A 144179-nucleotide genomic window follows, 5' to 3' on the forward strand; every position below is an offset into this window, starting at 1 on the left:
ATGTTGCTAATGCTGCCGTGATATATGTAAAATGACAATCTCTTTAGTAGTAGCTAACACTTGTGCAATCTCTATATGTGTTTCAGCATACACTTAACATCTTCTATTTCTATGGCATGTAGTTGTATTGGGATACTAAGTACATGGATAGGATATGCCCTATCTAGTTATGCAATGGTTGTGAGATGAACTAGTTAAGAGGTGTAGCCCTAATGAAAAGGATGTATTTGGTGCACAATTTGTAGAAGACACATGGGGAATTCACTAGTACTAAGAAGGAGACGTCATCTGCGTGCAAGAAATATATGAAAATACCCCTTATCTACCCCCTATTTATGGGACCTTACCTTATAAAATATACATTCCTTCCCTTAAATAACCCCCTCCCTTATACTCACGTGGTACCATACGGTAAACCCTAGTGGACCCCTCGTGATAAGACACGAAGGAAAGAAGAAGACATGAAGGCCCTAATGACAAGGATGTGTTTGGTGCACAATTGGTAGAAGACATTAAGGAAAAAAGAAGACCATAAGGCCCATCAACTTTTTAAAAAAATTTAACATGTCATAACAAGAGCTAGGGTCCCTCCCATGTAAGTTGTATTCATGATTAAAAGACAGTGAAATGCTAGGCATGTGCAACATTATTTCTAATTGACTAGTCCAAGTGCATATAAGAGCAAAGATTGATCACAATGACAAAAAAGGGATTGGATGCTCAAGGGGGATGGTGAAAACCCTAACCCTAAAAGAATGTATTTAAAGGATGAGTTTTCTTGTTCTTGCCTGCTTGCTTTTGCCATTGAGTGTGTGTGTGTGTGTGTGTGTGTGTGTGTGTGTGTGTGTGTGTGTGTGTGTGTGTGTGTGTGTGTGTGTGTGTGTGTGTGTGTGTGTGTGTGTGTGTGTGTAAGGGAGAGTGTGAGATTGAGAGAAAGAGAGTGAGAGTATGAGGGACCAAGTGGTGAAGCCTCATTTCTTCTCTCTAATTCTCTCTCATGCCTATGTCCATGCTCATCTCTACATGCAACCACTAAACTCTGAGGAAGTGCATCATGGATCATGGAGTTTGTAATGTGCATCTTTCATGCTCGAAGGAAGGCTATGCATGCTCACTACAAATGGATCATAGCATTCATGATGTGTGAAAGGCTAGGTGAGGGATAGCCTTCATGCTTTGTGATCAAAGTTCTTGAAACAATAGAAGTATACCCAACGGCTTGTTGTTAAGTGCATGGTGCAACACATTTTGGTTATGTCTTACCAAGACCAAGGGTATGTCAGTCACAAGTCACTTGTGCCACATTATGCATTACAGAATAGGAGGGGTGTGTGACCACCAACTCCAAAGTGTGCATGCAACATGGTTTTACATAATATATAAGTTAAAAAAGTTAGATTATTATATAGTATCATTAGGCATTGGAATAAGCTACTAATAAAAGTGTGGATTATATTGCGATTAGTAGGTATAGTTTGAATGGGTTGTTTATTTATATGTAATTAAAATAGGTTGTGATACAATATTGCTAGGCCTTAGGTTAAGACATTGATAAGAGTATGGATTATATTGTGAAGATTTTCCTATTCATTAGGAGATTTGGTGATATGATCCAGAATCTGATGTAAATAATTACTTTTAAAATAATATTATTTTAGCCTATCCAACTAGCCACATGCAATGCTTCCTCTTTGAGAAGTTTGTCAAGAAAGGGATGTTGTAGTAGTTGTTTAGTTGATGGGAGTTTTTCATGGTTGCCAACACTTATAAGGAAGTGGAAGCTACGTAGGTTGGGTTATAAGAATAGAAAGAATGCATTAAAAATTATCTTAAAAATGCATAGAAACACCAAAAAGTAGTAGGAAAATAGTATACTGCTCCTCAAGTCTTTGTTCCCCAAAGTATAATTCCATTTGATCATAAAACATCAATCTATAAATAATTAAGTGTGAGGTGCCCGCCCATCGGCTTTCCAGGCACTCTTTTAGCGGTCTATCGAGAAACAAATCTAAGCTTCGCTGCCCGACACTCCCAGGGAATGTTCCGAGTTTTGTCGCCTAGGGTTTCCCGAATCCGCCTCGCAACGGAATGTTCACGACTGAACCCACTAGGATCGACCTGAAATTCGGGTTCCTAGTTGTCAAGGTCTTCTGTTAGCATTCTAGCGTCAGATCTTGGACATCCTACTTTACGCAGAGATACCCAATCCGAAGCAGACCCATGCCGCACTTGGTTCAAAGAGAATGGGAAACGAGAGGGATGCGCTGCTCAACCTCTTTGCCCATAGGGCATAGTCCCATTCCGGTCCCCTAAAATGGCATGAATCAGGTTCTAACCTATCAATACCTAAAGGTTGAATGATGATAAAAACTTGTGAGAAGCCTCCCAGTTCTCTGGGACCACCCTGCCGTAGGACGGACCCGTTGGGGGTTTCGCCCACCCGCTTCCCTTAATAGCTTTAGTTTTCTAATTAGGTCCTACCACATTTATGTGTGACACTTAAAGTCAACTTCATTAATTAATCATTTTAGGGAACAGGGTTCGTTCGCATAACTTATAGCACAAACACGAAAAGAGAGCAAAGCAATCTATTGACAAACAAGTTCAAACAAGTTCCTTAACTTATCTTCAAGTTAATCTTTGTCTCCTGCCCATACAGGAGAAATTATGTATCGCATCTGTCCAACAGAAGTATCCCTTCTGCCCTGCAGAAGTAACTGGTCCAATTCACATGGCACCACAAACTCAATCCTTTATCTAGAATAGGATCTCCCAACATGCCCAGATGTTGGGGGCCACGGAGGTCTTCAACTTCATTCTAGACCTAGCAAGGGGTGTCCAGAGCTCCAACTGACCCGCAAGCTGTCTAGGAGCGAAACATCATTCCTATGGTTGGTCTTTTCACCACTCGACCTTCGGCCCATGAATCGAGCAATGCCCTCTCAAGTTAATACGCGGTGCGACCATGGAGGTGATCCACCCGTACAATATATCCTTCCTTAATTAAATCCTTTAAGAATCAAGCACAAACAAGGCATTCAGCCCTAATATCATTTTCCAAGAAAACATTCCTTTATTCCCATGGCGACTTGTCATCACAGACCCTTGCCATGCATTTACCATAAATCACAAGCACTTGGAATAATCATCCAAACAACAACTAACAACCAGTTGAATATAAAAGCATTTAGGATGTTGTTCGATCAATCAATAAAACCAATTGCATTCTTTCCAACCAATGCAAGAGTAGATGAAATAATATTTTCCATTGCATATTTGCTCTCCCCCTTGGGATCTAAGAGCAATACTATGCAAAAATGTTCTTAACACTTCCTTCCTTCGGTTAGGGCATATGTTAAGGGTTCAAACAATTTTCATGATGTAAGTTCTATAGGTCACTTACTTTGCTTGATTGGTAACCCAACCCTGGATTTGGATTGGCAAAAGTCATCGTTATCTAACGGATCTCAAGACATCCTAGTTTTAACCCTTATGATCAATTTCTTGTACTAGCTCTTAATCAAGTCATGAGACAACTAGAAAATGATCCTCATATATCAAACATGTTATAGGCATAACGTGTGAATACTTAATAAGATAAGTGCAAGATGATCTCAAGTAATTAGACTCCAATAGGCCGTGCATTGAGCTAGAATCTAGTTTTTCTTAATATTTGGGCTCTTAGGCTAAGTACTTTTGAAGTATCTAACTTTAAACTAGTACTTTCTATTCATGATTCGCAATGTCATATTCTTTTAGTAATTATGCTATTTATAACCCTTGACTATACTTTAATCTAGCACTTGTATGCCCAATCTTTTGATGTCGTTCTTTTTTATGACTATGCCATTCATAACGCTTGACTGATTCTTCCTTGTAATTGCTCTACTAGCAAATAAGTCATATGTAACTAGGTGCAATTATCTTTCCTTGATATATGCACTTCACAAACTCCATCTTCCGAGTATGTGAGATTAAATTTATCCTTTTCCATGACCTATACTTGTGTATCGTAGTATGGGGCCTAACGTATCTCATACAAGAATCAAAGCAAGCATCTATCAATTTGAAAATACATTACTTACGACCGGAACCGTAGTTGGATTGACGGTGATGCCTTTGCCCGAAGCCTTGTTACTGGTTGCAGGATTATCATTCGCACGTGACATTCTTCGCTTGGAGGCCATCATCCGCAGGAAGACTCAAGAGATTAAGAAGGTAGAATAGATTCAAGATGGGAGAGCGTAAGAGAAGATGGTTAAGTCGAGGATCGAGATAGAGGGAATTGAGCTAATTCTCTTCCTTACAGCCTCTCCGGGTGACTCCTCTCTCTCTCTCTCTCTCTCTCTCTCTCTCTCTCTCTCTCTCTCTCTCTCTCTCTCTCTCTCTCTCTCTCTCTCTCAAGCTCTCACTCACAATCTCTTGGAGGGGTATATTCTCTCTCTCCCTCTCTCTTGCAGCCTTTCAGGGTCTCCTTATGCTTCCTTATGCCTCTCCCATGCCTCATATTTATAATGAATTAGAGAAGAGGGCTTGTGGTTGAGAAGTGGAGCTCTTTGTGGAGGGGGATCTTGGAAAGATCAGTGTTCTGATTTTCGGATCATAAATCTGATGGTTCCATTGGCTCCGAAAGGGGGGTAAAACCCCAAGACGCTTGATTAGAAAGCTTTTAGTTGACCCCTTCTTTTCTCTGTTCAAAGTGCTGTCCACTGCCTGTGTACTGCGATCGCGGCGTGCGCGATTTCGCAAATCCTCTCTTTATATTTTTCTTTTTATAAAATCTCCAAACTAACTAAAATATCACTTGTCTTTTCTTTTAAATGACATCCAATTCTAAAAATCTCCATATCTTTTTTTAGGATAATATCTAAAATATCTAAAATATACTAGTTTTGCCCAAAATCTAATATTTTTGGACCATCCAAACTATACACATTAACCTAGTAATTAATATAACTCATAAGTATCGTTCACGTTGTAATTTACATGAAGGGTGGTTACGATCCTTTTCAATTCAAGAAAAATATTAGATTTATGATTCTCAATTTTTTTAAATGAAAATATTTTAAATTAAATAGAAATGATTAATAATTAATATTAGTTAGTTTTTACCTTAGTTAGTCTTTAGTTAGTAATCTTACTAACTTATTTTTTGACTAACTAACTTTCAAACTAACCAACTAACTTTTATTGTGCAAAGATATTACATTAAGTGTATGTGTCTGATGGGTAGGTAGCACGAGAATTACCTCAGTGCCTCCCATTGTGCAAAAAAGGAACTACATAAACAAAGATCTATCAAAATGGAATAGATATCATTATTTTGCTTTTTTTTTGCATGGTTAAGTGTATTTTTATTATCTAAAAGTCACAATAGCACAAGATAGGAGGTCTTGATACCTGAGATTTATGTTACAATGCTACACTTTCATGTAGTAATGTATGTATGAAAAGGAAGAAAGAATGTATTTGTATGCACATGACACTAATTTCTTTAAAGACTGTTGAGCACTCATCATCATGAATGTATTATGTGTTACATCTTGCATACACCATTTCATAGCACATGAATTATGACAAGTCGAGTATATATGAGGTGTCCTAAGTTGTATGTTAGATACAATGATTCTTACTATGGGTTTAGGTAAAAAAGAGGGGAGCTATGCATTGTGAAATCACATAAGGAATGGAACCTAGTGGGAACCAACCTTATCCAAAAATAATACCCAAATAAGATGCCATAACATTTAGTTGAGCAAGTACCTACACTTATTTAACATGTGATGTGCACACCCTTTCTGTGTAGGATGCTTTTAATGGGCTAGACCTTCACGCTAGTAGAGCTGTTATGTTAAATAACCCAAAGACACTAAGTGAGGCCAAAGAACTAGAAATCTAAAATGAACATAATATTCAAATTGCTTAGTAGAAATATTAGAGTTTTCCCTATAAATTACATCTACATAAGGACCTCCAATACATTTTCCAACAAGGGATTATGAATACTAGAGATTAGGAGAAAGGAGTGAGCCATGTACACCCAATTGAGGAGTCAAGAAATCCTATGCATTATAATAAATATCCTATGCATACTAGCATAGGTCCTAGTTTTGTTATGTGACATGTAATGTTGTAGAGCCATCTAGGCCTTTCAATCAAGAATATGAATTAGATGAACCCATGAGAAGACCATGTTTTTTGTCAAGGAAGACACTTAATATGATCAATTGAAAGGAATCTATGGTGAAAGAAAATGGGACGCATGGCATAGATACTAATGGTTCTTCTATTAAAGAAAAGAGGAACCATGTAAGGAATCCATTTGCAATACGATGCCTTTATGTACTAAAGATAAAAAGGAAAAGTGAGAGAAAGAGAAGGAAGAATAGGATGTATTTAGACTCCTCACCTCCACTTGGTTCTTACCCTATAGAAGAAGCCCCCTTAACTAAGAATGTGAATGATAAGCAAGGGCCTATATTTATTGCTTGACAAAAGGAATTTCCTAAGTATGTCTAGATGCCTAAAAATCTACCTAGATAGGGGGAGGTTATAATGAATGATTCAAATAGTGACCCTGGTGTGAAAAACCAATGGATACATAAAGTGTGTCGTCCTGGTCTCAAGGCTCATGCGATGGAGGTGACCCAATGGGGGGATATTGCATTGTTGTTTAAGGATGGATTGTCCAATCTAGTGTGAAACCTTGTAAGATATTTATAGATGGAGGTATGGACCCAATTTTGATTTTAGGTCATGACATTATAGAATGTTAAACTTAAGCTTACAAAAAGATAATGCTCACTAGAAAGAATGCTTTATATTATGCTACTTTCTTGCAATTGAGGGGTAGATAAGATTAAAAGTTGTAGGAAGAAGAGTTATCTCATGTGTTGATACTTTTCTTGTATGTCTATCTAGTCTTGTAGAGGCCTAAGGGGGCCCATTCCTTAGTCTAGTGTGCATTACAATAATTCTTAGCTATCAAGGGAGTATTTCTCTACACTTTGTTTTCAAGTCTATGATGTATTGAAATATTTCATTAGGCCAAGAGAGGCATTTCATTCTCCTTTGGGTAGGAGTGCTTTTGACATGTGTTATATTTGATGAGCTTTATTGTGCAAGTTATTTGATTCGCATCCAAGGAGGTGTCCAAGAGCTATGACACCTTCCTTTATATTTTCATGGTATAAGAGCAGTGTCTAGGTGAGAAATCATGAGCCACAAGCACAAGAGTCTATAAGGAATCCTTGCTATGGAGAAGACATGTGGAGATCTCTCTCATATTATCTCTAATTGACCAACCCTCTTTGCAAGCTTGGAGTGCTTGAGGGAGTGTAATAGACCTTCAATTTGAGCTCATGTGGTCGAATTTGCATCTTGGGTAATCTCCGTTCAAGAGTTAGAGAGCATTTGTATGGTAATCTCATAAGGTTCAAGAACTCTACAAATCTTGTCATTTTGCAAATAGGTTGTATGTGCTGATGGGTATGGTAGACAATATTTGTAGACTATTAAAAAGTATAGGTGTTTCTTAATATGTGTATATACCAAGATGAGTATAGGTGAAAATTTACTTGAATTAGTAATTATAATAGCAAATTTTAGGTTTTATTACACAATGTTTGAGGGGTTTAATCAAATTTTTAGTGACAAGCTTGACAAGCATAACTTCCATGTTTGAAAGTTCAAATTGACCAATTTCCTTATGGGTAAACATTATTGAGACTTCATTGAAGGAGATAATGCTAAGGATTAAAATTTACCAAATAAAAATGCCATGCACAAGCAAGCCAGGGCATTTCTTGAACGGATCTAGGATGCTCAAAAGGTTATGTATTGACTACATAGATTAAATGATTGGACATATACAGGATGCAGAGAATCCTATAGAAGCATGGAATAATTTGGTGGAGCTCTCTAGAGAACACCAAAGAAACTGGGCAAATACTACAAGAAAACCTATCTTGTCACACCAATAAGCTTGTTTTTCATGTTTTTAAGAAACCAGAAGAAAAAAAAACACCATGAATATGAATTATTTACACACAATAATAGAATGAATCTCCCATGGATTTATCACATAAAATATTCATATCTACCAACCACAAATCAAATGAACACAAATGAATATGTCATATTAAATGAAAAATAATTGCATAAGCTTAATTATTCATCATTCTCATGGATACACTTTTTTAGCATTAAAATTTGACTATATTTTACTCAATCTCACTCTCGCATATGCTCGTAATCACTCATACATCATAATCCTCATCCAATATAATAGAATAATACAAAATAGTCCTCTCTTATTTGTGAATAAATCTCTCAAGAGATATGCATGATATGAAGAGACACTAGAGACACTACAATGACATTTCAAAACTCACTACTGTCACTATCACTTCAATCTTCACTTCAAGTCTTCAACAACTACATCTTCACTTCGTCGAAATCTTATGAGCTTATATTATTCCATTTTCAAGATTTAAAAAAATTTACAAGCTAAACATTCATTCCACATAGCACTCACAAAAACAAACATAAAATATATATCAATAGAAAGTATAAAAACTATATACCAAATCAGAACCAATCCAAACCTTCAAAAACCATTCAACACATACTCAAACCTAAAAATTCACAATCTTAACCTCTCAAACCAAAACAGAGGTAAAATAGACCTATCAAAACTAAACAATGATAAGATCAAACACATAAGTATATCATAAATCATTCAAAAACCATCATGAGCTAATCAAATTGGTTCAACACACTCCAAATACCTCAAACACTATTCAAACCCATCAATTCTATCACACAATCAATCATTTATTACCCAAAAAATAGTAAAATAATAATAATAAATCTAATCATTTCAATCCTCAATATATCTCCACACTTAAACATGAAGCATCCTTGTGACCTTGAAAAAAGAATAATAATAGCTTGAAACAACCAATCACTCTAACCATTATCTACAATCCATCAGCTCTAACTCCATCTAGGCCACAAAATAACCTAGATCTAAATAAATATATAAAATGAAAATCATAAACGAGCATTAACTAATCCTTAACTTAGCAAAAGATAATTAAGCAAACTATTAAAGGATATAATAGCTTTTCTTTCTCATCCACACAAAATCCATAACTTTATTTTCAACCATCATTTAGCTTTGATCATCCTCAACTCCAACTTCATCTCCTCAATAAGAATAACTCTCACATACATACTCATACCTCACATAGACAAAACATTCATAGAACATTGAACTCACATTCATAAGATCATGTAGTCTGAATAGTATAACCCTTCCAAAATTTAGAGAGAAAAAAGATGGTTTTTATTAAAAATCAAGATACATTAAAAAGCTAATCTGCTTGCTTATTAGGATGAAGATATTTGTTTTTAAACTACAAACTAAGCTTCAATCTCTCCGATCATCTGCTCTCATCCACAAAATAGATAGGAACATTCGAAAGAAATTGGAGACAACACATCCTTTCCATCAAGACAACATATTTTGAGTTTTATGAGTTGTGCTTTCATTTTTATGAGTAAGAGTAGAGTAAAGCAAAGTTGAACGACACACTATTGGGTACAATCTCCCCCCATACATGGAGTGGGAATCTCCTCTATGCCATATTTATAAATCTTTCCTTGGCCAAAGATAGGCCCTTTACAATCGTTATTTTCATAAAAGAGTTTAAGTTCACTAAATAGATGGTTGCAATCGGTTGCACAACTCAACTACTGAGAGCCAAAAAATATTTCTAGAATATCTTTAATATTTATCTCCTAAAATCTCAAATATCAATAAATATTTACAAAGAGGGTGTGCATATTTCTTAGAGTAAACACAAGTGCATCTATTTAAATACTTCAATGAAGAAATCTATGGAATAAATTACACTTACCACGTGTATTCAATTCATCTTGCTCTACACATCAATTGTCAAAAATTCAAAAAATCGTGTTAGAAAAATACTTAACTAAATAAATACATGTAGTCATAATAAATCAAATAATCATTGAAATTTCATTAAATAATCAAATCACGTAGATGTTAGCACTTGAGATATGAATATTGTGGCATCACCCATGTACAACTTCACCCGCGTTCACACATATAAGTCTTACACCCAAAAAGATAGACACCCATTGATATTTCGCCCAAGACGAAAAGTAATTTTCTCTTAAAAACATGCCCCACAAGGGAGAACCATTGAAGGTGCTCATCCCCTCGTATAGATACTAATTGGCAACATATCCTCAAGGTGGGATAGCAATTGTCCTCAAATGGTATTGTTGGATGTGGAGAGCTACGCAAAGCACGTGCGATCATCCATTGAGCTTCCTCAATAGGATGGTTTTGAAATTTGATAAGATAATGGGGATAAATATTGCCAGTTGAGGTGGTCATAAAATTAGTATCAATAATAGATTCAGGAATTAAAAGCTTATGATCATCTTCAAGCAATGGTGGAGAATCATACACAGGATAGGTAGGTAATAATTCTTTAAATGGACGGAGAAGACTAATATGAAAGATATTATGAACAGAACTCCCACAGTTGTAGTTCATGGGATGACTCCTAAAGAATGCTTTACTAAAAAGAAGCCCGATGTATCGCACTTGAAGGTATTTGACTGTGTTGCATACGTTCATGTGCCAGATGAGCTACAAAAGAAGCTTGATCCAAAGGCAGAAAAATGTATTTTAATTGGATACTCTTTAGAGCAGAAAGGGTATCGCCATTATAACCCTCTCATAGGTGAGTTCAAAGTGAGCAGGGATGTTATCTTTGATGAGATGGGAAGTTGGTGTATACAATGAATAATTTTAAATGATCCATAAAACCTAGGTGCAAGTTTAACATTAGGATTCTTCTCAACACCATGCAATTTATGTTTCTCAATTCACAACCAAATATAATTTATTAGCTTGTTTAACATAGGATTGCTAGGCCTTAGCAATCAAGTGCTTAACTTATTCAAAAATAGTGGAATAAGTATGTACCTAATTATCAACAAAAGGCACTTTCTAACTTGAATGAATGGTTGGTGTTGGCATTTTGTGACCATAGATAATTTCAAAATGTGTTTTGTTTGTAGTAGAGTGAGGTGTATTATTGTAGGCAAATTGTAAAAGATGTAAATGTTAATCCCATGTGTCGGGTGAAGAGATAGTATATGCACGAATTAAATCAAGAATGTTGTTATTAGTAGCTTCGATTTTTCCATTACTTTCACGATGAATGGCTAAACTAAAATCAATTTTAATACCAAGGTTGGAGAATAGAGTTATTAAAAATTTGTTACAAAAATGGAGATCACGATCAGATACAATAATGTTTGGCAAATCATGATGTACAAAGATAGGCTTAAGAAAAACATTAGTAGCCTATCAAGTAGTTAGAGTTTTCTTGCATGCAATAAAATAGGCTTGCTTACTAAATCTATCTATAATAGTTCCAAGCATATTATTTTGCGAAAAAGTCATCCGTAAACCAGTGATAAAATCCATTAATATTTGTTTCCAAGGTGAGTTGAAAATAGATAAAGGCATTAACAAACAATATTGCTTACCATGATGTCTTTTAATTCTCTGGTAAACAAGACATTCAAAAACAATGGCAAAAACAACTTCACTCATGTGAGGCCAATAAAAATCTTCTTGCAAATTATGAAGAGTAGAAATGATACCATGATGACCCATATAAGGTGGATTGCGAACTTCTTGGAGAACAAAATGATGAAAAAGGTGAGTAACACACAATGTTTCTCATGAAAGTGGATCCATCAAAGATATAAAATTTATTAATAAGAACCCATTGATTTTGAGACAAATGCAACTAAGCATCATGAAAATCAGTCATGTAAATAAGTATTTTTTAAGCATCTAATAAAGATATAAAAAGCACAAAAATATTATTTACATACGATCTATGACTTAATGCATCAGCTACAATATTTTCTTTACCGGGCTGATATTGGATTAAAGGATGAAAAGACTGAATGAAAATTCCCCATTGAATATACCTATCAAAAATTTACGATTGAAAAAGGTGTTTGATACTTTGTTGATCTTTCTTAATCATAAATTCAAATCCCATTAAACAATGTTCCCATATTTGTAATGTATGTAGTATAGCTAAAAGTTCATTATCATATGTAATATACTTAAGAAGCTTCAATTTACAACTAGAGTATGCAATTCATCATCTTGCATCAACACGGCACTAATGGCAAAACCACTAGCATCAGTAATAACCAAAAAGAATGGTCTATTGAAATCAGGGAGTTGTAAAACATGTGCATGAGTTAATGCATGTTTTAGTAAATCAAAGGATCATTGTTGGTTGTCGCCTTAATGAAATACAAAACTTTTTTTTAATAACAAAGTTAATGGCAAAGCAAGTAATGAAAAGCTTCTAACAAATTTACAAAAAAAATGAGCTAACTTCATGCACATTTTTATAGGCAATGTATTAATAGCCTTAATTTTGTGTGGATCAACTTGTATTTCTTTAGCTGACACAATATGACCTAAATATTCAATTTCTATGTACTCCTTTTTGGGTTAGCAAAAAGATGATTTTGTTTTAATAAACTAAATTCTAAAGATAAATTATTTTCATAATCTCTTTTAATTTTACTAAAAACAATGATGTCATTAAAAATGATGATCATACAATGCTGAAAATGTAAAAATAATTGATTCATTATCCTACTAAAAGTAACAAATGCATTAGTAAGACTGAAAGACATTACTAAAAATTCGTAGTGGCCAAATTTGGTCCTAAAGACAATTTTATGAATGTTAGGTGTAGCCATGCAGACTTGATGATAACTGAACTTAAGATCAATCTTGCTAAACATAGTACCAACTTGCAATTTGTCTAACAGGTCATCCATACGAGCAATTAGATATCGATTATTAACAATAATCTTACTTAGAGCTATGTAGTCTATGTACATATGATAGGTTTGATTCTTTTTCTTTACTAAAAGAATGGAAGTTCCAAAAGGTGAACTTTTAGGTCGGATTAGTTTTCTATTTAATAGTTCTTTAACTTGTTTTTGGATTTCTTTTTGTTCTACCTGATTATGGTGATAGGGAGCTTTACAGGGAGGTGGATTGCCAAGTAGGTGGTCAATTTGATGATCCTCGAGTCGTGATAGTGAAAGTTGAAGATGCAAGTCAAAAGAAAAACAGTCAAAAAATTTATTAATAAAATTTCACTATCTTATGGTTAACTTAAACTTGGCAGCTTCAACTTCATTAATTAATATGAAAAGAGATTTAGATTGTTTTTGAATGGCACGTTTTGCTTGAGTGTGACTAATAAATGGGTGTAGCTCAGTATCCATTAGTCCTTCAAGAAAAAGAATTTTACCTTCATATTGAATATACATCGAATGCGTGTCATAATCAATGTTAGGATTAAATTTGTCACAAATGCATTTCTAAAATTACATCGACAGATTGTAACAATGCTATTAAATTTTTTTATTTTTTCCTATAGGATCCAATGCAAATTTCTAATCCACATACTTCTTTAGTTCCATTATATTGTTGTCCTAAAAATCAAACCTTAATTTAACAAGTGGATAGAACAGTGTTTAGTCGTAAATTTTTAACTATCTTTTTCAAAACAAAGTCATGTGTGCTGCCATCATCATGCAAGACAGTCATTTCATTATTATGGATTTTACATCACATTTTCAATAAAATGTGAATAGAAATTTTACCAACAATTTCGTCAATGTTGGTAGAATTTTCTCCCATGAGTATAGCTTCATCGAAATCAAGCATCACTTCAAAGTCTTTAGTTGCTTCGTCAGCTCCAAGTTAATTTAAATGTGCAGTCGATTTTTTTCAATCATGAGTGTTACTCATAGAACAACTCACAATGTGACCAGAGCAATTACATTTATAACAAATTACATTCTTGAAATTGATATTTGAGACACTTGGATTAACATTTTTAGGTTCAAACGACTTAAGTAAATTAGAAAGGAGATGAGAAATCTTGGGAGTAGAATTTGAAGCAGGATGGCCTATATTGTTAGAAAAAGTTCTCATTCAAGGTCAGCAACTAGAACGATTCTTTCCAAATTGAAAGTTGAAGGCACAAAAAGAGTTATGACGAGAGTTGTTGTTAACCATATTATTTTCCATGGAAGCTAGAAGTTTTCTTCGACCTTTAGTTTGTTTCTTTTAAGTGTCATGCACCAAAGAGATAGCCTCGTCCAATGTGTTGGGTTTAAACATGTTGACTTCAACTTGGAAAAACGAAAAAAGGCCGAATATATACTTTCTTTTAAACATTGATCCGGCTATAAGCTCGACCATTTGAAGTTGCAACAAAGTGCTACATAATCTATGTAAGAGATTTACCCGTGGCCCAGGGGATCCACTAGGATTTACCGTATGGTACCACGTGAGTGTAAGGGAGAGGGGTTATTTAAGGGAAGGAATTTACATTTTATAGGGTAAGGTCCGATAAATAAGGGGTAGATAAGGAGTATTTTCATATATTTCTTGCACGCAGGTAATGTCTCCTTATTACTACTAGTGAATCCCCCGTGCCCGTGGCAAGAAAATTTTGACTTGTAGGCACCAAAATTAAAAAAAACAGTTTCGTGACAAAATTAGATGTAATAGGTTAAAAAAACCATAAATTTTTATGGTATTTTGATAAAGTTTTGCAGTCTCAAGAATGTCTGCGCAAGAATCTCCTCTTGAGGTTTGTAAGTCAACTATGATTTAAGCAAATCAATGAAGTGTCCACATGACTTGGTATAGTAGAGGATGGAGTTCATGAAGTAGAAGATGATTAACTAAGCCTTTATTCCTTAGTTTTTTTAAAAATTATATTTTTAGGACAAAAGGATGTCGATCTACTCAAGGACGGCTAAAAAAATGCCCCCCTCTCTCCACAAAATTTGAAAGTCTTAAGCTTCTTAAAGCTTAAACAGAAAGCTTAATTAAGCTCTTCTAATCCTTCTTTTGACCACATAAAATCCATAATGATGGCACCATGGTAAGGGGGTGTGATTTTTCAATGTTGGACTTAACTAAGAAATTTTGGTAGAGATAGAGGAATTTGGAGTTTTGAAGCCCAAAGAGTCCTAGTTGTGAAGTCTGTTAACCCATAAAGCCCATTTGCTCCAAAGAGCTCACATTCACACAGGAGGATAGGCGATTGGAAGCCCTAGATGTAGGCTAGGCTCTACTACCAATGTTGCACAGATCGGATGCAAGATTTGCATGTAGCAAGCAGCAGAAGAAGCTCTCTCACTCTCTTTTACTTATAAAAATGAAATCACGACTTATAAAACTCAAAATAAACCTAAGAGTAAAGCAAAGTTGAGCAATACACTATTGGATACAATCTCCCCCTGTACATGGAGTGGCCATCTCCTCCATGGCATATTTATAATATTAAAATAAATCATGCTTTACCCAAAGATAGGTCCTTTACAATCGCCCTTTTCACAAAAGAGTTTTGAGTTCACTAAATAGATGGTTGCAATCAGTTGTGCAATTCACAATTGTGCTAAGAGCCATAAAATATTTCCAAAATATCTTCAATATATCTCATAGAATCTCAAATATCAATAAATATTTACAAAGAGAGCATGTTCACGTCTTAAGAGTAAACGACGGTGCATCTATTTAAATACTTCAATGAAAAAGTCTATGTAATAAATTGTGCTTGCCACATGTATCCAATTCATCTTGTTGTACATATCAGTTACTAAAAATTTAAAAAATCATGTTAGAAAAATAATTAACTGAATAAATGTAAATAGCCATAATACATCAAATAATCATTGAAATTCCATTAAATAATCAAATCACGTAGATAATAGCGCTTGAGATATAAATATTGTGGCATCACCCATGTACAACTTCACCCACATTCACACCTACAAGTCTCACCCCCGGAAAGAATAAGCATCCCCATCAACCTTTCACCCAAGACAAAAAGTAATTCGCTCTTAGGAAGGTACCACGCGCTAATAGAGAACCATTCATCCCATCAACATGTACACAAGGGAGAACCATTGAAGGTACTCACCCCTCGTGTAGGTGCTCCCTGGCACTAATAAACATGCAGATGATGTCTCCCATAGTCTTGAAACAACATACCAATTAAAAGCTCATCCTATCAAAGAATCTTGTAAATTCTACTACCGAAGATGGAGTATATCACTATCAAACCCACTAATATCCATGACCGATAGTAGAGGAACATTTATATAATTAGTAGGTTAAGGTAAGAAAATCGCAAACAAACAATGGAGAGGGAGATATGCTAAATCATATAAAGTGAAAGTATTAAGCGATAGGGATGCTGAAAGAGGGGAAGAAAATAAGAAAATCTAAAGAGACTCTACATGAAAAGTAAATGCAATAGACTGAACAATAGAAGAATCACAAGAAATATGTATAATAGTAGATTCAGTGATAAATGGACAAGGGATAAATACAAGGATATGAGGATATCAAATAAAGTGAAAAGTAGGCATAGGAATGGAATTAGGATTAGTATTAAGAAGAAATATACAAACAGAAAGGTATTGAGATATCTTCTGATAAGAAAGGAGGTCAACAAGATCAATCAGATAAACAAAAGATCGATAGTTATAGGCTTGAAAGAAAATATTAGTAAATAAAGGAAATGCCTTGTAAGTGCAAAGATTGAATATCAAATTTAAAAATTTTACTATGCCATTGACGGTGAACCATCACATCCTTCTTTAAAGGTGAATGCCAAGTATGACCTTTACACCACAAAATCTTTTAGACGTATATCTACAATCCATATGAAAGACTAAGCTCCACAAAGTGAACATAAATGACTACTTGTAGAATAGCATCTCCCACATAAAGATTGATATCATCATTAGAGATCTGGAAGTCTCCTATGATATACATGAATAACAATAATCGTACCTCAAGGCAACCTCAATCATCTATAGCACGATAAAAAACTAATGTAAGTAAATCAATAGACCAAAGATTATGTCACCCATATTCCGATGCTTCCAAGTTAACAGTGCTAAAAGAGACTTATACAAAACAAACTTCTATTGTCGGTATTTAATCCAAAAGGTCAGGGAAGGCGATACAAGATCAGCAAAGTGAAAAAAATGTTATGCAGATAATCAATACACTCCTTAAAACGATCCACCTTAACAAAAAGAGCATCACTTAATTTAGCTTGTTGTTTTAGGCTTTCCGCCTTCTCTATGAAAATTTGAATAGAAGAGACTATAGGAGCAAGGGGAGAAACAAAAAGTTCAATTACTTTACGTTGTAACTCCTCAATTATCTTCTGTTGTGCTTGGCACTCAATCATAGGTACCTAAGTCTATATTATGAGAGGTGTTTGTACCCTACATATTAGGGAAACTCCTGCTTGGAGATCAAGACTAGGCAGTTAGTAGAGACTACACTATGAATGCATTGCCTTAGATAATGTAAGCTTTTTAAGTGAGTTTTTTAGTTGCTCATGCCCATAGACCCATGGGAGTTGGGTTTTAGGGTTTGACAATACATCTAAGTGTGGTAGAGCTGATGTCAAGTCCATTTGGGGACTTGATAGAGATGCAATCCAAACTACAATCAAAAGGTTGGCATCGATTAATATCTAGCTTATGCAAGCTCATCCAAGTCGCCATATGTGAATACCAACATCCCCTTTCACCAACTACTGCTAGTTGTTTGGAGGTGGTCAATGCCAATTTGGGATCTCCCTCATGTGAAAGATTTGGGATCTCCCTCATGTGAAAGATCACACAACATGTACAAGGTCATTGCTCAAAAAGTGCCTTCACAATCATTGGCATTGCACCCAACTTAGCTCTAATGATGGGTTACACAATGGAGGACTTCCTGTCAATCATGTGTAATATCATTATAATTCAAGCCGTCATAATATTTTTCTATCCCAAAATTGTATTCAACTTACCATGCTTTAAATCACTTGTTCTCTTACTTTTCTTTCTAAAATGATTTCATTTTATAGGCTGCAACTACTTCTGCCCCACTATTTGCATTCAACGTTTTGAGAGAGAGAGAGAGAGAGAGAGAGAGGACCAAACTCAGGGTAGCTCAATTGTTAGGGCAAAGACATGTTGACCAAGAGATTTGAAGTCCAAACCCTTCTCTGTGTAATCATGTAAAAGAATTCAAAGAAATGAGAACTACATCTCAATCAGTAAATTAGTATTCTAGTAGCATACTACTAGGCTATGGATAAAATCACGACATGGGCATCCCTTTAGTCTCAAGACAATGAAAAGTCCTAAGATTATGAATGTTAACCAACAAAACATAATACGCCACTTTCCAAGCTCCATTGAAGGGATCATAAATTTAATATTCACCCTATGCTACTAGTTTCATAATGAATCAAAAATCCATACCATAAAGGGACATAAAAATGTGTAATGCACATAATGAAAACATTTTTATAGGGGCCAAAGATAACCAACCTTCATACATTCTCCATCATGTCCCATAATGAAAACATGATAACAAATCTTCATACATTCTGCATTATGTCCCATCATATCTATCCATACACACATGCATCCTTAAATACCTATCCACTACAAAAAGAGCGAGAGAACAGTACGAGAACACTAGGATAAGTACCGCAACAAGTATATCGAGGATTGATCCACGGACATAAGCTGCATCTGCATCGCCCACGAGCAAATCCACGTTGTTGATTTAGGAATAAGCCGCACAAAACCACGTTGTTGACATCATTTTGCTTTAGGATTTATGAGTAGGAAATTTGAAGCCTACAGGTTCTTGTTGACACGGAACGTTTCATATTTACAAAGGCGTCGGCGTATCTACAAATCGATTTCACACTTCACAACACTTTGTGAGTCCTGTGCTTTCTGTCGCAGCCATATACAATCAGACCAGCATCTTGCCTGTAAATGCTTGTCATCAGCTCCTGCTCTTGAGGAAAGGGCGCCGCTTTGGCTTCTGCCAGTCTGTCCTCCACATCTTTCTTTACTTGTTTGTCGATGGCTCTAATCTCATCTTCAGTCGCTGCCTCTTCCTGCGCGCAGGCAAATTCTCCTTCAACAGGAGTGGCCTTTCCCCTGAAACCCAGCAGAATAAGCGCGTGACATCATAAAATTACCTACCTTCAGGATGAGACTTCGAAGGTGCTCTATAGGATCGCGCGATTGCCTGATCTTCTTTATTTCGTCACGTGTTCGGTAAGTACTGCCAGGATCAGACATACTATGGCCATGATATCTGTACGTGTCGCATTCCACGACAATAGGCCCCTGTCCCAAAATCCAAAGCCACAAGAAAGAAAAGTGATCGTTAACAGCAGTGCAGTGACTTATTAATTTACCGGACTTTCCCTATAAACTGTCGTTTCCACGCATTCTGCATACTTCATAACGAACGTGTACAAGCCCTGCTTGTCGAGTTAACGAGTCAGTACACAGCATTTCGCATGACCAACATGGCCTCACTGTAGCTGCGGCACAGCCGACTCTGTGCGAACATACAGATGTAGAATCCAGCAAAAGCAGCAACACCCCAACTCAGGCAACGATAGACAGCAGCAAAACACAATCACGGTAAGTTTTGTGATCATCCCAACGAAGGTATTAAGAATTGGCTCACAATATACTGATCCAAAGCCCTCATCGTAGTGTGCCGTGGATCCCACTCCTGTGCTGAATAACTTCGCAAAAACTGAATCGAGGAGTGGCTACATGAGACACACAGCCAAACGTCCACAAGAAGGCACCTCCTATCCAAATACCAGCCGAGAAAGTAGGCAAGAACTGCACTAGAAGTTTTCGTAAGTGCAGAACGAGGTGCAAAAAGAGCTGGCAGCAAATATATATAGAACACAATGAAATGGATGCAAAACTTTTAGCCTCTAGGCTAAAATACCGATGGAATAGAACTGAATGTAATTTGTCGGGATGCAGCATATATATATATTTGTATATATATATATATATATATATATATATATATATAGGCTAACTTGGCCAACGTACAGCCGACTAAGAAACGTACAAACTCAACAAAATTCTGCTGATCCCATTTCAGAGTTGCACCTTTGAACTCAACAACCCCTCTCAATGGCATGTCAGGAAACAAGAGCCCTGTCCTGTCCCCCAGTGAGCTGAGGGACTACAAAGCCATGAACAATTGACTGAGGATAAAAGTGACAGTCCCCCGCTCATCCAGAGAGAAGAAAAATCATGGTGGCCTAACTTCAACTTTATACAAAAGTTCTCAAAGGCTGTTGAGAGTAATGCGTTGTTGAAAACATGTGCTTGCACTGTGCCACATAAGCACTTATGCCAATTTGAGGGTAGCTAGCTCAATCTGCCCCTGAAAATAGGAAGTAGTCATAATGTGACCATCCTATCAACAATGCCTCTGAGCATATGTGAATATGGATTCCCCGCCCTTAGCTAAAACCCCAAAGTGTTCCCTCATATGAGCTCAAACAAGAAGCCAATCCTACTCTCTATCGAAGAATAGCCCATCATGAACCTAGATGTCAATCCTAGCTCTAGGATTTCAAACTACTAAAATTCAATCGATGTATCAGGAAATACCCCTCTCTAGATCTTGTGCATCAATATAACTATATAGATGAGGTTCACCTATCCCACCTCACCACCCTCTCACACTTCCTCTCTGGAGTCTTGAGGGATAACCACATCACCAACACTAGAAAGCAACAGAAGGAAGGGCAGCCATGCCTTCCTCTTCTTCATAGACTACGAGCCCTTTAGTGCCATCGAAGAGGATGGCGACTCATAGGATGTGTCAGAAGTGGGCGCAACAATGGAAGCATAGAAGACTTGTCTGGCACTCACCTTGTATCTTTCATTGCTTAAGTTTTATTCAACCCACAAACACACCCAAATTAATAAGGAATGCACCTATCTTATATAATCATTGCCTTTTCATGACGAAAGTTCCCCACCTACAAGCACCCTTTTCCTCGTGTCCATACGATATTTAAGTAGGCAAAATGGGCATCATCAAAATCCCATGTAAGCACAACTTCCTCATGGTTGTCCTAGCCCCAATCATCCGGAAGAGGAGTGGGAGGTTGAGGACACTCAATAGTGACAGAAACCACATATCATAATTGCTTCTACACAAACATGCTTTCATAATAGTACTCCAGGTTAAGTAATCAAGACCTTGAATATGAAGTTTGTCATCACTAGAACAGCAAGGAGGAGCCATGTAGAGAGGATATGAAGAGAAGATTAAGAATAGAGAGAGAGAGAGAGAGAGAGAGAGAGAGAGAGAGTACAACCAAGCACAACACAGGCTGCATGAAGTGCATGTTAACACGCAGTGTCAACAGGAGTCGATCACAAAACGTCACAAAATCCAGGAGAAGCAGAGTGACAACAACCAATCAAATACTGACAGAGGCTAAAAATACAATCACCCAGCTTGCAGGAGCCTGAATTGCAGAAAATGCAAATTCTGAGTACAAAAATGCAGACAACAAGAGAATTAAATGAGGTCATGCTGCTTCAAAATATTGCAGAAAATGAAAAGGCAGACTGCAGCATAAAAAACAGAGAGAAGTGGACGCTGAAAACAGGCTGAAAGTTTCCAGAAACTGGTCATCTAGACTGCAATAGATAGATGAAGGCAAAGTAGCACTAGAAAACTGTGAGGGCACAGAAGTGGGTGCAGTGATGGAAGCGTAGAAGACTACTATAATAGATTGCACAACACAAGAAAAAGAGAAAACCAAGGAAAATAGAAGAACACAAAAGAACACTACAAAGGGAGAAGTTAGAGATATGCTAGGGAAATGGAATCCATATACAAAATACGAGGTGGGCCGGGTACAATACTGAGTCACTAGCTATGTGGGCACTAGCATTGACTCCCTCTCTCCATCACGACTTGCACTTGAATTTGCAAGTGATGAATGAATGACTATGGAGGAGGGATCCTGAATATATAGCACAAAAATCTACCATAAATATGATCAGGTCAACCAACATTAAATGCTGGTCAACCAGCAATAAATGCCAAAATCACCGTAATAATGACACATAAAAAATGCCTAAAATTGCTATAATCCCTACCGAGAGAAGCACATGCCCAAACTCACTCATGAGCTGACAAAATTGCTAATAGGAAAAGTCTGTATCCTGCTTCTTTTGCTCCTCCATTTTTCACAATGCCACTAAGTCTTTGCAATCCTTGCATAGGTGGCCCTTCTTTCCACAATGGCAATGGGTCTTTGTCTTCTTCTTGTCACCCCTCTGTGATTTGGCAAATGCCTCATCATGGCCACCATACCGAGATGGAAGCCTCCCCTATAACCTCAAGGATGCCTCATGCTCAAGCAGCATGGAAGACATGTGTAAAGCTAACTAGTGTCGATGAGGTCTGGGCCCAAAGAGCATTGGCAACTCCATCAAACTCCCCAAGGAGCTTTTACAATACAATCCCCACTAAATGAGCTTGTGCAAGAGCAAACTACATGTACCAAACTTGATCCTACACCTATATAACACGAAGTAGGAATGATTGGATGCTGTCCTTCAACTCGAACTTCATTTGCTAGAATTAACCATAGAGAGTCACAACTTGCATGGTTGATGGAGCCTTGTACAACATCTGTAACTTCCCCCACACATCTAAAGCTGTCGTGCAAGGGGTAACCACTAGAAGAACCTTTTTAGAAATGCACCTAAGAAGAGTAGAGCAATATGGTGTCATGTGATTTGGAAGGCGAGACATAAAAACTCACATGGAGTGTGCTTGATATTTATTGCACTAGGCATGTTAGGAATATGGATGTAATCAAGTTGATAAAGCCCTTAAGTTTAGAACTCCAAAGTTTGGATGTCATGACTAAAGTTGTAACCTATTTGCATGAAGGATAATCAAAGGGGTTAAATTTGGAAAAGAAAGCACGACTTTTGTGGAGTATTGGGTAGCCACAGTCGTGGAAAAAGAGGGCAGGGAGAGGGCACAATTTTCAGTTTGATCTGGAGGCAAAACGTGGACAGCAAACAGGGGCCTTGATTTGGGTTAGTTTGGTGAACTGCATGCATAAACTTTGGGGCTCATGAACTGTGAGAAAAGAAGTATACACTGCTGTATTTCATCAAGGGAGGTGGAGGACTGATCAGAGGACAATCTCTTCACTGCTGTTTATTTTCAAGAGAGGCCACAACTTGGAAAAGCCTTCATGCCAATGAAAGGGACTATTCATAGAGAAGAACATAGCATTCTAAGTGTTGTTTTGAACTGTATAAAGAGTAGCAGTGGATTGTTTTGAATCGAGAATAGTTCACTGCTGTCCTGAAGTATGAGAGGTATTTTGGGCTGAATTAAAGAGCTGTCTATAGCTTAGAATGAGCTGATCTTCCTCAAACAAAATATACAAGGCTAATCACGATTAAACAAAGACCATTTTAAAATAATGTATATAGGCTGTTTTTAATGAAGAAAAGTGCAAGGCTGATCTGTTTCAAAGACTACAAGCTGTTCATAAAACTTCTAAGCCAAAATTAAATACATTTATGACTCGCATTGGAATAACGGAGTCATAAGGCAGTTGAAGCTTTACAAGAGTTACAGGTATCTGGAGGTACGAGATGTAGTTATCATACTATTTGCCTTGTTGTTTCTTGCTGTTATTTGGCACTGGGTGTATTGGGACCTAGATCTGTTTCGCGATGGTCACACGCTTGTGGGGTGAGGATCTATTTTTCTTGCTTGTAGGTTCTTATGGCCCTTCAGACTTCAATAAAGGAACAAAGTTGTTGCTTTCTCATTCACCCCTAGCCACTTAAGTACTCCCGGATACTTAGTGCTAATGCTACAACGATGAGAGTTCAACAATCATAAGAGACACAACAATCATGAGAGATATTGTAGAAGCAGATGTTGTATGACGGGCAATGTGAGGCAAATTATGCAAAGACTTGGGATGTCTAAGCATGAAGAATCACTAAGAGATGTGCTCGTCAGTTGTAAATGAGCTGAAGTGATTTGATGGATGAAATGTATATAAGTACCTAAGGATATATGCAAAGAAGATGGAAACGATTGGAATTCCTAGTCTCGGAGATTAGATCACGTGTAAGCAATATCCTGGCAGATTGTCACCAGGTGGTGATACTTTTTTACAGTTGCTTTTCTTATTTACTTATATAAATATTTTATTTTTCTTTTCTTTTGTTGCTGTTGCTTTTTACCCCCAAAGTTCTCTTGGAATAAGCCGGGATCTTTGCATGGCCAAAAGAGGTAGCCATTGGGACAAATTGGACTAATGGTTTGTGTGAGTCTTAGGACCGATTTCATATTGAATGGGCACTGAAGAATAGAATGCCAATGGTTTGGGACTGTGTGCTTAGCCACTAGAGATGGTGCATGACAATGAGCCTGGTCTTGCACATGTCACAATGCTCACGGAATAAAAGTCACTGTAACTGAGCCACATTACACTTTTTGGTGTGGTTGCAATGATAAAAGTTGCTCAGAACAACTCGAGGAATGCAAGGGTCACTATCCCTAAAATTTAGGGAGTTACTATTTTTAGACCCCAAAATTTGTTTGCGTCATTATCTTCGTTTTTGTACGAGGATTAATTCTCTAGTCTATGCCGAGGTCAAATTTTGCACTGATCATGGAGAACTTTAGACTAGAAGGTTTAAATGGAAAAATTGTTACGTGTATGCCATGTGGCACAAATTCCCAAAAGAGAGAGAGAGAGAGAGAGCATTAAAAGAAACGTAATAGGCATAAGGGACAGACCTGAGAATGAAGTTTTGAGGAGCTGAGGGCAGATTGCTATAGTTTCATTAGCTATGGAGAGTACTTCTTCGTCTTTGACTCGTGTCGGAGGTAGAGCTTGCTCCCTTTGAGCAACTCTCTTCTCAGAGGAAATGCTTTGCATGATGGGTTGATTCCATCGAAGGTACAAATCTGTGTTTTCTTTACACTTCTGTTGAGGCAAGAGCCTCACTGTCTAGGTTCAGGAGCAACTGTTGGCTTCTCCAATGCAGGAACTAAAGGAAGTAGTGACCATACCACATAGGAACAGGGTTTATCAGCCCTAATTTAGTGTTGTTTTGGACATGATGGACAATAAGAACAGTGAATTCAGAGATCTGGACAGTAAAAACAGTGATTTCAAAGATCTGCAGATTGCAATTCTGCACATGAATCATTGGGATGTTGTTCTAGATACGCTGGACAATAAGAAAATGAATTCAGAGATCTGCAGACAGCAATTATGCACATGAATCATTGAGTTTTGGTCACAGAAAATGCTTTCCTAAAAGGGATGTTGTTCTGGATACGCTGGACAGTAAGAACAGTGAAATCAAAGATCTGCAGACTGCAATTTTGCACATAAATCATGGAGTTTTAGTCACAGAAAATGCTTTCCTAAAAGGGATGTTGTTCTAGATATGCTGGATAGTAAGAACAATGAATTCAGAAATCTGCAGACTGCAATTCTGCACATGAATCATTGAGGTTATGTGTTTTGGAACATTTCATTTTTGTAATTTTCCATCTTTTAATTGATAAAGAAATACCGAGAGGGGCACCGATCTTCCGGGCCAATCTGGTGTTGAGCGAGGGAGTGAGGTTTCTGTTTGTGTGTGTGTGTGAAAAGACCAGGTGTTAATTGAAGGAACTACCACTTTATGTGAGTCATAGACTGGTTTCACAGATCATGGCTCCAGCTAGGATAAATTTAAGCAAGCGCACAAGGATGAATATTTCATGGAAGATGTTGGAGGGGTGACAAAACAAATCTTATTGGATTGGGTTGCTAAGCCCAATTAGTCAATGCCACTTTGCGAGAAGAATAACTATTTTCACAAGGAACACAAGGTATACAAGAATCACAAATGCAAAACCAAGTAGAGGAAGATGCTGAAAATACACTAATTTGCAGCCTAACTTCTCAAGGAGTAAGATAGGTCCAATTCAATGATGAAGCAACAACTAGAGTTATACCAAAGAACCACTATTCAAGAAATCATTGGGCCAAAGCTACTACAGAAACTAGTCAAAGTAGTTAGTCTTAAGGAGCCATATAGACATAGACCAGAGATAAATGTAATGACAATAAGTCTTTTTCAAAATGGAAGATGGCCGGTTGACATGGATTATGGATGGAGATTGCAGGCTGCAAATAATACACCAAGAGATTTGTATGTTGCGTGTCCAAATGTAAAAATCACTATAGGAGATGTTCAAGATGAGTAACGTTTCTTTGTGCAGGATGTATCTACTTACCCTGTGATTCTTGGGCAGCCATACATTATTGCACTTCGTATGAAAACTAAGGTGTTAGATTATGGTTTTGTTAGAAGTGGGTGTAGTCATAAAAGTATGGAAAATTGATGTAATAGATGGCTGAACACAATGGACAAAGGAAAAGAGAAACACTGCAAAAGAAAAGAACACTACACAAAGAACTCAAAAGCAAAGAAATGCTCAGGAAATGGAATCCATATACCAAGATATGAGACAATAGAGATCCAATGTGAGTCATTGGCTGTGAAGGCACCAGCACCAGCTCCCTCTCTCCAACCGAACCTAAGGAGATGAATGACAGATGATGATACAATGTGGATGAGGGAGTAGCCTAAATATATATGCCAAATCTAAGCCATGAATGATGTCAGGTCAGCCAGCAATAAATGCTATAAACACCATCAAAATGACAAATATAAAATGCCTAAAATATCTAGAATGTGCCCAACCCTCTCAAGTATGCACAAACTCACACATGAACTAACATATCCACTAACAAGTTCTACCTATGTTAGGATTAGAAGCAATGATGGTAAGTGTCTTGTTCAGTTTCTCACTGTATGTGTTACTCATAAAAGAAACCATGATAGCCTTCGTGAATACCACTACTCTCAGATACCAAAGAATTCAAAGTCTCTTGAGAGAGAGGGATTTTCATTGGGTGCCATTATATAGCAGGACTGATGGTACTTGAGGGAAAAAAATCTAGCATCATCTAGTCGGTACAGATGCTTTTTCTGCAGGATACAACATTTTCAGCAGATAGTTTATTGTATTTTCAAAAGCTTGAAAATATGCATAGAAATGAAAGGCAATATGTTCACAAGGCTCTAAGAAGATTAAAGAAGAATGGTTTGCTCGAGTCTGATGAATGCATCTCAAGGGTTTTTTATGAGGTGTCTTATGTTGACAATATGGAAGCACTTGTAGCTATGATTTGTTCTATGCGGACCACTGGAGGTGAGATTGCCAAAGTATGCTCCATCGACATTTATAGGCTGATTGAAGATTTTGAAAGGCAAGAATACACATGTATGGATGTAAGATCAGAGGTATGGGTTGAAATGAGTATAAAACCACATGTCGCTATGAAGATTAAACCTGTTGCTTTGCCATTACCTTCAAATAGCAAGGAAAAGATAGAGCAAGCATCTCCACAGCCAAATCTTAAGGATCCGAAGAATATTGGGCATAAGTTTCTTGTAGAAACTTTGAAAGAGTTGAAGATTGGTTGTGGGGATTTTCTTGCTCATGAGGAAAAGCAGTGTTTTGTCGAGATCCTATCAAAGCATGGTAAGGCATTTGCTTTTCAAACACATAAGATTGGCTATGTGGATCCTAGTGTTGTTGCTCCGATGGTCATCTTTACTATGCCACATGTGACTCGGAATATGCAACCTATCCATGTTCCAAAAGCTCAATTGCATAAATTAGTTGAGTTGCTGAATGAAAGATAGGGATGGGTATTTTAGAGCCATCTTGAGCTCCATATTCAAATGGGTGGTTCACTATACCAAAGAAGAATGGTGTTTTATGGTTTATACACAATATGCACCCAATGAATAAGAACTATTAGAAATGTTGGAGCTGGTCCAATTTGCATGAGCTTGCAAAAGCCCTTAGAAAGAGCAATTCACTCCTTGGATGATCTTTACTTTAGGTATGATCAATTCCAATTCGCCATTGAAAGCAAGGATTTAACGACCATGAAAACTCCTTTTGGATTGGCAAGAATGTATACCTTACCATAGGGAGCAACTAATTCAATTGCGCATCTATGGACCATATGGGAGATAGCCATGTCCCAAAAAGATCAATGAAATTGGGAAAATGGAGGTATGCACTATTGTTTTAGACTATCTTATTTGATGTCAAGGATACACTCTACCAATTGTTGAGGAAAGGTCAAGGTTTCCAATGGGGCAATGAAGAAGTTGAAATATTTGTTGCAAATAGTACCAACACTAAGAAAAGTTGACTATAAAAGTGGAAGGCCTATCCTTGTTACAATTGATACTGGTCTTATAGGGATTTGATGGGCTATTCAGCAAGATGATAAGTGAGGATGCAAGTATATAGTGAGATTTAGAGCCAAGGTATAGAATCAATGACAAAAAAAGTATCCTCGAATAAAAAGGGAGTTATGGGGACTTATTACAACATTAAAGTGTGACAAAGAATATTTTATTGGAGCTTCAATTATTGTTGAAGCAGAATGCTTACTGCTAATGGGCATGCTTGCTAGTTGTTCAACTCCAGACATTGCAACGCTACAACAAATTGCATATATCAAAACCTTAAACCTAGAGTTTCGTCATATTGTAGGCAAAGATAATCCAATTATAGATGTGCTATCAAGAGACAAGTATGAGAATGAGAAAGATATGATTTCTAAAGGTAAAGAAATTGATCATGCAAGTGCAATACTTGATCGTATGTGCTTTGTTTCTTCGATTAAGTCTTTCTTAGAAGATATATATGATGGTGAATGGCTGCGGACAGGCCGTTACTTAAGCACATTGTCAAGGTAAGAAGGATGGACTAATCAAGGGTTCAATAGCCTTTGAAGGAAAGCATATGGGCACTGCTTGAAGAATGGGTATTTATGGAAGTATCCAAAGTAACGAAATTGTACTCGACTAAGGGTAGTATGTGACAAAGACACTCAATAGTAGATTATGAAAGAATTTCATGAAAGCGTATGGGCTAGCCATAGTGTTTGAACTACGTTTACTAAAACAAAATAAAGATACTGGTGGGAAGGGATGTACAAAGATGTGTTGCAAATTGTGGAAACTTGTACTACTTGCCCAATGTATTCATTAGTGTGATATCGTGATGGGCTACGTCCTACATATCCATTGGCTATGCTCTATAAATGGGTGATTGACTTGGTGACTATGCCTATGGGTCTTTGGCAAATGCATTACATTGCACTTGCAAGAGAAGATCTTATAAATCAAGTAGAAGGACAAGCTTTAAGAGTGAACACTATGAGTGTGGTATCCGAATTTCTTTTGGAAGATATAATATGCCGCTATGGTTGTGTTGGAAAGGTGATAGTAGATAGACATGAATTGAATGTAAAAGAAGCTAGAGAGTTCTTCTCTAGGATAGGGATAAAGCTTGCTCTCGAATTAATGTATGGTAAGAAGCCTACATGCTCATTGAGGATATTGCTACTACTTGGAATGTGCTACCTTGGGAAGAAGACATGAGTAGGGAAGACCTTCTTGCACTTTGTATCTGGCAACTAGAAAGAAGGCCTTAAGATATTGAATTTGCGATAATACGGTCATATTTGTTAGGTACAAAAGGTACGATACGGTACGGTACGATAAAATACGGTGCTAATTGGTACCTTATGATTATATAAGGTACGGAACGATATTAGTACGAAAAAAAACTAGATGATTTTTTAAATAACAAAAATCATAAATCATTAAATGATAGATCATAGAATACATGTTTAAAGTGGAAATAGCCATTTCATTACAAAATAAGATGAATACATAAGGGTGACCATCGCGGTCGCATGGGCTACGCAAAACATGCGATACAACTACAGTCTTGTATATTTGATACAAAAAAAAAAAAGAAACCTATGTCATATGAATCTATGATGAGGCATCACTATCATCATCATCATTAGAACCATCTGAGTGCTCATCAAGAGAGTTTGAAGATGACTCCTCGGCATCCGATGATGAGACACACTCATACTCATCCTCGCTAATGAGGTTACCATCATCATCAAATGATGGCTCCCTAGGTGGCGGCTGTATAGGCAAGGGGAGAATGTCATCATGAGGCACAGGATGTGAGCTACTAGAGCCCCACCTTACATATGTCTGCAAGCCACTCGAACCACCTCTCTTCAATGATGGAGAGCATCGAATGACCATGCCCTTGCTACCACCTACTCGAACTCCTCGCCCACGAGTATGTTGACTGCGAGTGTCACGAGTATCTGCTGCTATAAGCTCTCTATAGAGCTCTACAAAAATCATCTCCTCCTCCTCATCCACCTCCTTATGTATACTCGGAAGAGTGTCGCCCATCAACTTGAATGTATCAACATTCACCTACAAAATGCAGTGATGCATGTAAGATTGATCATTGTAAATGCTAAAGTTCAAAGTTTAAAAGTTAAAACAACAAATTTTAAATGTTATGGTTAAGTATTTAAACTTTACCTGCTTTGGACTACCCATGCTCATCATACCTCTCATCATGCGTAAGTTAGTGCAGCAATAGACTAGCCGCTCTAACTGTCGTGTGCTAAGCCGATTACGAATCTTTGTGTGAATGAGAGAATAGGCACTCCACTTTCTCTCACATGCACCCGAAGAGCAATCCTGGGCAAGGACCCTCACGGTTAAGGGCTGAAGGGTCTCCAATGCATATCCAAAGTTTTGCCACCAAAATAAAGGCTTCACAAGCGACTCTCTCCTCCAACAAGTGGAAGAAGCAAAAGCCACATGTCCTCTCTAATCTGCATAGCATCCTAGCTCCTCTAGCACTCCATTGTGGTCATCGACAGAGACCACACGAGTCAAATAAGCAAGCTGGTCTGAACGGAACTCTCTATCATCCATGACCGCCAATGACTTGTAGGCCAGATTTACCAATGAGGCATAACCATGGATGGGATTATGTATCCACGCCCATCTCCTCTCTGCTATCTCTAAAACATGTGCACACTGTGTCTCTATGATCACTGTACAAGCACGTACCTCCACCAATGCCGCTCTAAAGAAGTGAACAAGAAGACCCATGGTGGACCCCTCGCAATCACTCATACGTAACACCCTATAAAAGGGAGTCACGACAATGACAATGACACGGACTTTTTGCCAAAACTGCTCATTAAGGCACAAGCATTGCATGGCTTTGGCCTCCTCTGTCTCATGCTCATCCCACTCATTCCATAGATTGGACACCACTGTCTAGCGCAAGGCGGACCGTACCTCATAAAGGCGCTCCAGCAATAACCACATGTAAGCAAAGCGAGTTGAGAAAGGCTTCTCAACTCCAGTGTGCTATGCTCATGATACATCACAAGCACCTTTACCTTTACCGTGAAGAATGTGACAATTGATATAGCTTTGTGGACCACCCTCTTCATCCACTTAAGCTTCCCAATGTCCTTCATGAGCAAGTTCAAACAATGACTTGCACATGGAGTCCACACAATCGTAGGGAACTTAGCCTCAAGCAAACGACCCATGCGCCGACAATTCGATGCATTGTTGGTGACAACTTGCACCACATTTGAGGGCACCAACAATCACAATTTACAAATTACAAGTTATGTATAAATCAAATTTCAATTATGAATCATGATATTTATTATTATCATAATGAAAGAAAGTAAAACAATTTTAAAACGAAAATTGCAATGTATACCTCAATGATAGCTTGTCGAATGTGGCGGTAGATGAATGCGCCCATCGTTTTTCTCCCCCTCTTGCCGGTATCTACGGCCCGCAAAAAGTAAGTGCCGAGTGGACATAAGACGAGTATGTTGATGATGCCCCGTTTCTTACGATCACCCCATCCATCGGTGAGAATGGAGCAACCATATTTTATCCATGCGGCCCGAATAGGATCAAGGGCTCTATCAATCCTCTCCTCTTCATCAATCTTTCTCATCCTCATGTCGTCGTATGTGACACCGGTCCATCCTTCACATGGATCCACATTGGCAATGGCTTTTACCATCTTCTGTCATTGCTCTTGCTTTAGGACATTGAATGCAAGATTACACTCAATCACCGTGCATGCAATTTCAATGTCTGCAAGTCGTTGCCTTTCTCTAAGAAAGGCAACCGATTCACGCATATGACCGGGAGCTTGAGAGAGAGATGGTTGTCTCTTTGGCAACGCATGAGCCTCCACTCTTTGTCTTTTACCGGAGCCAGATGCAGATGTGGAACCCTTATTACCAATGGTAGAGGTCTCTCCTGCATCGGTTGAAGATACGCCCACATTGAATGTTTCCTTGTTAGTAGGCATAGGAGTTGGTGCCGATAAGCCACTTCCTCCTCCTCTTGCGGATCCCCCTCTCATCTTGGCGAGAATCTCCTCTGCAATTTTTTTAGGGATCTCCTTGCATGGAGCAACTTGTCCCCCCCGTCTTGGAAAGATGGTGGAGAAGCCGAGTTACACCACTTGAATAGCGCTTCCCACAATACTTGCATGTCCAATGGTGGGAGTTGGACTTCTTTGTCTCCCTCTCCACATAGATCACATACAAATTGAAGGCCTCGTGCTTCTCACAAGTCATGGTACCAATGAGGGATAAAGAGGCCCGAGAGAGAGAGAGAGAGAGAGATGCTTGAGTCTCGACTCTTGAAAGTTGAGAGGGGCACTTGGGAGGCCGGAGGGTTGGGGTAAAGTTAAAAGAGCAAGAGTGAGAGAGAGGGGATGGGAGATGAGAATGGCAAATGCTTTGATAGGGTGCGGGATAGAGGGTATGGGAGATGAGATTTGAGAATGACAAATGCTTCGATAGGGTGCGGGAAAGAGGGGACAGGAGGTGAGATTCGAGAATGACAAATCACAAGTCCATTCAAGAATCAAGATCCAAGAGAGGAAGATGAGAATGGTAAGTCACAAGTGCTTGCTGAATTGGTGTGGAAGCATGGAGAGGAGCACCTTTTGTAGATGAGAGAAGGGTCAAAGTTCAAACAGCCAAAGAGGAGTCAATAGTCAAAGAGAGGACTGCCAACTAGAAGGAATCCAAAGCGGGCTAGGGAGGGGAGTGCATGGCTAGAAAAGGGGGTGGGTTGAGGTATCCAAGGCTTCCCAACCCCAAAAAGTGCCACGCAGGCAGGAGGAGTAAAAGCGGAGGCGCAGGAAACACGTGATGCGGAACACAAAGGCGACATGGCTAAACAGATCCAGAATATCGTACGGATACATATCATACGGTTCGTATCGTACAAACATGTTCGTACGACGTATGAAGACAACTATGAATGCGGTTAAGACAAGCCAAATTACAAAACAAGGATACGTTTGATAAGCACAGGCTTCATCCTAGGCTAGTGGAAGAAGATTGGATGCTAGTTTTTTACAGCAACCTTGATCAGCATAGCACTATCAAGAAGGTTTCAAACAAGTGGTTTGGCCCATATTAAACATGTACATAATAATGCTACATACTCTCTATGTGAACTTGATGGAACAAAGCTAAAGGTTCCTATTGCTGGGAAAAGAAGAGAACAGATGCCAATGATTCCTATGAAGAAAAAGAGGAAGTCATATAGCATGTTCAATAACCTAGAAGATAAAGAACATTATGAAGATGAGGAGCCCAAATATGTTGAAGACTAAAAGATATGGCACACGCTAGAGGATGTGTAGGTTTAGAGGGAGTGCATGTCGTGTGGTTTGGGACACACCACATAAACTCAAGTGGACTGTGCTTGATATTTATTGCAACAAGTCTGTTGTGGGCTCCAGTACCTAGCAGATTGGTAGAGCCTCCACACTGACCACTATGCACGACCCTGGATCAATAATGAATATCGTGTCCTGCATCCCGGCCACATACAAAAGGTGAGGACCCTCGCTAATTGCCTACCAGTAAAAAGCTCCCCACGAGATATATCCAAGGCTGGGTGCTATACGACGGAGAATGCAGCATGCTGCTCTCCATACGAGCTGTGCCGCGTCACAAGACCAAAGGCAATGCTTTGGAGTTTCTAGAGGTTGTTGTGTGCAACGCTTACAACCTCCCTCCTACATCTAGGCTAGCCAACTTCCCACCACCAAGCCTCCATGTGCCACCAACCATAAGAAACATGATACCCTCCTCCACCTCCATCTATCCCATAGAGGCGGCGCCAAAAGGTCCGTCGGAAAGTCTCTTGTGATGTTATGCTCCACCCAATGCCTGCTATGTGACGGCGCCCAATCCATGTCCTCCTGCATTAGTACGTGTCTGCCAATCCTGGCTGTGTACTGGGGACTATTTTACCGCTGGAATAATGCTAGGGTAAAAGGGATGTTGTTCTAGTTATGCTGGACAGTAAGAACAGTAAATACAGAGTTCTACAGACTGCAATTCTGCGCATGAATCATTGAGTTATTGTCACAGAAAATGCTTTCCTAAAAGGAATGTTATTCTGGTCATGCTGTATTGTCCTTATGCAGCTGGGATTTACTCAGAAAAGATGAAAACCAACTATTCATAGGTTATGTATTTTGAAACATTTCATTTTCGCAACTTTCCATCTTTTAATTAATAAAGAAATACCGAGAGGGGCGCCGGTCTTCAGGGCCAATCTAATGCTGAGCCAGGGAGTGAGGTCTCTATTTGTGTGTGTGTGTGTGTGTGTGAAAAGACCAGGTGTTAATTAAAGGAACTACCGCTTTATGTGAGTCATAGACCACTTACATGGTTCCATCCCCGGGATTTGAATTCTTTTCTGTAAGAATTTAAGCTTGGATAGTATTGGGTGAAAAGGCCATACACACAGGTTTTACAGAGATTACAAGACTAGAGAGATGGCAAACATGGATAAAGGCAAAGGAAATCTCCCTCATGAAGATGAGAGTTCTTCTTCTGCTCATAGACACCGAAGAGAGAGTACTGGTACACACGTGTCAGCACCTTCTAGAACCGACATTGAACCACACAATGAGGAGCAAGAACAGGAGGACTTGTTTATGGCACAACTCCTCAGTATGGTTGGCTCTTTCCAACAGCTTGTAAAGAATCCTCGGATGCAAAAAATTTTGAAGACACATAATGAGGATTCTCAGGCTGAGTCATCACATCATACCTCTAATGTGCGTGAGCATGTGGAAAAGACACCAAACATGGAGACAAGTCCACTGCAACAAGAAGCACAAGCACAAGATCAAGGAGTGAATGGTCAAGGCAGTTATGCACAAGTGGCACAGCAGACTATTCCTCCTCAGTTTGCTACTTATCTTGGTTACTTTGGTGGTGGGTCAGTTTTTCAAACAATGGCTGGATTACCTCGTTATCAAGGATATTTGCCTAGAGGGCCACCAGGAATGATGCCTATTAAGGCACTGAACCCACTTCATGCTAATATTGGTCTATAGCCCAGTTATCAGACTTTGCAAAGTCCTTATTTGATGCCTGGAGTACAAAATGCAGCCGCTGGTTTTTTTCAGCCTAGTGGGCATATGGCAGCTAAGACAAGTGAAATGAATATTGATAATGCGCCTCAGGGACTCCCCTTTTTACAGACACCTGTCTATGACAACCTGATACCAAAAAGTGCAAAGCCTAAAGACTATAAAGAGGGTGGTCAGGCATTAAAGTTTGAAACCTTCAGTGGTATGCAAGATAAGCTGAAACCTTTGACATTTATACAACAGTTTGATGCAGCTTACATTGGAGGGAATTTTATTGAGAATTATAAGGTGCGGAAGGCTGCAACTTTTTTGAAAGGTAATGCTTTGCAGTGGTGGAACATATTGTTGATGCAAGAATATGCACCTACCACTTGGGTCCATTTCAAACAATTCTTTGCAGCCTCATGGTTAACTAACACGTTTGAAGTAGATGTCATGATTGCATGGCATAAATTGGACGCGGCCAATTGTGCGGATTTAGAAGAGTACAATAAGAAATTTTGGGAAGCACTTTTGCCCGTGAGTTCTTACAAGACAGTGCCCTTGTCCGAACAAATTGAAAAAGTATTGTTGCAGTTTTCCCGAAGCCATTAGGGATTATTGTACCAAGACCAAGGTTACAAATATGGTATTATTAATTGAAAATGCTGGTGTGCCAAATGCATTGTTGAAAGGAAAAGCTAACAGCTTTAAAGGCACTGAAAAGAAGAATTCTCTGTTTAAGCAGGATCCTAGCAAGAAGAAGCAATTTCCAGAAAAGGATAGCTTTACAAAGAAGTCTTTTTGGAAGAAAAGATTTCAGCAGCAACCTCAAACTTCTTCTAAACAGGGCAAAGGATAGAAGAGGCCACTTTTTGGCAAATCATTTGAAGAAAAAAAGGCTTTAATGATGGCTGGGAAATGCTTTATATGTGAACAAAAAGGCCATATTGCTTCTAAGTGCCCACAGCAATCTTCTAAAGATGCGGAGGATAAAGATGTGCCAAGCAAAAGAAGCCCTCAGCATTGGCTTAGTGCTTGATATGGTGGGAGATCGATCAGCTGAAGATGCTACAAAATTGTGTAGAGCTTGGGGAAAGATCACAGATTCCACAATGCTTATTTTCTTTGATCCTGGAGCTCGTGCAAACTTTATCTCACCCACGTTGGCAGCTAAGCTGGGTATACATCCCGAGGCAATGGGACCAATTGGAAAAAGCTAATTTGGCATGCCCAAGACATACTAAACCTGTCACCCCCATTCTTGGCAAACTCCGTATGCACATTCAGAGCTATGTGGACACAGAGGAGTTCCATATTATGCCTTTAGAGGGCTGTGATGTTCTATTGGGTATTCCATGGTGCCACAAGAAGCATGCTATCTTTAATACTTACAATAGAACAATTACTCTTGTACATAGGGGCAAGACTCATGTGTTAGATGTGAAACTTAAAGGAGAGTCTGTCCCAGTTGTTTCTGCTTTTGCAATTACTTCTGTAATGAAAAATCGTATTTCTGCGTACTTGGTTTTTGCAAAGCAAGTTAATGAAGGTGATAGTAATGTATCTGTACTAAATGAAAGTAGAAAGGCTTTCTTGGATAAATTCAGTGGACTGTTTCTCTGATTCGTTACCAAGAGAGTTGCTCCCTGAGAGGCCTAAAGATCATACCATAGATCTTATTCCAGGGACTAGTCCGCCCAATAGGCCACGTATAGGGTCAGTGCAGCACAGCAAAAAGGGATTATGACACACCTTAATGAGCTTTTAGAGAAGGGACTAATTCAGCCCAGTAGTTCTCCATTTTGTTCACCTGTGTTGCTAGTTCAGAAAAAGGGCGACTCTTGGAGAATGTGTATTGACTACAAAGCCTTGAATACGAACACGATCAAGAATAGGTTTCTGATTTCGAGGATAGATGACATTCTTAATCAATTACAGGGAGCACGAATGTTTAGCACGATAGATTTAAAAAGTGGGTACCATCAGATCAGAATCTGACCATAGGATATCCATAAGACTGCTTTTAGAACAACATTTGGTCTCTATGAATTTTTAGTCATGCCATTTGGATTGACCAATGCTCCTGCTACGTTTAATAGGATGATGGATAGAATTTTCCACCCTTATCAAAGTTTCGTTGGCACATTCTTTGATGATATGATTATCTTTTCAAAGAATGAAGAGAAGCATAGAAAACACTTAGCTACAGTCTTTAATGAGCTTAAGCATGACAGATTGCTCATTAATGGCAAGAAGAGTGAATTCTTTTTGGAAGAGATTCACTTCCTTGGGCACATAGTTTCTAAAGATAGTGTGAAGATGGATCCTACAAAGATAGAAGCAATTATCTCTTGGCCAGACTTGAAAACCGTTCATGAAGTCCACAGTTTCTTGGCCTATGCTCTTACTACAGAAGATTTGTAAGACACTTTGTAGAGATTGCTTCTTCTTTACATGCGCTTGAAAAGAAGGATGTCAAATGGCAATGGGCTCACAAAGAGAAATCAGCATTTAGATGTTTGAAGGGGAAAATGACCACATATCCAATACTTATTTTGCCAGTACTTATTTTGCCAGATTTGTCTAAGCCATTCGTAGTGCACTGTGATACATGTGGAAACAGCACTAGTGCTGTATCAATGCAGAATGGCCAAGTTGTGGCATACGAGAGTAGAGTACTTTCTATCATCGAAAGGACTTACCAAATTTATGAGAAAGAGTTATTGGATGTGATCCATGCACTTTCTAGTTGGAAGCACTATTTGCTTGGTGCTGATTTTGTAGTGCAAACGGATCATCAAACACTTAGATACTTTCTCACACATGCTAAATTGTCACAAAAACACATGCGTTGGGCAAATTTCCTATCTATGTTTCATTTTTAGATAGTGCATGTGGAAGGCAAGAAGAATGTAGTTGCAGATGCTTTATCTCATAAACCACAGGTATCAACTGTTTCAATTTCTTATCACCATGAATTGGATGATATGAAAGAGCAGTATGCTGATGACGAAGATTTCTCAGAAATCTATGAACTATTGATCAATGGCCAACATCATGATTGTTATGTGTTCAAAGAAGGCTTTATTATGATGCATGGAAGACTATGCGTTACAAAACAGCTAAGGCCAAAAGTTTTATTAGAAAGTCATGCTCCACCATATGCAGGACATCGTGGTATTGATGCTACAATCAAAGCGATAGAGACTTTCCTCTATTGGCCAGCCTTGAGATTTAATGTTGATGCATATGTCAGATCTTGCCTTGTATGCCAAAAGGTCAAATTTGATAGACAAAAGGCACCAAGGTTATTGCAACCACTGCCTATTCCAGAAAGGCCATGGGAAAGTATTGCCATGGATTTCATTTTTGGCCTGGGGGGCTCTGAATTAGGGCCTTCCAAAGGCCCTGCCACACACGAAGCAAACTCTGTAGAAAGAGGGATCTGGGAGGGTGATCTGGCCAATCGTAAGGATCCATCTTAGGGACAACCTCCACTCACCGCTAAGCCTCAGTTTACACTCCTAGAGACCCTCCTGCAATAGGACCTTCCAGGTCTGCCCTCCTGGTGTGAGGTGTCACGGGGACGTGAAATTTTTAGATGCTTTAATCTTGCTAGTAACATTTGATTAAGTTACTAATCAAATGTGCAAGGTTGTTTAGCACATGTGATGCACATGGCAGTTATTTCATGGGAACGGGCCAAGGACCTCGAGGATGCAGTGGATATTAAAGGCAAAAGTTGTGTTAAGTTATGCCAACTGGGTTTTGGTGGTCAGTTGGTGCCAGGTTGGACCCTAGGACAATTGTTTGGCCATTAAGTGTCAGTGGTGATACTAGGGACTAGCATTAATTAATTAATTAATGCTAGTCTAAGGGTCAACAGAGGTTGGGAACCACTCCAAGTTGCAAATAGCCTAGCCAATTTCATTATAGATGGGCATGTTTAATTTTGGGCAGGGTCAAAAGGGCTGAAATTTATTTTCAGAATTAATTAATTCTTAAAAATTAATTTAATGGCTGAATATGCATTAGGAAGGCTGCCACTTGGCAAAACTTTCCCATGCAACTAGGGAGAAGGTTGTTGGAGGGTGGTGGAAGTGGAATTGCAGCCGTTGGGAGCTTGGAAGAGGGAGAGGAGGTGATCAGATTTGACTCTGAGAGGTGACGACGACTAATCGTGCGCCGCGACAGGACAGGGGGCAGCAAGATTTCTCTTCCGCCTCAAGAGAGGCGGCGGTAGAGGAGGAGGGCTCACCAGCTGAGCTAGTGTTTTACCCCCCTTTTGAAGCTGTTGGTGCCATCAGATTTGTCATCAAAGCTACCAATCAATAGATACATTTCAGCTGATTTTCTCTCTCTCTACAGCATTCTCTCATCCCCTCCAGTCTATGCTCAAGCATTCTCAGTAAATCTCAGCATCGGTAGCAGAGTACAGCCAAATTTGGTGGATAGCAAAGAGTTTACTGCTGTAAACCCTAAATTACAGTAGTAATTAGGGTAGAGTAGCCACCTTGGGACCCGTGCCATCAGTCAAAGGCATTGTACACTGAAATCAGCACCGGAAATTCATGGAATTGTGAGGATTTCAGATACTAGCCCATCTATTGTGAATTTGGGGCAGCATTTGACCAGTTGGGGTTCAATTAGAGCAAGTCTTGGGTCAACTTCTACACCTTTGGGACAGCAAGGTGCAGCGAAGGTAGTGCCGAATCCTTCACTTGAAGCTCCTAAAGAGGCCAATGAAGCTAAACAGTTGGTACCTATGGGGCAAGGAATGCAAATGCAAGGCCATTATGGAAGTGCCAATCCAATGGATTTTGGACAGCCAGGCATGCATGCTATGATGGGGCAGCCAGGATACTTTGGTGGTAGCACGATTTTTCATGCAATGGTTAGCCAAGGGCCGCATACGAGAATGCATGGCACAAATCCCTATGGTATGCAACAGCCAATGCATGGTGTGCAAGGCCCATTGTTTTCGGGTATGGCTGGAAATGTGCAAAACCCTATGTATGGTAGCATTGGCTTAATGCCTGGGGCACAAAGTGGAATGTTTGGCAATGCATCTGCACCCCCGAATGCTTATGGGGCTCAAGGAATGACTGCTGGTCATCCAAATGCTTCATTTGGACTTGGTCATGATGTAAATACAGCAAATGCACCCTTTTTGCACGAGCCAGTGTACGACGACTTGACTTCCAAAGGGGAAGCAAAAGACTATGATGAGGGTGGAAAACCAGTGAAGTTTGAGTCCTTCAGTGGTGCACAAGATAGGCTGAAAGCTTTGACCTTCATTCAGTTGTTTGATGCAACCTATTCAGGGAAAAACTTCACCAAATCCTCTAAGATTCGAAAGGCAGCCACTTTCTTGAAGGGAAATGCATTGCAATGGTGGTCCACACTCTTGATGCAAGGTAGAGCACCGTCAACATGGATACAATTCAAGCAAATGTTTGCATCGAATTGGTTGACTAGTACCTTTGAGGTGGACATCATAACAACTTGGAACAAGCTTGATGCTAAGGAATGCAAGAATTTCGAGCAATACAATAAGAAGTTTTGGGATGCATTGCTGCCCGTCACTTCTTATCGTGCCGTACCCCTTCATGAGCAAGTGGAAAAATATGTATGTGGGCTGCCCAAAGGAATCAGGGATTTTTGCATAAAATCCACCGTGTCTAGCATGTCTCAGTTCATAGAGACTGCTGCTACAGCCGATGCTTTGCTGCGTAGAAAGGATTCGGGCTTCCAAGAGAGCGGGGAGAAGCCGAATAAAAAGTTGTTTAAGGCTGAGAAAAGGGCCATATCTGAAAACCAGCCTGAAAGAGGCCAAAACAGCAAAGAAAGGGCTCGAAAACATTGGCACAACGTAGGGAATTGATGGCTGCAAATAAATGCTTTATTTGTGAACAGGAGGGTCATATTGCAAAGAACTGTCCCAATAGGCAGCAAGTTGCAAAATCAGAAAATCAGGGAGATCCTAAGGGTAAAAGGCCCAAAACATCAGTGGGACTGGTGCCCGATGTTGTTAGTGTTCAGCCCAATGATGATGCTACTGAGTTGTGCAAAGCATGGGGCAAAATTAGGGATCAACATGCATTGATCTTCTTTGATAATGGTGCACGAGTCAACTTCATCTCTACTGACATGGCAGCCCATCTAGGCATCAAAGAGGATGAGATGGGAGCCATGGGGGAAGTTGGAATGGCATGTAAGGGTCATGCAGAACCTGTCACACCACTCATTGGAAAGCTTCGGTTGCACATATAAGGATATGTGGACAGAGAGTTTTGCATTGCTCCACTTGAGGGTTGTGATGTGTTGCTTGGTATGCCATGGTGCCACCATATGCATGTAGTGATTGATTCATATGCAAAAGAGATCACTATTCAACATAAGGGAAAGACACTCACACTTGATGTAAAGTTGAAAGGGGAATCTGTCCCTGTTGTATCTGCAGCTGCTATTTCTAAAGTAATGAAAAATCATCTTTCAGCATATTTAGTTTTTGCTAAGGATAAGGATGATGGTGAGAATGTTGGGAATATGTCTAAATTAGAGAAGGATCGCATGTCATTTTTGAAAATGTATGTTGATTGCTTCTCTCAGTCACTTCCAAGACAGCTACCACCCGAAAGACCCGAATATCATGGCATAGACCTTATCCCTGGAAGTAGCCCTCCTAATAAACCACCCTATAGAGTCGGTGCAACCCAACAGGAGGAGATTACGAGTCAAGTAAATGAGCTGTTAGAAAAAGGGTTGATTCAGCCCAACTCATCTCCTTTCTGTTCTCCAATGCTTTAGGTGCAAAAAAAGGATGGTTCATGGTGTCTGTGCATTGACTATCATGCTCTGAACAAGATCACGATAAAAAACCGCTTTCCGATCCCTCGGATCGATGATGTTATGGATAGATTACAAGGGGCAGCAATATTCAGTCGTATAGATTTGAAAAGTGGGTATCATCAGATACGCATTAGATCGGAGGATGTGCCTAAGACAGCTTTCAGGACATCTTTTGGATTATATGAATTTCTTGTCATGCCTTTTGGACTTACGAATGCTCCTGCCACTTTTAATCGGATGATGGATTGCATCTTTCGACCACATAGAGCATTTGTGGGTACTTTCTTTGATGACATAATTGTCTATTCAAAGAATGAGACGGAGCATAGAAAGCACTTGGACATTGTTTTCAATGAGCTACATAAACATAGCTTGGTTATCAATGACAAGAAGAGTGAATTCTTTTTGCATAAAATCCACTTCTTGGGACATATTGTATCGGCTGATGGTATTCGTATGGACCCTGCTAAGGTTGAAGCAATACGTTCATGGCCAGCTTTTAAGAATGTTCATGAGATCCGCAGCTTCTTGGGGTTATGTTCTTACTATAGGAAGTATGTATGCGGGTTTGCTGAAATTGCATCTCCATTGCATGCTTTGCAAAGGAAAGATGTGCCATTTAGATGGACAGTAGTGGAAATTTCAGCGTTTGAAAGGTTGAAGGAAAAGATGACTTCAGATCCTGTGCTTGTGTTGCCTGATCTAAGGAAGTCATTTGTGATTCAGTGTGATGCATGTGGTAATAGCATTGGGGCTGTCCTTATGCAAGATGGCCAAGTTGTGGCTTATGAGAGCCGAATTCTCCACGGTGCAGAGAGGAATTTACAGGTTTATGAGAAAGAGCTCTTGGTTGTAATTCATGCACTGTCTACGTGGAAACATTATTTGTTGGGGGCTGATTTTACAATGCAGACAGACCATCAGACTTTGAGGTACTTTCTGACGCAAACAAAGTTGTCAGAGAAGCATATGAGATGGGCAAATTTTCTCTCTATGTTTCATTTTCAGATTGTACACATTGATGGTAAAAAGAATGTTGTGCCTGATGCATTGTCACGTAAGCCACAAATTTCAGCCATCACTATGGTTTATCACACTGAGTTGGATGCCATGAAAGAGCAATATACTGCTGATTCAGACTTTGCTAATCTTTATGATCAACTTTGCAATGGCCAAAGGCATGAGCATTTTATGCTAAGAGATGGATTTCTGTTGATGCATGGACGACTGTGTGTCACAAAGCAATTGAGGCCTAGAGTAATCATTGAAAGTCATGCCCCTCCGTATGCAAGACATAGAGGTATTGATGCCACAGTCAAGGCAGTGGAGCATTTCTTTTATTGGCCAGTTTTGAGGCATGATGTAGAGCGATGAGGAAGAAAATAAAGGCTGATCATATGGCACGATTATTTATGCAGCACATTTTCAAGTATCATGGTATGCATGAGTCGATCATCAGTGATCGAGACCCTCGGATGACCAGTCTATTCTAGAAGGGGTTGTTTGAGAATATGGGTACCACGCTGAAATTCTCATCATCCTTCCATCCAAAGACAGATGGTCAGTCTGAGAAAGCAAATTCCACAGTGTTGGATCTTTTGAGGTACTATGGTTCAGATCACAAGACACCATGGGAGCAGTATTTGCCATTGGTTGAGTTTGCATACAATAATACGGTGCATAGTTCCACTGGCAAGGCTCCATTTGAGATGGTTGAGGGTGGCAAGAAGGTTCCACCTATTTTGCATACTAAGGATAAGTTCTTTGAGGCTAATCGCTTTGTGGAAAGCTTGGATGCAGCCTATGCAAAGATAAAGTATGCACTTCAAAGATCACAGGACAAGCAAAAGCGAGCAGCTGATCGCCATAGACGTGCTTTGCAGTTTGCAGAGGGCGATTATGTATAGCTGTGTTTCGAAAAGGCAAGGCTGAAAAAGATGAAGGGAAGAGAGAGGTGTCAGAGTGCAGCGGTGCGAAAGCGTGGGACTGAGAGAGAGAGAACGCAGAGAGAGAAGAGAGAGAAAGAGACAGTGGAAGATGAAGATCTGCTGTATAAAGTGTGCTGAATACAAAGATATGCAGATATATACACGGGCGCAGTGCGCTGGACTGCGTGTCTCCACCTCGACGATACAACCTGCTGTTCACCTCGAAGTCCGCTGCAGTCTGCACTCTCTCCTGTCTGAAATCTGCAAACAGAGACGGAATCTACACGTGTCACCGGTCTGTAATCTGCGAGCAGAGAAGTGTGGGAGACTGCTGGGGATGTCGGCTATTTATAGCCAGAATCTGCCAAAAAATAGGGCGCCAGAAATACCCTGTCGGCTGCATTAAATGCAGCCGACTGCCTGCACAGGTCGGACTGCCACGTGGCAGTCCGACTGTGCAGTCCGACTGCACACTGTCCGACTGGTCCTGCCTGACGTGCCTGCCCGCTTGGCTGTGATCTCTAACACCCCCTCTCAGAGCCTAGGAAGGGCAGAAGCCTGAGGGATCTGGAATGTCTCCGAAGTAAAGCTTGGGGAAGTGCCTTCGTAAACAAATCCGCAAGATTGTCCTCCGTCTTGCAGTACTCCGCAGTGATGGTCTCATCCAGAAGCTTCTCTCTGATGAAGTGGTACTGGATCTCTATATGCTTCGTCCGGGCATGAAAAACAAGGTTCCGTGCCAAGGCACTGCAACTCTCATTGTCACATTGCAGCAAAGTAGGACGAGTCTGGGGGCACCCAAGCTCCTCCAATAATCTCCGAAGCCACACAGCCTCACATGTGGTGAAAGACGCGGCCCGATACTCCGTCTCAGTAGACGAAAGGGCTACCGTAAGCTGCTTCTTGCTACTCCATGAGATAACGCTTGCACCCAAGGTAAAACAGTAACTTGTAGTAGACCGCATGTGGTCCACATCACCGGCCCAATCCGAGTCGCTCCAACTTGCAAGTACAAGATCTGAACCATCTGTCCCTGCGGGGTAATGAATCCCTAAATCAGACATCCCCCTCAAATACCGAAGTATCCTCTAAGCAGCCTGCCAATGCACCGTCTTAGATTCACTCATGAACCCTGCCAAGAGCCCAACAGCAAAACATAGATCAACCCTAGTGTTGAGAAGCCAAATCAAGGACCCAATCAACTGACGATAGCGGGAAGCATCCACCAAAGGAGAAGCTGAATGGGAAGTGGCCTTCCAGTTCGGATCCATAGGAGTAGAAAGGGCCCGACAATCCTCCATCTCAAAAGACACCAAGAGCTCCTGTACATATCTCTGTTGAGAGATGAAAATCCCCCTCTGAGACTGATAAATCTCATGGCCCAAAAAGAAATGGAGTAGACCCAAGTCCGTCATCTCGAACGTCCAATGTAAAGCTGACTTCGTCTCTTGGACCTGCTGTGCATCATCACCTGTGACAATCAAATCATCAACATATAATACAAAAAGCACACAACCATCCTCAGAAGTGTGAACATAAAGCTGCGGATCGGCCTTGGAACGCCGATATCCCAACTGAGACTGGAGGAACAAATCAATCTTCTCGTTCCATGCACGCGGAGCCTGCTTGAGGCCATACAAGGCCTTATTCAACCTGTAGACTTTCCCACCTGAAGATCCAAAGCCAGGAGGTTGCTCAACATAGATCTCCTCCTTCAAATCACCATTGAGGAAGGCCGACTTCACATCCAACTGGTAAACAGGCCAGCCAAAGCAAGAACAGCTCTAATGGTCACCATACAAGCTGTGGAGGCAAAAGTATCATGACAGTCAATCCCTAGGCGCTGTGCTAAACCTTTAGCAACAAGGCAAGCCTTGTGCTTATCCAAAGAACCGTCGCTAAGGTATTTGGTCTTGAAGACCCACTTTACGCCAATCACCTTCTTATTCGGGGGGCGGGGCACGAGTGACCAAGTGCCATTCCTCTCAATAGCCTCCAACTCAGCTTCCATAGCTTTCTTCCATGGTGCGGACTGTAAAGCCTCCTTCACGGAGGTGGGCTCTCGATCCTGCATAACACGGGTCATCAAACAATAGTTAGAGCAAACAAGCTCTGTAGAATGTGCCTGGTGCCGCCGTGACCACCGCGGACCATCCTACGGTCCCCACTCCTCAAGAACCCCCTCGATCCCTGAATCACGGAGTGTGTCACGGGCCCAGCGAGGAGGAGGCCGAACCTCCCCTCGTCTCTCTCCATCAGCAGAAGACTCTGGAATATCCACCGGTGGTAACTCCTCAGGGGTGACCGGTGGAATGGTAGACGCTGTGTCAGAAACAGAATCATAATCAAAAGGCACGGGCTCTAGTGGAACTGAAGAAGGAGCCCAACTCTCCCCTGGATCTCCAAGAACGGGATGCTCCTCACCCGTTGAGATAGCCGGAACCTCCACAAACCGCACATCACGGCTAGTGTACACATCCCGCTTGACGAGATCATACAATCGGTAGCCTTGGGACTGGGAGCTGCAGCCAACAAATACCTGTCTTCGGGAAGCTGCTTCAAATTTATCACGGTGAGCCTTGGAAATGTGAACATAGGCATCACACCCAAAGACCCGGAAGTAAGAAACATCTGGCTTCGTCCCAAAATAAGCCTCAAACGGGGTCATCCCTTCCACGGCCGAAGTAGGGGATCGATTAAGGATGTGGATTGCAGTAGCCACAGCCTCGGCCCACAGAACCTGAGGGGTCTGTCGGTGCTCCATCATGGTGTGCGCCATCTCGATCACACTGCGGTTCTTCCGTTCAAGAATGCCATTTTCTTGAGGAGTGTTGGTATTGGCAAACTCCTGGTGAATTCCGTTATCCAATCCTTGAAGTGTGAGAAAGCTTCTGACTTTAATGTCAAAAAGTAGACCCATGTCATCCTGCTGTAGTCATCCACAATCAGCATGAAGTACGAGCTCCCACGCAAGGACTCATTCCTCATAGGGCCACATAGATCCGTAGATACAAGCTCCATCGGTGAAGTAGACCGCCGCGAAGCTGTGTGGGGAATGGCATCCCTATGTTGCTTCCCCCGAATGCAGGAGACACATGGCTGCTGGCTCACCACTATATCCGGTAACCCTCGAACAAGCTGTCCACGTGACGCCCTCTGAAGATAATCATAGTTTAGGTGACCAAACCGAGCATGCCATAACTCTGACTGTGACTGAGAGGTAAGAAGAAGAGTAGAGAGGGCGGTGGAAGACTTCAATTTATAAATGCCGTTCTCCTCATATCTGGATGATAGAACCTTCCTCGATCCACGATCAAGGACTCGCACCGTAGAACTGTCAAACTCCACCAAAAGGCCAAGGGAGCAAATCTTATGAACTGACAGGAGATGGTACCCTAAGCCTGATACATGCAAAACCTCCGAGGTATGGGTACCACCTCGTCCATCAGGAATAAGCTGCATCTTACCCCGACCTGCAATAGATACTGAAGAGCTGTCTCCAATGAGAATCTGCCCACGCGAGGGTGGCAACTGGGCAACACTATCTGATGAAGGAGTCATGTGCCGGGAGACACCACTATCAACGATCCACTCTCAAGCCTGGGAAGCCATCATCGCAGCATCAGAAGCATTCGGTGAAGCGTCCTCAATGACAGCTAGATGTAGAAATGCAGCTGATGAGGGTGCAACCACTGCTCCAGAATCCTTGGTGTCCTTGTTGGTGTCCTTCTTGTCTCTGTGTCTGCAAATTTGTGTTTGTGTCTGCAAATTCTTGTTTGTGTCCTTCTTGGTGTCCTTCTTGTCTTTGTGTCTGCAGACACAAACACAAATTTGCAGACAGGAGGGTTGGACAAGAATGACGCAAAAAACGCAAATTTGTGTCGCGATGGAAACTCCTCTTCAGGTTGATTCTGCGCTCAGTCAACCCTCTAACACTGCTCTGATACCATGTCAGAGTGCAGCGGTGCGGAAGCGTAGGACTGAGAGAGAGAGAACATAGAGAGAGAAGAGAGAGAAAGAGACAGTGGAAGATGAAGATCTGCTGTATAAAGTGTGCTGAATACAAAGATATGCAGATATATACACGGGCGCAGTGCGCTGGACTGCGTGTCTCCACCTCAACGATGCAACCTGCTGTTCACCTCGAAGTCCGCTGCAATCTGCACTATCTCCTGTCTGAAATCTGCGAACAGAGACGGAATCTGCGCGTGTCACCGGTCTGTAATCTGCGAGCAGAGAAGTGTGGGAGACTGCTGGGGATGTCGGCTACTTATAGCCAGAATCTGCCAAAAAATAGGGCGCCAGAAATACCTTGTCGGCTGCATTAAATGCAGCCAACTGCCTGCACAGGTCGGACTGCCACGTGGCAGTCTGACTGTGCAGTCCGACTGGTCCTGCCTGACCTGCCTGCCTGCCTGCCTGTGATCTCTAACAAGAGGTTGTATCCGAAGTTAAGTACGAGATACTATAGGCCCTTTCAAGTGTCAGAAAAGATCAGCGATGTTGCATATCGACTGAAATTACATCCACATTGGCGGATACACAATGCCTTTCATGTCAGTTTGTTGAGTCCTTTTCGTGGTGATATGCCAGAAGATATATCTGCTAAAATTCAGCTAGAGGTCGAGGAACTAGATGAGATCTTGGTACCCGGATAGATTTTGGCACATAAGGAAAGAAAGGTCAGCGGTAAAGTTTCCAAAAGATATTTGGTGAAGTTTCAAAATTATTCACCAAAGGATGCAAAATGGATGGAAGAGGATGACTTGGCAGACCATCCTCAGTTGTTGCGACTTTATCTCGATGCCTTTCAGTTACAGCCGACTTTGGATCGGGCTTACTCAGGTTCAGCAGAGTGGGGGTCTGAAGCATTGCCTGATCCTCAAGGGGGAGGTAGCACTTCCACTCCACCGGTTTTGGACAGCTCTCGTATGTAGTGGATCTTGGATGTATTCAGCATGCATCCAAGGTACTGTGCTGACAATATGTCTGCCATGAGGTCACTACTCGGTGTACTAGTCATTGTGCGATACACGTATATGAGTATGGTTGTTACCGTGGCTCTAAGACTATACTTATGCATGAGTTTTTGGACCAGTTTGGCATGAGTTTTTGGACAATTTTGGCATGAGTTTTTGCCTCAGTTTTGAGATCAATTTCTGATTAGTTTCAGCTCAGTTTTTGATTAGTTGGAGAACCGTTTATGATCACTTTGGGATCAGTTTTGCATCATCTTTTGCATCAGTATCTGATCAGTTTTTTTTTACCATCAGCTTGTGATCAGTTTGGAGTCACATTTGCAGCCATTTGTGATCAGTTTTCATATCAGTCCATGATCAGTTTATGATCAGGTCATGCTCAATTCTTAATGGTTTACAGTTGATTCCATGGACAGCCGCATGTAAACGAATGTCATTGATAGTTTCAACCATGGTTTATGCTGAGAATATGCTTTATTGTGGTTTTGAAGTCAGAACGGGTGAGAAAAATGAGTTATGGATGCATCCAATGGTTTCTAGCAACAGTTTTGGACTGTTTTTTCAGTTTTCTATTATGTTTTGCTGGCTGGAAATTTTCAATAAGTTTTGCGCATATGCAACGGTTCGACAACAGTGACCAATGTTGTGGTGACTGTCATGCCAAATTGAAATTCCAGTGCAATATACTTTTGCTTTGGCCCAATGCAGTGCAATGGAGGACGATTGCAAGGTTTTCAAGGGGGGATTTGTCACGGGGACGTGAAATTTTTAGATGCTTTAATCTTGCTAGTAACATTTGATTAAGTTACTAATCAAATGTGCAAGGTTGTTTAGCACATGTGATGCACATGGCAGTTATTTCATGTGAACGGGCCAAGGACCCCGAGGATGTAGTGGGTGTTAAAGGCAAAAGTTGTGTTAAGTTATACCAACTAGGTTTTGGTGGTCAGTTGGTGCCAGGTTGGACCCTAGGACAATTGTTTGGCCATTAAGTGTCAGTGGTGACACTAGGGACTAGCATTAATTAATTAATTAATGCTAGTCTAAGGGTCAACAGAGGTAGGGAACCACTCCAAGTTGCAAATGGCCTAGCCAATTTCATTACAGATGGGTATGTTTAATTTTGGGCAGGGTCAAAAGGGCTGAAATTTATTTTCAGAATTAATTAATTCTGAAAAATTAATTTAATGGTTGAAAATGCATTAGGAAGGCTCCCACTTGGCAAAACTTTCCCGTGCAACTAGGGAGAAGGCTGTTGGAGGGTGGTGGAAGTGGAATTGTAGCTGTTGGGAGCTTGGAAGAGGGAGAGGAGGTGATCAGATTTGACTCTGAGAGGCGACGACGACTAATCGCGTGCCGCAGCAGGACAGGGGGCAGCAGGATTTCTCTTCCGCCTCAAGAGAGGCGGCGGTAGAGGAGGGCTCACCAACTAAGCTAGTGTTTTACCCCCCTTTTGAAGCTGTTGGTGCCATCAGAGCTACGAATCAAAAGATACATTTCAGCTGATTTTCTCTCTCTCTACAGCATTCTCTCATCCCCTCCAGTCTATGCTCAAGCATTCTCAGTAATTCTCAGCCATTGGTAACAGAGTACCGCCAAATTTAGTGGATAGCAAAGAGTTTACTGCTGTAAACCCTAAATTACAATAGTAATTAGGGTTTAGCAGCCACCTTGGGACCCGTGCCATCAGTCAAAGGCATTGTACACTGAAATCAGCACCGGAAATTCATGGAATTGTGAGGATTTCAGATGCCAGCCCATCTATTGTGAATTTGGGGCAGCATTTGACTAGTTGGGGTTCCATTAGAGCAAGTCCTGGGTGAAAATCAAGGGGCAATTTGCCCAAATGCTTTGCTGATTATTGGAACAGCAAGGGGCTTCTGAATCAGCCAAGGAGATCGTGAAATCTCGGCTTGTAATTTATCCATCAGCAATTGAAATTAAAGAAATACCGACAGGGGCGCCAGTTTTAGGGCCAACAGGGTGTCCACTGTCCAAGTTTATGAAGGTAAAGTGAGCATTTCAGTTTATGTTCATTTGCTAATTGTTGTAATTAAGTGCTTAATCAGGTTAAACCACCCTATCCGAGAAGGAAGGCTGGTTACATGAGGCCGCAAACTACTAGCTTGCCCAAGAGGGCCATACTCTGATACTCCCCAACTAAATCCCAAGTGAACGCCCCACTGTGCTAGAGTCTGGGTCTGTAAGGAAACCAACCGACTTTCATCAGTTGATTTTTGCTCCCGCTGCAATACAGAACACCTCGAGAGCTAATCTCACTCTCTCCAGCATCTCATCGTCCTCTAAGTAGAGTGTTGTATCATCTGCATACTTTTGAGTCTAACAGCTCCATCTCCTCTCACTAGAAGTCGGAGGCTGCGTAACTCGCTCACACGTGACCCGAGGAAGTGATACATCACCTCTATAAAGAGTAGGAACAGGTATGGGGCCAGGGAGCAGCCCTACCGAACCGATCTCTCTAGTCGAAACTCCTCCCCTTGCCTGCTACCTATGAGAACCCTGCTGGTGGCCGATCTGTAAAGTGCTAAGACCCCATGGATCCATACCTGGGGGAAGCCCAACCTCACCATAGTGCCCTCTAAGAAATCCCAATCCACCCTGTCATAGGCCTTCTCAAAATCCAAGAGTAGTACAGCCAGCCCCTAACCACTATGTTGGGCCCACTCTGTCGCCTCAAAGAAAGTGAAGACATTGTCAAGGATCCTCCTATCCTGGACAAAGCCTGTCTATGTATCATGAATGATGTCTCGAAGCACAAGGCGGAGTTGCCTACCAATCATCTTTGCTAGTGCCTTATAGGCCACTGACAACAAGGTGATTGGTCTCCCCTGGGATAGCTCCAACCAATCTCCCACTTTGGGGAGGAGACTGATAAGACCTGTGTATGGAAAGGCTCCTCTAGTTCCTTCTCTGTGAAGCGGGCTAGGAGGGAGCGCCCCATCTCCTGTATGACGAGAAACGGGATGTGATTCCAGACCTGCTGTCCACATCGTTGTCCTCTAGTTGAAGATGTCTCCTGTTGGAAAAGGCGCCTGTAGTAGTCGGTGACAATCTCCATCACCTCGTCTAGGCTAGAACGAGTCCTCCCATACTGATCCCAAAGATTGCGTATCTGCTCTCCTAAAGTGCGGGGCTGATACACCTAGAAAAATTCCCTGCACATCGTGTCTACTTTCCGCGCGCAGAATGCTGTTGAGGTACGGAATGAGAACTTTGAGTGCTTGTCCTCTAGGACGGCAATGGATGCTTGTACGCGCACTCTTGTGTGTGGAGGATGGGATCCCTTGGTGCCTCCTGTAGTAATCTCTACATGGCTGCTAGGTCCCGTCGGAGTGCTCTCTCCTCCTCCCAACTCTGTTGCCTAGCCTGTACAGCTGCCTCCTGGCACATACTGCTCGACTCGGCTAGGACCTCTGCAACTTCTTTTGCAATTAGGTCCCTCCTACCCCACTCCCTTGTCCAAATCTGCTCAAACTGTCTCTTCACCTCCTCCCTCCTATAGATCGAGTCAGGGATCCGATAGGATCGCGTGTCTAGGGCAGATGGTGGGGGGGTCAAGTGTCAGGAGAACCGGGCAGTGATCAGACAAAGTGGTGCCCGCCAACTGCCCTACCTGGCCTCTGCAAGAGCATCCTCACTCTCCCACATAGAACCTTTCCAGCCGCTCCAACAGGACTCCACCTAGCCACCTGTATCCCCAAGAGAAATCCAACAATCTCTCCCTTCTGTGGAAAGTTGGGTCTCTCCAAGCATCGTGTGCTCCTAATGCCAGTAGGAAGACCTCCCATGCCTCCTGCTCCTCCCCAGCCATGCCCTAGTAGTTTCTGCCTTTGCCTTGCTGGTCCTCTAAGGCCTCCAGGTTGTTGAAGTCTCCTCCAACGATCCAAGAGTCCACCTCTGGGAGTCCTACTGCGATCTCCACCCAGAACCTGCTGCGTGCCCTAACCTTAGTAGGGGCATAGACATTGAGGACTCCAAGGCACGAGTCCCCAATATCCAATCTAATCCATAGAACCCTCCCTGCCACAATTGTCTCGCAGTCTCGTACATAGGCAGTGAGGCTCAAACCAATAGAGGTGCATATGCCTCCACTATTGCCGTGGGCACCAATTGCGTGCTCCCAGTAAGTGTGTAAACTACCTAGGAGTACCTTCCCTACCCACTAGGCCTAGGCAGGAGTGAGCTTGTGCTCTTGTATCAATAAGATATCAATCCGTCTAGCAAGGGTAGGCTGCAGCTCCTGCCGAACAATCTACTTCCTGGAACCATATGCTCCACTATAGTGGAGGCTATTCACATTCCAGGATGCAAGATGTAAACTCATGGGGATACGTGTGACCGACCAAACAGTAGTGTGGAAGCTGCTGACAAGGAAGAGGAGCTATGAGGCATGCGGATACGCTTCGCTGCTGGCCTAGAAAGTGAACTCCATTTCCCCATGGTAGCCCTCGGGCGGACCGTGGGGGTGATGGATGCATCTGGTGGTACCACCAGGGCATTTTTCACCCAAGCTGAGAGGTGGGACTCTGTGCATTGGTAGAAACGGGCCACCTGTGCCATGGACCACTCAATCACATCCATCAGGGCTCTCCACTGCGAAGGGGCCCGAAAGATAATGCTCAGATGTGGGACCTCAACCCCAACCCACCAATTAATGTCCATCATGTAACCTGCCCACTGCTAGGAGAAGAGTGCCAATCCACCTTCTTCCATCCACTGGAAGATGTGATCTACCACCTGGCTCTTCACCTCCTCCTCTATCTAGGTTGATGTCCAATCTCCTGTGTGAGACGTCTGAAGGAAAAAAGCGTAGTTTGGTCCATCCGGTGGTGCCAGTAGATGGACCTTGCAGCTCTTTGACTTGCATACTACGAAGATTCCCACCTCCAGGGGTAGTGGGAACTCTGTGCGCTCCGCAACTCTCAGGGAAGACCACAGCCCACTATGAAAGAACTGTGGTAGCAGCTGCGCTTGTCTCGGAAAAGTGTGATGGGTGGCATGGACGGAGGAGCTGGTGGTTGTGTGGGGAGGGAGGGGGGGGCTAGACTGCTGGTGAGTGGAGGATATCGATGTATGGGGGTCCTCACCTCCTGTGGGGAGGAGGGGGATTGTTTGGGTGGGGGGGGGGAGGGGGGAGTCGCCTGTGCTGGGTGGGGATCAGGGGTACTGGTCAGTGGGGGGAATGGTGAAGAGGGGGAGGATCGAGGAGTGGTCAGAAGCACATGGTAGGTGTGGGGGAGAGCCAATAGCTCTAGAGCGTGGGGGATGTGGACTAGGGTCGGCAGGGGGCCGTGGGGAGGGGGGGGTGAGGGGATGTGGGCCCTCAGGTGAGGTCACCTGTGACGCCTCTGTGGGGGGTGGATGTGTAGGCTTGTGGTCCTGCCAGGTGGGGCAAGGATGGTGTTCTGTCGTTGCTCTGTACTGCCGTGGCTGTGTATGAGGGGCTGCCTGTGGCCCCCCCTGCTGTCTCCCTCTTTGCCATCTTTGGACCCGTGTGAACCCCTTGGTTCCAAAGCGCGTGCACTCTACTCTGCCAGATGCCCAAAATCATGGCAATGCAAGCACTGCCCGAGCTACCCCATCACAATAAACTACTAGCTAAAGGAGTGTACACCTGCCTCAATCTCTAAAAACTGTGGTATGTTCTTTGTCTCTTTCACTGCCACCCGTACCTTTGGGACTCCTGCGGCTATCACTGCGTCCGCAAAAGAGGCGGGAAGGACAGTGCCGAAGTGTCCAAAGTCTTCCACAAGTTGACGATACTCTATTGCCAATCCGGGGCTGTAGGTGAGGATTGGTTTTTGGCCTAAGTTTCTTCTACCAATATTTCAACCTCATCTAAGGCTGATGGGATGTTTACTCTGCTCTCATAACCTTCCAAATGCCAAACACAGTTACTACACCAACTACCTGAATCAATGGTTACATTCAGTTATAACTGCAGCAATGTTATATGACCCAAGATAGCAAACTCTGTTCATAACTTAGCTTAGTAGAAATAAAAAATAAGTATCACATGTACCTTTCCCGCTAAACAATGCTGCTTACCAAAAAGCAAAGCTTCTTTCACAGCAAAGACATCCATTCCATCAGCCTGTTCCATCAATCACAACATAGAGTGAGAGAAATGTACAATTATCTTATTTTGATTTATTATTGACTTTGGCAACAATATTGTTAAATCAAGAACATGAGAGAAATAACATGCCTTTATCATTATGACTAAAACATTAATGGCTACAATCATTAACTTTGGCCTTTAAAAAATAGAGAGAGAAAATTGTACATAGTTTATTCTAAATTTACTTTTGACTTGCTACATTTATATGGCAACAATTATCCTTAACTTAAGAGCAATAAGCTGTGAAGAAAACAAAACCATTTACTGCCCATGGAGCCTGAGTCCATTGTTTTTATCAGACGCATATGATTCAATTTGCAGACGTCTGAAAAATGTATGATATGAGGAGCATTGAATGTTATTTCAGACGTGACCAACTTTTGAGGAAAAAATGGGCATGTAAAAGTAAAAAACATGACGATTTCAGCCAAAAGGCTCCCCCTGGCAGGGAACACAAAAAAACATTGTGATTTCAGGCAGAAAGGTGTCGCCTCATTGTCGCCTACCTTCTCTCTACCCCAGATCATGGAGAAACAGCTTCTTGGACTGCGCACATGGTCTGCTCAGCCTTCAGCCTTGACAGGACTGCTTCAAAGTTAAACAGTATGCTTTTTCTTCCTATTTTTTCCCTCTCTCTCACTTTCACATGTGCTCTACACTGTAACTGCTTGTGTCTGTCTGAAATTTCAGATTGAATCTCTCTCTCTCTCTCTCTCTCTCTCTCTCTCTCTCTCTCTCTCTCTCTCTCTCTCTTGTCTGAGACTTGAATGGGTGATTACTGCAGCCTGCAAATTTCTTAAGTAAAAGCCTGAAATTTCTGAAATTTCAGTCATTAACAGCCAGTAAGCTCTCAAATTATTCAGAAATGCTCTTTTGCCCTTGAGTATTGGTCTTTCAATCTCTGAAATGTCTCGTTCAAAGTCTGAAATATATGAAATTTTCAGAAATTTCAGACATTAATAGGCTGAGACAGCCATTGAATGCTTTTGCCGTTTAATATTGGGTTGAGAATCTTTGAAATTTCTTGTTAGAAGAGCAAAATATCTGAAATTTTAGCTATTAACAAGCTGAGATAGCCATTGAACTCGTTTTCCCTTTGGTATTGGCTTAAAAATCTCTGAAATTTCAGATTTTACAAGTGAAATTGACATTCCAGCAAGATTTATTAGTTATTATATCGTCATCTGATGAAGCTTCATCCCCATTCTTATGCATCACGCTGACACAAATGAGAAGAAAAAAACAGCGGAGTGGGAATTTGTAACAACTATCAAGCAATGTGGAAGGGGGCAATTTACTTGCAAATGCAAGTGGTATCAACATACTTGGGATGGAGGCCCGTCTCACATAAGAGCCCACTTTCTTGGGCTTAAAGGTTTCGGTGTAGATAAATACTCACAGCTACTTTCACATGTGAAGGAGACATGTCAATGATTGCATTTAGAAGCAGGATTTGTTAATCCTTTTGCAACTATTGATGAGTCTATGGGACTGATTTGGGAGAGGGTTCACATGGGGAGGCAAGCATTGCATGTGCAAATGCACATGCAAATGCCCCCAATGTTTCGCTACAGGTGCAAGTGGTTCCGCTTCATATAGTGTTTAGCCATCAAGCTCCAAAAAGGAAAAAGTGGGTAGATCACATGGAGCTTGGGAGAAGTCTTGGAATATGCAAGCAAGGCACAATACTGATGTTGCCCTTCGCAGGTTTTTTTATGCTGAAGACATTCCTCATTGGAAAGTGAGGAGTCCATATTTTTGACATGGTGAAAGCAATAGGGGAAGTTGGGCCAAGCTACAAGTCCCCCCTCTCACCACATGCTTCACACAAAGCAACTTAATGATGAAGTCAAATGCATTGATAGAGAGTTGCTTGACATTCGAGATAAGTGGAAGAAATATAGGTGCACTGTTTTATGTGATGGATGGTCTGACACTCGTCGTAGACCCATTATTAATGTCATGGTATCTTCCATACATGGTTCTATGTTCATGAAGACACTAGACACAAGTGGAAAATATAAGTCAAGAGAGTACATCTATGAGATTTTAAAAGATGTAATCTTGGATGTTCGGCCAAAAAATGTAATGCAATTGTGTATGGATAATGCAGCAAATTATGTGCGAGCTGGACAATTGATAGAGGCACAATGGCCTAACACTTTCTATACTAGATGTGCTTATTGCTTGGATGTCCTTTTTGAGGATATTGGTCAATTATCTTGGGTTGCTCCAGTATTGGCTGATGCCACAAAAATTGTCACTTTCATAACTTGAAAACATACAGTTTTGGCTTTATGTCACAAATTCAGTAAAAGGAGCTAGTAAAGCCAGCTCAAACAAGGTTTGCTTACATGTTTATCATGTTGGCAAACTTACTAGATGAAAGATGCTATGATATCCTGCAACGTATAGCTGTGAGTGAAGATTGGACTGGGAAGAGAGTTTGCCGCATTGATAAAGCGATGCAAGTGGCTAGTATCATTTTAGGATTCACTTTTTGGCAAAATGCAAGGATTATTTTGAAGATATGTGCACCTATATTAAAGGTTCTTTGCCTTGCAGATAGGGAAGGTGCAACAATGGGGCTTGTGTATGAGCTGGCAGATCATATGATTCAGAAGATACAAGGCATTGAGGGTGTGGATGCTAGTAAATTGTAGCAAGTTAAGGATCTTTGTGTCGATAGATGGGATATGTTGCACTCACCTTTACATGTAGCTGCTTATGTTTTGCATCCAATATCGAGATCAAAGAATCCAAGTGGTGATAGTGAAGTGCATGAAGGTTGGATGAATGTGATTGAGAGATGCACTCCTCATGATGCAACAAAGCAAGGTGTTTTATGTGATGAATTGGATATGTTTAAGTCAGAGGCGGGTGGAAATGCATGCCCTCTTGCAAAGGATGTGGCAAGGATGCACCAAGGGGTGATGTGGTGGGAAACATTTGAGGCTTGCACACCTCATTTGTAGCAATTGGTCATTAAGATGCTTTCTCAAGATACTTGTGTATCTCCTTGCGATTGGGAACTGGAGTATCTTCTCTTTGATACATATGAAGAGAAGAAACAAGTTACTTCCAAAGCATATAGAGAAACTTGTTTATATCCACACAAATCTTCGCCTTGTCTCTAAGATCAAAGAAAGAGGATGGGAAAAAAGTGAGGTTACTTTGAAAATGCTTAGTAAGAAAAAGAATGACGTAGGATTCTTGCAATTCAAGAATTGCAAGAAGAAGAGTTGGATAATGCCAATGTTACAACTAGCAATGCTTCTCTTGTTGATCAGGGAGAGGATGGTCATGATAATGATGATGAGGAAGATGAGGAAGATGAGGAGAATTTATAAGGATGAGGACATTGATGAGGAGGAGGATGAGGAGGGTTCATCTTGGCCATGATCGTCATGTGTAATCCTTTTTCCATATAGTTTGCTTCAGCCTTCTACTATAGTTTAGAATCTAGACTACTATTATGCCATCATGTGCTTCAATTGTGTCTTGACTCAAATGACTTGAAAAGATCAATGTTGTGAACTTGCAAGTTGTGTCTTCAATCTTGATTATTCATTGGCTTATTGGGAGATTGCAATGTCTATTTTGTAGAATCTAAAGTTGTTGAAACAATGAAATTTTAGTTTTTATTCAGCATGTCAGCTTAATACTAGGTTATATACATTTTCATTGTTTTTTAATATGAAAATTAGGGCAACATATGATTCAGCCTAAAGGCCTAAATCATACTCCAATCATACTTTCATACCCATCTGCATATGACGTATGATTGCCATATGTAAAAACTATGCCTAAGTCCAAGTTTTCTTTTGAGAACGGGCTAGGTGACCTCTAGTCGTCATGTGAACTAGCACGAAAATCTCTCCATCTCTCAGAGAAAGGAACAAAGACCTCATCCTCTAAGTCAGCAAAGAGCTGGTGATAAGACATCTTTAATATCTTGCAAGACACCCACAAGAAATCTACGTTTTGGCGGTAGACAACCCCGAAACAAGAGGAAACGGCTACAAGATCACAAGAAAGCCGATATAGAGGGTCCTCCTGGAGGAAATAGATTGTCACCTGCACAAAGACTATGTGTGTTTGCTGAGGAGAGCTGTCGTCGGACCAAGGAACACTACATTTGCAATAGAAGATTGTCAACTGATTGAGGAAGCCTGTCGTCCCAAGTAGCAGAGGAAGTGGGTAACAAAACGGGTACCTGGCACAAGAAAAAGCGGACGCCTCCAAGTAGAAGGCTGCGTTTTCAGCAAAATGCTGATGTGGCAAGGTTGCCTCACAGTCTAGAGTGGTCTCCTCTACGAGAAGTCAGCTATGTGTCTCTTAGACAATGATACCATGTTCTGATACCATGTGAGTGTGCACAATGGAAGAAGGAACTCGAACACAGAGGAAGAGAGAGAGACAATCTGCAAGAGAAGAAGAAAAGAAACCTGCACTAAACGAGAAACAAATGCTGAATATAGAAGGAGGATTGATTGGTCCTTGCACGCAACCCACAGCGTCAGTGAGAGCACCAAATTAAGTTGATGATGATAGCAACACCGACGATGGAGGATGATAACAGAGTTGAAGTGTGCACCTATCAAGGAAGAAGGGAAGATTATGATATATCTAATTGCCAAGTGGGGAATGGCTATAAATAGCCAAATATCCCAAAAACTAGCTGACCAGAAATCTGGGGCCAAAAGTATGGCCGACCAGCATTAAATGCTAGTAGAAATGCCAAAAATGCTCCAAAAAATCCCGAAAAGGATGGACAATGTTCGGCAGGTGAGGCAGGCTGAAGAATGTAAAACTGCCCCAAAAAATGCACATCAAATCCCAACTGGAGGAGAAAATGCACTAAAATGCAATAAACTGAGTGCTCTAGAATGAGCTACCTCCTTCGTCAAAACAAGTGATAGACAGGTTAGAGCTCCTAAAGCCCTCGTCTGACTTACAAAGGTTCACAGGCAAGAGATGACAAGGCATGACATACATGACTGCCAATAGGTACATCACTTCCTGTTGGGTATTCTCCAAGTCATGCATCGGCTAGGTAAAGCACGTTACTAGGAACTTCATTTGGTCCGAAGGAAACACAAGCCTGGCCAGGGCGAAGGTCGCTTGGGATGCCATTACACAAACTGCATTTCGGGGACGGTTGGGGATCATAGACTCAGACAGCCAAAGCAAAGCCTTGATATCTAAGCTCATTGTTAGGGGTTTGCTTCCAAATGAGGAACCCTAGAAGAGACTTTTGATAGGAAGGCTACTTGCTATGACACCTACACATAGAGGACCATGGCAGCCCAACATCCATTGGATTTTTCAGGAGATCAGGACCAGGGACTTAAGGAGGAGCTTTGAGGTCAATTTCGCAGCTGCTATTATCAAACCCTAGAGACCTGTACTACCAAGGCTTCACTATTTACCCCCCCACCACAGCTGAAGAAAAGATAACGCAGCCTCTTCTCTTCAATCACCTTTTGAGATTAGACTCCCGCCACACTCTTGAACACAAGACATACTTATCATGGGGGAGATTCTCTTTACAGATCATTGTATCAATGGGAGATTGGTTTGCATTCCAAAAGCTTCCACAAAAAGCTCAAAGGCAAAGACTACAAGGGCTCAAGGGAGCTAGAGTTATGATTGGGGCTGTGACAAAGGAAGTTCCACTAGATTGGCAGGACAAATACAAACACCTCTCAGACTTGGATCAGTCTCTTCTCCAAAGGGGACATTATTCTAGTGGTCCCTGCAACTAGCAAAGATAGGACATTTACTTTTATGGTTGAGAAGGATGGCCGTCTCTGATGAGAAGACCTCAATCAAGCAACATTCATTGGATGCTCCACACAGGGGATCTAAGTAGTGGCTCACTTTGAGAGGAAGTGACACATTGACCTAGACCTAGCCATTTCTCAAGTTGATGGATGGAGATATTGGGCTTACTAAAAGAGACCTCTACAAAGATTAAACAGGATCCAAGAGAGTGGGCGTGGAGGATCTATTCCTTGATAGACCTTGTGATGTGCCCTTCTTTGGCTAGACTACCAAGCTCAGGAGGACAATACAAATGAGGAAGATTAGAACACAACCAGCAACTTCCCCCCATTGGCCCAGAGAGGGAATCACAGAGGAGTTTCTATGTGACTTTTAGAGGAGGCTTCATGACAGCTTCAAGCCTAGGAAGATCTCTCTCTTCCTATGACTCTTAGGTCACAGGAGCCTAGCAATTGGCAGGTGGCTTGGATACAACAGGGACCTAGTAGCATGCGCAAGATGCAGCAGTCCAACGGAGATAGAGAGACATTGCCTATGGGACTGCCCTAGAGCCCATGATTGGAGAAGAGCCCTTAGGATAGTATTTCACACCACAATAGAGACCATGGTAGCAACCTAGGGGGCTGTAGCATGGGTCACACATAGAGGCCTAGTATGTGGCTATAAGGATGCTCAAGGGAGCTACTCTTTTCTCATCATTGGACAGCATCTGCATCTAAGCAAGATTCTCACTCCACATTACTCACAAGTTCAACAGACCCAAGGACATTGCCACACATGGGAGTTGATTGCCAGCATTATAGCATGGTATATTTGGACTGCAATGCAGCCACATTATTGACCTTCTAGATGTATCCACAGTGGAGACTCTATCAAGGATCTGCAAGAGATGGGGGAGAATACGAGGTAGCTTTAAGAGGATGAGGAAGAGGAGAGGCTTTTTTGCGGACATGGAATTTAGGCACTTTCTTGCATATTGTCCCTCATATGGTTGGGCATTACAACCCACCACATTGGTTCAATCATTGTATTTGTGATGTACCACTTACTCTTCACAATGTTCTTTATACTTTGTATTCTACCTCAAGCTATTCGTTGAGGTGTTATTGATAGATATTTCTTTTCTTCTTTTTTTTTAGGATGAGAAGAGGCTGGAAGATGAGAGAGTATGCTAAGAAGAGGAAATTCAGACTTCCATCACGAGAAAATTGAAATAGTCAATCACAAGCTGTCTTCACTAATGGAACGCCCCAAAAATGATGTTGCTTGACTGAAATAATCCTCAAACTACTGTCACCTACTGTTGTACTCTCTTTTGGGCATGTCATCGGCTCCTAGAGAGTCACCTGCTGGCTAGAACTGGCTTGTCAACTGTTGCAACAGCAATGGCAACCTCAAAAAATTTCTCCCACTTGCATGGGCAAGTTTTCCCAAGTGACAGTCTTACAAAACAATTTCGAGCATTATCCAATTTTATTAAATTAATTTTTAGAATATTAATTTTAATAATTATTTATGAAAAAAATAACCTGACTGGCCAACAATTAAATTGGCTAGGCCAATTTATCACCCAAGTGATCCTGAGCATTGATTATCTCAAAACTAGTAAATTAATTAATTAATGTCAATTTTCTAGTGTCACCACTAACACTAATGGCTAATTAAATGTGCTAGGCCAAGTTCTGACATAGGGTACCACCTAGTACCTATGAAGCATAACTTATTACAACTTTTTCACTAGCACCAACTGATATCTCGGGGTTCTAGGTTTCATATTCTAAAATAATTAACTTGCACCTCACATGTGTAAGCCACATTTGCACATTTGATTAACTTTTAATCAAATGCTAAGCAAAGCATTAAAATTTCCCGTCCTCATAACACATGCAATGGCCAACCTTGAAATTTCTAGTATATGAATCTATCCTATGACCAAAAATGCTGTCCAACAATTCTTAGGAGCGACATCCACCCCAAGGGGATAAACCAAACGTCTAATAATCATCCCTTTAAGAACAATCTTACCTTGCCATCACTCGCTCTCTCTCTCTCTCTCTCCCAAAAAAAAAATCTATCCTCCATAGCTGAGCTTCTCCCTCCTTACAGACTCCATATCCAACAATGGTATTAGAGCCTCCCATCACTAGCCATATATAAAAATTACTTGTCAAGTAGGAGATTATGATATGATGATAGGTGCATCAAAGAATTGAAAACCATGCTTGTCTACCTTGCATTGACACATACATTGTAGCAACTTGACCTCCCCAAAGCTTATCGTCCCTTTTCTCATAACCGCAATCTGCCTCTAGTTGAAGCATCTATGCTTCCCAGTGCCAAACTCTATCACATAAGGCTTAGTTGACTCAACCAAATAGGTGCTTCTATGAGTACATTAGACATTCAAACTCCTAACACATAATATCACATATGCAAGCTCCTATTGTTCTACAAAAACATCTTCTTGTAGCTCGGTTAACCTCGCCACATCACAAGTTACACATTTGCTTTTCCACATGATTCATTCATAGTCCAAATGACTCCCTTTTTTAAAGCTTTCATTGAGATTAAGGTTTAATATTTTGTGTCTGAAGGGTGTTCCACATGCGAAAAGGGATTTTCTTGGGTTGGGCACAAAATGACTCATGCCTGTAAAATTTGAGCCTTCACAAATTTGAACTTGCTGCCATCAAAACAGCACCTCCAACAACACATTGAGAGCCGCTCGAATGTGCAAGCACCACCTTGGGTGTACAATGGCCTGCCAAGTGTCAGCAGCTTGGTGCCACTATTGCAAGCAAGACTTGTAAAAACTTTTTAGAACATTTTTAAGTCACATTAAAATCTATTAAAAGATCAAAACATTATTAAAGATCAAATAACATGCTTAGAACTAGACAATGGCCATGCGCTAAAACCTTTCCACTACCTCTCTTAATGTTTTATGTCTATGAGTAAAACAGATGTGCTATGATAGTATAATGTGTGCAGTGCTCTACCTAGAGACTAAATCCAACATGATCTTTACTTCTTTTCAATATCTCACATATTAAGTAGTTATATCTTTTAGGGGGGGTTTGAAACCAATCTAAGTTGACTCCAAGAGCCATGCTTGGGTGTAGGGCCTCTACTCATGTGCATCGTGCCTCTAAGCCATATTGGTTTTGACCAACCTCAATGCACCTCCGCCTTTGAATCATGCCCAACTATGACTCCCTAAGCTTGTTGCTAGAATATGCCATGATCTAACTTCAATTACAAATATCCTTTCTAGTTTGTATGCTTCCTATCAAGAAACTATTATATAGGTCTAGACATTGCCTCTTGTGAGGTAAGACCTTCCCATTCGCTTCATTGTTTTACGTCATGGGTTCAGCCACCCATGATTGAAAGGAGGTTTGTTAGTCATGTATCATCCTCCATGTGTGACCACACATTTGTATGAGTGTGTGTGTGGCTGTGAACACCTTCTACACCACCAAGCATTTCATAAGGGTCAAAGATTTGGTTGTGTACCTTAGCCTATATATTGAGGCCCTAGCTTTACACTATTATATGAAAAATCTTGAGTGATTATCCTATCTCTCTCGTTTTGTATGTGTATGTTTATGTGAGTTTATCCCATCTAATTATCTTGATTTTCTTTATTTCATTTTTATATGCTTTCTAGCATTGAACCTGGAGTGGAATATAATGAATTGTCTAATTTGTCTTACATGTCAATTTTGGCCTCCAAAGGACATCAATAGATCTCTCTTTTTTTTGTAATTTCTCTATGTGTGCGTGCGCATGCAAACGTCTCCCTAGGATTCAGCTTGCATACAAGACACAAGTCAAGCCATATGCATAAATAAAAGGAACTAAACATCAAACTCACCTCCTAGTCATAGAGCCAAATGGGCTCACCCTTGAGCCTAGGAGCTAGTAGCACTCCAAGTCACAACCACATCCCAAGGGTTGGCATCCCATACCACCATCCCACACCATCCGAGTGTACAAATGCGTAGCCAACAGGCCAAGGGTCCAAGAGTGGTACTCACACAATAGCATGAACTATAGGGCCTTGAGTTCTATAAATAGGACTCCGTTGCCCTAACCCCAAAGTGCCCTTAGTGCATTTGCACTAAGTCACTTCATGGCCACTATGACCAATGCTACTAGCACCCATCCGGATGTCCAAGGATGTAACACTTCCCCTCTTATAAAGGATCATTGTCCTCAGCAATATCTCTTCAATGAACGTACCAACTCCCAAGTAGCCTTTGTCTCCGAGCAGTTTTTCCACTTGACCAAATACTCGAGATAGACAGTCTGACAAGATTGTTTAGGCATAAGGTCAAGAACCAATTCAGGTTTGAGTGGAACATATCGAGTAGTTTTTCAAGCCGCAGGACCTCCTAAATTGGAGGAATCAGTTCACATTGTCTCAATTGTTCTTTCAAGCAACTAACATGGAACACAAGGTGAACTCAAATTTCCAAAGGTAAATCCAACTCGTAAGATACACTATTTATCTTCTTGGTAATCTAGAAAGAACCACAATACCTCAAAGTAACATATAACATGTGCCAATAGTCGTCAAATCAAAGTTCTTTGCAACTTTTAAGGTAAATCCACATGCCCTCTCGGAGCTCTCAAGGAGTACGATCTTAGTTAGCATAAAACATGGCATGATCCTAGGCCATTCAGGTGCTTTCACTAGCAATCATCAACATCTTCTATATATCGAGTAAAAAGTCGACCATGGGCTGCATTTTCATCCATCCCCCTAGGATCCAACTTGCACACGAGACACGACATAAGCCATATCCACAAATAAAAGGATTTAGACATCAGACTCACCTCCCATCCACTGAGCCAAACGAGCTCACTCCCAAGGCTCGAAGCTAGTGGCACTCAAGGTTATGACCACATTCCAAGGGTTGGCATCCCATACCACCAGCCCACACTATCCCTATACAGATGCGTCAACAAACAAGCCAAGATTCCAAGAGTGGTGATCACACAATAACATGCACAGTAGGGCCTTGAATCCTATAAATAGGACTCGGCTGCCCTGACCCTGAAGTGCCCTTAGTGCATTCACGCTAAGTCACTTCATGACCATTATGGCTAATGCTACCAGCACCCATCTAGATGTCCAAGGATATAACACACACACACACTCCCCTCGCCCCCCCCCATTGAGATTTATGCAATCACACTCCTAAGACAACCTCTTTGTATGGAGCAATAGGGCAAGGGACATGCAACAACCTAGGAGAAGCTGCCTCTATCCCATAAGCACAATGTAGGAAAGTACTACCATCATGGAACTATAAAACAATGTACTTGACTATCATTTGAATGCAATGCTATTGTACTTTGTACTTTCAATCTTCTCTCTCTCTACTCAAGATTGTATTTATGAGTCCAAGCTAATCTATCTTGAAACCTAATTCACTAGAGTAACAATCAGTGTGTCTAGTCTCAGTCATCATGTTTCTTGTCACCGACTTTCACTCTCCATCGCTAAACCTTGCTCAAGGATCCGTGTTTCTCAACATGGTATTAGAGCCATGGTGAGCTTGGCTTAGCTTCGCACATCACTCCTTCAACTCTCCTCGACCTCAGCTCAGCTCTTGAAGAAGTCTTCATCTCTTCACTTCATCCTCACTCTACTCTTCTTGACCTCCATACCCAGCAACACCCTGCCTACTTGGGAGGCCTTGGATCTAGCCAAAGAAGAGGAGAAGCTCATGCCTTGAACTAGGGAAACCTTCTTCTGCTCAAGGCGCCTCATGCCAACACATCAAACCTCAACATTGCACACTCTTTGCCTCAGCGTTACGAGTTTTCTTCCTCGCTATCCAAAATGCGCTTGCATCCTATCATACAGCTCGTCTAGCTCATGAAGGCTGCGAGTCATCCTGTGACTATAGGGCTTTTAAAGCACACTATATAAGCTCTCTCCCCATCAAGTATCTCTTGGGATAATCACTTCTACGAGCTGCCATGATCCTTTGATCAGTCACATCGCCAAAAAAACCCTAAAGGGCAGCCATAGCCAATTTCACCCAAGCTCTTTTTTCACTCTATTTTCTCACTCCTCTCACTTCAATCAACCCATTGCCACTCTGGTGACACTCATTAGTGCTTCTTGGCACTTTGTCTCTTGACACATCCAAGCAGCTCATTTACGAGTCTAATCTGAGAATTTTGGTGCTGATTTGCTATTGCTCATGTCATCCAGTATGGGGAAAGATTCACCGTCATGCCACTTCAAAGGAACGGGCTTCCACACTTGGCAAACAAGGATCAAGTTGATCCTAATGAAGAAGGGCCTTTGGTCAATAACCAGTGGCCAAGAGAAGAGACCTAGAGATGCTACTCTTGCAACAGTATGGCAAAAGAATGATGACAAAGCCCAAGCAATCATCAAGCTTGAGCTTGATGACAGTTATATCCACCACTTAGACACATGTGATACATTTCATGCCACTTGGGAACAGTTGAACACACTATTTGGTGCCCAATCTAAATCTTCAAAATATGGATTATTGATTTGAGTTTTTTAGGTTGGATATGAAGGCTAATACATCCCTTGCAACTCACTTTAGTTATATGGAAAGTTTGCTAACTCAACTTGCAGGGATTAACTTTAAAAATGAAGAAGATATATGCATTGGAGTCTTGCTCAAGAGTCTTCCTCCAAAATCTGGTGATGTCTCGAGACACCATACTAATTAATATGCCAAATCCAAAGCCGGTAGACATCAAAGCATCACTCCTTCAGAAAGAGAAGAAGCTCAAAGAAGGTAAAGAGAAAGCAAGCACTTCAAAAGAAGAACAGGTACTCTATGTGAACAAGTATAAAGGGAAGAAAGACATTGTTTATGACTTTTGTAAAAGAACTGGGCACATTGAAAATTTTTGCTATGCCAGAAAAGATCGCAGAAGGCTTACCTTGCAACTATCAAAGACGAAGAAAACCATGAAGAAGAAGAAGAACACACTCAAAGGCAGAAGGACAAACCTCATCAATCCTTCTATTTCCACTATTCAAACCGACTTTTGTTAAGCTTTGTATGTACTTCATTAATGCTCCAATCATAAGCCTTGTAACCCTCATGTAACTAGTGCACTACAGCCTTTGCACACTTAGTGAGACCTTGTGACAGTCTCTAGTTTTATATGGTTGGTTTTTCCATATCTACACTTAGCAAGATTCTATTCATAACAACCTCTGTATACTCGGTGCTTTTCACAGTTGTAATTGAGAAAGGGAATTGAGATTTATGCAATCACACTCCTAAGATAGCCTCTTTGTATGAAGTAGTAGGGCAAGGGACATGCAATAGCCTAGGAGAACCTACCTCTATCCCATAGGCACAATGTAGGAAACTGCTACCATCATGGAACTATAAAGCAATATACTTGACTATCATTTGAACGCAATGCTATTGTACTCTATACTTTCAGTCTTGTCTCTCTCTACTCAAGATTGTGTTTATGAGTCCAAGCTAATCTATATTGGAACCTAATTCACTTGAGTAATAGTCAATGTGTCTATTCGATCACATCTCGTCGCTGACTTTCACCCTCCATAGCTAAACCTTGCTCAAGGATCCGTATTTCTCAATACAACCCCCCCTTCTCAATTTTCCGCCTGCAAAAATGGAGTTCCATCCTCCATAGCTGACCTTTCCCCTCCTTTAATGCTCCCAACAAGAAAGAATTCAAATACTGAGATCTATAAGAAGAGGTGTAGATCTCAATCCAAAAACCTAGAAAAACCGGTCCTATTGAGAAATATAAGATACTCCAACCTACCAAGCTGACCCTCTATGTATAGATAACTGGTTGGCTGCTAACCTATCTCACATTCACACTACACCTTCAATCTCCATGGCTTCTATCCTTGTCAAATCACTACACCAAAACTGAGTTAACCGCCTACAAAAATGGCGTACTGCCTCCGCACACACGTACGAGAGCGAGCGAGAGAGAGAGAGAGAGAGAGAGAGAGAGAGCTGAATTCGGGTTTATTGTAAAAGGATTGAGAATAAGAGATGGGTGACTAAGAAAACAAATACACTTTGGTCTGATCAAGATAGTAAAGCTAAGTGGCATGATTGGTTGCTTCAATTGTGGAGGTCTAAGCTTCCTTACCAAGGGAAAGATTTTATATGGAGGCTTCTTATCAAGGGTCTGGCTTCAAGGGATTGTGAAGGAAACTACTAAGGTTTGCACTGAGGACATAGATTGTATGACCACGACAGAAACACAAAGAGACAGACACGGACACAGACACAGAGGGCAAAACTCAAACCCTAAATGTAAAACTCAAAAACTCAAAACCTAAACGCAAAACTCAAAACTCAAACATAAAAACTCAAACACAAATAAAAGGGCGAAAGAGAACACAACTCTGAAGTGAATGAATGTTGTAAATGAATGTAAGAGTGTACAATGTGCTCAAGGGCAGAGCAATGTTGGAGTATGACATCCACCGAAGACGGATCCCAAGCCTGTGGCCACCAATCGGAGTGTAGGAGTGTTGAATAGTGAATGGCAGCAGACTGGTCACCAAAACGCAGCAGTCTAGATGCTAGAAATTGGTAAACGCAGCAGTGTACCACCGATTGGAGGCTGGAAATTGTACACAGTCTGCTGTAAACAACAGGCTGAAACAGTGTCTGAGAGTGTCAGGGCCTACAATGCTAAAAACACAGGCTAGCTGACCCTGGAGATGATTGACAGCAGTCTAGGACAGTCTAGAGCAGTCACCAGCACGTGAGAGCTATCGCTTGCTGTACAGCAATGGACAGGCTAAAGATAATGTGGCTGCAGTCGATGTTGGCTGGACAGCAGATGGAGGTGGGCTGCAGGCTGGAAACTGGACGCCAATAGCAACAGAGGGTGTGTGGGCTGGTGTAACCTACAAATAAGGATAATGGCTGAATGGGGGCAGCCTATCTATTTATAGATGTGGAAGGGCGCCCCAAAAATTAGAGTTTCCACTAAACTCTCTCGAACCGCTCCCCGTTTTAGGGTTTCCACTGAACTCTCTCGAGCTGCTCCCCGTTTTAGGATTTTACTCTAAAAGAATATTTTTAGTGTGTTTTGGGGCTGTTTAAGAGGCTAATCAGCAAGTAATGCAGATTTTAGCTCAACAAGGATATGCTACATGGTCGCAAGATCTCCAATGGTAGATGTGTCTTCTGTATTACATGTGATGAGAATCCTGTTCATCTTTTTATCTCTTGCCCAATTGCTAGACAGATCTAGGATTTCATTCCCAGAGTATGGACTTCAATGTGACAAGTCAGTGGGGACAATCATCCATTCTTGGGACACCATCCACAGCCACTTTATATTCACAACATCCTTGTCTTTTTTATTTTCTGCGTTGAACTAGTCTTTGGCACATCTAGCGGACACACGATGCTTTTATTTTTTATTCAACCTCAGGTATTCGTGGTCATGTGGGTGCTGTTCAAGGGTTGTTACTATGGCAAAATTACTTCCATGGTTTGGCTGGTGCGATCCTCAGAGAGGTGGCTGCTCTATGGATGGATAAGTTGTGTCTCCTTAATGATCCCTTTCTTCTCTTCTTATAGCCTTGTGTTTTTGTAGCCTTTTGGTTCCATGTGTGTTTGCTACCTATCTGTCTTTGAGTGCACTTGGTTGGCCAGAAGGCATTTCCTAAATATTTAAATTCATTAATTCAAGCTTCTTCATAAAAAGAAAAGAGCTGAATTTGGCAAAGCTAAACTTACCAAATGCATCAGGGCCATGAAAATCCATCAGCATTGAACAACTTGGGCTTTCCCTTCAATTTGCCAAACTTTAATAAATAAGTCAAGCTCCTCCACCATTGGCCAGACTTTCATCAATGTAAGAGTTTCATAATAATCGGCCAAACTTTAATAAATAAAGTCAAGCTCCTCTGTCATTGGGCAAACTTTCATCAATGTGAAAGTTTCATAATAAACCTTAAGAAATTTACAATTTCAAAGATTCTAAACTTCTTCCTCCTACCATTGGGCACAAGACCTAATTCAATTTCACATTTTGATGACGCTGGGCAGAAGGATGCTGCATTTACTATGCAGCAAGCAGTGTGGACAGCCAACACACCTGCTGTAGATGAACAGCAGTAGTCAAAGGCAGCAAGATGCGGACAGCTCCAGCAGCAGGAAAGAAGGCATAGCAGCAGTTGATAGCCTGGTGACAGCATGGGCAACATGACAGTGATAGTTGATGACATGGCAAGCTGTATTTTGGGGCTGAAGCAGCAGCACTGATTTGGAGCAGCCCACTCTAGAGCAGATGTTGTCATGATGGGCTGAATGGCTGGGTGGACAACCAAGGTGACATCACAGCAGTATGAGAGAGAAACAACATTGAACAGAGTTAATTGATAGCATGAAAGTCTGGCAATTCCCCTCAGCCCCTGTTATAGAGGTCTTTAGGGCATTTGTCCTACAAAAAACTCTCGAGTTTCTTATTAACTTAATTTTGCTCCTTCGGGGCCATTTTTAATGAAATACACTTGGCCAATCATTTGTAATCTACACTTAATTTAGGATTGTTTAACACAAGTATCATAAACTTAAGAACATAATAGAAACAAACTTACTCATATTCTAAGTTTCATGGATCCTGAGGAAGCTTTACCTTTATTCCTGGCAAATAAGACACCCTGTCAAAATATGTAGTCTTTTTTGATGCTCTCCACTCTGCTGTTCCCATACCAAACTGACAAAGAAATAATGTATGAATTTAGGAAGAAAATTCCAAGCATGTGCAAAACATAATAATAATTTAAACCATAAACTTACATGGTTGTTCTCTATAAGCAAGATCAATGGAAGATCCCACAAGGCTGCCATATTCTTTATCTCATACACTTGGCCCTGCAAGGGAATCCATTTTGTGAATATGACGACGAAGGTGGCAACTTCAAGGACAAATTCCTGTATTTCTAAGAATATTTGCATGATAAAAAAACAGACATTGTTCACCTGCACATGTGAATGTAAGAGCCTTGCTGCTATTTATCCTGCTAATATTACAAATGTGTCAATGAAGTGTAAAGTTTACAGGAGTGTGTATCCCAACTAAGGAGACTGTAAAAAGCTGCAACTTGTGACAAAGTGTTAGAGATTTTTCAGCAGAAAGATCCTTCTTCTAGTTAGACAAGCTCCAAAGGACTGCAATACTAGCAGCTTACAAAAAGGGAGGGCTCAATGACCCCCCCCAGAAGGGTGCCAAAAAAAGTGAATTTCAGTCACAGCACAGTGCACATGCTTTTCAAATGCACGTGGAAGAGTAGACTATAATCATTGAGATCTTTCTCCAATATGGATATGTGCATAAAACCAAGTACAATTAGAGAAGACTGCTGAAAAGGCAAGCAGCAGACATGAAGTCTTCTCTTCTATGTCTTCACAAGAGGGTGACAGACTAAACTAGTGGTAAAGTGCACAATATCAATATTACAGCATCAGCTGTCCCTCCCCCAACCTGATATTTGGGGAGTTTTCAGCCTCATCCAGAGCTCGTGCAGATGTTGTTATAGAAGCCCTAGGTTGAGCTAACAGTAGAATCGCAGCAGAATCATTTTAACAGCTCTATTCCGTCGTCACTAGGCCGCTGCTCACACCTACAAACACTCTACCTTTAGATCAACCACTTTTTCGGCTCCTAGTCTTCAGCATTGTTCTGATTGATGAAATTTCAAAATGTGGATCTCCATAACAACTTGCTCTCTGACCAAATTCCACCTCAGATTGTAGGTTTGACCTCTCTGCGAAGCATCAACCTATCTAGCAGCTATTTCATAACAAAAACCAAAACAACATTTCTCCATCCTCCTGATATCATTGAAGGCAGCAAAATTTCTAACCTCAACAGAACTGTAAGGTCTGCTGCACCTAAATTTAGAGGTGTGAAAGAAACTTACCTCAGAGAGAGTTGTTGCTGCCCTATGAAGAATCTGAAGCCAAACCTTCAGCACATACTTCTGTCCTGCTGTCCTATGTACTCTAGGGTTTTGAAAATGAAAATGATGCTATCAAATAGGTAAGAATAGTTTCGATGCCTGCTATCCAAACTCCTATTATTCTTGTGGATGATGAACTCCATGGAATAGTGCTCAATCTCCAACTTGAAAGGTCAAGAGTATGCTCTCAACCACATGATGTATTTACCCTCAAGAATGGCTATGATTTTGCATGAAATGATGAGAAGAATCAGGCTAGAGCTTGTATTTTAGCCATGGATGCTCAAGAGGAGAGATGTTGGTGAATCCACCATGAAATCTTGAAGAAAGAAGGAAGAAGAAGCTTGCTTTCAAAAGCAAGCAGGACTAGTCTCCCCTTTTAGATCCAATAAAGTCCTCTTTTACCAAAATGGCTACCAAAAATGCCTCTGAAAGAGTAACGACCTACTAATTTGTCCATCCACCACTATATCTATGCCTTCCAACTTCAAAGTTCTCCAAATTTGTCTTCTTCCAACTGTAGGTGTCCTGCAGGTCACTGCTAGTCACAATCCATGTTCTATACCTGTAATACTTGTCTGAAATAGTTTTTTTAAGATGACAATTAAGACTGAATATGAGAAAAAAAAAGAGAAAATGGATCAAAGACCAATGCTCTGATACCACAATATGAAGGGACTTGAGAGGAGAAAGACTGAGAGAGAAAACTACAGGAAAGAGAAGAGTGCAGAGGAGAGAGAAAGTCTAGAAAAAGAGAGAGAAAGGCAAGAAAAAAGAAAAGAGATGACTGGCAGCCATGAAAAGACAGGAAGAGCTAAAGAGGTGAAGGACAAAGTTGTATTCTTGTCAAAAAAGTATGATATCATGTACATATGTCCTTTGCCCTTTTTATATGGCCCTAGTTCAGCTCTTTACACATGGACAGATATACATATTTTTCCTCATATTCCCTTAACCTTTGTTTACAAGCCCTTTGCACAAGCACAACCTAGACATCTAGTAATATGTCAAAATGATGCAATGCAGAAGTGACGAATAAGATCAATAAGCATAAAGACAAAATGTAGACATTATAACATAAGTACAAAGAACACAAGATTCCCGGAACATGATCCATTAGTGCGCAACATGACAAGATACAAGAGTCATCACAACAGAGAAAAGGGAGTGACAATGATAGCTTCACATGCACATCCAAGGACGACAATTCTCATGTCCAAGGGCTCCACAGATGTCAAAAGTACAAATGTACAAATGTGGAGCCTAAGGCTGGTCCATACAAGCAAAGTTCAAGTAACTGACCCCACCACAACAAGGATAAAAAGCAGCCAAGAAAGTGGACAACCAGTCTCACTAATGGGGACAGATGTTAGGTGCTAAATTTACCTCTACAGACCAAGCATAAGATTTGGCTGATCAGTGAATAGGATTTACCAGAGGCAGAACCTGGTCTCACTACTGAAGCAAAACAAAGCTTCTTCATGTATGAATTTGTCACTGTTTCTTTCAAATGCTAACTGAAACTGATGAGGAAAGTGGGACTAACTTTGAACAAGGAATGCTAGAACTTATCTTTTACTTTTTTATGCTTCAAGAAAATAAACTTTCAAATTCGAGTAATGCTATTATGGGCCAATGTGATCAATCCATAGAACTGATGACTATGCTATCTAGTGATTTAACTGAAGTAGAGAGGAGAGGGCCTTTTGCTATGTTTGCTAAGTACGCAAAACATTTTGCCAAATATTACTATTAAATAAGAGAAAACACTAGTACGGTTTCCATCTAATACAGCATTGACCAAAAATGCATCTCAACAATCAATAAAAACAGTTTATATTGTCTTCTGATGATGAGTCACTTAAATTGATTCAAATTCTTATATAAGAAAAATAGTAGATCATGTGCATGCCTGGTTGTCTGCACCGTCTCCATAAACTGCCACAGCTACACTCGGTTTCTTTTCCTGCTTCAGAGCTAAAGCAAGTCCCGCTCCCAAAGGTGGTGGTGTACCCACAATGCCCCAACCACCAAAGAAATTGTGCTCCCTCTTGTACAAGTGCATTGATCCACCTTTACCACCCACACATCCAGTTTTTTTCCCCATAAGTTCTGAAAATACCTCCTGCACAGAGTAGGAATAAAACCTGATCATATACACACAGACAACCATCTAGTAAAGCATTAAAAAAGCAGTCATAGAACCAGGCATGTGTTGGAAGAAGCAAGCACACAATTCATCATAATCATACACAATGTCAATTTTGCATACTTCAATGAGTCTCAGCACCTTAGTGAGGGCCCATCCCACCCCCTGCTGTCTTCCAATCAGACACACACAAAATCTACATATTTCTGGAAAACTGCTATACTTATCATTAAGAATCTTACCTGAAGACAGTAGAAAAACCCATCATGATAGGCTGGATTGTAGGGCAATTATATATGTGAAGATAATCTAGACTTATGAATGCCTTCCCCACAATTTAATAACAAAAACCCTCAATGTGCAAGGTCTTAACTTTTTTTTTTGTGAAAGTTTGAATTAATTAACAGAAATTTTTACAAAGAGTCTGTACATATATATATGATGCACACACACACACACACACACACACACACATCGTGCCTAATGGGTAATTGTATTAATTTCTGTGAACACCAAATACAAGAGTCACAAGAGAACTATATATACAGCAACGAAACTAAGGAGACCGCAGCATGCCAAGAAGCCAAATTATCGCTGGAAATAAGGCACGCACACTATATGGCAGTCCATATGATTGTACACTCCAGAAGGGGTATCAAAAATGAATGCATTCCGGATAGTCCAATTATGCCAGCAGTCCCAAACGGGCAAAAGTGGAAAACAGTCATCACATGTGTATGCACAAAGTGTCAGTTTGAGTTCACCAAAAAACCCAATCTTGTGAGTTTCTTCATAATTGGTATTGGTATTTATATTATATGAAATCACATGAGGAATACAAAAGTCACAGCAAAGAAGCAGAAGAAATTGCCGTATGCCAAGGAACCAAGTCCTCCCTAGGGGATGTCAGCATGCTGAATGAGATCTAACTACCAATGCAGAAGATCCTTGAGCCTAGATATATGTCCCTAGACATCAAAGGTGGAATCAAAAATGAATGCATTATGGATGACCTAATTATGCCAACAGCCCCAAAATTTGAGAAAGTGGAACAATATCTTCATATGTAGCTGCATGGGAGTGGGAAATTGTGCCTTAGCAAAGACCTAGTCAAGGAGGGACAGAGATGGCCCAACTACAGCTCTCCAAATATCAGACATGGACCAGAATTTTTGGCCACAAGGCAAGAAATAAATCTGTGACAAGAGGATTCCACACTAGTGGTGCAAAAGAACAATTGTCGTTCAATATTCGGCATTTGGAAAGCAAAGTCTTGTTTAGCTAGCCTTCCATCACTGCCATTTTCCACCAAGCCTTAGATATGTGCAGGCCCCAAACAACATCGGCTTTGGTGACCAGCCAATGGTGATATTTGATCATAAGATAATACACCTATTAGCCAAAGCCTTTTCAAGATTCAGCCATCTTGCAAGGTCCCAATCCTACCAAGGACAATCAAAATCAAGGGTGGGAAAGGACTGCCTATGCTACAACACTATCAAAATCTAGCCCCGTAAGTCACAATATCCCTGAGGGACCCAAAAAAGCCTCTTGGCCATGCAAAAAGACATCAACACACTACAGCTCACTAGGGTGGCATCAACAACAAAAGTTAAACCCAAACGTGCCATACGATTAAATTTGGATAGGTCCTCATGTTTCCCATTCCAAGAGAGCAGCCTTGACACAACCAACAATTCCATTTGGAAAGAGTTTGACTACAAACAGTGACATTGCACCTTCTGCAAAACTAGCTTCCATGAGCATACCAAATGATTCACCAAGAAAGAAGAAGATGTGGAGAACTAACTAACAGTAGTAAGGATGTTCCACCACAAGCCCCGAATGGTGGTATTCCCATGCACAAGTCCTCGGTCTTCCAAAAAGAAACTAATAATAAAAACCCAGGGGTGATGATTAGTGCACATAGGTCGAAAAAGTGACCAATGAAGAGCCACCATATGAGTCTCTGCATCCAAAATAGCTCCTCCTCCCATGCTTTTCGAGGTGCAAACATGGATCCAAGAAATCCAAGAAATAACCACATGCAACGAGTCCTCTTTCCATAGCGTGAAGCAGATGTGCTTGGTAAGATCGTTCAAGGTAGTGGTAGTCCAAGGCAAAAGTGGCAAAAAATAAGTACAGGTAACACAATAGTCTGTACAACTTTGAGATGAACATGGAATGGCCACGCATAAGATTTCCAATAAACAAACTTAGCCTTCAATTTGTGCAAAATCAATTCTGGCAAGTGCTTTGATTGAATATCAACACCCAAAGGATACCCTAGATGCCTAGTAACATTGCCATGGGGTATTACTATGCCTTACCATCCCAATGTCTGCAAGTCCAATTCAATATAACTAACAAGGGAGAATTTTGAGGCATTATTATGGAGGTCAAAAGCATGCCCAAAAAGGTTCATACCTTCCTAGTGGTAGGTTTCTAAGGAATAGAAGAAACCATATCATTGGCAACATGCACGAAAGATAGCTTTTCTTTCTACCCCATATAGATATATACCGAGTCCTACAAAGTGGTAGGCACAGTGGTTGCCATATCAAGATCCATATTTTTGTCTCTTTAGAAAACAAACATCAACCCAACAATGTTCAGGTTGATCCAAAGGCTGCATGACCTGTCTCCCTTTATCTAGAGTTTTTGGTACAGGGGCCTCATCATCCTGAGAGCCTTCAAACATGAGATCGTCATTGATGGATGGAGCAATCCCGACATCTGGAGTTGTATCTTTCTCTAGGCACTCAGCCATAAAATGCCCCAACTTCCCACACAAGAAGCAATGGCCTGCAAAAGTGCCCCATTTCAAACAAAAACGCAAAGGATGCATTCCAAGCGAGTTCAAACGCAACCAATTAGACATTTTACGAGAAGTGTTCCACAACATGCACACACAATTGTGATTTGCAGTCGTCAAACTAGGGGGAGCCAAGACAGTACCAACAACTACCATACCATCTTTCAACAAAGGCAAATACACAACAGGACAGCCCCCCACTTCCACCCACACCGAGCATTCCCATTGAAGTAGACATTGAAAATCTGCGATTGGTCTCCATGGCAAAACATGGACCAAGCGTCGATTAAAGAACAAGGGAAACTGTGCCATGAGATCATCACGATGCCTTGCTCACTTTAGCAGCATCTCATAAAAACGCCGTGGTCCCACAAAAATTTCATTCACACAATCCCCTTGCAACAAGGACTGCAACCACCAATGGATCCAAGGAAGCATCAGGATCTTGCTTGTGAAGAAGAGGATAAATCCCCTTTCATGAAACACCAAAAAAGAACACAAGGCAACCTTTGTATCCATAGTAGCATCGAAGACATCATCTTTATCCTGATCAGAAAATGCTTCATGATTATGCTGGAAATACTCACTCAGCAATGTGTTGGCAAACTTCAATAGGTGCTCCCAATCTAAATTCTGAGATTCATCAGGAGCAGAAGTAACTTGTGTATAAGAGCATCTACAAGGAACCATTTCCTCCTACTCTTCAGCTTCAGAGTCTGGACCAAGGGCTTCCACCAATTGGTCTATGAAGGCTGTGTCAAGGCCAGTCATTTCTTTTTTCCTGTCTCTCTATCATACCGCTGATTCTCTCTCTCTCTCTCTCTCTCGGGTCATGCAGGACAGTCTGCTGCTGGGCATGCAGGTCACACAAGTGGACTGCAGACCACGTGACCCACCGAATCCTGTGAATCTGTTACAGGTCTTCTTTAACTAATCATGCAGGTCTGCAGGCCACCCAGATCTGCAGGTTGCGCAGCCCTGCCAGTCACACTACTTGTCCAAGCTAACACTGATCAGTGCGGCTTCACGGGTTCATGCACTGCCTGCAAGCCTGCCCAATCATGCAGGTCTGCAGGCCACCCAGATCTGCAGGTTGCACAGTCCTCCCAGTCACACTACTTGTCCAAGCTAACACTGATCAGTGCAGCTTCACGGGTTCACGCACTGCCTGCAAGCCTGCCCAGTCTATAGGCACCCAGGCCTGCAGCCTGTCCCGCAATCTTTCCCTGTCTGCAGGTCACATTACTGTTGGCATCCTTTCTTTGTCTAGCTGCACGTGCATATTCTGTTCCTGATAAGGCATCTCATTACTCCTAGGTTCTATTCAGTCAAGCCACCTGAAGATGGATGCTATATTCGAGGTTTGTATCTTGAAGAATGCAGCTGGGACTATGAAAAACATATGTTGACAGAATCAAGGCCTAAAGAGCTGTACACAGAGCTTTCCATTGTTTGGCTGAAACCTCAGGCCCATTGAATCAATCAAGGAGTTGGAGTCTTCACATCTCTTGCCTATTGAGTGAAAACAGTCCAATGGATCGAAATCAACTGCCTAATGATCACTCACTCACTCTTCCTCTTTCTTTATAGGGATGCCAAACCAAGGCACCCACTCACACCTCTCTCTCTCTCTCTCTCTCTCTCTCTCTCTCTCTCTCTCAATGAATTAAAAAGGGCCTCTTGCATTAGCATGTCATAAAAGTCCAAACCCGAGAAATAAAACCCCAATCCTGTTGGGCCACTAAACACAAAAAAAGATGAGTGAAAATCATTAGATGTGGTGCAAACATAGTTGAGGGAAATGTGGAAACAGAAATGGGAAAAGAAACAGAAATGTCAAATCTTGAGGGGGGAACGAAAATGCCACATCATCCACGGGGAGGGGGGGTTGCGTGTGGAGGCTAGGTGCTTAGAAGCTAAAAGTTATAATACAAGTTTCATACTCAAAATCAAGGCTTTCTAATTTCCAAGTTTTTAAAGAGTTCTACAAAGGGTCTAATCTCAAAGGAGCTTTCTGATGCATACAAGGATTTTGGCACACAATTAATATGCTGATTGCAAAGAAAGAACAATTGTAAATAAGTGCAAAACCATACAAGAGAGTAAGTGATAAGTAATTATCATCTCTTAGTTCCTCTTCCTCTTTGTCTCCCTCTTCCTCATCCATGCCATAATCTTCAGTTGCTATAGTCAAATCCTCCTCATTATCATCCTCCTCATTAGTGAAGAAAGTGGAAATGGACATAAACGACTCTAAGGTTAATCATTTTAAATGATTAAATGTAAAATATTTAACAATTTAATATTAATTCATGAAGCATTTAAAAAATTAAATATTAAATGACTATTTAATATTATGAGTTTTAAAGAAAGCTCAACATTAAAACATTTAACATTTAACAATAAAACATTAATAATGCTTGAAGAACATGACAATTAAAAAGCGTAAAGAACATGAGAATAATAATGCTTTAATGTTACGTACAAAAGGCAAAGAGCATGACGATCAATAAGGCTACTCTTAATAAGCGTAAAGAACATGATGATTAATAACACTACGTTTGAAACAAGAACAATATACTATGTTTTGCTAAAAATATTTCGGTCTTGTCAGGAAACAGGGTGAACCAGAACATTTCCCCAAGGGGAAATGCCAAATGGCAACTGTTTTCCCAAAGGGGAAACATTTCGAATAGGGAAACATGTTTCAGGTCCTCCTCCACACATTTCAGTGTTTCGAGTCCTGTAAAGGGGCATTTCAGGGCATTTCCCGCTTCTATGGGTGCAAAAGGTGCATCTGGCATGGGGTACATTGTGACGTCACAACACATTACCTGTTGGGAGGCCACCTGTTAGAACAGTCATCGTAATACTTCCCCTAGTAAAGTATCTTTGCTTTCCACAATTGAAGCAATCCATCCCACCAGTTAGCTTTACTGTTCCTACACAACTAGACTTTATTTGCTTTTTCAGTCACCCATCTCTTATCTTCCGCCATTTTGTAATAGACCTCATTAAGGTCAATAACTTTTCCAGAAGCAAATCCAAGTGAATACACTGCCACTTTAACCAAATTCTTGATTTTGATTGTCACACACACCTACAATTACGATAGCCCAAGGCTTCTACTAAGGTTGGGTTGTTTAGCCAATACAAAATGGCATCTGTTCAAGCTATTTAGTCCTCTCCATATCTCTGAGGAACACATCTTCTCCTAAGCTAACAATCTGAATGCCTTTTTCAGATCGATGGTTTTCTATATTTACTCTTATAGTCTGAGACATGAAATCTTTAATGTGCTTCTTATCTGAGACGTGAAATCATTAATGTGCTTCTTACACCACTATAACAGAAACAAAATTTAGCTGCATCTATTGCAGAAGGTAAATTGCATTACGCTATCTTTGACATGCTAAGGACAATCCATCTGCTAAAAATACACACTTGGATGAAATGCAAATGAAGATGGCCTTATGTAGATTGAACATAGGATTCTTAGCATTCATCTCAACACACATTGCCCACCTAAAGAAATCTACATGTTCTATGCATAAATCAAAAATTTACCAACAGAATGATATGAGCTAGATGGACTAGATATACAAATAGCTTCATTATATTCCACATCCAATCTTATTTTCAATCATTTCACTACACATGCCAACCTCAAGAAACGCACAGGTTTGACATAAACAAACTTACAAAGACAGTGCCTCCTCTAGCCAAAAACATGCCATGGTCTCGATATGCTGTTATCAATGGATCTGCAAAGGAAAGGGCGGCTTTCAACCCTACTGCCACTGCTTCCTGTCCATCATATAAATGACAGAATCCTCTGACCTGCTGTGATTTAAATAGCTGAGGGAGCAAAAAACCAGAAGTTAATTGTTTATTTCAGTCTGGTGATCCTAACAGGTCTACACATCTCCATGGTGTCAGAGTCAAATGACATGAGATAAATGGTGTGAAAGTAAGTCCCCGTTTTGGTCTTGCAAGAAAATCTTATGAAACAGCTGAGAGGACAACATATAGCTACTGGAAAGCTGTGGTTATGCTGTTCGAAATCGATTTCTAATGCCGTAGAAAGAAACAATACCCAGTCTCAAGGTTAGCCTAAAAGGACAATGACATAACTATAATGCCACTGCCTAATCTAAAAGATCAAATAAATGCCTCCACTGGGAAAGGCACAGAACACTATAATTTTAGGTTCCAGTTTTTCTTGAAAAAGAACCATCATCCTTTTCAACTTTTTGTGGTTATCTATACTTTGGAACTTCAGCAATCCGGTCCATGCAGCTGTGCAACAAAAAGCAAGCATGCAGAAGTAGATTATACCAGGTCTGCGCTGATCTCCATTCTGCGAATGGTGACCATGTCTGTGTACATGCGCAGCAGCTCCTCCTTGTCGGTTTGTGACTGCTGAGGAGGTCCATCTTCAAGTTGATGGAGAGCGTAAGGCTCTGTAATCTGGACAGTAACTGCTGCTATCTCTCGGTCCTGAACCCCAGAAGCCAGCCCCCTCTTTGCAAGCTGATGAAACAAGCCGAGACTTCGTCGCACTTGAAAGGCCATCGTGAATAAGCTGGGAAGAGGAGAAGTCTAGCCTCGCCGCTCGGCTCGGCTTGGTGTTCAATTGCTCTTCTGCAACAGCAATTCACACTCGTCATCATCGATTCCTTCTTCTTCTTTCTCTTCCGTCCGTTGCCTCTGTGTCTCGACACTTGTCACAGTGCAGGCGTGGCAAGTGTCACGAGGAACCGTAAGAAACCGAGGAAGCATGAAGTATGACGATAAATTGCAGTCGACCATTACATTTGCATGGACTGTTTGCAAATGGCAACAAAGTCAAATAGGCTGGCTTCACATAGCTCAACACTATCTCACACGAGCATTGAACTAGGCCATCCGGGTAAATTAGGATCATTGAGAAAAGACGGTTACCAAATGTGCATAATTTGGACAATTAATGAAAACATTAGTTTGGTTAGAAATTTAAAAACTTTAAAATAAAACCCTAAATGGGTTTTCAGCTTGTGGACCTTCCTTTATAATGAGGAATGTTAACCATTATGCCCACGCTCGGTGCTTTTTTTTTAATTCTTTATTCTTATGTGTTCATTTTTTCATTGCAATTGGGTCTACCTTCCCAGCAATCCTAGTTTACCCACTTGTCCTAGTCTACTTGTGTGATGAAAAATTCAACAAATGATCTTAGTTTATCCAAAAAATGCATCTCATTTTTAGCAAAAGAGCCCAACTCTCCTCCCTTTTTAATACCCTTGTGAGATAGTGTCCAAACTTCACATCCAAGGAGACGCATGACGTTCGAGGAGGAGCATGATGTCTACTTTTTTGAAAGGTAAAATATTGCTTTTTGGTTTCCTTACTAATAGCTAATCAATATCCTTTTGGCAATGTTCATTTTAACCCTTAAAAGAGACTTGTGGTATTGATATGAGCGTGAGAACTATTTTCATCAACACTGGCAATCACATTTTGATGCTCTTACAATATTATTGTCATCCTCAAATCCACCTTTGTCAAATAAAATAAATAAGAAACTATCAACCTGTAGATGCTTTGCACCAAATCATTTCGAATAATTTGTAGAATCACACCCCATATTACTCACTCATTGGTTCAAAAGGCCCTTCATGCAAGCAAAAGTTCGGCAACATATCCAACCCGCCTTTTCCAAACTATTTTACTTTTCGCAAGTGTGGATTAAACTAGCAAGTTGTTTGACACCCGAAACTTGTACTTTGATTTCATCAATGGCTTTTTGTTGAAAGGAAAGCAAAGTTAAGTTTCTATTTGACTAGTGTGAAAACCTATGACAACCTTTTTGAAAAGATATGTTTCATCTGTTCTAAGCTATGATCACAAGGACATCCCTACATGGAGTGTTGTGGGAAAGCGGTAAGAGGCTGAATATTTTAGTCACGAATATACTGGAATGTATTAATAATGAATATTTGAATTACATACTAGTAAAAGGTTGTGGAAAAGTGGTAAGATGCTAAGTATTTTATTCGCGAGTATATTGGAACATATTGATAATGAATATTTGATTTACATAGTGTAGAGTTGCTAAGCAAAACAGCTAAGAATCTTAGCCAACTCAAGTTCATTTATCTTACCCATTCTACTTACAAACTCCCAATACCATCTAACTTAATATCCTTGATAGCAAACTCTTTCTTGGACCTTGAAAAGTCAATTTGAGTCTAGCTTCCCAGATTGACTACAACCTAGTAATTCTAATAAAGTGATAACCTAACGTTTCTTTTCTTTCACACACTTTTACTTCTCCCAAGCTACAAAATCTCAACTTTTCCTACCCATTACCCTGCCATATTAGCTTGTCAAATACTGATCGCTAAACTTAGTTGGAAATAAACATCCATTCCAGAAGACATCTTATAGTGTTTCCTCCTTCCCACAGCTACACCTACCATCCAACATTCCTCTTTTCTTCATGTTAATACTAGTGAATACACCACCCTCCACATGAAAACTTAATCGTTTTAGCGTTTCCTCCTTCCCACAACTACACCTACCATCCAATGTTCCTCTTTTCTTCATGTGAATACTAGTGAATACACCACCCATTAACACCCTCCACATGAAAACTTAATCCTTTGTTGGAAGTTTCAAGATCCATAGTTTTTTAAAGGCTTCAATAAGTTGCTTGCATATAATATCCAACCCTTTTTATATTTTCCAAATCTTGCCCCCTACTAGTTATCCATTTTCTTACATTCTCAATGGTTAGACCATCAGTAGACTTCTTGCCATTGATTTTGACTATTCATATAATGTCCTAGTCAACTTTAATACCCATTGTTGGCCACCTCTTGAACCCTTCACATGTGCTACCTATTGCTAGCTAGCAAAGTTTAGAAGTCCTTCCAAGATTCCAAGCAAGTCACCCTTTTTCAAACAACCTCACACTACAATCATCTTTCACCCAAAGCTTAATTTTGTAGGCCCCACAATCCTCTTTCACCCAATGCTTAATTTTGTAGGCCCTACCTTCTTCAACAATCTTCCCTTCTCCCTACTGTTTCCGTGATTGGCAGAGAGAAAGACCAAATATGTTTTCTTCTAAGCGAAGAACCTCACTTCTTCTCTCTCCTTTCGCCTTTCTCAACACTTTTTTCCATGACTCAAGAATATCCTTGATGACGCCATTTTTGTATAAATTTGTGAATGTAAAGAAAGCATTAAAATTTGTAGCTTAAGAATAATGGGCATGTTAATCATTAAATAATCCCTTGAATTTTTTACTGGAGTTTCAAAATGAATCAAATCAAAATAAATAAATAATACCTTACATTTTTTGATGGAGTTTCATTAAATAATCATTAAATAACACCTTGAATTTTGTGGTGGAGTTTCAAAATGAATCGAATCAAAATAAACACAAAAACTTTTATTATTTATCAAAACAAGTATTTTTTAAGCCTAACACTCTCGAACAGGCATAAGTGGGAGGCATCTCCCCTTAAAATATTAGTTGAGAGAGTGTGTGAGAGTTATGCGAGCATTGTTTCTATGCATAGATAAGATAGCGTACACATGGAATGAAAAGTGAAGCTTGATCACACTAGAACCCTCCTCCCTAATGGCCCTAGTGACGCAGAGAACAAATCAATGTTTGGGTAGTTAAGACCAATACTTTTGTGTGTGCGCATGCACACATGTGCATGTATGTGGATCAATATATTCCACAATAATAGTGTGAGCAGATACGCATTATCTATCTACATATATGTGTATCTTGATATGCAAAAGTGTACTTTGTGTTATAGTAACTAGGTGTATAAACATTACAAAAGTTTGACAATATGAATGTTGAAATTTGATATAGTTATCAAAAACGCACTAACACAAATCAATGTACTTGGTAAAGAAGAGTAGGTGCTTTGTTTCTTTTCATTGGTGGGGCCATGTGGTTTTGGGGGGGGGGGGGGGGGGGGGGGGAAGAAGGAGCATTGTAAATGGTGCATAGATCGGATGTTGTATGCGTGCGTAGTGAGCGTCGAAAGGTCCCCAAGAACAAAAGAACTCTAGTTTTGCACAAAAAACAAGAGAGAAAGCTTGCACGACATGAAGCAAAAGACTAATTGGGTACAATCTCCCCCCATGCCTTGTGTGAGCGCTCCACAAAGCATGTATTTGATATATTATTGATCTCCAAGCTCAAAAAATAGCATAATTTACAATTAGCATGCTTTAGCTTTTGTGTTTGCTTTTGTCCCACTAAAGAATTAAAGCTATTGGGAGCCCAAGGAGTCGGGCGGTGCCAAATACAATACAAATGTTTAAGTCGTGTGCCCATGCGCATACAAAATAATAAATAAATGTCAAGTGCTTCAATAAATAAGCGCGTCAAAATAAATATTGGCGCCACGCCTAAGATACGCGCCCATAAAAAATGATAATAACTTGAATACATGCTATCGCTCAGTGCTTCCCAATGCCATCACTGCCTGCTCTACACATCAACTGAAGCATTCACAATTGTTAGAAAATAATAAAATTAAACCAACAAAAGTGAATACCTAGCAGTCTTTAACTACAAAATAAATAAATTGGTTAGAACTCAATCCTAACCTTAATTTATTACGAGTGCGCACTCTAAACTCATAAATGTCTTAATTTAAATATGTATGGAATCACCCACTTGCACATTAAATTAACAAGACGTCCAAAAAGGACAGGTGTCCCCATCGACTTTTCGCACAAGGAATCCACCTTGTGTATGAGCCCTGGCAATAAATAAAATTTTACGGAATCTACCGCAAAACCTCACGGAATCCACCATGGAATATGCCTCTTGGCATCATACCCACGGGGTGGGATAGCAATTGTCCTCAATTGCTATTAGCTCAATGTGGAGCCAGCAGTGAGGGGTAAGCACTTAGGTCTTGAGCGTGCATCCATTGGGTGTCACAACTCTATAGAAACAGAATTTGTATCCTTTTTCATTAATTTATCTATATAATGATTTATTAAATTTATTTTCTTTGCACTAATTAGATATAAAGAAAAGTGCATTGGAGCTGGCCACTGATGAGTGGTCACAGGTTATGGTGGACCCACACGGTGGGTTAGAGAAAAGATAGTTCACACTTCCACCTATATGACCTGATTGGGCGCCTGTGACTAGAACTCACGCATATCAGGGTTAGACTCGCACACAGAAAGGATTGATGCCTTGAAGTGTGGGCTAGATCCACCAAAACAGACAGCTACAATCAACAAGATGGCATGATCATGAAATGCTTGTATAATGTGCATGTGTGGGCTGAAAGCTTGAAATGCACATTTCTTTGCATAGGAAAGTCACATGAATATTCGAATACCATTTTTGCGATGTACACGGAAAAAGCTTTCATATGATACCCATATTGGGGGGGTCCCTAAATTCAAGGAGATCCCTAAATTTTAGGAGCCTCGAATTAGCCTAAAAATGCTAGTCCTAAAAAATAGGGATGTCATTCTAAAAATAGTAAGTTCTGTACTCTGACTGTGCTTACTAAATTTGGTTGTTTCTATTCTTGACAGTATTCAACCCAAAAAGGAAGGCCATAGAGAAGAGACAAGTGTCAAGACACTTGTCACACAAGTTTCCAAGTGTCCCACCACTTGTCACATCTCATGACATGTGGCTGGACACTTGTCTTGTGCTACTCCACTTTCCCCTTTTGTACTAGCTCTCCCCTCTCCTATAAATAAGAGCTCGTTTTTCTTCATTGAGCATCATTTTTCTTTGCTGTAAACTCATGTACAGCACCCACAGATAGCCAGAAACTGGCCCCATCCATCCCCATCATCATCCCCCACTTCTCCATTATCAAATTCCTCCATATTCCCTCTTCTATCACTGCTGTTTTACAAGACAGCAAGCCTGTAAATTCATTACACCACCTCCTTCTCGAGCTCTTTCTTCCATTTTAGCTACAAGAAGCAAGCTCTATCCCTGTACTGCTGATCAACGATGGAGAAAGGCTGAATTCCCCTTTTCTTCTCTCATACTGTAAAGAAATCAGTTCTTATCATCGCATAATAGATAATGCATGTGTGTTTGTACATCTTTGCATGATCTTGTGAGAGTGAGAATTACTTCTTCTCACTCTCAGGTTGATTGTAACTGAGCTCTTCCCTAAGGGACTTGGGTTGAGCAGAAATACATTCCTTTGGGGGGGGGGGGGTTGCCCATCTTCAACCCTCAATCTTGTCTCCATTACTTTTACATTTTCATGGCTGTAATTTTGTGAGTAATTTTCACTTTCAGCTTTAAGTGTTCATTCTCTTTTATATTAAGTTTCGAAAACAAGCGAATATCATAATTGTTAAGCATACTACGTTGTTCAGGGCGTTTACATTGGGCCTCTTCAATAGGATGATTTTTAAACTTAACCAAACATCTAGAAGTTTTCAAATTGAACTAGAATTCCATTGAAAATAGGGCATGTTCTCATGGAAAAATGTAAAAAATAGGCACGAAAATGTCTCAAAAATCCGCAAAAATTAACAACTGATGAACCATCAGAATGATGGGTAGTAAAAAGGAAAAATGTCAAGGGAAAGGTGTAGGGTAGGTTTTCATAAACAGGGTGTATAGGTAATTGGCCTCTAAATGGTCGTAATAAACTGATATGAAAAGTGTTGTGGATTTTTCAGTGTTGTGGTAATTCTAGTTTAAATGCATTGTCATTGATTTTGTGAATGATCTTGAAAGGTCCATAAAATCTAGGGGCTAACTTTACAACAGGGTGTTTGTCAACACTTTGTAATCTTCACTTTTCAATTCGTAACCAAACATAATCATCAACTTTGAAACTCATAGCTTTTCTTTTCTTGTTGGCTTGTTTTGTATATGATTGCTAGGCTTTGGCAATCAATCTTTAACTTCATCAAAAATAGTAGCATGTATGTTAGCAATATCATCAGCAGCTTGAACTTTGTTTGACAATGATATAACAAGTGTAGATAATCTATATCCATAAATAATTTCAAATGGTGCTTTCTATGTAGGTGTATGTGGTGTGTTATTGTATGCAAACTGAAGTAAACGTAAATGTGTATCCCATGTTTGTGGTTTTGAATTTGTGTATGCACGTAAAAGATCTAAAATGGTACTGTTAGTAGCTTCTGTTTGCCCATTTGTTTCAGGATGAAATGCAGATGAAAAATCAATCTTTGTTCCTAAGTTAGCAAACAAAGTAATCCAAATATTATTTCAGAATCTAGAATCACGGTCAGAAATAATAACTTTTGGCAAACCATGATTAGTGAAAATAGTTTTCAAGAACAATTGAGCATCTTGAGATGCAGTTAATGTTTTCTTGCATGGAATGAAATATGCTTGTTTGCTAAACCTATCAACAATAGTCCAAATCATGTCATGATTAGCTTTAGTATCAGGCAAACCAGTGATAAAATCCATTGAGATTTGTTCCCATGGTCGTTATGGAATTGGTAAAGGCATTAATAAACCATATTGTTTACCATGGTGTTTTTTAACTCTTTGGCAAATTAAGCATTCAGATACAAAGTTAGATACATTAGATTCCATGTGTGGCCAATAAAAATCTTCAATTAGTGTACGCAAAGTAGAAATAATTCCTCTATGGCCTTGGTATAGGGAATAATGAATTTCGTGCAAAACAAATGATCAAAATGGATCAGTTACACATAATCTTTTTTCATAAAACATAAATCCATTAGTGTAAGACAATGAATCAATGGGAATCAAGTTATTTGCAGCTAATTTATTCCAATCAGCTTGAAAAGTAGGGTCTTGGTCATAAGTATCTTTCATAGGGAGAAGAGAGTCAAAAGATATCACAGAAATATTATGAATAGTCGGTCTTCTACTTAAAGCATCGGCAACAACATTCTCTTTTCCAGGTTGATATTGTATGAGTGGATGAAAACTTTGAATAAAAGTAGCCCATTTAATGTGTCGGTCAGGTATTTGTGGTTGACTAAGGAGATGTTTAATACTTTGTTGGTCAGTTTTGATCATGAATTCAAATCCTATTAAATATTGTTTCCATTAACGTAAAGCTCATACTATAGCTAGCAATTCCTTATCATAAGTAGAATACTTAAGTTCTGAGGGTTTAAGTTTGCAGCTAGAGTCGGCTATGGAATGAGAATCTTGCATAAGGACTACTATTCCAGATCCACTAGCATCAGTAACTATTAGGAAAAATGGTCTATTGAAGTCAAATAATTGCAATATAGGAGCATGAGTTAAAGCATGTTTCAGTAAATGAAAGGACTTTTGTTGATTGTCAGACCAATGATACACAATGCCTTTCTTTAATAATTTTGTCAAAGGTAATGCAAGCAATGAAAAATTTCTCACAAATTTTCTGTAAAAGCTAGCAAGACCTAAGAAAGAACGTAATTCTTGCACATTTTTAGGTATGGGCCAATTCAAAATTGCTTCTATCTTTTTAGGGTCAACTTTAATACCTTAAGATGAAACAATATGTCCTAGGTATTCAATTTGTGTTTGGAAAAATTCACTCTTTTCTGGATTAGCATATAATTGATTCTCTTTCGATAATTTGAAAATTAAAGATAAATGTTCATAATGCTCATTCTCATTCTTACTGAAAACCAATATGTCATCAAAGAAAACAATGACACAATGCCGATGCTTCAAAAATAGACGATTCATCATACGACTGCATGTGGCTGGTGCATTAGTTAAACCAAAAGGCATAACAATGAATTCATAGTGTCCAAATTGTGTTCTAAATGCAATTTTGAATATATCAGATGTGTCCAATCTTACTTGATGGTATCCAGATTTAAGATCTATCTTGCTAAATATTGCAGATCCTTGTAGCTTATCCATAAGATCATCTACCTTAGGAATCAGATATCTATTCTTAACAGTGATCTTATTTAGGGCACGATAATCAATGCACATGTGATATGTATTATTTTTCTTCTTCACTAATATGATAGGTGCACCAAACGGAGAACTACTAGGTCTAATGAGTCATCGGGTTAACAAACTTCAACTTGGGCTTGAATTTCTTTCTGTTCAATTTGGTTATGTCTATATGGTGCTTTACATGGTGGTTGTGATCTAGGAATTAGGTCTATCTTGTGATCTTCGGGATGTACAGGTGGTAAGTCAGCAATAAAACAATCTTAAAATTGTGAAAGAAATTGTGCGTGCCTAGGATGCATTTGATTTTCTTTAGCTTCAATTTCATTCACCCATATTAAATAGGATTTGCTACCTTTCCGTAATGCACGTTTAGTCAGGGTATGACTAAGCAATGGAAAATTATCGAAAGTTGCATACCATGCAATGTGATTTGTTTCCCATTAGAATAAATCTTCATTGAATGCGTGGAATAATCTATATTAGGATTGTACTAATGACGCCAAGGCATTCCTAAGATAATGTCACTAGATTGCAAAGGCACAACTAAGAAATTTCTACGTTCGACATAATCACCAATTTTAATTTCTAAGTTATTCATTTCTTGTGTTCCATTGTATCTAGTGCCTAAGAATGCAGCCTTAATGCGATAATGTGTAGAAACAGTATGTAAATTCAATTCTTTGACCAATTTTGCAAAAATAAAGTCGTGTGTGCTTCCATCATTATGTAAAATAGTCTTTTCTTTACCATGCACAAGACATTTCATTGTTAATAAAGAATGGGGATTTGGCATACCTAATAAAGTATCTGAAGTAGTATCAATGTCTTCATCGTCTTCCGTGAAATCTGGCATCTCTTCATGTTCTTCATCTTTTGTCGCTCCCAACTAATTGATATGAACAGTTGGCTTTTTGGTTTGACAATTCGCCACTAGATGTCCAGGTTGATGACATTTGTAATAGACTATGGGTTTGGCTTTAAACACATTATTAGTAATAGCAAGAAGTTTAGGAATGTTGGGATTTGGCTGGAAAAGATGGCTTAGGGTTTGGATTTGTGCTTGATGGTAAAGCAGGTGATCGTGTCCAAGATTTACGGAATGAAAATGGAAGAAAACGACTTTGATTGAATCTTCAAAAATTTGAATTGAATTGTTTTGAACCAAAGTTACCATTAGTTTGAAATTGTTGTGGTCGCTTCTCTCGTCCTCGAATTTTGTCTTCAGTGTCATGGGCCAAGGAAATTGCATCTTCGAGAGCTGTTGGCTTGAACATGTTAACTTCTGCATAAAAATGTCCAAGTAAGCTAGACATAAACTTGTGTTTATAGGTTGCCTTAGGTACATCTTCAAGCATTCGTAGTTGCAATAAAGCATTCCAAAAACTCTCGGTATATTGTGAAATAGGCTCATGATTCCTTTGTTGTAGAAGATCACATTGTTTGATTTCTTTTTCGTGGAATTGGGGTGAAAGGAAATTTTGCAAAAATTTCTTTTGGAAAGTCTCCCAAGTAGTAGGATAATCAACACTCTTGCGGACAACAATCCACCATAGGGATGCTCGATCAACTAGATGATTAGTGACACACTTAATTTTGTCTTTCTCAGCATAGTGTTCTTCATGGAAATAATCAACAAATTGACTGATAAAAGCAATTATAGTCTTTCCATCACGCGACCCATTGAAAGTATGAAATTTGAAATTTCTTTTACTTATCTTTGTTTCTTTCCGAATAGATTGCACTTCAAGTGTTGCATCGATCGTACGTTGTATAAGATCTTCAAATTGCGGTCCATCTTGGTCGGTGGTAGATCATTGTGGATTGGCTAATTGAGCTTGCAAGGTTTGACGTGCTCTTCGTTCCTCTTGAAGCTGCATCATGATCAAATCTAGTTTTTGCTCCATCGTTGGTTTGGATAGGTCACCTTCAATCATAAAATCTTCCATGGTTTGATCAGATATCCTGTAAAATTCCAAAAGACCTCACACACTCGAAATCTTGTTAGCGAGATGAGCGTAGCTCAAAGTCGGGTTTACAAGGCTTATTTCTTTTTTAAAAAAAATGGATTTTTGTAGTATTTCTCCTTTGCGGATGCGGAATTTGATGTCAGGGTCGTCTTCCAAGAAGATAATCTTCTGCGTGTAGACTGCGTGCCACAAACTGTTTGCTGGAATCTGGCTCTGTCAGTCCACAGGTGTGAACAAGGGCTTCCAGAGAGGTGGAAATAAGTCCATGATTGATTCGGAAGGAGTTCAATAGAAACACCTGCTAAGAAGGAGAGTAGTAATTAGCTTTAGCAAAGCTTAGCTTTTAGCTTTATTAAATTAAAGCTTTATAAAATGACTGAAATCGTGAGGACGACGGCATGTTGACACCGCAATCAACGCCATCGACTTCATCCTTCTGCCACCGCCATGAGCTTTTGAGAAATTAAGCTTTATTAAAAGCTTATTAAGCTTCTTAACCAAGTAATTTGAAATTGTTTATCTCTTTCTTCTGAGAATAGAAGACTTGATGAAGAAGCTTCCCGCATGGTCCTCCGCCTGTAGAGGCCAGTCCTTCGCGATCCAACAGCGTAGCAGGGGGGTTCTTGACTGCCAGGAACACACTGGTATTGATGGATTGCCACGAGACTAATTGTAGATCTTGATCGTTCCAGGAGCTCCCCCTTTGCACAAAATGGTAAGCGATTGGAAGCTCTCGATCTCAGCTTCGCTCTGATACCACTGGTGCACAGATCGGATGTTGTATGCGCGCGTAGTGAGTGCTCGAAGATCCCCAAGAACAAAAGAATTCTAATTTTGCACAAAAACAAGAGAGAAAGCTTGCACTACATGAAGCAAAATACTAATTGGGTACAATCTCCTCCCATGCCTTGTGTGAGCGCTCCACAAAGCATGTATTTGATATATTATTGATCTCCAAGCTCAAAAAATAGCCCAATCTACAATTAGCACGCTTTAGCTTTTGTGTTTGCTTTGTCCCACTAAAGAATTAAAGCTATTGGGCGCCCAAGGAGTCGGGCGGTGCCCAAATACAATGTCCAATACAAATATTTAAATTGTGCGCCCATGCGCATACAAAATAATAAATAAATATCAAGCGCTTCAATAAATAAGCGTATCAAAATAAATATTAGCGCCATGCCTAAGATGCGCGCCCATAAAAAAATATAATAACTTGAATACACTCTATCGCCCAGTGCTTTCCAATGCCACCGCTGCTTGCTCTACACATCAACTGAAGCATTCACAATTGTTAGAAAATAATAAAATTAAACCGACAAAAGTGAATACCTAGCAATCTTCAGTTGCAAAATAAATAAATTGGTTAAAACTCAATCCTAACCTTAATTTAATACGAGTGCGCACTCTAAACTCATAAACGTCTATTAATTTAAATATGTATTTTCCAGAATCACCCGCTATGGAATCACCCACTTGCACATTAAATTAACAAGGCACCCGAAAAGGACAGGCGTCCCCATCGACTTTTTGCACAAGGAATCCACCTTGTGTATGAGCCCCGACAATAAATAAAATTTTATGGAAACCACTGCAAAGCCTTACAGAATCCACCGTGGAATATGCCTCCTGGCATCAATAAAGAATCAATTAGAGAGAAATGTAGAAATTAAAGTAAAGACTAATGCGCTTCAAAAAGATAACAAAACATAATACTAAAGATATTATAACAATAAGAAGTCACTACTTGATCTTAGATACTTTAAACATTTAAATGATAAGACTTTTAAAGATTCTCTTTTGACTTTTTTGTGCCACAAGGTATTCCTATTTTTCTTTAAGTCCCACAAGCGTCTATGGTGTGCCTTGTCAGTTTGAGGCATCATGTCAAATAGATCTCCTTAGAATATTGAAGGGTATCATCACATGAGAGACTTGCTAGAAGTCTTGCAAGGAAAGTTAAGAGTCACATGGCCTAATTCAACTTTCATTACTATAAAAAATCCCAAGCCTACTTTAGTTTCTAGACTTTAAAGACATTCAGCAAGTCCCCATGTGTCACTACTCTCATTTTTTCACACTACCTCATTAGCATATTGTCACATGTTGTTGAAAGGGTGAGCAGAAGATGGAAGCACAAGTAGAAGCAAGAAGAGAGTAAGAGCTATGGAGTTTCAAGCAATAAGAGAGAGACCCATGTGTGGGAACAACAGTCACAAATGTGTGACATGTCTTCCCTTGATCTACTTGTCACTAAAAGAATAAAGAATAAAGTGATAGTGATGGGTGCTCACCACTTGCAATGTATAGATGTGATGCCAATTTATTTGCCAGGGCTTGTACACAAGGTGGATTCCTTGTGTGAGAAGTTGACGGAGACGCTTGTCCTTTTCGTGCGTCATGTTAATTTAATGTGCACGTGGGTGATTCTACAGCAGGTGATTTCACAAAATACATAATTAAATTAATGGATGTTTATGAGTTTAAAGTGCACTCATATTAAATTAATGTTAGGACAGAGTTCCAACCTATTTATTTATTTTGTAGATGAAGATTGCTAGGTATTCACTTTTGTCGGTTTAATTGTATTACTTTCTAACAATTGTGAATGCTTCAGTTGATGTGTAGAGTAGGCAGCAATGGCATTGGAAGCACTGGGCAACCACATGTATTCAAATTACCTTAAAAAGTATCATTTTTTATGGGCACGCGTGCTTTATTATTAAAGGTGTGGCACTAATATTTAGTTAGGTACGCTTATTTATTGAAACGCTTGATAAATATTTATTATTTTGTATGCACATAGACACTCGATTTAAATATTTCATTATTGGACATTATATTTGGACATATTCCAACTTTTGGGGCGCCCAACCACTTTATTCTTTATTTGGACATATCCCAACTTTTGGGGTGCCCAACCACTTTATTCTTTATTTGGACAAAAGCAAACACAAAAGCCAAAGCATGTTGATTGTAAAATTGGGCTATTTTTGAGCTTGGAGATTAATAAATTTATAAATACATGCGTTGTGGAGTGCTCACACAAGGCATTGGGGGAGATTATACCCAATTTGTCTTTTTGCTTCATGTCGTGCAAACTCTCTTCTTGCTTTTATGAAGTTTAGTAGAGTTCTTTGTTCTTGGGGACCTTCCAGCATTCACTACGTACGCATATGGCATTCGATTTGTGCAGCAATGGTATTAGAGCGAAGCTGAGATCAAGGGCTTCCAATCACTTATTATCTCACATGAAGGAGAAGCTCCTAGAACGAATGGGCTCTACACGTAGTCTCGTGACGAACTGTCAATACCAATGTGTTCGGTGAAGAACCCCCTGCTGTGTTATTGGATCGCGAAAGACCAGTCTCTGGTGACGGAGGACAACCTTTCAAGATCCTTTGTAAATTAGTCTTATTGACAAAGAATATTTGATTAAGCTTGGAGATTATAAAGCTTAATAAGCTTTATAATAAAGCTTAACCACTCAAATTTCAACGTCTGCGGTGGCAGCATGTTCTCGACGGCACTGATTCAGACAACGACGTGTCTTGACGTCCTGTCTCGTAGACCAAAGCTATTTGATTAAGCTTTTTATTAAAAAGCTTAAGCTTAAGGTTTTAAGCTTTCCTAAAGCTTCAAAATTTCAAACCTTCCCATAGTAGTTGTTCACACCAAACTCTTCTCGAACTACTCTTGAAAGCTTCAGCAAGCCTCTGTTCATACCTGCACATGACAAAATCAATTTCTAGCAAGCAGATTGTTATACACAGTCTACATAGGAAGTATTCGTTGAAAGAAGACCTTCATCAATTACTATACCCGCAAAAGAAGCAAGATCACAAAAAGCCATTTAAAAAAATGCATTGTAAACCCAAAGTTGAGCTACACTTATCCCTCTAACAAGATTTTGAGTATGTGAGGTTGTTTGAGATTTTGTAGGGTGTCTAATCAAACCATGGAAGATTTTATGACCGAAGGTGATTTACTGAAACCAATGATGGAGCAAAAAGTGGACGTAATTATGATGCAACTTCAAGAGGAATGAAAAGCACATTAAACTTTGCAAGCACAACTGGCAACACTTCAACAATCCACTACCGATCAAGATGAACTGCAACTCGAATATGTTATACGACATACGATCGATGCGACACTCAAAGCACAGTCTATCAGGAAAGAAGCCAAGATAAGTAAAAGAAATTTCAAATTCTATACTTTTAATGGGCTACGTGATGGAAAAACTGTTCTCGCTTTTATCAGTTAGTTTTATGATTATTTTCATGAAGAGTAGTATACTGAGAAAGACAAACTCAAATGTGTCACTAATCATTTAGTGGACAGAGTATCGTTATGGTGGAGTGTTGTCCGGAAGAGTATTGATTGTCCTACTACTTGGGAGGCCTTTCAAAAGAAATTTTTGTAGAATTTTCTTCCACCTCAATTCCATGAAAAAGTAATCAAACAGTGGGATCTTTTGCAACAAATCATGAATCCATTCCACATTACAGTAAGCATTTCTGGAGTGCCTTACTTCAACTTCGAATGCTTGAAGATGTTCCTGAGGCGATCCACAAGTGCAAGTATATGTCCGGTTTGCTTGGTCACTTCTATGAGAAAGCGAACATGTTCAAGCCAAAGACTTTGGAAGATGTGATTTCTTTGGCCCATGATGCTGAAGACAAAATTCGTGGACGAGAGAAGCGACCACAACAATTTCCAACTAACGGTAACTTTGGTATAAAGCAATTCAATTCTAACTTTCTAAGATTCAATTAAAATCGCTTTGTTCCTTCTTCTTTCCGCAAATCCTAGACTTGACCCCCTCCTTTACCATCAAACACAAATTCAAACCCTAAGCCATCTCTTCAGTCGAATCCCAACATACCCAAACTTCCATCCATTTTCGATAATGTTTCCAAAGCCAAGCCTTTAGTTTGCTACAAGTGTCAATGACCTGGACACTTAGTAGTAAACTGTCAATCCAAGAAGCCAACTATTCACATCAACTACTCGGGAGCGATTGAATATAAAGACCATGAAGAAATGCTAGATTTCACGGAAGATGATGATTATATTGGTACTACTTCAAATATTTTACCAGGTATGCCAAACCCTCATTCATTATTAACAATGAAATGTCTTGTGCATGGTCACGAAAATATTGTTTTACATGATGATGGGAGCACACATGATTTTATTTCTACAAAGTTGGTAAAAGAATTGAATCTACATACTGTTCCAACTCATTATTGCATAAAAGCTACATTCTTAGGCACTAGATACAATGGTACACAAGAAGTTCATGATTTAGAAATTAAAATTGGTGATTATGTTGAGCACAGAAATTTCTTGGTTGTGCCTTTGCAAGTTAGTGACATTATTTTAGGAATGCCTTGGCGTCACAAATATAATCCCGACATAGATTATTCCACACATTTAATGAAAATTCATTCTAATGGAAAATAAATCACATTACATGAAACACACATCTTAGATAAATTTCCATTGTTTAGTCACACACAGGCTAAATGTGCATTGAGAAAATGTAGCAAATCATACTTAGTATGGGTGAATGAAATTGAAGCTAATGAAAAGGAGATGCATCCTAGGCATGCACAATTTCTTTCACAATTTAAAGATTGTTTTGTTGCTGATTTACCCCTTGATTTACCACCTACACGCCTGACAGGAAGACCATGAAATATATTTAATCCCTAATTTTCAACCACCATGTTAAGCACCTTATAGACACAATCAAATTGAACAGAAAGAAATTCAAGCTCAAGTTGAAGAACTGTTAAACCGAGGACTCATTAGGCCCAGTAGTTCTCCTTTTGGTGCACCTATCCTATTAGTGAAGAAGAAAAATAATACCTATAGGACGTGCATTGACTATCATGCCTTAAAACAAGATCATTGTTAAGAATAGATATTCGATCCCTAGGGTAGACGACCTCATGGGTAAACTACAGGGAGCCACTATTTTTAGCAAGATAGATCTCAAATCTGGATATCATCAAGTACAATTGGATACACCTAATATTTTCAAAACTGCATTTAGAACTCAATTTGGTAATTATGAATTCCTTGTTATGCCTTTTGATTTGACTAATGTACCAGCCACATTCAATCGTATGATGAATAGAATATTTTTGACATATCAGCATTGTGCAATTGTTTTCTTTGATGACATATTGGTTTTCAATAAGAATGAGAATGAGCATTATGAACACTTATATTTCGTTTTCAATTTTTGAAAGAGAATTAATTGTATGCTAACCCTGAAAAGAGTTAAATTTTCCAAACGCAAATTGAATACTTAGGTCATATTGTTTTTTCTGATGGTATTCAAGTTGATCCTAAAAAGATAGAAGTAATTTTGAATTGGCCAATCCTTAAAAATGTACATGAGTTACGTTCTTTCTTAGGTCTTGCTAGCTTTTACAGAAAATTTGAGAGAAATTTTTCGTTGATTGCCTTTAACGAAATTATTAAAGAAAGGTATTGTATATCATTGGTTTGATAATCATCAAAAGTCTTTTGATTTATTGAAACATGCTTTAACACATGCACCCATTTTGCAATTACCTAATTTTAATCAACCATTCTTTCTAGTAGTCATTGATGCTAGCGGATCAGGAATAGGAGCTATCCTTATGCAAGATTCACATCCCATAGCCTATTCTAGTTGCAAGCTTAAACCCTATGAACTGAAGTATTCTACCTATGATAAGGAATTATAAGCCTTACGTCAATGCAAATACTATCTAATGGTATCTGAATTCATAATCAAAACTAACCAACAAAGTATCAAACATATCCTTAGTCACCCACATATCTCTGGCAGTCATATTAAATGGGTTGCTTTTATTCAAAGTTTCCATCCACTTATCCAATATCGACCCGGAAAAGAAAATGTTGTTGCCAATGCATTAAGTAGAAGACCAAGTATCCATAATATTTCCATTTTATCTTTTGATTTCGTTATCCTTATGAAAGATACCTATAACCAAGACCCCAATTTTCAAGCTGATTGGAATATATTAGTTGCTAATAATTGAATTCCAATTGATTCTTTGTCTTATTATGATGGATTTATGTTTTTATGAGAAAAGATTGTGCATCACTGTTCCATTTAGATCATTTGTGTTGCACGAAATTCATTGTTCCCCATATCAAGGCCATAGAGGTATTATTTCTACTTTAAGAATGTTGCTTAAAGATTTTTACCTGGCCACAAATGGAATCTGATGTTTCTAACTTTGTTTCTGAGTGTTTAATTTGTCAAAGAGTCAAGCGACACTATGATAAGCAATATGGTTTGTTAATGCCTTGACCGATTCCTGAACGACCGTGAAAACATATTTCAATGGATTTTGTAACTGGTTTGCCCAACACACAAGCTAATCATGATATGATTTGGACTATTGTAGATCAATTTAGCAAACAAGCATATTTCCTTCCATGCAAGAAAACGTTAACTGCATCTCAAGCTACACAATTGTTTTTGAAGACTGTTTTCACTAACCATGGTTTACCAAAAGTTATAATTTTAGATCATGATTCTAAATTCTGTAATAATTTTTGGACTACTTTGTTTGCTAATTTAGGTACTAAGATTGATTTCTCATCTGTATTTCATCATGAAACCAATGGGCAAACAGAAGCTACTAATAGTACAATATTAGATATTTTGCGTGCATATATAATTTCAAAACCACAAACATGGATACACATTTGCATTTATTTTAATTTGCATACAATAATACACCACACATAGCTACACATAAAGTACCTTTTGAAATCATTCATGGACATAGATTGCCTACACATGTTACATCATTGTCGAATAAAGTTAAAGCTGCTGATGATATTGCCAATACGCATGCTACTATTTTTGCTGAAGTTAAAGATATGATTGCAAAAGCCCATCAATCATACACTAAACAAGCTAATAAGAAAATAAAAGCCACGAGTTTCAATATTGATGATTATATTGGTTACACATTGAAAAGACAATATTGCAAAGTATTGAGAAACATCCTGTTGTTAAATAAGCACCTAGATTTTATGGACATTTCAAAATAATTCACAAGATTAATGACAATGCATTTAAATTAGAACTACCCCAACACTGGAAGATACATAATACTTTTCATATCAGTTGACTACGACCTTTTAGAGGCCAATTACCTGTTCACCATGTCTATGAAAACCCTCCTTTGTTAGAAGAAGAAACTGAAATCTTTAAACTTGAAACTATTTTAGATACTGACTTTATAACCACTAGAACTGGCAATAGATACTCTAGATATTTGGTTAAGTTTAAAAATCATCTTATTGAAGAGGTCCAATGGATGCATGCCTGCGACCTAAGTGCTTACTCCTCACTGCTTACTCCACATTGAGCTAATAGCAATTGAGGATAATTGCTATCCCACCCCAGGGGTATGATGCCATGAGGCATATTCCACGGTGGATTCCATGAGGTTTTTTATTCCACGGTGGATTTTGTGAGGTTTTGCGGTGGATTTTGTAAAACTATATTTATTTGACGGGGCTTGTACACAAGGTGGATTCTTTGTGTGAGAAGTCGATGGGGACGCCTGTTCTTTTCGGGTGTCATGTTAATTTAATGTGCACATGGGTGATTCCACAAAATACATAATTAAATTAATGGATGTTTATGAGTTTAGAGTGCACTCGTATTAAATTAAAGTTAAGACAAAGTTTCAACCTATTTATTTATTTTATAGCTAAAGACTCCTAGGTATTCACTTCTGTCAGTTTAATTTTATTATTTTATAAAAATTGTGAATGCTTCAGTTGATGTGTAGAGTAGGCGGCGGTGGCATTGGGAAGCACCGGACGACGATGTGTATTCAAATTACCTAGAATAAATTATAATTTTTTATGGGTATGCGCTTTATCATTAAAGGCGTGGCACTAATATTTATTTAGGTGTGCTTGACAAATATTTATTATTTTGTATGTGCATAGGCGCTCGGTTTAAATATTTCATTATTGGACATTGTATTTGGGCACAGCCCAACTTTTGGGATGCCCAACCACGTTATTCTTTATTTGGACAAAAGTAAACACAAAAGCCAAAGCATGCTGATTGTAAAATTGGGCTATTTTTTAGCTTGGATATTAATAAATTTATAAATACATGCATTGTGGAGCGCTCAAACAAGGCATGGGAGGAGATTGTACCCAATTTGTCATTTTGCCTGATGTGGTGCAAACTCTCTTCTTGCTTTTATGAAGTTTAGTAAAGCTCTTTGTTCTTGGGGACCTTCCGGTGTTCACTACGCACGTATACAGCATCCAATTTGTGCACCAAGGTGTGCGAGTATATATACAAGTAAACATATGTGACTAGGTGCATGTGACCATTAACCCCCAACACATGTTAACCATAATTGTGAGCCATGCTTGAATACTCTACATGGAAGCATGGGAAATGAATTCATTTCCAAGCTAACCGTGCATCTAAACTTCCTAACAATTCCTCAAAAATTAACATATACCATTATCAAAGTTATACGCTTCTTCCTATAACCAAAGAACCCAAGTCTAAATAAAGTTCTTATTTCTCTTTCTACAATGGTGCAAGGCTTTTATTTGTTGTGTCCTCACCTCTACAGCAATAGGGTGTCATGTTTGGTCTCTATATGTATATGTATGATATATGTATTAAGGAAAATGTTTATCATGGCCAGCCTCTCCCTCCATAAAGTTGTATACATCATATTGACACATCATAAAGGATTGGGAAGTTTGGTTTCCTCCTCTTGCTTTCTTGGGGTCCTTGAAAATCCCTTTGTTTCAAATGTTTGAATCTCACAAGGAGGAACAAATAGTAAATTCCATCACAACAATCATGATGTATATTGTCTCAGGCTTGGAACCAACAACCAAATATTTACCAAGAAAACATCTTCCAATCCTTGAAACACTGAGAAAAGCCTCAATAAGTATGATCATTTTTATGGAAATTCTTGAACTTGATTTGAAGAGTCTCTCTCTCTCTCTCTCTCTCTCTCTCTCTCTCTCTCTCCCCAACATAATATGCATATCTAGTACATAACTAAATAAGGAAACTAAACCCAAAAGAGCCATAGTTTAATGGAAGGGAATCGATATATTTTTAAAATGAAATCCTAGACACAAAGAAGTTAAGATGGCTTACAAAACCAACCAAAAGGAATCAACAATTTTTTAAAGGGTATTTTAGCTTTAAAGTTTCATGTATTTTTTAATACTTTGTTATGTCCAAATGAAGATCTTTTGTAAATTTACTTCTAGGTTAAAAATTGGAAACATTAATATATATATTGGATATGGTACTTTGGTACTAAGTGGGTTTACAAGTTGAAATGTAATTCAAATAGTAATGTTAATTGCTATAAGGCTAGATTTGTGGCAAAGGATTATGTTTACTAGAATGACATTAACTTTGATGAGACCGTTGTTGTTCCCACTTGTCATATGATGATAATTTGCAGCATATGTGCATTAGGAGCTCATAATGGTTGGAAAGTACATAAGTTGGACATTAAAGCTACATTTTTGAATGGTGATTTGCACGAGTAATTACATATATTTAAACCTTTTGATTTTGTTCAGAAGGGGTAGGAAAACAAAGTGCAAATTGAAGAAGGTATCATATTGTCTAAACCAAGTACCTAGGGTTTGCTACGAGAAAACACATGGATGCTTGATTGCATATGGTGTGCAAATCAAATGCTGTATACACGTATAGTGAACACTAGAAGGTCCCCAAGAACAAAGAACTCTACAAAAGCTCTTAAAGCAAGAAGAGAGGTTTACACGACAATCTCCCCCATGCCAATGCCACCGCTGCCTACTCTATACATTAACTGAAGCATTCACAATTGTTAGAAAATAATAATATAAAACCCACAAAATTGAATACCTAACAGTCTTCAACTACAAAATAATTAAATAGGTTGAAACTCTATCCTAATCTTAATTTAATACAAGTGCATACTAAACTCATAAATGCACATTAATTTAAACATGTATTTTACATAATCACTCGCAGTGGAATCACCCATGTGCACATTAAATTAACCTGACACCCGAAAAGGACAGGCATCCCCATCAACTTCTCGCACAAGGAATCCACCTTGTGTACAAGCCTTGGCAAATACATATAGTTTTATAGAATCCACTATAAAACCTCATGGAAGCCACTATGGAATATGCCTCTAGTTTTACGGAATCCACCAAAAAACCTTATAGAATCTACCGTGGAATATACCTTTTGGTATCATACCCCCGGGGTGGGATAGCAATTGTCCTCAATTGCTATTAGCTCAATGTGGAGCGAGCAGTGAAGGGTAAGCACTTAGGTCGCGAGCGTGCATCCATTGGGCTTTTTCAACAGGATGATTTTTAAACTTAACCAAATATCTAGAATATCTACGGCCAGTTCTAGTGGTCATAAAGTCAGTGTTTAGAATAGTTTCAGATTCAAGTATTTCAGTTTCTTCTTCTAACAAAGGAGGGTTTCATAGATAGGGTGGACAGGTAATTGGCCTTTAAAAGGTGGTAATAAACTGATATGAAAAGTATTATGTATCTTCTAGTGTTGGGGTAATTCTTATTTAAATGCATTATCATTGATCTTGTGAATTATTTTGAAAGGTCCATAAAATCTTGGTGCTTATTTAACAACAGGGTGTTTCTCAACACTTTGCAATTTTCTCTTTTCAATGTGTAACCAAACATAATCATCAATATTGAAACTCATGGCTTTTATTTTCTTATTAGCTTGTTTAGTGTATGATTGCTGGGCTTTTGCAATCATATATTTAACTTTAGCAAAAATAGTAGCATGTGTATTGGCAATATCATCAGCAGCTTTAACTTTATTCGACAATGATGTAACATGTGTAGGCAATCTATGTCCATGAATGATTTCAAAAGGTGCTTTATGTGTAGTTGTATGTGGTGTATTATTGTATGAAAATGGAAATAAATGCAAGTGTATATCCCATGTTTGTGGTTTTGAAATTATGTATACATGCAAAAGGTCTAATATTGTATTGTTAGTAGCTTCTATTTGCCCATTGGTTTCATGATGAAATGCAGATGAGAAATCAATCTTATTACCTAAATTAGCAAACAAAGTAGTCCAAAAATTATTACAGAATCTAGAATCACGATCTAAAATAATAACTTTTGGTAAACCATGGTTACTGAAAACAGTCTTCAAAAACAATTGTGCAACTTGAGATGCAGTTAATGTTTTCTTGCATGGAAGGAAATATGCTTGTTTGCTAAATTGATCTACAATAGTCCAAATCATATCATGATTAGCTTGTGTGTTGGGCAAACCAATTATAAAATCCATTGAAATATGTTTCCATGGTTGTTCAGGAATCGGTCAAGGCATTAACAAACCATATTGCTTATCATGGTGTCACTTGACTCTTTGACAAATTAAACACTCAGAAACAAAGTTAGAAACATCAGATTCCATTTGTGGCCAAGTAAAAATCTTTAACCAATGTTCTTAAAGTAGAAATAATACCTCTATGGCCTTGATATGGGGAACAATGAATTTCGTGCAACACAAATGATCTAAATGGAACAGTGATACACAATCTTTTCTCATAAAAACATAAATCCATCAGAATAAGACAAAGAATCAATTGAAATTCAGTTATTAGCAACTAATTTATTCCAATCAGCTTGAAAACTGGGGTCTTGGTTATAGGTATCTTTCATAGGGATAACGGAATCAAAAGATAAAATGGAAATATTATGGATACTTGGTCTTCTACTTAATGCATCGACAACAACATTCTCTTTTTCGGGTTGATATTGGATAAGTGGATGGAAAATTTGAATAAAAGCAACCCATTTAATATGACTGCCAGAGATTTGTGGCTGACTAAGGAGATGTTTGATACTTTGTTGGTCAGTTTTGATCATGGATTCAGATCCCATTAGATAGTGTTTGCATTGACGTAAGGCTTGTACTACAACTAGCAATTCCTTATCATAGTTAGAATACTTCAGTTCAGAGGGTTTAAGTTTGCAACTAGAATAGGCTATAGGATGTGAATCTTGCATAAGGATAGCTCCTATTCCCGATCCGCTAGCATCAATGACTACTAGAAAGAATGGTCGATTAAAATCAGGTAATTGCAAAACAGGTGCATGTGTTAAAGCATGTTTCAATAAATCAAAAGACTTTTGCTGACCCTTTCTTTAATAATTTCGTTAAAGGCAATCAATGAGATTTTTCTTATAAATTTTATGTAAAAGCTAGCAAGACCTAAGAAAGAACGTAACTCATGCGCATTTTTAGGGATTGGCCAATTCAAATTTACTTGTATCTTTTTAGGATCAACTTGAATACCATTAGAAGAAACAATATGACCTAAGTATTCAATTTGTGTTAGGAAAATTTAACTCTTTTCAGGGTTAGCATACAATTGATTCTCTTTTAATAATTGAAAACGAAATATAAATGTTCATAATGCTCATTCTCATTCTTATTGAAAACCAATATGTCATCAAAGAAAAAAATTACATAATGTTGATACGTCAAAAATATTCGATTCATCATACGATTGAATCTGGCAGGTGCATTAGTCAAACCAAAAGGCATAACAAGGAATTCATAATGACCAAATTGAGTTCTAAATGCAGTTTTGAAAATATTAGGTGTATCCAATCGTACTTGATGATATCTAGATTTGAGATCTATCTTGCTAAATATAGTGGCTCCTTGTAGTTTATCCATGAGGTTGTCTACCTAGGGATCGGATATCTATTCTTAACAGTGATCTTGTTTAGGGCATGATAGTCAATGCACATCCAATAGGTATTATTTTTCTTCTTAACTAAAAGGACAGGTGCACCAAAAGGAGAACTACTGGGCCTAATGAGTCCTTGGTTTAATAGTTCTTCAACTTGTGCTTGGATTTCTTTCTGTTCAATCTAATTATGTCTATAAGGTGCTTTACATGGTGGTTGAGAACCTGGGATTAAGTCTATTTTACGATCTTCAAGACATGTAGGTGGTAAACCAGAGGGTAAATCAACAGCAAAACAATCTTTAAATTGCGAAAGAATTTATGCATGCCTAGGATACATCTGATTTTCCTTAGCTTCAATTTCATTCACCCTTTACTACCTTTTCTCAATGCACGTTTAGCTTGTGTGTGACTAAGCAGGGGAATATGATCAAAGGTGTGCATTTCATGTGATGTGATTTGTTTTTCATTAAGATGAATTTTTATGGAATGTGTGAAATAATCTATGGGAGATTATATTTGTGATGCCAAGGCATTCCTAAAATAATATACTAGCTTGCAAAGGCACAACCAAGAAATTTTTGCACTCAACATAATCGCCAATTTTAATTTCTAAATCATGTTCTTGTGTACCATTATATCTAGTGCCTAAGAATGTAGCTTTTATGCGATAATGTGCCTCCGATTTTAGCCTACAAATAGGCTGCCCTTTGATCAATGTGATAGTCAGCTTTATACTCTCCTGATGGTCTGAATGAATGCAGTCATGAGTAGGGAATGCAATAGTAATGATCGTGTGCAATGAATAGTAATGTGTGTGAAAGAAAGCTGTAATGTTGTAAGGTTCTGCGACAGTTATGTTGTAATGCTCTCTAACTGACGGGACAGCTTATGTCTAAGGGGGATGTACCTACAGTGACTGATAGGAAGGTCTACAGTGTGAAAGGCAAAAATACTGCCATGATACTTTGAATGCTACAGTGATTGCTTATGTCACAGTGACAATTTATGCTACAGCCACATTTTGTGCCTCCAATTTCAACCTACAGATAGGCTGCTCTTTGATCAATGTGATTGTCAGTTTTGTACTCTTTTGCTGGTCTGAAACAAATGCAGTCATGAGTAGGGAATGCAACCGTAATGATCGTGTGCAAAGAACAGTAATGTGTGAAAAAGTAAGCTGTAATGTTGAAAGGTTCTGCGACAGTAATGTTGTAATGCTCTTTGAATGATGGGACATCTTATGTCTGAGGGGATGTACTTGAAGTGACTGACAGGAAGGTCTGCAGTGTGAAAGGCAAGAATACTACCATGATACTCTAAATGCTGTAGTGAAAGATTATGTCACACCGATAGTTTATGCTACAGCCACATTTTGTGTTGTAGACACATTGACATGTTATGCTACAATGACAGTTTAGTGATAGCTTACTGACTGATCAACAGTGAGTCTGTTCCTAGCACAACAGTGAGTTTATTCCCAGCACAATAGTGAGTCTATTCCCAACAAGGGGGTTGCTAATCAATCAAATAGGCAGGGGGACCTGCTTGCCTGGCATTGAGTGAATGTCTTAGATTGCTAGATGGTAGAGACTACTGAGAGAGAAACCAGTGGACATGAAAAAAAACAACATCAAATAAATTGGCAGTAGGCAGTGATTGCCTATAATAGGGCTGATCAAGCTATTGAGGTTTTAGATCAGGAAACTACAGGGGCATATCGATACTATTGAGCTGCTTGCATAATTGTTGACCTTGCCTTTCAGAAAGTACTCAAGTATTTTAACAAAGAGTCACAAAGGCTATGGCACCATAGAATCATGCTTCTTGGACTGTAACAGATGAGGGCAACAAATTTCCCAATGTCAATGATGGTTTGGATGGGAGAAAGACGCCTATGCAGCAAGTTCATATGCCACTTGGCCTTTCAAACAATCTATTTATAGACAAATATCTACAGAGCATTCATCCCAAAAGTTTAGAGCAATTCTTTAGCTAGAAGAGTGGTTTCCATCACTAACTATACTGGTGATATTGATTATTCTTCTAATGTTGATGTGGCCACAGTTGATATGAGCACCTGTAAATCATTATTATCTGCTCAATCAAAAAGAAATCCTACATTGGGGCTAACCAAGTCCAGAACTGTCAAGAATGTGAAAAATAATTTTTTTTTCAAGATATACACCTAGGCTGCATACTCTAAAAAACAATTGTCTCTCCTCCTACTGCACCTGCTCTAAAAATAGTAGGAAAGTTGCCTACTTTGAGATTTTCTGCTCTAAACATCTACTCATCATCACACCCATGCTGCCTCCTCTAAAAAGAGTTATTTGTCCTCCTACTATACCTACTCTGAAAACAATAGGGAGGTTGTCTGCTCTGAACTACTTTGAGGATTTCTTTTCTTTTTGTGCTCTACTCATTCAAATCTATTTTAAACATAAGTATTGGGCTACACCTCCTCCTATTGTTAAGATACTTGCTCTAGTACCAATTGGAGCTCTATTGTCTCCATTGTCGCATGGTTCAAGTTCAAGTATCTTCTCCTAATCAAGTCACTATGGTGCAAAACATGATTTAGAAACCCATTGGTGTAGCAACCCATGAGAATGCCACATCTCAAGATTTCATACCTAACAACTAATTTTTAGTAGATTCACAAGTGAGGCTTGGTGGATCACAAATAAGAACTCTAATTCTTGTGATAAGATGGAGCTCAATAATCAAGACACTATATGTACCACCTAGCTTGATCATGATTGTCTTATGTAGGGAAGGCTCTCATAGCATAACAAGGATAATCAGGGATAATAGGTGTCCGCCTATAGGTGGTTTGGATAAACTCAAGCTGGCATTGACCATCCCTCTCTCATTGTTGGCCATTACCCTGGTTACAATGCGGGAAACAAGAGTCCTACTTCACTTCTAGTGTCTTTGCAATTGGTCACTATTGCATGTTACTTGACTCACAGCATACAGAATGTACAAGATAATCAAATAAATTAGGTCTGATGCTAGAAATCTTGAAATCACACAAATTCTTTAGAATCAAGCAACTACAAAGCTAGATAATAGGAAAAGGTGAAAGAGATAACTTTGACGTAGAAATCCAAAAGCATGGAACCAAACATCACTTACAATCTCTAATTGAATACACTTGATCTTCTAGGAGTGCCACCAAAACTTGAAACGAATGTTGCAGAATTGCCCTTGTGTTGTAGTTTTCAGCGAAACAAATGATAGAATGATTGATTACTTGTTGATAATCGAAGTATTGCCTTGAAAAGTGTTCTTCAATGCTTGATAACAATACTTATACTGAGCAGCTGATGACTACAACACATGCATGCATCCTAGGAAATCAGCAAACAAGGATGAGATTGTGTGCATACGAGAAGATGGACCTAGTCATGCGAGGGAGAATGGATGATGAGATTGTGTGAATATGAGAAGCTGGGACCTGGTCGTGCACGGGAGAATGGACCTTTCTTGAATCTAATAAAATTTTTATATTTTCTTGAATCTTGGAGGAATGTTGAGCTCCCATTTAAGAAAACGACTAATTTTATTTGCATCTTTCTTTTTTTTCTCTTACATTGCCCAAGGTTTACTAACCTCTTACATGTGTCTTATTACATATGCCCAGTGGGCATCCTAAGTACCTAATCCCTTGCTCCAATTCTACTGCTTGGAAGCATGGCTCCCTTAGCAACTTTGCTGACTCATTCAATCCTAGGAAAATAAGCTTGCTCATCAATTTATAAAATTAATTGGTTGAAGCACCAACCCCATAAGATATCATTTCCCTTAGACTAAAATTTTGGCAACTTCACCTTTATGTTTTTGCAAATCTTCTATTCATTAAATATGAGACCAGTTGCATGCCTTGTAACACATGCAAATTCACTAAATCCAAATTAGTAATATAGGGAGAATTTTTCATTATTCCTCTATTCTCATTGCATTTCTTTTAAGCCTAAAAATATCAATGAATAACAAACATTATAGCATATCTACCAGTAGAATCTATTGCTAACTTCGCATAGTACACCCCCAATACAATTTTCCCAAAGATGAACCTCAATTAGATGATTTTAGACTTGACTACTTAAATTACTACTCGCCCCTACCAATACCCATTGACCTTTGAGTTCATGCTTCTATACTACACATCAATAGCATTTTCTAACATTCCTATATTGCACATCATAAAAATGTAGGCTTGCTTGGTGAGAACTAATAGATACTTGGGTTGCACATATAGCCTGTCTTGCAATCATCAACAGTGCACCATCTCTTCTTCTTACTTTCATTACACCTATAAGGCCATGGGAGAAAGAGAGCCTTGTGATTAGGATGCACACTTGTAGATGGATACATTTAAATTGGAAATTTTGCAAATTCATCTCAAGGTTTTGAATTTGCAAACCTCAAAGAATCCATCAAGATATATTTTGAACATGTTGTGCAATCTTCAAGAAGAACAAAACGTTAAATCAAATCGAGTCAAATTGATATAATCCCTTGATAAATTGAAATGAGATGGTTTCAAAAGAGGTTTAGTACCCCTTATTACTGAAGATTAAGATACAGTACCTAAAATCTACATTCTCCTTGTAAAATTGGGACTTGATAGAGGAGGATCTATTGGTAGAATGCATGTCAAGAGATGGAGACCATTTGTTCTTGCCATACAAAGGATACATGTATTCCCTATTTGCTCTTTTATACCTGGCATTAGCACATGTTTCTCATATTTTAGACATTCCAAGCTCCATTTGCATGGAGCTTATAAATATTTGTTGACTATGAAGCCTAAAGCATAAGAGCCAGTGTGCTAGCATGCCACCCACTTGTGAGCCTATGCTCAAGGAGGACACCTAGGCAACCCTAAACCTAATTTCCCTTCCACATGCACCAAGGGGTTGCATGACAATCAAGGTCACAATGCAATTGGCCATACCATCAAGCACCCATATGATTGTCACTTCCCTCAAAATTATAAGAGGTAATTGCACTCTTCCACTTTAACTAAGAGTAGGTTCATATCAATGACATTTGGCCCCCCTCCAATCAATTCACTAACCTACTTCCTAACTCACATGAAGGAACACCTACTCATTACGATCTTCCAAACTAAATTGGCAATAGTTAAGTGAGTTAGCAACAGTGTAATATTATAAGACGAGGCACAAACTCCTTACCCTCAAATTTGGACCTACACTTCTAATGATCATTGAAGATACAAAGTGCAAGCATGTCAAAGTAGAGGTACAACACTAAACATAGTCTTAGCACAAGAAAGATAGGCAAGATGAGCATAGAAGGAAGATTTGAAAAAGAAAGAATGTTGATTAAAAGAGAAATCCAAGAAAAGAGCACACTCTCAGCGTACATGTTGCAAAAGGTTGTCCAAGATGAGCTTATCAAGTACCTTGGTACCAAGCTTTCTATGAGAGAGGAGAAGCTTGACCGGAGATATACAAAGAGGGAAAGCATGCTCGATGAAGTTATTGCCTTGCACTATGCTTCAATACATTTTTAAGATTTTCATGGTGCAAAGAGATGAGAAAGAAATCCAACAAAGACCAATATCAATGATTGCTCTAAAGACATTGTTGATGTACATGTCGTATGAGAAATATGACATTGAATAAGATAGTTCTAGTCCCATTTTCTAGTCATCAAGCTCAAGTGGCTCTTACACTATCTCCATGGCTTGATGTAAGGTAGTTGCAATAGTTGTTGGGTCTTATCTCCATGGCTTGATATAAGGTAGGTGCAAGAATTGTTGGCTCCTATCTCATAAGGTCATACAATTGTCATCTCAATGCTCCTTTTCACATGCACAACATTGCTATGATTCAACATTATATTAACAATGCATGTATTAATATATGTTGAGATGATCCTTGTTTGATAGGATCATGCCTTCTTCCTCAAACAACTTGCTTCCTACTCAAAAGTCTACAACAATAGGCATAATTACTAAGAGACATTGTTTGTATGCATCATCAATTTTGGCAAAGAGAAATAGTTTAAAGTTACTAATAGTGTACTTACCAATACGAATGATGTACCACACATCCATGATAGTTGTGTGATCTCCCAGTGCTTTAACAATTTTGGAGCTTGGTCGAGCTAAATGAGTTTTCATCTCATCTTGTGATCTCTACTACCTCTAGGTATAAATAAATGAATTCTTATCTCATCTTATGATATTTTCCTAAAGGATAAGGTTCATCTATATTGTTAGAATATTAAGTAATCCAAAATGTTTTCAACCTCTTGTGATAGACCTTGCAAGGATGTTATCCAAACCTCCTATCTTGTAAAGCTAAAATTTTTGGTCATTCTAAGTGCCATTTCTCTAAATAATATAGAAATTGAAGGAATATGCAAGACATGAACCTTTTATAGGAACCCAAAATAGACACAAAAAAAAGGGCAATGTTGCATATGCACCCTTGTTCCTCTAGAAGTTTTTAGTTAACACACACACACACACACATTTTTAAATGATATACCATTACATAAATTAGTAAATTTTCCCTTTCTATTTGCCTTAACAAAAATAAAAAAATTTAAAGGGTAGTCCATTACATAAATTAGTGAGTTTTCCTTTGCTTTTGTCTTCACACTTTGATGGTTCATAAAGGAAAGTCATAATACCTAATCTACTAAGATTGTGGTATGAGAAGTTCTAACATGAGCATCGCAAAGCAAAATGGATCAAGAATGGCTTCAAATTGTATGATAGCATGGAGAAATTCAAGACAAGACTTGATTTGCATAAGAAAATCCTCCTTAATTGATATTGAGCTCCACTTAAATATGAGTACTATGACAATTATTGAAGTCTACTTGATAACAATTGACATTGATTTAAAAAATGTGTGAACATTTCATTTCTAATGTATTTTGATTATGTTGAGAGAGAGAGAGAGAGAGAGAGAGAGAGAGAGAGAGAGAGAGAGAGAGAGAGAGAGAGAGAGAGAGAGAGAGAGAGAGAGAGAGAGAGAGAGAGAGAGAGAGAGAGAGAGAGAGAGAGAGAGAGAGAGAGAGAGAGAGAGAGAGAGAGAGAGAGAGAGTGTGTGTGTGTGTGTGTGGGTAAATCTATTACATTTGATAGCATTGAATAGGCTCACTTATGAGGTTATCTTAAGTTTTACACAAGCATGAAAATGTTCAAGTGTCATAAAAGAAGGATAACCTGCATGCACATGCATTGGTACGTGTCTTTTATGACATGTGCATGTGCATGCATATTTAATCATCTTAGACCTAAGTGATGGAGCTTGCAGTTGATTTGAAATTTACATTTGTATATTACTCACTTATGAGGTAAGCTTTCGATTCCACACTTATAGCGATACTCACTAGTTTGTGTAGCCTTAGTCTAGCCTATCCATAGCTTATATCTAGCCTAGCTTATACATTAGGCATAGGATAAGCACATGCTAGGTTAGGCATTGGCTCGATAATATAAAGTAGGAACATTCTATGCTATGCATAAGAATACAACTTATATCAGGCATTTTCTAGGCACAAGGTAACCATAGAATAAGATAGGGTTGTGTTAGGCGTTGGCTCCTAGCATATGCTTACCCTATGTCTAAACTCTTCCTAGAATATGCTTAGACTATGTATACACATAGGATTGGCTTATAGTATGCCTAGTATTTGCCTAACTTGCCATATGTGTACCCTATGCCTACCCCTTGTGTATTTATGTTAGACATACCTATGTCTAGCCACTTTATAGCCTTTATCAGTTTGTCTATATGAGGAGCCTATGCATATACCTTTCCTATATCACTAATCCAATCTAAACCTAAGCCTAAGCTTAAGCTCTACCTTACTACGAGCCTAGCCCTAACACTAACCTTTAATGTAGTATAAGCCTAGTATATATTGAGTCTAATTCTAATTTAAGGTAAAGAATATAGAGAGTAAGATAGGCTTATACATCATGTGTTACTTCTATAAAAATAAGTTGTATTTAGTCATTTTGTGGATTCTCATTAATTTTTCCCTATTTGTAGTACAATTCTAACTTTTTATATGTGTGATGATGATCATATTGTGCTAAATAGACGATAGTAGGCAATTAATTTTTTTAACTTTTGGTGAGCAAATAACTAGACAAGTATGGAGATGTAATGATTGTAATATTGATCACTAGTGGAGTGCAATGTGAAATTATTACTATTATGGAGACTGTTATCACATAAAGCTATTTATATGCTTTAGTTTTAAAGCGATTGTACTCATCTATTTAGAGTGCATTGTTGTCTCTATTTTCTTTTATGTTATTCATATTCATTAAATTTTTCATTAATTAATTGTATTTATAATATTAAAAATAAAAGATTAAAGCTAAGTTGAGGCTTATGTTAGAACTAATCATTTCAAGTGTGATTGAATCATCCTCATTTACATTGTTTGCTAGTTATAATATGCTTTTGTAATTAATTTCGCTCAATTTTCCATTGCAATCATCGCTCTGATACCATCGAGTTGATTCTTACACATGATCTATGATCAGAGCAGCAAAGTAATGGTTGAAGTATTGGTGTAGTGAACCACTAAAATTTTACACCACATACTTCATAGATTATCTTAAGGGACTGAGAATTAGCAAGATTATTTGAAGAAGTTGATCTCTCACTTGTGCACAAGTAACTAGCTTATTGATGAGTGGAGTATTGTTCCCATTGCATTGAGTAGCATTTTTCTCACTTGGCTATAGGTTGAGGTGTACATGGCATCTCCCCGATATCATAAGTACCTACATGAGTCTCATCTTGCAACATATCTACAAGCTATCAATATTGTATGGGTATATATTTGCATCAACCATGGCTATGCATGAGCATTCACCACATTGGTTAGTACCCTTGAACCACACTGTCTTTTCCCTCTTCATCATGCGGACCACACATTGCCTTTTTCACCCAACCACACATTACTTTTTTCACCCAACCACTTAAGCACCTTAGTCCACTCAACTACTATGTAGATAGGCCACATGATTGTTTAGCCACATTGGAGAACTCGATCACTTGAAGCACATCGTCCTAACTACTTGGAGCACTTTGGCCACCTGTTTAATTAGGCAAAAATTCAAGCACACTCTTCCACGTGCACATACTCAATCACATAGCCACGTAGTTGCATAATCATGCACTTTATTTCAACTCACTTTACCATCTCCACTCTCTTACCCTTGATCACGAGGCACCCTCTAACCACATTGAGAACTTCATTTTTTTATGACAATAACCTCACTCAACAATTTAGGCCACATTAGGCACTCATGAATCACTCTAGGTAGGATTAGCACATGATTATATAATACCTAGACACTATACCACCATCACACTCTACTACTTAGTGCTCATAGCATAGTGATGTGGATGGTTTTGGGAATGGGAATGGGAATGGGGATGTGGACTAGAATTGCCCTCCTTTGTCACCATCAAAGAGGGCTCTTATAAGTGGATGGGATTGGGATGTGGGTTGGTTTGAGGATAAGCTAGGTCTAGGATGGCAAGCTAGAAAATGGCCATCCCATGTCATTATGGTTCATAGCATTTTAATAAAAGAACACCTTATCCACTCGATTACTTAGACATATTGAAGCAGATGATTACCTTATGCACTTAGTTAATACATAAGGCCAAATTTGCACGATTCTTGGACAAGAGTGCAAATACTTTCACACATTGTAGATGCATTTGTACACACACTTTCAAGTACCTTAGGATAAGAACTAGGGTACAAGGTCTTTGGGGCAATTTGTACATGTGTGAGAGTAAGAAGCAATACATTAGTCCACTTGTACATATTGTGTCTAGAGAAATTGAAGTGCGAGTGTGGACACACAAGTACAATTGTATAGAACATCTAGTATGCATTGTGTAGAACATACTTTTATTTTATTTGAATTCTTCTTCAAGCTTCTATGTGGTTCTTTGAATATGAATTAGCTCTCTTATAGATTAGGAACCCTTCACATTAGCAAATCTTATAGGAAAAAGGATAGCATGCAATCTATTGATTTTAGTGGGGATTAGAAGAATAAGGGTATATAGCACATGAAAGACAGTGTGGAAGAAGAGGTTTTACTAATGGCTAGTAGGGTTTTGCATGTTTTCTACCTAATTAGCTATGAAGCCAAAGAGGCTTTGTAAGACCCCCATTGAGGCAGAATGATGCATATAGATATCATCAAGATAAGGTTTCTTAAAAAGGACATCTGTGTTGGTGTTGCCTAGCTCTATGTGTATTCCAAGTGTGTTGCACTCACAAAAGGAAAAGAAGTGTTTGACAAGTTCCCAATACCAAACAAAGTCTCTTGAAGTGCCTTGATCACTAGAGATAGGCAAAGCATGGACATGGTGCCAAAGCTTTGAGATGTTTTGGGAACATCTCAAAGGTGAGTGTCTAAAAATTTGGTCACCCATACTTGCATTATGAAAGCTTGTGTCAAAGAAGGGAAAAAAGATACATACCAAGGTACACAAGCTGGGGCTTATTTAGTCACTTTTGGTTGCATCTTCAAGGCATGTGGATGCATAAAAGTGGCATAGAAGGGCTAAGAAATACACATGATATAGTAGTTGTGGCATTGTATTGGTAGATATGTGCATTGAACTTAGCTTGCTTGCAAAAGCACAAGAAGTGTTTAATAAGCTGCCGACTCGAAATTTAGTTAGCTTACTAACCAAGCCAATGAAAGCCAAAGTTGGAGGCTTTGATCATATATTACACGACTCTTTACATATTGGAGGGATTTCAGAGCACTAAATATTGGAGGGATTTCGGAGCACTAATTAATGGTGCCAGGTTGCCATCATCGATCTAGACAAGGTGGCTCAAAAAGATCATTTGTTGTGGAGGTTGGGGCATAAACATGTCAACACTTGGTCACTCAGTTCTCACCAACTATTGAACTCCATTGCTAGCCCCTTTTCCTCTATACATGCTTCTTCAGCAATACATCTATAATATTTTTACTTGACAAATGTCACAAAGCATATCAGGCTCTAATACCATGAAGAAACTGTAAGCAAGAAGGGAATAGAGATGGAGTAAATAGAGATGGAGCTAGATGCTCTTATCCTCTTCCATTATTCTCCAACCATTCTTCTATCGTCACAGTCTCACACACTACTAATAAGATGACTAGGTTATACAACCAAACCATAGTTAACTAATACAAGTTAGTTTACTAGCCCAACTTATTAGTTCACACACACACACACACACACACACACACACACACACACACACACACACACACACACACACACACACACACACACACACACACACACACACACACACACACACACACACACACACACACACACACACACACACACACACACACACACACACACACACACACACACACACACACACACACACTTGCTAGTGGCAGCTAGACTCTACATGACAAAACACACACACACTTGCTAGTGGCAGCTATACTCTACAGTTTTCATGTCAAGGATAGAGTACTAGTGATTAGCTTGACTCTCTCAACATGGACATGTATACACCACGTACTATGCTTTGAGATGTTCGGATATAGATGATAAGTATAGCTCTTAGTATTGACACTTAGCTAATCATAATTACTTGAAGACTATGTTTTCTAAATCAATACAAGCCTTTTTAGTAGCTAAACCCTCAATAAACCATAAATTGATATCTCAATTGATATACAAATTTTCATTATACAACCTTTGATTTTTAGATAGACCTTTTATTTTCTAAATAGTCAATGTTCATTCTACACTATGCTAGTTAGAACCACTTGACCAACATATCACAAATCAATACAACTCTTTTATTAGACATAATGCATTTTTACTAGCTAAGCCATAAATTGATGTACAACTTGTCTATATAGATCCTTTGATTTCTAGGTAGACCTTTTATTTGCTATTAAAAAATCAACATTTGTTAGAACCTTTCATTTCTGCTAAAATGCCAATATTTGTTAGTACATTTTATTTCCACATAGGCCTTCTAAACTAAGTTCTAGTTGTGAGCCTAGTACCAAAGTGTAGGAAAAAACCTTGTAAAAATACCTACCTACGCCCTAAGTAGTGTATAAATTTGAAGCCCAAACCAAAACTTTGGGGCAAGGTGTCAAAATGAAATCCAAGAAATAAGGTAAAGGTTGCAAATGAAGTCCAATGAAATGGGGGTAAGGTGTCACCATATGTGTATACATATATGTTGAAATGAGAAGAGTAATGTAGGCATAAATCCCATGCTCAATAGCTTTCCTTAGACTTCCCAAGGAGTGCGTAAGGATTAGGTTTAAATCTATAAAGATATCAACTTGGATATTATATGTGTAAGCTATAAATTTAAAGGTTTAAAAATGTGCAAATTTAAATACTTTTCTTTATCCTTGAACTGCGGTCCCCCAACCTCAATTTGATAATTCCTTTTTCTAACCATACAAGACTTTGAACTTTATAAACTCCATCCCTACTCAACAATCATGCTTCTTGCTCCATCTTGTGAAATATTGTATCACGGGCCATTGGTTACATCATGATTTAGTGAGCTACCCAACGCACAATTGTCGATATAGGTTTTTTCTTCAACCTTTATTCTTATTCTTAAAGGTTTACATCTTTGAAGGATATTTGTTCTTTGAGCAACAATATAAGGCAACTTCTTACATCTTGAAGCTAAAAGTCCTTGCATTTCTTGAGCTTATGTTTGTAAGAGAGGGGGACTTAATAACAGGGAAATACTAGCTACACTGGCTGGTATATACGGTGAGAGAGACTTAATTTTTCATTATCAGATAATTATACAAGTCTTCTTTCTCCTTCACCTTGCTCTCCAAGCTTCCATGTCTTCCCTCCCTCTCTTCAAGTCTTTCTCTCTCCTCGTAACTATCTTTCTCTCTCTTCTGCTCTTCTTCTTCTTCTTCTATGCAGTCTTCTCTCTCTTCTTTCTCTCTCCTAGTCCCTCTCCTTGACAATTAGTATCAGAGCCTAGGTTCTTGGTCCTAGTTAGTCCTTCATTTTACCCAGTTACAACTTTCTAGTCACATGGAATTTTGAGTCATGGGTACACAGATACAAGGAGTAGTAGGGGAGTTCCCAAAGATTTCTTGACCATAAGGACTGCAGGCAAAAGCATTAATGGTGGCTTGGACCAAGTTTGGAGGAAGGGAGACCGACTTTGGTAGCTCGTTGGTCATTTTTGGCCCATTTTGAAGGTAAACTCTTAGTAGCCATGGTCACAGGAGTTAGAAGAAAGTCTAGTCGGGGTTATTTTCAGGGAGGGTCTTCTCTCTTCTCATTTCTCAAGCTTCTTGCAAGCTTCCATGGAGGTAATCAGGCCCAAATCTTGCTCCCTTCTCTTCCACGGAGTGTCAGCCTTCTTCCTTGCATTTCTGGAGTTCAAGAGCAACTAACCAAGCAGTGTTTAGGCTGTGGTGACCATCCCCAACCCTCCAGGAGTAGCCCCATAAAATCCGACGCAAAATGTGGGCTGCTTCGAGGCCAGAATGACACCACCCCAGGCTTCCTCTCCTTCTTGGCTCTCACTCCCAGCTTCTTGCAAGTCCCTTGGGCAAGATTGAAGCCTCCTTTCTCAGCTTCTTGGACTTCTCTTCCACCTCAAAAACCCTGATCATGTGTAGTCCATGGCAGCCATGAAAGCTTGGCATCAAGCTCAAGAATCTTGAATATTTTGTTCTTTTCTTGGTCTCGGGGGTTCCCTCTTCAAGCCTAGCTCAATATTTGGCCATCAAGAAGCACGAGAAGAAGGTTAGAAGCAAGATTTGAAGACATGCACTTGTGGGCAGCCATGGCTATGGAAGTAGAGCTTCAATTTCAGCAAGAGCTCTTCATGGGAAGATCTTGAGCCATCCTATCTCCAAGCTACAGCCACATTGGAGCTCATTCTCAAGATTTGAAGGCTTCTTGGAAGCAAGAAGGCATTATGGAGTGTCCATTTGGAAGGAATCCTTCTCTTGATTAGTCTATGCAAGCAATGCCCTTCCCCCATGGAAGAATCCTTCTCCCCTAGGCTTGAATTCATCTCTTTTTGACGGAGCACAACCATTTTGGAGCTGTGGAGCATGCGAGATCAAATTGGAGCTCTCATGAAGTACTGAAGTGGCATTAGTGGCTGCAATCTTCATCAAACAACACAAGATAACCGATTCTTGGGTCTCATTCTCTCCCATTAAGCCTCTTGTTGAATCCTATCCACTTGTTTGAGAGGATGCATGAGTCCAAGTAGGTAATAGGAGTCCCAAACATTGGATGCATGCTGGATATTAATCTAAGTCATTCTCATTTGATCTTATGGCATTGGAATGGATTTTATTCATGCTGAAGCTTCATTGAGATTATATTTTTGCTTACCCATAACCTGTTTGGCTTCTAGTGAATGGGCTGAGCCAAGAATTGATTAAGAAATCCATTGTATAAGGGTGAGTTGGCAGTGAGTCACTGCCGGTAAGCTCTCTATTGCTATTCCCAATTCCAATTCCATGCACGTCATGAAAAGCCCAAAATTTCCATTCCTAAAATGCATCTCATGTTAGGTTTTTAATTAATAAATGTCTGCCATGTATATTCCGGGTGAGGAAAAGCCCGATGCCAGGCGAGGTGGCAAGACAAAAGAGGGGTGACCCCCCCTTGCCATCAAAGACCCTGAAGGGGTACACAACCCGGCCTAGGGGGAACTTTGCCCTGGTGCGCAGATCGGACGCTGTATACTCGCGTAGTGAATGCCGGAAGGTCCCCAAGAACAATGAACTCTACTTTTTGCACAAGTTACAAGGTAAAAAGCATGAACGGCAAGAGCAAGAGACCAATTGGGTGCAATCTCTCCCCATGCCTTGTGTGAGCGCTTCACAAAGCATGTATTTTATGTATATTTCATCTTCATACTCAATAATAGCCCAATTTACAAAAATATAACAAGCTTTTAGCTTTTGAGTTTGCTTTTACAAAAATAGAAATAAAGCTAATGGACGGTGCCCAAAGAGTCTGGCACGCCCAATACAATGTCCAAATAGAAATAACATAACCGTGCGCCCATGCGCATACAAAATAATAATAAATAATTGATGCCTCAATAAATAGGCATGACAAAATATAGGCGTGGCGCCTATCAGAATATAATCCATAAATCGAATACTCGCTATCCTCCAATGCTTTCCTCCGCCACTGCTGCTATCTCTACACATCAACTGAAGCATTCACAATCGTTAGTAAAATAATACAATTAAACCGACAAAAGTGAATACCTAGCAGTCTTCAGCTACATAAATAAATCAACTGGTTAGAAATAAATCCTAACCTTAATTTATTACGAGTGCGCACTCTAAACTCATAAACGTTTATTAATTTAATATGCATTTTGCGGAATCACTCGCTATGGAATCACCCATGTACACACTAAATTAATGAAACACCCGAAAAGGACAGGCGTCCCCATCAACTTCTCGCACAAAGAATCCACTTTGTGTATGAGCCCCGGTCATCAAAGTTTACGGAATCCACCATAAACGTTTATTAATTTAATATGCATTTTGCGGAATCACCTGCTATGGAATCACCCATGTACACACTAAATTAATGAAACACCCGAAAAGGACAGGCGTCCCCATCAACTTCTTGCACAAAGAATCCACTTTGTGTATGAGCCCCGGTCATCAAGTTTACGGAATCCACCGTAAAACCTCACGGAATCCACCATGAAATATGCCTCTTGGCATCATACCCCCGGGGTGGGATAGCAATTGACCTCAATTGCTATTAGCTCAATGTGGAGCTAACAGAGTGGGGAAAGCATTTACGTCTCTAGCGTGCATCCATTGTGCTTCCTCTACAGGATGGTTCTTAAATTTAACTAGATATCTAGAATACCTTTGGCCAGTTCTAGTGGTCATAAAGTCAGTGTCTATAATAGCTTCTAGTTCAAGTATTTCAGTCTCTTCCTCTAATAAAGGTGGGTTTTCATAAATAGGGTGTACATGTAATTGGCCTCTAAATGGTCTCAATAAGCTAATGTGAAATGTGTTGTGAATTTCCCAATGAGGTGGTAATTCTAACTTGAATGCATTGTCATTAATTTTATGAATGATCCTAAATGGTCCATAGAATCTAGGGGCTAATTTGACAACTGGATGTCTATCTACACTTTGCAGTCTACGTTTTTCTATTCTCAACCAAACATAATCATCAACTTTGAAATTCATTGCTTGTCTTTTCTTGTTGGCTTGTTTGGTATATGATTGCTGGGCTTTAGCAATCATATCTTTAACCTCATAAAAAATAGTATTATGCATACTAGCAATATCATCAGCACTTTGAATTCTATTTGACAAAGATGCAACAGGTGTAGATAATCTATATCCATAAATCACTTCAAACGGTGCTTTCTTTGTAGATGTGTGTGGTGTATTGTTATATGCAAACTGTAATAAATGCAAATGTGTGTCCCATGTCTGTGGTTTAGAGATAGTATATGCACGTAAAAGATCTAGAATTGTGCTATTAGTGGCTTCTGTTTGTCCATTAGTTTCTGGATGAAATGCAGATGAGAAATCAATCTTTGTGCCTAGGTTAGCAAATAGAGTAATCCAAAAGTTGTTACAAAATCGGGAATCACGATCCGAAATAATAACTTTTGGCAATCCATGGTTAGTAAAAACAGTTTTAAAAAACAATTGTGCTGCTTGTGATGCTGTTAAAGTTTTCTTACATGGAATGAAATATGATTGTTTACTAAATCTATCTACTACTGTCCAAATCATATCATGGTTAGATTTAGTATTAGGTAAACCAATAATGAAATCCATAGAAATTTGTTCCCAAGGTTTAGATGGAATAGACAAAGGCATAAGTAATCCATACTGTTTACCATGATGTCTCTTAACTCTTTGACAAATCAAACATTCAGAAACAAAGTTAGATACATCAGCATCCATATGCGGCCAATAAAAATCTTCAGTTAATGTACGTAAGGTAGATATGATACCTCTGTGACCCTGATATGGGGGACAATGAATTTCATTCAAAACAAAAGATCGGAATGGAATTGTGATACACAATCTCTTTTCATAAAACATAAATTCATCATTATATGACAATGAATCAATAGGAATCAAATTATTTTGAACTAATTTATTCCAATCAGCATGAAAAGTAAGATCCTGATGATATGTATCTTTCATAGCAATCAAAGAATCAAAAGATATAACAGAAATATTATGAATGGCAGGTCTTCTACTCAATGCATCAGCCACTATATTTTCTTTTCCAGGTTGGTATTGAATGATAGGATGAAAACTTTGAATAAAGGAGGCCCATTTGATATGTCGGTCAGAGATTTGGGGTTGGCTAAGTAAATGTCTAATACTTTGCTGATCGGTCTTAATCATAAATTCTGAACCCATTAAGTAGTGTTTCCACTATCTTAATGCTTGTACAACTGCTAATAGTTCATTGTCATATGTGGAATATTTCAGCTCAGAGGGTTTCAGCTTACAACTAGAATAGGCTATAGGATGATTGTCTTGCATAAGTACAGCTCCTATTCCTGATCCACTAGCATCGGTCACTACTAGAAAGAATGGTCTATTAAAGTCAGGCAACTGTAGAACAGGGGCATGGGTTAATGCATGTTTTAATAAGTCAAAGGATTTCTATTGATTTTCGGACCAATCATAGACAATACCTTTCTTCAGAAGTTTGGTTAATGGTAAAGCAAGTAATGAAAAATTACGTACAAACTTCCTATACAAACTAGCAAGACCAAGGAATGAGCATAACTCATGCACGTTTTTAGGTACATGCCAATTCAATATTGCATCAATTTTCTTAGGATCAACTTTAATTCCATCAGATGATACAATATGACCTAAATACTCAATTTCTGTTTTAAAGAATTCACTCTTTTCAAGATTTGCATACAGTTGATTTTCTTTCAATAACTGAAAAACCAATGACAAATGCTCATAATATTCTTTCTCATTTTGACTAAACACCAAAATATCATCAAAGAAGACAATTACACAATACTGATATTTCAGAAATATACGGTTCATCATTCTACTAAACGTAGCAGGTGCATTAGTCAATACAAATGGCATCACTAAAAATTCGTAATGACCAAACTGTGTTCTAAATGCAGTCTTGAATATGTCAGACTTATCTAGTCTCACCTGATGATAACCAGACTTAAGGCCTATTTTACTAAATATAGCAGATCCTTGCAGTTTGTCCATAAGGTCATCAACTCTAGGAATAGGATACCTATTCTTTACAGTGATCTTATTTAAAGCTCGATAGTCAATGCACATACGATAGGTATTATTCTTTTTCTTGGCTAACACAACAGGTGCACCGAATGGAGAACTGCTAGGTCTAATCAATCCTCTATTTAGTAATTCCTCAACTTGACTCTGGATTTCTTTTTGCTCTATCTGGTTATGCCTATATGGTGCTTTGCAAGGTGGTTGTGTGCCAGGGATCAAATCTATCTTATGGTCTTCTGGACGTGAAGGAGGTAAACCAGGTGGTAGGTCTTTTGCAAAACAGTCCTTAAAATGTGCAAGAAATTCTTTATGCCTAGGGTGCATATGATTTTCTTTGAGTTGCAGTTCATTCACCTAGATGAGATAAGATTTACTACTCTTGCGTAATGCACGTTTAGCTTGAGTATGCGAAAGCAGTGGAGAAACATTAGATGCATGCATACCATATAATGTAATAGATTTTCCTTGAAAATTAATATTCATTGAGTGTATGGAATAATCTATATCTGGGTTATGCTGGTGATGCCAAGGCATTCCTAAAATAATGTCACTCGACTGTAATGGAACAACTAGGAAATTTCTTCTTTCAGTGTATTGACTAATTTGAATCTCTAAGTCTTGCACTTCCTGTGTACCATTATACCTAGTGCCTAAGAATGCAGCTTTGATGCGATAATGCGTAGGTACAGTCCGTAACTTCAATTCTTTTACCAATTTTGCTAAAATAAAATCATGAGTACTACCGCCATCATGCAAAATAGTCTTTTCCTTTCCATGCACCAAACATTTCATAGTCAATAATGAATGTGGAGTAGGCATACCTGGTAAAGTATCGGAAGTAGTAGTAGTGTCGTCCTCATCTTCAGTGAAATCAGGCATATCTTCATGTTCGTCTTCGTCCATTGCTCCAAGGTAGTTGATATGGGCAGGTGGCTTCTTTGAATGACAATTTGCTGCTAGATGTCCAGGCTGGTGGCATTTATAGCATACTATTGGCTTGGCTTTGGTTACATTGTTTGCAATGGCAGGAAGTCTAGGTACATTAGGATTTGGCTGTGGAATAGGCTTAGGATTTTGATTGAGATTGGATGGTAATGCAGGTGGTTTTGCCCAATTTTTACGGAAAGTTGATAAAGAGAAACGACCTGGATTAAATCTTCTAAAATTGGAATTGAATTGCTTAGATCCATAATTACCATTGGCTTGGAATTGCTGTGGTCGTCTGTCTCTACCTCGTAGCTTATCTTCAGTGTCGTGAGCTAGTGAAATGGCGTCTTCAAGAGTAGCAGGCTTGAACATGTTAACTTCAGCGTAGTAATGCCCAAGGAGTCTAGACATATACTTGTGCTTGTGTGTCGCTTCAGGTACGTCTTCAAGCATGCGTAGCTGGAGTAATGCATTCCAAAAATGCTCTGTATACTGAGGTATTGGCTCATGATCCCGTTGCTGGAGAAGATCCCATTGCTTAATAGCTTTCTCATGAAATTGTGGTGGAAGGAAATTCTGCATGAACTTCTTCTTGAAATCTTCCCAAGTAGTAGGACAATCTATGCTCTTGCGTACTACAGTCCACCAAAGAGATGCTCTGTCTACTAAATGATTAGTGACACACTTGATTTTATCTTTTTCTGCATAGGTTTCCTCATGGAAATAGTCATCAAACTGACTAATGAATGCTAGAACAGTTTTTCCTTCTCGTATGCCATTGAAAGTACGGAATTTGAAACTTCTTTTACTTATCTTTGATTCCTTGCGGATGGTTTGAGCTTCGAGAGTTGCGTCGATGGTACGTCGAATAAGATCTTCAGCTTGAGGTTCTTCTTTGTCGGTAGATGCTCTTTGTAAATTTGCCAGTTGAGCTTGCAATACTTGCCTAGCCCTTTGTTCTTCTTCCAATTGCATCATGATTAAGTCCAGCTTTTGCTCCATCGTAGGCTCAGGTAGGTCGCCTTCAGCCATAAGATCATCCATATGTGGTTCCGTCATCCTGCAAAACTAAAAGACATTTCTCACTCAAAATCAAGTTAGCGGGATGAGCGTAGCTCAAGTTTGGGAATACAAGGCTTATGTGTTTTTGGGTATAGCTTTCTCAATCTTCGAAAAATCTGCGTATTATCCTTCTTTGTATGCTGAAAATGCTTCAGCAAACCTGCGTATGGATAGAGTACCTTCCAATGAACAACTTTGCAGTTCAGAGTTTCTGCGCAGGAACAATTCTTCTAGGATTTTTGAGCACAAGTCAGTTCTGACTCCAGTTGACTAGTCTGACTTGCAGAGTTGCAGACTTATGTGACTTGTAGAGTTGCAGACTTGCAGAACTTAGTCGATTTACAGAACTTGCAGAACTTGACCTGAAGATACTTGCTGAACTTGATTGTTTGGGTGTGACTTGGAGTTTGTGACTTGCAGGATTATAGAACTTAGGTGACTAAGCTTAATTGATTAAGCTTAAAGCTTAATCAATAGGAAACGACGCAGATCGGGGGGGGGGGGGGGGGGGGAGGGAGGCGTTTTTCAAGACGTCACGAAAAAATTGGAGGTCCTCAAAGACCTCGTGGATCAAATTCGAAGCTTTTAAGCTTCTTAAAGCTTATAAGCTTTACTATTAAGCTTATGAAAAAGATTGGATATGGAGATTTCTCACTGTTTTTCCACGACTTGATGAAGGAGATTTGGAAGTGGTCCTCCGTCACTATAGCCCGGTCCTTCGCGATCCAATAACAGAAACAGGGGTTCTTGATCGCCAGAAGTCTACCTGTATCAACGGTTTGCGACGAGATTGACCGTAGAGCCCGATCGTTCCAGGAGCTCCGCCTTTGCACGAGATGGGTAGCGATTGGAAGTTCTTGATCTCAGCTCTGCTCTGATACCACTGGTGCGCAGATCGGACGCTGTATACTCGCATAGTGAATGCCGGAAGGTCCCCAAGAACAATGAACTCTACTTTTTGCACAAGTTACAAGGTAAAAAGCATGAACGACAAGAGCAAGAGACCAATTGGGTGCAATCTCCCCCCATGCCTTGTGTGAGTGCTTCATAAAGCATGTATTTTATGTATATTTCATCTTCATACTCAATAATAGCCCAATTTACAAAAATATAACAAGCTTTTAGCTTTTGAGTTTGCTTCTACAAAAATAGAAATAAAGCTAATGGACGGTGCCCAAAGAGTCTGGCACGCCCAATACAATGTCCAAATAGAAATAACATAACCGTGCGCCCATGCGCATACAAAATAATAATAAATAATTGATGCCTCAATAAATAGGCATGACAAAATATAGGCGTGGCGCCTATCAGAATATAATCCATAAATCGAATACTCGCTATCCTCCAATGCTTTCCTCCGCCACTGCTGCTATCTCTACACATCAACTAAAGCATTCACAATCGTTAGTAAAATAATACAATTAAACCGACAAAAGTGAATACCTAGCAGTCTTCAGCTACATAAATAAATCAACTGGTTAGAAATAAATCCTAACCTTAATTTATTACGAGTGCGCACTCTAAACTCATAAACGTTTATTAATTTAATATGCATTTTGCGGAATCACCCGCTATGGAATCACCCATGTACACACTAAATTAATGAAACGCCCGAAAAGGATAGACGTCCCTATCTACTTCTCGCACAAAGAATCCACTTTGTGTATGAGCCTCGGTCATCAAAGTTTACGGAATCCACTGTAAAACCTCACAGAATCCACTGTGGCACGGAATCCACCGTGAAATATGCCTCCTGGAATCATTGCCCACCTCCCGGTGATCCGGAGCCCAAAACTTGTTTGCAGGTGCAGGTATTTCTTGGGAAATTGAGAAACTGACTTGGCATGATGGAATTTTGATGACTATGGTATGACACACTCTTGTGTGCATGGGATGTATGGATGTACCTCAGCAAATGTATCTTTAGATACACATGCAGCTATGTATGCAGTGATGTATGGGAATGCATTGCCTTACTTGGGTTGAAGATGGATGTATGTTTTATTGGATACACCTGTGCAGTCATATATACAGTAATGGCAGTGATTACACATGTATGAGAGCCTATCTTGTTTGATATGGTCATGGGAATGCTTATTCTTATGCTCAGTAATGCTGAAGTGATGCCAAACATGCTAAGGGATGCTCAAGTGATGTGTGATGCCAAGCAAACAGTGAATCCCACAGTGCTATAGAAGGGGAACCCAATTTTAGCCCTCTTGTGACTGTTTCAGAAACTGCTTGCATTTGCAAAGGTGTCGCCACTCCCAAGAATTGAGGTACCAACCTTGGAGAGTATCTTCAGGCCTTGCCAAGAACCCCACTAAGTTTTGGATACCCACTTGGAGCATACCAAATATCTACAGTCCAAAACAGGCCTTTCCTAGGTGTGGACAGGGGACTGCATAGAACAGTCCCACATTTCTGATTATAGAAATTTCTGTATAAAACTTAGGAATGTGTGCCTATGCTCATCTTGAAGAGGGCATCACTGCCTTCATTTTGAACAAAAAATTAAGTCAATCAGAGTTTTCTAGCTCTAGTTATAGCCAAAACAGTGACAGGTGGTCTCACGGGACTGCACCTAGACATGGCAGGTAACAGGGGGAAAAACAAAGCAAATGAAGATGTTCAACAATAGATAAGGGATGCGCGCACCCCAAGAGATGACACCAACTTTGAGGTTGAAGAGGAAGACCTCTCTCACTCCATGGGAAGTCTTAGTGCACTCAATCATACCCTCAGTTTACACGAGACTAGACATGTGGAGAGGCATAGGGAAGTAATGGAAGGTCAAGCTCAAATGGTGATGGAGATGCACCAAATGACCTCTACTATGGAAGCACTTGCAGCCAAGTTCTCAATGTGGATGGATTCCCAAATGAAAGGCAAGGAAAAAGAGGATAGACCAAGCATGCAAGGTGAAAGAGTGATCATCCCATTCGTGAATGTAGCCTATGCAAGTACCCAAGGTATTTTGGGAAGAACATGCATTCCCAACATCAGGTTTGAGCAAGGAGAGCCCTCACAAAGGCATGAGGAGCCCATAAAAAATGGGATGAGGAGTAACTCTTAGCCACCACCTGCGCCCATGCCACCTATGCGTACTCAGCCGTCTTTTGGAAGGAATCACTCAAACAATGGGTCATTTCTTAGCAGCCCAATGGATCAGCCCCACTTTGGGTATATGGGACAGCCCCCCAACCATGAAAGGGAATTGACAGACAAAATCATTTTCTCAAAGCTCAATGGCCAGTCGTCCTCCCCAGCTGAATTAGAAGAATGGCTCTCGAAGCTTGAAGACTACTTTGACATAATGCCAAGAAATGATGATCATCGGATCCACTTTGCCACGATACACTTAGAGGGCTTTGCCCACACGTGGTGGTGGTATATAAAGAGGGAAAATCAGCAGCTTGTTGACACTTGGGATGCATTCAAAGCCCTTATGATTCAAGTCTTTGTATCTCCAGTTGAGAAGGAGAAGCTTGTAAGGCAATGGTATGGTTTAGAGCAATGTGGGATGATGGTGCGTGACTACACAAACCAATTCCTCAATCTCACAATGTATGTTGAGTCCATTAGTGACAATGCAAAGCTTCATAAGTACATTTATGGTTTGGATCCCCAACTCTCGGTTGATGTTTTAGCCCAAAGCCCATCAGATTTGTTCAAAGCTATTGAGTTGGTTGAGAGGTACTCTTGTAAGTACCGCCGAGATGCTTCATTTCAGCATGGAAAGCAAAGAGGGGTGTCTTAGCCATTGTTTGGGCAGCAAAGAGGACCTATGCATTTACATTTTGGGCAGTAAAGAAGTGCTGTAAGGCCTGGGCAGTTTGGGGCAAGTTATGGTGGTGGAAATATGCCATTCAACACCCCGAAGATTCCCACATAACCCACCTTTAATGCCTCTAGGAAAAATAGTAATTTCAGGGCTGCAAACCAAGGAAGAGCTGATAATAGACAAGGGGACAACAGAGGTAAAAATGCTTCAGCTTTTGGTGGTCAACGCTCTATCCCGATGGACCTCTACAAAGAGAGGAAAGAAAAAGGACTTTGCTTCAAATGCAAGGAAAAGTATACAACCAAGCATGCATCTAAATGTGCTTATAGGAATGTAAAAGCAAGGGTACATAGCATGTTGGTCTTTGATGAATTTGATGAGGATCATGAGGATGCAAGTGCCTTTGCAATCACGGCCGAAAATGATGAGGTTGAAGAGGAATGTGGGCAAGAAGAATTCTTTAACTCGGCTGACACCTTTCCATTTGACCCTGGCGGTCATGTAGTTGTAAATATGGGTGATAAGAATGGTTCACATGCTGCTATCACTGTTTGTACTATCTCCATGGATGCTTGGACAGGATCTAAGAGCCCCAACACTCTTCGTCTTCAAGGCAAGATTCATGGGAAAGATGTATTTGTCTTAGTAGATAGTGGTAGTACACACGGTTGCATAAATAGAGTAGTCATGGATAGCATGAAATGTTTTATCTCTGATTTACAACAACCAATGAGGGTGCAAGTGGCCAATGGGAGTGAGGAAATTAGTACTCATTTATGCCCAGCTGTACCTATTCAGCTTGCTGAAAATTATGAGTAGAAAGTGGATTTGATTGCACTCAATATGGGGCCGATAGACATTGTGTTGGGCTGCGATTGGCTGAAAACTATGGGCATTATTTCCATGGATTTTTCATTGCTGTACATGCAGTTTTTTAGGGCAGGACAGCTTGTTCACCTGCAGAGAATTAAAAATGGCGGTGAATTTTAGCTTATTACAGCCAAACAGCTCAAGAAAGAGTTCAAGAAATGCTTCCAGATTTTTGTACTGCAATTAAACAAGGAAAATGCAGATCAATCCCGAAAAATGCATGATAATTCATTCCTTAAGGCTCTACTTGCGGAGTATGGTGACTTGTTTAAGTTATCTATAGCCTTACCTCCCAAGAGAGCGGTTGATCATCCCATTGATTTGGAGCCCCCCTCCAAGCCGATCAATAAACCCCCTTACAGGTTGTCCAAATGTGAAAGAGAAGAAGTGGCCAAGCAGGTCAAAGATTTAGTAGATATGGGATTCATTGAGCCTAGCTCATCCCCTTTTGCATCACCTGTCTTGCTGGTCAAAAATAAAGATGGCACTTTTAGGATGTGCATTGATTACAGAGATCTGAATAAGATCACTATCAAGAATAGATACCCTATTCCTAGGGTGGATGACCTGTTAGATGAGTTGAAGGGAGTTGAGTATTTCACAAAGATTGATTTGAGATCTGGCTACCATCAAATCGCATGTGTGAAGGGGATGAGATAAAGACTGCATTCAGGACTGATCGTGGGCTCTATCACTTTTTGGTCGTGCCCTTTGGCTTGACTAATGCACCAGCCACGTTTCAAAGCCTCATGAACAACATACTTCAACCTTACTTATTCAAATTTGTATTGGTATTTTTCAATGACATCCTCATTTATAGTCGCTCACCTTATGCACATGAGGCAGATATTTGATATACTTAGACAGCATAGACTCTTTGCTAAGGAGACAAAGTGTTCGTTCATGCAGACTGAGGTCGAGTACTTGGGACACATTGTTAGTGAGGTAGGCATTAGAGCTGACCCAAAGAAAGTGTAGTGTGTCAGAGATTGGCCCACACCTGCAAATATTACATCTTTGAGAGGATTCTTGGGTCTCTCCTCATTTTACCGCAGATTCATTCGACACTATGCCACTATTGCAGACCCTCTCACTGATAGGTTGAAGAAAGAAGCATTTTTCTGGGATGCATTGGCAGATAGAAGCTTTAATCAGCTGAAAGATTTGCTTACTTTAGCCCCTATCTTGGTATGCCCTGATTTTTCTAGGGAATTCACCATTCAGTGTGATGCCAATGGGAGAGGAATTGGTGCAGTCTTGCTGCGAGAACATGGGGTCATAACTTTTGAGAAGAAATGGCATCATTATTTGTATGGCAGCCAGTTTAGAGTGAAAAGCGACCATAGAGTACTCAAGTACTTCTTGTCTTAGTCAAATCTGACTCTAAAGTAGAGGAGATGGGTAGTCACCTTATAGAACTATGACTTTGACATCACCTGCACTCATGGGAAGGACAATGTAGTGGTTGATTCCCTGTCTAGGATGTGGGCATGTAAAGTCTCTGCTATCATGGAGTTACACAGTGATTGGATACATGAGCTTCAGGAGGCTTACCTATTAGACGCTGATTTCAGCAATGTATTTCAGAAATTATAGCAAGGACAATGTGTGGAAAACTCTTCGTATCAGCTGAAAAATGGGCTTTTATGGTATAATGGCCGAATTGCCATCCCTCATACCTCCCCATTCAAGCAAAAATCATGCAGGAGATGCATTCAGCCCCTATAGCTAGTCATTTGGGAGTCTTTAAGACCTATGATAAAATTGCTAAAAGCTTTACTGGAAGGGCCTTTGGAGAGATGTAAAAGACTTTGTCTTAGGCTGTGTGCCTTGTCAGCAAAACAAGGACAACACCTTAAAACCAGTTGGTTTACTTCAGCCATTGTCTATGCCTGAAGATAAGTGGACACACATCACTATGGACTTCATTACTGGCCTACCGGTGACCAAGAAAGGTTGGGACAACATCTATGTAGTTGTGGACAGACTCACAAAGGCAGCCCATTTCATTCCCACAAAGACTCAGTATAATGCTTCTCAAGTAGCCATCCAATTCATGGAATATGTTTTCAAATTACATGGCTTACCACAGGTCATTGTGGATGACCAAGATGCTAAGTTTATGAGTAACTTTTGGCGGGCAGTTTTCAGCTCTATGGGTACTTAGTTAGCCCCTTTCACTGCTTACCATCCAGATGGTCAGACAGAAAGGGTTAACAAATGGCTAGAAACTTACTTGAGGCATTTCTGTCATGATGTGCAGCATGCTAGGGACTCATGGTTGCATTTGGCTGAGTTTTTCTATAATAACTCTGCTAGCATTGGAGTTTCACCTTTTGAGGCCTTGTATGGCTACAAGGTGCCCCTTCTTATCTTGAATGATAAAATAAATCCACAAAGCAAGGAAGAATTGGATAGAATGCAGGCCTTACTTCAGCAATGTAAAGCTAACTTGAAGAGAGCTCAAGATCAAATGAAGCTTTATGCTAATGACAAAAGACAGGATGTGGAGTTCCAAGAAGGGGATTTGGTGCTCTTGAAAGTGCCTAAGTCTAGATATGCCTCCCTTAAAGATGGGTCCAACAATAAGTTGGCACACAGGTTCTATGGACCATACCGGATTATCAAGAGAGTGGGAGACTTGGCATATCGATTGGCATTACCCCCGTCTACGAAGATCCATAATGTCTTCCATGTGAGTCAAATGAAGCCCTTCATTGGCTCAGTAGTGGACTATGTTGAGGAACTCCCACCAATAGATGAAGAAGACATCATTCAATACATACCCGAAAAAGTCATAGGTCAAAGGGAAAAGAGACTTCGCTCTCGCTCGATCATGGAATACTTGATTAAGTGGCAAGGTTTACCACTCGAGGAAGCTTCTTGGAGACCAGCTTCAGTTTTGGAAGAGTTTCCATACCTTTTTGAAGTAGATTTGGCTGAAATCTAGCTAACTATGGCCCTGTTTTCCCCTAGACAGACTGCAGATAGCACTCTGTTTTAAAGTAGATTTTATTCTACACTACGGACAACAATGCACACCATACATGGGCTGAAAGTACTTCTCAAGAGCTCCATTTTGATGTATAGCACACCCCGTTCGGAGCCTCCCACAAAAATTTATGACAAATTCACTACAGCAGGGTCCTGTAGTAAACAACATGATGTCCATTGTCTGCAACCTGCATTTACTCCAGATATTTGGGTCAAAACTCATGTTTATAACTCCCCAATAAGACCCATGTATCGTACATACCCCATGACCTATCATACACAATAATACCTCTTCATTCATCAGTATACCCTTGTAATAATGTCATAGAGTAGTACTCTGATCGGCCCCTCCCACGGATGGAATGTAAGAGAGGGGGACTTAATAACGGGGAAACACTAGCTACACTGGCTCGTATATAAGATGAGAGAGACTTAATTTTTCATTATCAGATAATTATACAAGTCTTCTTTCTCCTTCACCTTGCTCTCCAAGCTTCCATGTCTTCCCTCCCTCTCTTCTAGTCTTTCTCTTTCCATTTCTAGTCTTTCTCTCTCCTCATAACTGTCTTTCTCTCTCTTCTGCTCTTCTTCTTCTTCTTCTCTACAGTCTTCTCTCTCTTCTTTCTCTCTCCCAGTCCCTCTCCTTGACAATGTTCACTACATATGGAGATATGGGGCACATATTTGAGAGAGTGTCTTATTAATCATTTTATGGTTGCCTAAGTTTTGCTTTTTAAACATATGAAGTTACACTCATAATTCCTAAAATCGCAAGTGGAAAAGTTCAAGTGATCAAGGGCCCCTAATTCCTAAAGGCACAAGTGTGAAGGGTTGAGAGATCAAGGGTTGCATGTTTTGCAGCCTCAAAGAATGAAATCTCCTTTAGCATCTAACGTTCAACTTGGTCCTGTAGTCAACTATATTGCCATGTGTTGGAGGTAGAAGCTCTTCAAGCTGAGCTATTAGCTTTCTCTTTCAAATATAATGGAGCTCCTTGATGCCCAAAATTACAATAAAGGCGTCAATATGATGGCGATCAAAGAGGAGAAAGGTGTTAACACGATCTTGTTGAAGTCCAACCTTGGGCATCAAATTCCCTACCTACCCCCTAATTCCCGCCAACGGATACTTTCAAGTTCCCTCTCTTTTATATAATCTCCCTTCTTTCCTTCAACGCCGCTTTAATATCCTTCTCCTTTCGTACTATTCTATTCTTGCACTTTTCTCCAGCTCGATATGGAGATCTAGACGGTGGTGTAGGAGACCTGGAGCAACAGCCTGCATGAGAATGGAGGAGCTAGGAATGCCAATGCCGAAGAGGATGCCAGACTGAGGGAGTTGGTGCCAGGCTAGCAACTAATTAGTAGTGCTGGCCGGAAGCATCTACCGGACGTATCTTTGCATCAAAGAACATCAGCGGCCGGAAGCATGGACTGCTGTGGTCGTAGCTGTAGCTAGCAGCGCCAGCTGGCAGTAGGGTTGAAGGTCCGTGCCGAGCCCCGTACGTCACTGCCATCCTGCAGCTTTGTCACGTCAGACGAGTTGCCGCCCAGCCCCATCACTGCATCTGTTGTGGAAGCATATCTGTTGTGGTCGATCGACGTAACTGCATCACAAAATAATATCAGTGGTGCGGCCGAGGATAAATATCAGTATGGGCCCCGCCAGGGCCCATACTTTTTCATCGGTATGACCGGAAGCGCCGGTTTTAGGCGCGTGTGCCTCTTTTTTCACCATTAAAGGATTTAATAAACTAAAAAACTCATAGTCATCAACAATCGTACGCGCGCCCAGAGTGATAGAACTTCTGAGTGCGTGCGTGAGGGTGGGGGTTCAAATCCCGCCGTGTGCAGCCGGGCGATCAGACCAAACCCCATTTTAGGGGCCTTTTATATTTTAATTGATTTCCACCGAGTGACCGGGTGAACCCTTTCGCGGTGGTGGGGGCCATGCCGAAATTTATCCTCAACCAGCCGGGCGATCAGACCAAACCCCATTTTAGGGGCCTTTTATATTTTAATTGATTTCCACCGAGTGACCGGGTGAACCCTTTCGCGGTGGTGGGGGCCATGCCGAAATTTATCCTCAGCCGTAGCCGTGGCCGAAAGCATGAATATCTGCTATGGTTGACGTAGGCGGCGCTGTAGCTAGAATCAGCTAACTGCATGGTTGAAGGTCGGCGCCGCCAGCCCCATCACTGCCGGCCTGTAGCCCCGACATCACGTCAGACGAGCCTCATCACCGAGCCGGAACCCAGCCCCGTCACTGCCGGCCGTAGTGTTGAAGGTCGACGAGTCGATGCCCAACCCCGTAATTGCCGGCCCGTCACATTAGATGTATACATTGCCGCCGTCACTACCCCATCGACATGAGTACTGCCATGTTGATCACTGCGCATGCCACCTATAATTACTACCATCACAGGCCCGTCAGTGCCCCCTCACTCCACCACATCACTCCAAGTCGAAGGGCTGAACGTCCAATAATCACATCACCCTCGAGAGATCACATCACTGCCTCAGCCGTCTCTATTGCGTCATTGTCGAGAAAGTTCACTCCAGGAAGGGCGCTAGAATTATATTTGAAGCCCTTCAATCGATCGACGCGATAACAACGGTATGTCCGATCACATACTATCAAAATATGTATTCCATGTTTTGCAAAGGCTTTATAATTTTCTTTCTCCTTTAGCACCTTTACTAAACTCCTAGGATAGATGGAATTAATATGATGCTAACTTAAGGGATGTTCATATGCCTTTGTGCATGTGTACTCGAATGTGAATGCGTTGTGTACAAGGGGAATGTTAGATATTCTTGTTCATTAGACATTCTTGTGCACTAGACATTTCACAGTGTTGCCAAAGGTCTTACTCATTTCATGTGTACTTAATACATTTGGTGACCTAGCCTTGAGTTTAATTGACACACAAGATTTTTAAAGTTGCAAGTTTTTTAAGTGACCTAGCCTTTCAGATCCCGAGTTGACTGACCCTTAGAGGTCTTGAGTTTGAGGAGATGTTTAACTATGCTTGGGAAATTATAATTGTTGTGATGGGCCGTATTAGCCCTAGAGACACGCTTTTTTTATCCAAGTAGGGTTTTATAATCTCTCCTTTGCTTGTTTGAGGAGATGTTTAACCATGCTTGGGAAAGGATAACTCCCATGATGGGCCTTATTTATAGCCCTAGGGACATGATCTTCCTATCCTAGCAGGGTTTTGTAATCTCTCCTTTGCTTGTTTGAGGAGATGTCTAACCATGCTTGGGAAAGGATAATTGTTGTGATGGGCCTTATTAGCCCTAAGGACACGATCTTCCTATCCAAGCAGGGTTTTGTTATCTCTTATTTTCTTTTTATGCTAGGTTTTCTCGAGCATAAGTTTATTATAGTAAGCTCCAAGTATCACTTGTTTGAGGAGATGTTTAACCATGCTAGGGAAAGGATAAGTGATGTGATGGGTCTTTTTGGCCCTAGGGACACGATCTTCCTTTCCAAGTAGGGTTTCGTAATGTCTCATTTTCTTGTTTAAGAAGATGTCTAACCATGCTTGGGAAAGAATAAATTTTGTGATGGGCCTAGGGATACGATATTCTTATCCAAGTAGGGTTTCGTAATCTCTCTCTCTATAGCCTACTCATGTTTGTAGACTCATTGTTAGCCTGAATTCCCCTTCAAATCATGAACCAAGTGACACCTTTGCACCACTTCATAATGTACATCTAGCTATACTTTACTAGAAGATCTAGTATATGTATATAGAACTTTTGAGATAACAATATCAAGTGAACATACTTTTCTTTCACCCAATGACTATGCTCATAAACTCATATAGGAAACACAAGATCATTGCATGTGACATCTTGAAGATGAAAATAATTTCCAACAAGGTAGTATAGAAGATGACACTATTCATATTTAGGTGGGATTATTAGAGTGATGTGTGTGCTCTTATCTTCAAAGGTTGCATTGCATGTAGGAGTTGAACCCACAAATCACTTCTAGATTAAATGTCGCTCTCCCTCCTTCAGATTGAATCCACAAACCACTCAATCTCCAAGGTAATTCTTTCTCTTTATTTTTATTATTATACCAATACTATAAGGTGTAGTATGAAGGGTACATCACATAGCTAAAAGAAGGCTATCCATGGAAATCTCCAAGACACATAGTGGCCAATGGAAAAAAACATACGATTTTTGCATTTATCATGGTTTATCAAGTGACTTCTCTCAAAGCATCATTACATAAGTGTTCATGTCACAAGCATCATATATCAATTTTTTCTTTGATTTTATATTATTCTTTAATAGATTTATCTCTCTCTCTCTCTCCCCTAGGAAATCAATATTCTATCTCCCTATCTTAGATGAGAGGTTTCATGTAGGTCACCTACTTATTTCTTAATCTGCGAAGTCAAACAAAAAAGAAAGTTGAGTCTACATGGCATGCATTGGATACATCCTGAACCATTTTTAATAATCTCTTTTTCTTTACTTTTCTCTACTTTTTAATGCATCCAAGTAGGATTTCGTAATCTCTTGTTTGCTTTTTACACTAGGTTTTCTTGAGTATAAGTTTATTATAGTAAGCTCCAAGTATCACTTGTTTGAGGAGATGTCTAGCCATGCTTGGGAAAGGGTAACTGCTGTGATGGGCCTTATTAGCCCTAGGGACACGATCTTCCTATCCTAGCAGGGTTTTGTAATCTCTCCTTTGCTTATTTGAGGAGATGTCTAACCATGCTTGGGAAAGGATAACTGTTGTGATGTGCCTTATTAGCCCTAGGGACATGATCTTCCTATCCAAGCAGGGTTTTGTTATCTCTTGTTTACTTTTTATGCTAGGTTCTCTCGAGCATAAGTTTATTATAGTAAGCTCCAAGTATCACTTGTTTGAGGAGATGTTCAACCATACTAGGGAAATGATAAGTGATGTGATGAGTCTTTTTGGCCCTAGGGACACGATCTTCCTTTCCAAGTAGGGTTTCGTAATGTCTCATTTTCTTGTTTAAGAAGATGTCTAACCATGCTTGGGAAAGAATAAATTTTGTGATGGGCCTAGGGACATGATCTTCTTATCCAAGAAGGGTTTCCTAATCTCTCTCTCTATAGCCTACTCATGTTTGTAGACTCATTGTTAGCCTGAATTCATATTTAGGTGGGATTATTAAAGTGACATGTGTGTTCTTATCTTCAAAGGTTGCATTACATGTAGGAGTTGAACCCACAAATCACTTTTAGATTAAATGTCGCCCTCCCTCCTTCAGATTGAATCAACAAACCACTCAATCTCTAAGGTAATTCTTTCTCTTTATTTTTATTATTATACCAATACTATAAGGTGTAGTATGAAGTGTACATCACATAGCTAAAAGAAGGCTATCCATGGTAATCTCCAAGACACATAGTGGCCAATGGAAAAAAACATACGATTTTTGCATTTATCATGGTTTATCAAGTGACTTCTCTCAAATCATCATTACATAAGTGTTCATGTCACAAGCATCATATATCAAATTTTTCTCTCTTTCTCTCTCCCTACCTTAGATGAGAGGTTTCATGTAGGTCACCTACTTATTTTTTAATCTACAAAGTCAAACAAAAAAGAAAGTTGAGTCTACATGGCATGCATTGGTGGATACATCCCAAACCATTTTTAATTGTCTCTTTTTCTTTACTTTTCTCTACTTTTTAATGGTTTCATCTCTCTACTTTTTAATGCATCCAAGTAGGATTTCACAATCTCTTGTTTGCTTATTACACTAGGCTTTCTCGAGTATAAGTTTATTATAGTAAGCTCCAAGTATCACTTGTTTGAGGAGATGTCTAACAATGCTTGGGAAAGGATAATTGTTGTGATGGGCCTTATTAGCCCTAGAGACACGATCTTCCTATCCTAGCAAGGTTTTGTAATCTCTCCTTTGCTTGTTTGAGGAGATGTCTAACCATGCTTGGGAAAGGATAACAGCTGTGATGGGTTCTATCTAAGTAGGATTTTGTAATCTCTTGTTTGAGGAGATGTTTAACCATGCTTGGAAAAGTAAGCTTGAAAACTAAAATTGTTAAGAGATTATATAAAGTTTTAATTGAATGGTATTCTTGTGGCACAGATGGCAAGTTCCTCAAGTGATATGAGAAGATGCTCATGCTTATACAAGTGTTCAAAAACTAATCAAGGATGGTAGATGGTTAGTCGAAGTACTTTCCACCATCATAGCTGCCAAGATTTACTTGGTAATATGCATAGGAGGACTGGTTTACAAAATCAAAACTTGGCTATGGCCCAAGATGAGGAACAATTAACTGAAACTATAGATGGACCCACAGAGAGGAGACAAGTTTGGTGAAATTGCATTTTATATTGTCATGGTGGAAGATATGTTGTTCCTTCTACCTTTGCTATTCATCAACAATTGAGGTTGAAATATCGAGACTTGGGACTCGAGATAGGATTGACATCACAATGCAATGACAACATTAGTACTTTCAATGCCTATGGTGACAGGTCTCCAAGTATGATAAATCATCTTGATGATAGAATAAGTGATGTTCATGATCATGGAGATCATGCATATAGTGACCCAGATCAACATTGTGAGGATAATGCTAACAATGTAGATCACTTGGAAGAAAATGATGAACATATGGATATACATAAAGACGATGATCCAAGTAGTGTAAATGTGGATGGTACAGAGTCCTTACTATGCATCCAGATACTTGAGAAGGTAATTGAGTTACAAGCTCTTTGGGACAAACATAGAATATCTACTGCAGCTCAGGATGAAATGCTTCAACTTTTGTTTGGTGATATGGGTGGCTAGAGAGTTGGAAAACGAGATAATGAGCCTTTGAAACCAAGCTTGAGTAAGCTCTTAGTTCAATTGCCTGAGACATGGGATGGGACCTTAGATGGAGTAAGGATTCTTGCATGTTGGGAGCAATTGCTTACAATGTACAATGGACTTGGAATGATTCAATCTCAACGCTATAAGATTTGTGGAGGTACAGATGATAATCCTCATGAGATAGAGCTTTTTGAGCCTAGTATAGAAGATCTATATGTGGGAAATGTTGAAAAGTGTTCTTGTCCAAGAAATAGAAGACAAAGCATCTTGAAACGTGATTGCTTGATTTGTTCTTCCAAGTGTCCAAGGTGTCAAAAGCCATGAAAGGATATGCTTGCATTTGACTATTTACCTATTAAGAATCAACTACAACTTTTAGTAAAAGTCAAAGCTTTTGCTATGGATTTTTAGAAATGTGGCGCCATAAGGAGAGATGGCTTGGACATACTGTTTCTATGCATCCAAACTCATCCTTTGAATTTTGGGATGAATCAAAATGTCGTGAGGTCCAAGATTTTTGGAATCCAAATGCTGAGTACGAGCTACATATCATCTGCCAAAACTCAAGGTGTAATACTATGTTTTCCACCTTTCCAAGAAAATCAGAAACACTTCAGCATGGATGGAGTGAATCTACCAAGGAGTATATATTACTAAATTAATTTCTTATGTAGGGAGAGCCTCGAAACTTCGCTCTACTTCTACATTGGGATGGGTTCCAAGCTTCTCGAACAACTTAAAAAGATTGTGGTGCAGTAGAAATTATGATTTTAAACGGTGGCAAAAGGTCTAGGGTTGGGATTCTTCCTGTATTATTTTTGCCACTAAGTAGCAAGAAGTTGATTCGCAATTCAAGCTTTGCATTCAGGATCCTTTTGAGACCATTAATAAAAGAGCTTGAGTTTATATTTATCCAATTGAACATATATTTGATAATTCCACTCAATAAACACAATTTTGCAAGATATGTGCAATGTTAATGATGGTCACACGTGATCATCCAACCCAATGCAAACTTGGAATGTTTAAAGATGGAGGACAATCCTTTTGTCGAAGGGAAAAAGCTCACGCTACCTTGGATAGTAATAACTCATCATTTCAAGGTCGCTATATTTATGATGGAAGTAGATATCAAGCTCAGTATCCTTCAGAAAAACGTACCATAGAAGGAATGAAAGAAGCACTTTTACAATCCAGAAAAGCATTCACATAGATTGAACGAGAATGTATACTCAAGGAAGTAGGATTATCAGGAGAGTCTATAATGTGGAGATTGCATGATCTATATGGTTTCAATTTATTATTGGATTTAGTCTATGATTCAATGCATATTTTTGCATTGAATGTATTCAAAAAATATATAAGCGTTCTTATGCAAGCTACATCCAATGAGACAAAGAGAGAAATATATGCTTGTGTTGAAAAAGTATTTTCCCTCACTCCACAATCCATTCGATATGGTCATTGGCCATCCACTCCAAGCAAATACCATAATATTTTTAAGGCAGAGGAGAATCAAAAGTTCATCTAGTGTGTTTTACCATATATTTTACTAAGAATTTCTGACTTACATAGAGAAATCTATGACTTGGGGATTCTTCTAGTAGATATATCCCATGGGTTTTATAATTACAGTCGCGACAAAGGCTGGTCAAAGGAAAGCATAGAAATGATGCGTTCCTTGCTTCTTTCATTGAGAGTAAGAAAGGAAGAGTCTATGGGGGAAAAATCTTCTCCTCTTGAGCATGTTGCAGGTATGAATCTTTATTAATTCAATATATAAATTTCTCATAGCCTCTAATAATATCTATTAACTTATTTTATTTACAGGGTTTGGAGAAATACTTGATGATGTTTGCAGGCATGGAATGCATGATATCTATTGGTGTTATGAATTTGAATGTAAGGTACTACATATGTTGGTATCAAGACCAATAAAAAAGACATGGAGATATCGTACATTCACTATTATAGAAGGATACTATTTACAGGGGTTTTCTCAATCTTACAACAAGAAAAGGATAGCCTTTTGCCACATGAGAGGACATTAAAAAGTATTCATATGTGTTTGTCAACTCCTCATTTTTTTGAGATAAGAAGTCGTGATAGCACATCATGCCACATAACACATGAACAAGGAATCTTGGAGGTTTCATCAGTCAAGAGGGCAAAGGAGCTATGGAGGGAGCTTGAAATAATAAATCAAGATATTGCATGTTGTAGAATGATAAAACAAAAACGTATAGCAATACGACAAAAGAGAGGAATAATTAGACCACTTATTCAGGAGGAACAAAAGTATGTAGAGAAATATTGGTCTCTTGAAGAGAATTCTCTACAATCCCAACATGTGACAATGTATAAAAAGTTATTGTTTAATGGGGATGTTTATAAGCTTGGGGATGATGTAGTAGTTAAAGTTGATGAGCCTAATGCTACTGTTGAAAGCATGGGTCATTGGAAGGCTCGTACTACATCATTTTTTTCAGTTCAATGGAATAGAGAGATCATGCTTTTCTCTGGGGCAGAGTATTATTAACAATGTATCACAGTAAAAGATAATAAAGAGTGCTTACT

At 39.6% G+C, this 144179-nt stretch overlaps 1 protein-coding gene and 2 pseudogenes across 1 annotated transcript; 1 reads left to right on the top strand and 2 right to left on the bottom strand.

Annotated features, from left to right (window-relative positions):
* Nucleotides 1–18482: 18482 nt before the first annotated feature.
* On the bottom strand, nt 18483–82965 carry LOC148020523 (pyruvate dehydrogenase E1 component subunit alpha, mitochondrial-like). The gene is made up of 8 exons (XM_087698284.1): nt 82438–82965; nt 81802–81957; nt 75048–75260; nt 71973–72047; nt 71809–71889; nt 55261–55332; nt 19192–19338; nt 18483–19103 (listed from the first exon to the last, which is right to left on the bottom strand). Exons 1-8 carry the CDS (start codon nt 82672–82674, stop codon nt 18909–18911), a joined length of 1176 nt encoding a protein of 391 aa, XP_087554410.1. The 5' UTR covers nt 82675–82965; the 3' UTR covers nt 18483–18908.
* On the bottom strand, nt 19296–31622 carry LOC148020524 (uncharacterized; annotated as a pseudogene).
* On the top strand, nt 55774–58709 carry LOC148020525 (uncharacterized; annotated as a pseudogene).
* Nucleotides 82966–144179: the final 61214 nt, after the last annotated feature.

Source organism: Lygodium microphyllum, chromosome 18, assembly GCF_053477565.2.
Source record: "Lygodium microphyllum isolate KBCC chromosome 18, Lygodium_microphyllum_v1.1.10, whole genome shotgun sequence".
NCBI classification, from domain to species: domain Eukaryota; kingdom Viridiplantae; phylum Streptophyta; class Polypodiopsida; order Schizaeales; family Lygodiaceae; genus Lygodium; species Lygodium microphyllum.

Bases quoted from the DNA above. Each gene is read 5' to 3' on its own strand.
- LOC148020523 (XM_087698284.1), bottom strand. From the start codon at position 82,674: ATGGCCTTTCAAGTGCGACGAAGTCTCGGCTTGTTTCATCAGCTTGCA. The intron at 75,261-81,801 runs GTAAGTTTGTTT...TACTCTGTGCAG, and splicing joins CTAGAGGAGGCACTGTCTTT to GAGGTATTTTCAGAACTTAT. The intron at 71,890-71,972 runs GTAAGTTTATGG...TTTCTTTGTCAG, and splicing joins TGCTTATAGAGAACAACCAT to TTTGGTATGGGAACAGCAGA.